Raw genomic sequence first — 144,179 nt, 5'->3', positions numbered from 1 at the left:
TGCAACTGTTTTTTCAGTCATTAGGTACAGCTGCCAGATATATTTAATATAATATATTGATTTCCTTTCTTTTGGATATGTACTCAGAAGTGGAATTGCTGGATCATGTGGTGATTTTATTTTTAGTGTTTCTGAGGAACCTCCGTACTGTTCTTCATAGTGGATATTCTAATTTACATTCCCACCCACAGTGTACAAGGGCTCCTCTTTATCCATTTCCTCACCAGCATTTATTAGATAATAATCTTTTTGATGAAGGTCATTTTAACTCATGTGAGATGATATCTATTATGGTTTTGATTTGCATTTCTCTGATGGTTAGTGGTGTTGAGCACCTTTTCATATACCTGTTGGCCATTTGTTTGTCTTCTTTTGAAGGTATCTAGTCAGATCTTTTGGTTATAAGTCCCTCGTCAGAAGGATAGTTAGCAAATATTTTCTTCCATTCCGTGGATTGTCTCTTCACGTTGTTGATTGTTTCTTTTGTTGTGCAGAAGCTTTTCAGTTTGATGTTACACTTGTCAGTTTCAGGTTTTGTTTCCTGTGTTTTTAAGGTAATACCCCAAAAATCTGCCAAGACCAATGTCTTGGATCATACCTTCAATGTTTTCTTCTAGTCGTTTCATAGATTCAGGTCTTAGACACAAGTCTTTAATTCACTGTGATTTGTCTTTTTTTTGTGTATAGTGAGAGATAGGGTTCTATTTTTGTTCTTCTGCATATAGTTACCCAGTTTTACCAGCATCATTTATTAAAAATACTGTCCTTTCCCTATTATATGTTTTTAGCATCTTCTTTGAAAATGAGTTGGCTGTAAATATCTGAATTTATATCTGAATTCTCTATTCTGTTCTATTGGTATGTATCTGTTTTTATGCCAGTCTCATGCATTTGGCTACTATAGAGTTATGTTACAATTTGAAGTCAGGTAGTGTGATGCTTCCAGCTTTGTTCTTTTGGCTCAAAATTGCTTTACCTATGAAGGGTCTTTTGTGGTTCCATATAAATTTTAGGATTTTTTATCTATTTCTGTGAAAAATATCATTGGCATTTTGGTATGAATTTCAATGAATCTGTAAATTGCTTTGGGTATTATCATTTTCACAATATTAAGTCTTCTAATCCATGAGTATGGAATAACTTCCCATTTTTTGTGTGTGCTCTTCAATTTCTTTCATCACTGTTTTATTGTTTTTTTAATAGATCATTAACTTCATTGATTAAATTGATTCCTACATACTTTATGTTCTTTCTTTTTCTTCTTTCCAACTTTTATTTTAGGGTCAAAGGGTACATGTGCAGATTTGTTACATGGGTAAATTACATGTTGTGGGTGTTTGATGTACAAATAATTTTGTCACCCAGATAATCAGCATAATATTCAATAGGTAGTTTTTCATTTCTCACCCTCCTCCCACCCTCCACCCTCAAGTAGGCCCCGGTGTCTATTGTTCCCTTCTTTGTGTCTATGTGTACTCAATGTTTAGCTCACATTTGTAAGTGAGAACCTGCAGTATTTGGTTTTCTATTCCTGTGTTAATTTGCTTAGGATAATGGCCTCCAGTTCTATCCATTTGGCTGCAAAGGACATGATCCCATTATTTTTATAGCTGTGTAGTACTCCATAATATATATGTACCACATTTTCTTTATTCATCCCACTGTTGATGGGCATCTAGGTTAATTCCAGGTCTTTGTTATTAGGAATAGTGCTGTGATGAACATATGCATGCATGTGTCTTTATGATAGAACAATTTATATTCCTTTAGGTGTATACCCAGTTATGGGATTGCTGAGTCAAATGGTAGTTCTATTTTAAGTTCTTTGAGAAATCTTCAGACTGCTTTCCACAATGGCTGAACGAATTTATGTTCCAACCAGCAGTTTATACATGTTCCCTTTCCTCCACAACCTCACAAGAATCTACTATTTTCCACTTTTTAATAATAGCCATTCTGACTGGTGTGAGATAGTATCTCACTGTGGTTGTGATTTGCATTTCCCTAATGATTAGTGATATTGAGCATTTATTCCTGTCCTTGTTGCCCACTTGTATGCTTTCTTTTGAGAAGTGTCTGTTCATGTCTTTTGCCCACTTTTTTAATGGGGCTGTTCGGTTTTTGGTTATTGATTTGTTTGCAAACATTTTCCCCATTGTGTAGGTTGTGTGTTTACTCTGTTGATAGTTTCTTTTGATGTACAGATGCTTTTTAGTTTAATTAAGTCCCACTTATCAATTTTTGTTTTTGTTGTAATTGCTTTTGGAGTCCTTGTCATGAAGTCTTTGGCAGGGCTGATGTTCAGAATAGTATTTCCTAGGTTTCCTTCTTGGATTTTTATCATTTTGGGTTTGACATTTAAGTCTTTAATCTCTCTTGAGTTAATTTTTGTATATGGTGAAAAGTTGGGGTCCAGTTTCAATCCTCTGCATATGGCTAGCCAGTTATAACAGCACCATTTATTGAACAGGGAGTCCTTTCCCCACTGCTTGTTATTGTTGGCTTTATTGAAGATCAGATGGTTGTAGGTGTGCAGCTTTATTTCCTGGTTCTCTGACCTGTCTCATTGGTCTATGTGTCTGTTTTTGGACCAGTACCATGCTGTTTTAGTAACTGTAACCTTATAGTATAGTTTGAAATTGGGTAACGTGATGCTCCCAGCTTCTTTCTTTTTCTTTAAGATTGCTTTGGCTATTCAGATTCTTTTTTAGTTCCAAACGGATTTAAGAATATTTTTTCAATTTTGTGAAAAATCTCATTGATAGTTTGATAGAAATAGCATTGAATCTGTAAATGTCTTTGGGCAGTATGGCCATTTTAACCATATTGATTCTTCCTATCTATGAGCATGGAATGTTTTTCCATTTGTTTGTGTCATCTCTGATTTCTCTGAACAGCGTTTTGTAATTCTCATTGTACAGATATTTCACCTCCCTGGTTAGCTGTATTTGTAGGTATTTTATTCTTTTGGCTATTTTGAAGCAAAAAACATTAGTAGCATTTCTGTACACCAATAATGTCCAAACTGAGAGCCAATAACTTGATTTGGCTTTATCAGATCTAGGAACCTGTATTAGTCAGGGTTCTCTAGAGGGACAGAACTAATAGGATAGATGCATATATAAATAAAGGGGAGTTTATTAAAGTGTGTTGACTCACGCAATCACAAGGTGAAGTCCCACAATAGGCCATCTCTTAGCTGAGGAGCAAGGAAGCCAGTCCAAGTCCCAAAACTTCAAAAGTAGGGAAGCTGACAGTGCAACCTTCAGTCAGTGGTCAAAGGTCCAAGAGTCCAAGAGCTGAAGAACTTGGAGTGTGATGTTCGAGGTCAGGAAGCATCCAACATGAGAGAAAGATGTAGACTGGAAGACTAAGCCAGTCTAGTTTTTCCATGTTCCTCTGCCTGCTTTTATCGTAGCCACACTGGCAGCTAATTAGATGATCCCCACCCAGTTTGAGAGTGTGTCTGCCTCTCCCAGTCCACTGACTCAAATGTTAATCTCTTTTGGTAACACTCTCACAGACACACCCAGGAACAATACTTTGCATCCTTCAATCCAATCAAATTGACATTTAATATTAACCATCACAGAGCCTTTGGGCAGAGACTGTGGGGTTTTCTAGATATAGAATCATATTGTCTATGAAAAGAAAGTTTGACTTCCTCCCTTCCTATTTGGATGTCTATTATTTCTTTCTCTTGACTGATTGCTCTGGTTAGGACTTCTAGTATTTTATATTCTTTGTAAATTGTAGCTATTACAAGTGGGATTGCTTACTTGATTTCTTTTTCATATTGTTCACTGTTGGTACATATTAATGCTACTGATTTTTGTGTGTTAATTTTGTATACTGCAACTTTACCGAATTTATTAGTTATAACCGTTTTTTGCGAAGTCTTTATGTCTTTCTAAGTATAAGATCATGCTGTCTGTGAATAAGGCTAATTTGACTTTTTCCTTTATAGTTTGGATGCCCCTTTATTACTTTCTCTTGCCTAATTTGTCTGGCCAGGACTTCCAGTATTATGTTGAATAAAACTGGCAAAAGTAGGCATTCTAGTATTATTTTAAATCTTATAAGAAAGGCCTTAAATGTTTCCCCACTCAGTACAACAACAGACTCTTTAAGGAGAAAGGATTAGGAGATACAGGTTTGCTGGGAACACAACGGGAAGAGAAGCAAAGAGGTGCAGACATTAGAGGAAAGTCATATGAATATCCCAACTGGGGGCTGGCAGTGGATATGTCCAAACTTAGAAGTGAATCAGGGGAGCATTAAAGGCTTGAACCCACTTCAACAGGGCATGTTGGAGCCACAGCCCATCCCTAAGCACAGCACTCCAGATCAGCAACTACAGACGAGGTGACTGCGACCTCACTAGGTTGCATAAGTGGGATATATTTATGCCTTTCAAGATGCTGAAGGAACCAGCAACTAGAAGAGGGAAAAAGGAAAGCTCTGTAAAGAGCAAATCCTACCCCTTTCCTGAAGGAAAAAGACTGGGACTGGATAGTTGGATCTTGCCAATGCTGGAGTGATGGGGGAAATCTTCAAATTAAATTTTTGAGTTAATTTTAAAAAATGAACAGAAATGAATCCTTTAAAACAAAACAAGCCTTGGCAGAGTCATTCATGCCTACAATCCCAGCACTTTTGGAGGCCAAGGATGCAGGATTGCTTGAGCCTAGGAGTTTGAGACCAACCTGGGCAACATAGTGAGACCTAGTCTCTACAAAAAATAAAACAAATTACCCTTCTCCTGTCTGCAACAATCTCTCTAGCTGGCAAAAACACAGGGAATCCATCACCTTCACCCCCAGAAACCACAAACAGCCCTGACCTTCCTCTGACCCCACTCCTAACCTGACAGTGTCTGAGATAGCAGGTCACCCAATTCACTTTCCCCCCGTTTAAGGAGAGTAAGAAAGGTTGACAAGCCCCTGCTTAAGCAGACATTTAAAAAAGAAGTATCTATTTTCCTGTTTTTTAGACAGCACCACGCCTTATGAAGATTGTTTTGGCACCTCCAGTTCTTTGGGTTTCTGGGAGCAAAGCATCTCTCTCTGCCTGCAAACTGCACCTTCTAAAACAGGCTGCTTTTCCCCTCTCTGCAGGCAGACATCAAGCACCCACAGAAGACAGCTGGCTCTGAGTGGTCTCTTTCTAGTTAGCCTTTCGGGAAATAGTTGGTCTTAAACATAGATGCTTTCTTGAATTTAAAATTTGAACCGTATAATGACTTTTGTTCATAGCTTTGAGACACTGAAATTCCAACACGAAAAATTCCAGACAACGTTCTATTATTTACACATACATAATAAGTTCGAAAGACATTTCTAAAACTGTTCTAATTGTGATAACATAATCTCCATTTAAGCAACAGAGTGTCCTACCTGAGAATTCCAAGAAGAGAATTCAGGTGAACCTGAGGAAGGACCATGGGACTTCCACCTGCCCGTTATGCAGAGGCAGCACTTACCAATGGGTCCCCTGAGGTTAGAGGATTTCCAGGCTGTGTTAGAGGATTACTGTTCTATTTATGCTTCCTGTCTCACCATTTCAACATATGGTCAGCATTGGTTTTCCAGGGACCATTTATACTTTACAAACTACATCCAAGAATAAGAGACAGAAAGGAGTTGTAATGAAATGCAAAATACTATGATTCTCAAATTGTTTGAATTGAACCTTCAAGAAAACATACAAAAAAGGAATATTGGCTAACTTTCATTCCTAAAGCAATCAAGTGATAACATTTTTAAAGCATCATAATTTGAATACCCAAAGATTTTTTTAAAAAAATATTCAGCTTTACCTATTTTGCTTCTGCTAATAAAATACAAATGATTTATTTAATGTTTATTCTTCTTTTACAAAGTTTGAATAACTGTAGGAATTACATTTTGATAATTTCTTTTGATTACTACTTTATTTGTCCTGAGATTATTTATTTATTTATTTATTTTATTTTGAGATGAAGTCTTGTTCTGTTGCCCAGGCTGGAGTGCAGTGGTACGATCTCATCCCACTGCAATCTCAGCCTCCTGGGTTCAAACGATTCTCCTGCCTCAGCCTCCCAAGTAGCTGGGACTATAGGCGCCCGCCACCATAACCGGCTAATTTTTGTATTTTTAGTAGAGAGGAGGTTTCACCTTATTTGCCAGACTGGGCTCGAACGCCTGACCTCAGGTGATCCGCCCACCTCGGCCTCCCAAAGTGCTGGGATTACGAACGTGAGCCAACACACCCAGCCTGAGACTATTTGTTTTAACCATCTACTTAAATTAAAATATGCAGGACAGGTCATTAGATCTAATCATTGTTCCATTAACTCATTTTAAAGCAGCTTCATCTGCGCTTGGAGAAAACTGACTTATGTTAAGTAATAGACTCCCTCTAGTGGATAAAGATGGGAGGAGCAGACTGAGTTTTTTTTGGTTTTTGTTTTGGATTCCCCAAAAGCTAGACTTTGTTAAGTTCAATTTATCAAGTCTCCAGCAAGCAGTGTATGAACGTCTTTGTAGTTTAATTTCATCTGCATTGTTGTATTTTATTTCCATCATGGTTCTCTTCATCCTTGAAGTCATTCAGCCAATAAATGTTGGATGCCTGCGATGTGTCAGGCCCGGCTCTGTGCACTGGAGATACAGCAGTGAGTGAACAAAACAATTTGAAATCCTGTCTTCGGGAAACTTAAAACAATATCAGATTATTATCATCATGTGCTTTCTACATGCCAGACCACGTACTTAGTGGTTTGCAATTATTATTAAATTGAGTCTTCCCAACAACCATGTTTGAAGACCGAGAAGCTAAGAAACTTGCCCGAGATCACACAGAAACTGACGGACCAGAACACCTCAGGAACGTCTCTGACCATCTGGTCAGTTACAGACAACCCGGTAATTCTGAGTGGCCCTGTCTTGATTTTAATTGTGTTTTACTTTTTTTAATTGTCTGTCTTCTCCAACTAACATCATTATAACCCTAGCACCTGCCACCTGCCACTGGGTTCTCCAGAAACACCTGGTTAAATGACTTAAGGATAATGAAATAAATAGGCAGAGAGTCAAACTCTGGACTATTTGACAGCAAAGCCCTTCTCACTGATGTCTCTACTGCCTGCATGAGTGTCCAGAAAATAGAAAGCAACCCCTTCCTGGACGGCTCAGCTGAATTATTTCAGAGCTGTATGTCGGCTCCATTCTCTTAAAGAGTAGTTGAGTAAAATGAGTCTAATGTGAATGAGATCTGATTCCGTGGAAGATTTTTAAATCTTTAGCCCTTTTCCTCTTTAGAAAAAAAATAAGTGCAGCTCGCTGCCAGTGCTCATTTAATTTTACATAAACTTGCTCTTTGAGGCTGAAGAAAATCTCACTGACTTTCAACATGAAAATAAAATGTAAAAATTGTTCTTCGAATTCTTTCTAAACAGAACTAACATGAGAACTGTCTGAATCATTGGAATTGTCTATTTTGGAAAAATCATATTCATCAAATGAATCTTTGGCCAACAACTGTTCGAGAACAATGGTAGGAATACCACTTTTTTTAGGTTGACATTCTCAGTGAATGAGAATTGCTGTATTTTGTAAATGGAAATACCACCTCTAAAAACAGAATGCTATGAAGAGAATGATGGATTTTGTTTCCAAAGTCGCTATACTAGAGAGATGTAAAACTAATAATAAACGTGAGATACTTGGTGGAAGTTATCTCGGAGTAAACGCTGCAGCTGCCAGCGCCACTGGCAAGTACTAGGGGGGAGAATGGGAAAGGGTTAAACAGGTTCTCATTTGCCAGCTCTCCTGGTGTGATACCACTAGAAGAATAAGAGAGAAGTCAAAGGTGCCTTCAACTTTTGGAGGAACGTATTCCCCTAAAAGGGCCTAGTCTGCTGTGGGCAGCAGGAACTTACCAGAGAGGAACAGATTCAAAACCCGCTAGAGATATCATCCATAGGAATTTGGCAATGATTAAAGAGATGGTGATGCAGAAGATGTGGGAATGAGTTCTTTTGGGGACATGATGAACTTTAAGCAAGTGTAGGAAGTCCAGGTAGAGACGCCCAGAGGGCAGCTGGAAGAGCCACCTGAGTTTGGGAAGGAAGAATTAGGAAGATTGAGAGTAGTCTGCTGAGAGGTGATAGTTGACATTGTAGAAGAGGTGACTGCAGAAAGGCAGGAGGATACGATGATTTAGAAACAATTCTCCTTAGAGGATCTTCTTAGTGTGGATCCATCCTGTTGGAGAGAGATTTATCAAGGAAGTTGCTATGTGAGCTGGACAGAAGTGAGCTGCCCTTGCATGTGCAGAAAAACCTGCTGTGAGTAGAATCTAATGCCAGTATAAAGGAGCTCGTTTGCATGGAACTATTTTGTTATTTTATAGTAGTTATTTCATCAATCATTATATACTCTATACCATTACTTGCCACTAGCCAAGTAACTTAAGAGTGTAATAGCTATCATTCAAATCTGTTAACCTTTCTTTGTGTGTTTAAAAGTCATTAGCGTTCTGGCCAATTGCAGAATAGTAAATATTGAAAGAGTTATCTTACCATTTGAAGTGTTTTCTGGCTACAATAAATATTTGTTCAGGTTGTAACACTGCCTGGGCAATCACTAGGTAAAAAGGCAGGATCAACTTCCAGTGCTAGAACAAGCAGGAAAAATTACTAGGTGCAGGAAAAGTTGTATGGTGGATGTCTCTTAACCTACTCTTTAAGTTTGAATTTTAAAGGGGAATTATCATTGCGTGCTCACATTACACAAGGCATAGTAAAACAAACCAAAAAGAGTAAATGAAAAAGGGGTTATTTTAGAACAACAGTTTTAAAAAACAAAACAAAACAAAACAAAAACAGAAACAGGGTGATCCTGAATATTGCAAATCAAGAGGCCCAGCCTGTCATCCAAACCTCATGAAATTCACAGAAGTGGTTCCTTCCTCCTTGTTAAGCTTTTTCTGTACACGGAGTTTTGAAAGATAAGCTTGCCAGTTGATGCTCTGCAGTTCTTTCTTCATTTCACCCTGATTGTTTTCTCCACAGTCAAATTATGGTGATAACTGACAACCAACATCTTAATTAGAGAGGTCAAGATATCAGTTTCTGGTGGGTTAAAATGCTCTTAGAGTCACTCTTTTTATTTTATATGTAACAACTTCCTTGATAAACCTTTCTTCAAGAGGCTAGATCCACACTAAGTAGATTCTCTGAGGATCTTTTGTCTCTGATTTCATCTTTCTGCTTTAGTGCAAACACCTCTTGTCCTACAGTGTTAGCTATCACCTCTCAGCAGACAACTCTCAGTCTTCCTAATTCTCCTTCCCACACTCAGTTGGTGATTCCAGCTGCCCTCTGGATATCTCTACCTTAATTTCCTACTTTACTTGAAGCTCAACATGTGCCAAAAAGAACTCACCCCAAATCTGCTCCTGCATCACCATCTCCCTAATAATTGCCAAAATCGCATAGATGATATCTTTACCAAGGATTTTGGATCGGTCCCCTTCCTGTGAGTTCCTGCTGCCCACAGTCAAACTGCCTTCATTCATTATTTCTTGGACTATTATAAAAGCCTTTTAACTGGCTTCTATTATTTCCAAATACACTTCTGTCTGCATGCTGCCATTCATCAATCTCTGAATCCTGTGTGCAAGTTGCCATTAATCTCTCTGCTGTTCAACAGCCTTGAGCAGCCCAGCCTGGCATCTAGGACCCTGCACAACAGGGTGTCTCCCGATATGTTCTTAAACCTAAGTGCGTGCTCCCTAAACCGGAGTTCTCGCCCTTCCCTAAACTAACCAGTCCTTCCCTGACTCCCAGGGTTTTCTTACACTATTTCTTCTTCATGATATGCCAGTCACATCTCTGTCTGTCTGGATTTCATCCATTCTTTAAGGCCTTCCAGTTCAAAAGCCAGCGTTCCCACAAAGTATCTCCAATTCCTCCTGGGAGTTTTCCCTCCAAATCTTTATCACACCTTGTGGTCTCATTTCATCAAACTTTCCTTATTTTTGTTCTTGGTATTAGAGTTATTAGTATAGTTTCTATTAATTTAAAATGTGTCCTATTTGTTAATAAGACACATTAATTTATGTGTCTTATTCCCCCTATACCCCCCACACCCCCATGCTGGATGTGGTACAGCAGTCAGGTGTGAAAACAAAATAAGTCTCAGGACCACCAAATCGCTAAGCCAAAGGGAAAAGTCAAGCTGGGAACTGCATAACAGGTAAAGCTGCCTCCCATTTAATTCCTAAATAAGATAGCTACAAGGATTTTTAAAAGCTACATACCTCTCACAATTTTCTCACTAGGAGATTCCTTGTGGTCCCCAAGATCTTTACCCTAAAACAGTTCTGTTGAATTTCACACTCATAATGTAAATTGATAGGTACTGGAGAAAGGATAGAACTCAAAGTCATCCCTCAGCTCACCTGAGACAAATGCATATCTGATTGCTTCCTTTGCCCTATGTTTATTTTATCTTATGTAAAAATGCAGATTCACCGAGCCAGATGAATGCAAAAGTAACTATTCTGGCGCGGCGCAGTGGCTCACGCCTGTAATCCCAGCACTTTGGGAGGCCAAGGGGGCACAGATCACGAGGTCAGGAGATCGAGACCATCCTGGCTAACATGGTAAATCCCCATCTCTGCTAAAAATACAAAACAAAATTAGCCAATGGTGGTGGCATGCCACTGTAATCCTAGCTACTCAGGAGGCTGAGGCAGGAGAATGTTGTGAACCCGGGAGGCGGAGCTTGCAGGGAGCCAAGATTGCGCCACTGCACTCCAGCCTGGGTGGCAGAGCGAGACTCCGTCTCAAAAAAAAAAAAAAAAAAAAAAAAGTGACTATTCTTCTGCCCACCTCTCACATGTGAATGGCTGATCAAAGATTCAAAAGAATGCAACCATTTGCCTCTTATCTACTCACACCTTTAAATTTTTTTTCCCTATTCCCCACTATCTACCTTTCCCCCTTTAAATATTGAAGCTCTGAAAATCATCTTTGGAGAAAGTCACAGACCTGTCACCCAGGTGCCTGTCCCTAACCTTGGCAAAATAAACTTCTAAATTGATTGGGACATATCTCAGATACCTTTTGGTTTACACAAGAAAAAGCAGGTGCTTTGAATCCTAATTCTAACACCCATCTGCATAGTCAGGGGCAGTTTCCTTATCCATTCTAGACTTATTTTTTTCTCATTTGTGAGAAGGGAGTAACGCTCAACTTTTTCAAATTAAATTAAATCATGTATATTAACTACCAGCTACTCGCTAAATGCTCCTCTTACTAACTATAATTATCCAAAGGGGGAGAACTCAGCCTTCCCATCTCCAGACCCCTGCAGTGCCCTTGCCCACACCTTCAGAAAACAGGTGCTCCTAAGCTTGGTTGAACTGAAGGACCTTGTCTTTAGGTGGGTCCCTTTGCTTAATACTTATCTCAGAATTTAGAAGCCGTTTGACAGACACTTTGCTGACTGATGGAGCACTAAAGGATATTTCCCCATTAAATTAGTCAGTCTCCCTTGCCTTCCGCCATGATTATCAGTTTCCTGAGGCCTCCCCAGCAATGCAGAGCTGTGAGTCAATTAAACCTCTTTCCTTTATAAATTACCCAGTCTTGGGTATTTCTTCATAGCAGTGTGAGAACGGACTAATACAGGTATTATAAATAATCTAGAGATGATTTAAACTATAAAGGAGGATACCTATGGACTATATGCAAATACTACACCATTTTATATTGGTCATTTGAGCATCTGCGAATTTAGATATCCGCCAGAGGTCCTGGAACTAACCCTCAAAGACACCAAGGGAGGATTGTGTTAACTCTTACCCCTCAAAAACAAAAAAAAAAAAAAAAAAAAAATCTCAGCTTGTTGTGAAGGTTCACAACAGAAGAACGAATGCTGCTGCAGCTGAAAGAAATCCAGTCTGAACTTTATGTCAGTGCATGAAGCTGGAGGTGAAAACCCTGAGATGAGGAGAGGGGGATCAAGCCTAATGACCTTGTAATCCTTATTAAGGAATTTAGACTTCATCCCAAAACGGAGGAGCCATTAAGCTGGTGATCACTGATTTGCATTTACAAAGACTTTTCGAATATCTACAGCCCTCACACCTCACCTTCCATCATGTGTAAAGTCAGATGAATGATGTTAAGGGGTTAACACTTGAAACTCTAAAGTAGTAAAAGAAATTCAGAATGGAGAACACTGTGTTGGGAAAACCCAAGCACCGTGCACACAGTCCTCACTGCCCTGAGTCTGCCAACTCTGAAGGGGCCAGACAAGCTGCTATCACTTTGACGTCAGGGATATGAAGGTATGTTGCCAGTTACGAGACTAAATCAATGATAATGTTATTACATTGTTCCTCAACATAACATAAATAGTAACCTTATACTTCTCTTATATTGTTCCTCACAAACCCCACCTCCATTACTCCGTCATGCAAGCAAACACAATCTCTAAGAAAAAAGAAAAGGAAAGTGGACATATAGTACTGTCTAAGCACCCCCTGCCTTGTACCCCTGGAGATACAAGCTCCCAAATGTTTTTATTAGTGAGTCAATTATTTAACAGGGATATTGAAATATATTGGTGGGAAAGTATTCTCAGATGTGATAACAAAAGACAAGTATTTTATTTTCTATATGTTTGTGATTAATGAACATCTTTTTTTTTTTTTTTTGAGACGGAGTCTCGCTCTGCCGCCCAGGCTGGAGTGCAGTGGCCGGATCTCAGCTCACTGCAAGCTCCGCCTCCCGGGTTCACGCCATTCTCCTGCCTCAGCCTCCTGAGTAGCTGGGACTACAGGCGCCCGCCACCTCGCCTGGCTAGTTTTTTGTATTTTTTAGTAGAGACGGGGTTTCACCGTGTCAGCCAGGATGGTCTCGATCTCCTGACCTCGTGATCCGCCCGTCTCGGCCTCCCAAAGTGCTGGGATTACAGGCTTGAGCCACCGCGCCTGGCCAATGAACATCTTTTAAGAGCTGAACCGGGAAGGCAACTGAAATCCAGGCCATAGTGAGTACAGGCCACCTATGGCTCTGCTGAAGGGAACGTGAGTAAGCCCATGACCCAGAGTCATTCAATTTACAAAGGATTCCCTTGGTTTTAATACTATTTTACTAAACTCAAATATTGGCTAAAGAGGTTATTTGAAGAAAAAATAATGTTTCAGAAATGGAAATACCTAATATAAGATGATTCCTTACGTGTAGTTTGTCATCTAGTGTTAATTTGTGGGAATTAAAAAAGGCAGGTACAATAGTATCCAAGGAGGCTTATCAGGTGGCAAAGCAACATTTTCATTTTAAGGTATCAAGTTGTGTCCTAAGACCCTCTAAGGTTCCTGGAGGTGGATGAGTAGGCGGGCATGTGAATTGGCTACTTTTAAGAAATCAAGCCAAACACGGTGGTCCTTGCCTGTAATCCCAGCACTTTGGGAGGCTAAGGCAGGAGGATTGCTTGGGCTCAGGAGTTTGAGACCAGCCTGGGCAACACAGAGACTACATCTCTATAAAAAGTAAACAAAAACAAAAAAGCCAGTTGTGGTGGCTCACACCTGTAGTCCCAGCTCGGCAGGAAGCTGAAGTGGGAGGATTGCTTGAGCCTGGGAGGTCAAGGCTGCAGTGAGCCATGCTTGGGTTGCTGCATTCCAGCCTGGAAGACAGGACAAGACCCTGTCTGAAAGACAAAAAAGAGTTACATCTAGGAAACAAAATGGTTCTCAATTCTGGCTGCTTGGTATCACCTGGGAAACTTAAAAAATACAGATGGCCAGGTGACCCTCCAGACCTGGTTAGACACTCAGGTGGGACGCCAGCAACGGCTTATCTATAAGCTCCCCAGGTGGTTCTAACGTACAGCCAGCAGAGGGACCACCAGGCAGGGGGTTAAGACTGCGCCCCCGCCGTGTCTCTGCGGAAGTGTCATTGCTTAGCTATGTCACCCTGAGCAGGGAAATTGGGCTAATTAACATCTATGTGCCTCAGTACAAGGAGGATAATAATGTTTGCTGGGGTTATTATGAGGTTTAAGTATGATCATGAGTATCAAGTGTTTAGCATAATGCCTGGTACATTGTGCTCAGCAAATGCTAATATTATTAATAACATTTTATCAAGGAAAATATTTCATGAATTACTTAAAGAAACTACCTAAGGGATATGAAGGTATTATATAGGACATACTGGAAATAAGAACATATTACCTATGGCCTATTTCCATTCCTCTTAAACAGGTAGCCTGGTGAGATTGAATACTGATACCCAGCTCCATCTGGGAAGCTTGCTACTTCTTTTCCAGTGCTTACCTAAAGTGCTTTATAACACATTGAATTATTCCCAATTTTTCCTCATCTCTGTCTTTGGGGTCAAAATATCAAATGCTCTAGCAAATTTAAAGTCCTTTTGGGTCAGATATCCTTTCCTGGATTAAACAGGGAATGGAGCCACACCATCTACAGATGTGGTGACAGTGGGCACAGTCCTGTTTGTTGGGGACAACTCCCAGAGAAAAGAAAATCACTGTAATTTATAGTTAACTTCACAATCATAAAAAAGTAATCTATTATTAGCGTAGACTGTTCTGGGCAGAATGACTGTCGTCTGAAAAGGCTCAGAGGAGGCCAGTGAAGAGTTAGTGTTCCAGTTTGGTTGGAGAATTCAAACATGACTTATGACAAATTGGATATGAAGACTAGGGAAAGAGAAAACTCAAATATATTAGGTGCTAATTTGAAAGCACAGAGGAGAATGCTGCAGTAGAGTAGCAGAAAAGCGTGAGCCAAAAATAGTTAGAAATATATTGAGCAGATCAAGTATGGGCAGGAGATGCAGAGGGAGAATTCAGATGAGAAATATGGGCTGTAGGTCAAGACTGGGGAGTCAGTAGAAAGGAAGTGATGGTTGAAATCATGGGGCATGCAGGGGTTTCCTCAGAGTGACTTGACAGTCAGAAGGTAGACCACCAAGGAGAGCAGTCTACAGAGCTGTGTTATCACCAGAGAAGAAAAGTCAGCAAGGGAAACAAGAAAGGAACAAAGAACATTTCAAAATGGGATTTTTAAAAAAACAGAACAAGCAAGGGGGAAGAACTGAAGAGAGGTTAAGTTCAAAGCAGAAACAATTTGGCTTCTGTAAATTATTAGGATATCATTGGTGATATCAAAATGTGCAGAACCATTGGAAGTCAGAGCTTCAGCCAGGTTGCAATTATCCACATTATTGTGTGTAACTGGAGTCTGTTCTTTTCATTGCTATAGAACATTCTTCATGTGATTAGACCACACTTTTTTAAAAAAAATCCATTCTGTTGGTAGAGTTTTGCATTGTTTACTGTCCAGGGCTATTATAACAGGATGCTGCTATGAACATACTTGTCCAAGCCTTTTTTTGTGCATTTATTGTGGATAGGTGCAGAGGAATGGAGTTGCTGTGTCCTAGGGCAAGCTGAAAATTGGCTTTAGTAGACACCACCAGAATTTCCCAAAGTAGTTACACCAATGTACACCCCTGACAATAGCATATGAGAAGGCAAGGTGTTTCACATGCTTACCAATCCTTGGTATTGTTGGGGGTTGATCTGGCTTTTATCGTTGTTAGATTCATGGTTTACTTTAATGATTCTGGTGTACGTAGTGGAGTAAAATTATTGATTTAATTTGCATTTCTTTGATGACTAACAATACTGAGCACTTTTACATTCACTTAGTGTTTGAATATATTATTTTGTGGAATATGTATTTAAATTTTTTGCTTATTTTATTGTTACATAGGAGTTATTTATATCCTCAGTATAATTTGTCAGATAGATGTATTGCAGACTCTATGGGCTGCCCTGCTGACTCTCTTAATCGTGTATTTTGATGATAGACATAATAATGTAGCCCAATTTATCAACCTTCCTTTAGAGTTAGTGCGTTTTTGTGTGTCCTGTTCATTAAGTCTTTGCCTACCAAGGTCAGGAAGATATGCTATCTTTTCTCTTAGCTTTCATTTTTAGGATTAGGATATATCTGGAATTGATTTTTGCATATGGTATGAGGGGATAAATATTCTTTTTTTCCTCTTCATTACTGATATCCAAATGATTCCACACTCTTAATTGAAAACACCACCTTTCCTTACTGCATTGCAATGACATCATTATCATAAACTAGGTAGTTCTATAAGTTTGGGTTTATTTCTGGACATTCTGTTCCATTGGTTTATTTGTCTAGTCTTGTGCTAATATCACTGTTTTAATCATAGAGCTCTTTTAAAAGTCTTGATATTCCCAAACATTATTGGGATTTGGATTGCGATTCTTTTAAATCTATAGATAATTTGGCAAGGATTGCCATCTGAGCAATACTGAGTGTTCCAAACCATAAGCATGTATATTACTCCATTTATTATGATATTTTCAAATTTTTCTCAGTAATGTTTTGTAATTTTTCCTCATGGAGTTGTTTTTTATTTGTTTTGTTTTGTTTTGTTTGAGATGGAGTCTCACTCTGTCACCCAGGCTGGAGTGCAGTGGCGTGACCTCAGCTCACTGCAACCACTGCCTCCCGGGTTCAAGTGATTCTCCTGCCTCAGCCTCCTGAGCAGCCAGGACTACAGGTGTGCAACACCGTGCTTGGCTAATTTTTGTGTTTTTAGTAGAGACGGGGTTTCATCATGTTTCCCAGGCTGGCCTTGAACTCCTGACCTCTGGTGATCCACCTGCCTCAGCCTCCCAAAGTGCTGGGATTACAGGCGTGAGCCACCGCGCCTGGCCACTCATGGAGTTTTTGCACATCTGTCCTTAGAATAATTTTTAGTTATCTGATGGCTTCTTAAAAATACCAGCGTAAATAGTATCTTCATTAAATGCTATCTTATGGGTTGCTAGCTTAAACAAATGAGGTTGATTTCCATACACTGAGTGTCTCCCCGGTGACATCACCAAAGACACAAATACTAATGATTTGTTTGTAGATTCTTTTGGATTTTCTAAGTGGACAATCCCATAGACTATCGATCACTTTTATTTCAAGCAATACACCCTTCTACTTTGTTTCCTTGCCTTGCATTAAAGCTCCAGATTTCCCTAGGCAAAATGCTTTCCCTGCATCCCCCAAAATTTTTTGTTTAAAAAGCAGAGGAAGGGCATTCAACGACAAATATTTTTGCATGTATCTCTGTGTGTATACACATACAAAAAGATAATATATCTGACTATAGCATAACATGTTAAGTCAAAGAAGTCTTGTTACTCAAATAATTTCAAATAATATTTGATAATTCATTTCTCAATCATCCTTTTTCATTATCTAAAGAAACTTTAGCTACAGAATATCCAATTGCATTTAGAATAAAAATATGTAAAAGTGACCTATTTTAAAACATTTTTAGCTTTTTTAAAATTCAAAAAACTGTAGGCAAAAAAATAAGAATCTATATTCAATTATAATGGCAAAGTTTGTGTTGTAACTTAACATAAAACCCTTAAAAGTAGATTAAACTGTAAACATTAATAATGTAAATATCAATTATATTTTCATTACAATTTTATTGAAATATTTAAAATGTTATTTATAATACTCTTCTTATATTAAAATAAATTGCAAAAACAACCCTAGAATAATAAAATATCAGATGTTTTAACTGCATGTGATCAATAGTATTAATAAATTAATTACAGTACTCAAATCCTAGTATCATATATATTTAGATGTACACATAATAAAGTAATGCCTACTTTGAACACTTTATAGCAGCACTTTTCATTGTATCAAATACAAGGCATTTAGAAATCTACAATAAAACTTAGTAGCCTTTTCACGTGTCAAGGGCTAAACAATAAATTAATCTTTTAAAAATATCTATGAACCGGTACAATTTTCTTTTTTTGTTTGTTCGGCCAAGGATGAATAAGATATTTATTGGTGCCTGGGCGTGGTGGCTCACACATGTAATCCCAGCACTTTGGGAGACCAAGGCAGGTGGATCACGAGGTCAGGAGTTTGAGACCAACCTGGCCAACATAGTAAAACCTCACCTCTACTAAAACTACAACAATTAGCTGGGGAGGCTGAGGCAGGAGAATCACTTGAACCCAGGAGGCGGAGGTTGTGGTGAGCTGAGATCGTGCCACCACACTCCAGCCTGGGCAACAGAGTGAGACTGTCTCAAAAAAAAAAAAAAAAAAAGAAAAGAAAAGAAAAAAAAGAAAAAAGATATTTATTGGTATTTACTGGCCAGGTTGGTGTGAGAGAGGGAATTGCAAGTCATACTGGTCTGAAAAATGTCATCTATTCTCTTACTTAAAGGCTGAATGGAATCCAGTAATGATGAAATTATATAAGGATTTGGGAGGAAACCAAATAGTTGAATATTAACAATAACACATAATTTGCCAACACAACCAAATCAGCACCAACATCTTTGAAATGTGACTATTGAAATTAGTAAAATGTTACACTGCATCAAAATATATTAGATATCTGATGAGAGTGCTTTTTAGGAACAGTTTCTTCTCTCTTATTCAGGGACTTTAAAGAAATTAAAATACATACCTTAACTAAGTGCTTTGGAAAATATATTTATTGCAGAAATGCCCACAACAATCAACTGTATCTGGCAGTATGGTAATGTGAAATATACAAAAGATAACTACCGTTTTTACTTCAAAATTCACATCATGAAAAAATACAGCAAAAGTACAGAATGGTGAGCTCATTATGTATCCACTCTGTATAATAACTAGGAATCGATGACTTCAAAATATTAATTGTTACAATGTTTAATTTTGGTTGCCAACTGACAGGCATAGTGCTAGGTGTTATATGAACACTGAATGAAACAAAAAAAGTTCTCTTTAAAGAAAAAAACCTTGGTCTAGGAAGTACTCAATATATCCTTACAAATTTAAATACGGCTTTTGAAACCAAACAATTTTTTTTCCAAATAGGTAACTTTCTAAGCAAGTGTCTAGGCATACATGTATATAGCAAGACAAAATTTCAGACCATTGATACTCAGAAATGCAAAATTGCTAACTATTTCAGTTGATGTTATACTTATTTCATCAATTGTACTTTTTGTGTATTTTTCCTAAAGCTCTCACATGCCATTTTTTAAACAATGAAGTAAACATTATGTCTATTCTTGCAAACCTAGCCATAGTAAAATATGAAACAAGTTCAAAATTTTTCATCTAGACAAAGACAATTGAAACCAAGCATATCATACATCTGAAACCCATATCCATCAGTGAGTCAGCAAATCTGGGGAAAAGCAACTGTGATTGACTATGAGGCTGCTGTAATTAATCTTCATCATCTCGTTGAAAAGGTACTACCTGAATTTCTTTGGCTTTCCTTTCTGATAATGGCTGTACGTTTTGCAGCAATTATTCTTCATGACATTAAATTGAACGGTCCACCTAAAACAAATCAAGTATGGTAAATAGTTATATCTGTTACAAAAATAATTTACATCAAACAAGTACAGCAATGTGCACTATGGTCAATCATGACATTTCAATACTTTCAGTTTTCTTTTAAAAATCTACTATACTGGCCGGGCGCGGTGGCTCAAGCCTGTAATCCCAGCACTTTGGGAGGCCGAGACGGGCAGATCACAAGGTCAGGAGATCGAGACCAGCCTGGCTAATACGGTGAAACCCCGTCTCTACTAAAAAATACAAAAAACTAGCCGGGCGAGGTGGCGGGCGCCTGTAGTCCCAGCTACTCGGGAGGCTGAGGCAGGAGAATGGCGTAGACCCGGGAGGCGGAGCTTGCAGTGAGCTGAGATGCGGCCACTGCACTCCAGCCTGGGCGACAGAGCGAGACTCCGTCTCAAAAAAAAAAAAAAAAATCTACTATACTGTCACATAACTACAATGTTTAAGCTTTGGCAATGCATAGCTGAGTTTCTAAGTATATGTTTTTTAAAATACCATTTGTTTGGTATTTACTGGCAAAGTTGACGGGGGAGAGAGGGAGTCTCAAGTCATGATAGTCTGAAAAAATGTCATCTATTCTCTGTTTCTTTGTGTGTGTGCGTGTGTGTATGCACTCTTATTACCTCTTTACTGTTTAAGAATCTATGGACAGAAAATGTGACTCCAATTAATTTTCATACCACTGTCCTTCCCATTTCCTTATTTCTTTGTTGCCCTTCTCTCAGATCACTGGTGAATTCTTTGAACCCAGGTTCACTCTTCACTTCAAAAATTTCACCATCAGCTCAAAGCAAATATTTAACTTCTCTAGTCCCAACAAAGAAGGTGATGGTGGAGGACTGAAGTCCACCATCAACTATCACAGTGGTCAGCATTCAAAGAACTCTGAACACAAGCCTCAGACTCAGTGACTGTCTAGGCTTTCTCTACAGCCTTTCAGGAGTTCCTATTACTCACATTTGAAAAGACTTAGCCATTCATCATTATCAGTCCCACATTGCCATTAGTTCTCATCCTTGCCTCTATCTCCTAATGTTTATTTTGATTTTGCACAAAATTATATAGCCTGTTTGTCTTAAAAGCCAAGTTATCATATGTATCAAACTGTTTTTTAACCCCACATACAGAGGAAAGTCCAAGAGATGTAAAGAGAAAAATGATCCATTATCTCATAATTTTACCAGTAACATCCATTAGCACACCACCAACTTCAGTAACAATAATGGCAGCTCCTGCAATATCCCAGCAGTGAATTCCCATTTCATAAAATGCTTCTGCTCCTCCACTTGCCACAATGCACATTAGTAGCTGCTGTTCCAACACTCCGGATCCTAAAAAATAGTATTCAAAAATGGTAGATTGAAAATATAACCTTTCAAATAAGGTATTCCTCCTAACTTCAGTTTGAATGTTGATTGAGATAAGTTGAACCAATCTAGAGAATACATGTAAAAAAAGATGGTATTTAATTTTAAAATAAAAATACATAAAATCCAGTTATCGTGATGTACTATATAAATCCCAAAATGAATACTCACAAAGCAATAACTTAATAAGATAAACATGAAAACAATACTTTTGCAGAAAAAAGCCCTAAAAATAATGCTATAATTCTACTATAACAGCATGCAAATATATTCATATTCATATTTTTCTAAACCCAAGGTAACTACAGCTTATTTTACACAGATACACACACACACACACACACACAAAATGCACAATAATCTCTAGGGAGCATAAAGTATCATGATATTGATCATTCCCTACTGGATGTGCATCATATCTAGACCTACAGGGATTGCAACCCACCTGGGTTCTGCATAAACCTAGGCCTCTTTTGAACGATTACTACAGGTTTTTCCTCTCACAGCACCTCTTCCTTGAAAATACAGCAAGGTAAGATGAATATGTAAGATATAAGTAAGAATAAGTAAGATACTACTTGATAGCAATTATAGTAATAACTTATTCAGTAAAGAATCATCAATAAATTTTAAAATTAATGGGTAAAATTTTGATATTTTCAGTATCAAAGTATCTCTCCACAAGATATATAATGAGTACAGTGAGAAAAAAATAGCATTTTTACAATGGTCTACCATTACCAAGTAATCAAAGTTAATATCACCCATAATAGGACAGAAAGATACCATGTGCCTCCTGAGATGATGCACTCACTGAGAAGGACAATACATTACTGCTGTAACATTCCTGCCAGAAAAGCATAATCCAAATACAATCATAAAGAAACTAGACAAATTCAAATCAGGAGCTCGACTACAAAATAATTGGCCTATACTTTTGAAAAATGTCAAGGTCATAAAAAATAAGGACCAAGCAAGTTCTAAATTAAAGGAAACTGATGCGAAATGAGAACTAAATGCAATGTATGAGTCTGGATTGGACCTTGGGTTAAAATTTTTTTCAAAATTTGAATGAAGTCTTTATATTAGTTTATGTATCAATGTTAATTTCCTGACTTTTATAATTGTACTGTGGCTGTATGAGACAATGTTCCTTTTTATTAAAGAAATACACACTGAAATGTGTTTTTAGAAGAAAAAGTTCATTATGTCTGCAAGTTAATTGCAAATGGTTTTTAGTCAAACTCCTTTTGTGACTGTTTAAAGCTCTGGAAATAAAGCAGTGGGTTCTATTTACCAAGATCTTTCCAAGTTTATTTTTTTTTTTAAGTAATGATAAATTGATTACAAATGTGGTATTTATTTTGTATCTATAAAAAATATTGCACCTAAGTACATCCTTCATCTCAAAGTGATTTTTTTAAAAAAGGATTAGAATGACATAAAGTCTTTGATTTGGAATGTTTTTCTGCCTATGTTTTTGCTGCACATCAAATTGAAGAAAGAACTAGTGGGTACAATAAATTTCCAAGATGTTTGTTTCCCAAATGAATGAAATCAAATTAGCTTTCGTGGCATTATTTCAGTTATAAAGAAAGATGTGTTTCTCCCCTTTTCATATGAGATATGTGATAGTTGATATCTCATATTATAGAAAGCAAAGACCAAGATCTTTTATAAGTAATCCCTTAGTATTCTATTCAGAGAGAATCCTAGGTTAGCAGAACAACAGTGATAGCATCTAGTGATGCTTCCATCGCTTCTAATGAACACCGTGGGATCTCAAGCAAGGAGTCTTGTAGTAAGCTAGAGTATACTTTTTGTGAGCAAATATTACCAAAGAGATTACTTATACTACCAGGTAATTAAGGCTATGGTATAGATTCTACACTGTGCCTTCTGAATCCTATCTTAGTCTGATCCTCCTATACAACTAACGGGGTATATCATAAAAAACACTGTTTGGGGTCACAAAGAGTTGAGTTTGTTCCATGCTCAGCTGCCTAAAAACCATGCCCTAATCTGGGCCAGGCATAGTGGCTTATATCTGCAATCCCAGCACTTTGCGAGGCCAAGGAGGGTTGATCACCTGAGGTCAGGAGTTTGAGAACAGCCTGGCCAACATGGTGAAACCTTGTCTCTACTAAAAATACAAAATTAGCCCAGTGTGGTGGCACATGCCTGTAATCCCAGCTACTTGGGAGGCTGAGGCCAGAGAATTGCTTGAACCCAGGAGGTGGAGGTTGCAGTGAGCCGAGATCAAGCCACTGCACTTCAGCCTGAGCAACAAGAGTGAAACTCCATCACAAAAACCAAAAAACTAATTTGGACTAAGTTTCTTCTTTGAGTTTTAGCTTTCTTGTCATCAAATAGGGATACCAATTTACCTTAGATCACTGTTACAATAACTACAAACAATATTTGTAAAGCACCAAAAGAGTGACTGGCATATAAAAGATCCATAATAAAAGTAGCTATGTTTATGATAAAATTATTCTCAAACGATGATGCCAGAAAATATATAACAGGTACATTTCATCTAATTAAATTTTGAAAAATTAAAGGAAATTGAGCCACAGTAATTGTTGTCTCAAAAATATTTGTCCCTAGTCAGGAACCTATTAGACTGTTTCTGCTTGTTTAAAGCATTCATTCAGATTATGACTCCCTTTAGTTTCATTGTTTTGTGTAAGTAACTCTGAAGTCATGTTGCTAAACTAAAGAAGCAGCTGAATGCAAAAAATCTTTTTTTTTTTTTTTTTTTTTTTTTTTGAGGCGGAGTCTCGCTCTGTCGCCCAGGCTGGAGTGCAGTGGCGCGATCTCGGCTCACTGCAAGCTCGCCTCCCGGGTTCCCGCCATTCTCCTGCCTCAGCCTCCCGAGTAGCTGGGACTACAGGCACCGCCACCACGCCCGGCTAATTTTTTTTTGTATTTTTAGTGGAGACGGGGTTTCATTGTGTTAGCCAGGATGGTCTCGATCTCCTGACCTCGTGATCCGCCCGTCTCGGCCTCCCAAAGTGCTGGGATTACAGGCTTGAGCCACCGCACCCGGCCGCAAAAAATCTTAAATCAATATCAGAACTTCTCCTTGGTAATATTTCCCTGGTTATACTTCTGAAAAAATCCTGAAGTAAAAATTAGTTTTTACTTTATCCAACAGCAAAATTAAAGGTTAAAGTTGTAAACCTCTTGCAGCTCTTTTATGACTAACATAACCATTTTATAGCCCGTGGTTACAGTCCTTGCTTCAGGACAGCACAGTGTAGCAGCAAGTTTATTGCCCTTCCCTCAAGGGCATCATTCTGTGTGGTTCTGTAGCTACTTGACAGAAGATCTCTCTCTTTTACTTTACTCATTACTGTGTAGAACAAAAATGTATAGTAACAAATTAGTTTGTACATGGCCAAACTATATTTTTAAGGTCCCGACTCCTAAGAGAAGTACAATATTGGAGAAAGAGAAATGATCTGGGAGCCAGGATTCTAGTCATATTTCCACTCAGCTCTTTGATCTAACTCAGCTCTTTGATCTAAGGCAACCACATCACCTCTCTGAACATCAGTTGACTCACCTATAAAATAAGGCTGGATTATTAGATGATCTTTGATCAGGTCTAAGACTCTTATAACTCAGTGATGATATTTTCAAAAGGAAAAAAGGTAGAAACAGTAGGCAGTAAAATATGTTATTCAAAACTTACAGATTTTGTTGAATAACAGCAAAATTTATTATTTTTAATGCAAACAACTATAATAAAGGGCAGCAATTATATTTAATATAGCATAACTATATTAAAGTTAAAGACCTCAAAACTTTAGCTTTTCTTGAAAATGTAAACAGATGGATAGATGTTTGCTTTTAATTTCTTCATTTATGAAAATGATTACAGAAGGACTCTGAGGTTTAGAGAGGAATAGTGGCCTGCTAATTTTGAAACTCCCCATTACCCATCTGAAAAATAAAATGAAATAAAATCAACAAGGAGGACAAATAAAACCCATAAGACCTATTCCTTCAGCATTTCTAGGAATCGGAAAATACAAATCTCAAACTACCTGTAAGCAGAAGAAAGAGCAAACAAACAAATTAATTCTAATGGAGCATTCCTAGCCTGTGGACACACAGAGTGGAGGAGAAGAGGCAGAAAAGACTTTGTAAGGGAGAGCAGGGAGGAGCCAAGGACCCACAGGGAACACAGAAAAAACCACCCTCAGAAAAGAGTATAAGTGAGACAATAAATACAAAAACACTGAGCACAGATCAGCACTTGGTAATTCACAGTCCAGCTACCGCGGGGAAACTGTGATTCTAGAGGAGAATCAGATAAGACAGAAGAGGTAGTACCTCTTGGAGACCAAGAAGTCAAGGAAAAGTTGGAACTAAGAGTGAAAAATTAAGGATCCTGCAGAAATCAATGATAAGCAAGACAAGCCAACCCTGCCTACCACAACCACTCAACAGATATTATAAAGGAAACTGCACAGAAGGGCAGAACTGACAAAATACAGAGCTCTGAACCAAGGAGCCCCAATAACAAAATGAATCAAAATAGAAAAAAGTAGAACACATCCACACAAACCTACTGCAGAACATCAGACACTGCTAATAAAAATGGGTGTCTTTTTGTTCTGAAGTCTCTCCAAAAAACCAACATTGTGAACAGTGAGAACACATGGACACAGGGAGGGGAATATCACACACTGGGGCCTGTCGGAGACTGGGGGGTAAGGGGAGGGAGAGCATTAGAATTATGGTACCAATCCCATTTCTATAAACAAATGCTTAATTTCTAAAGGAAAATATATTATTTTAAGATGTTAAATGATCTAGAACTTTAGGTGGAAAATGAAAAGAGCTTACCCATGGATAGGAATGCAAAAAAGCTTTTCCATATTGGAAATAATAGTTCTTACAATTTCTGATGTTCTACAATAGCCCAGCTCGGTCACCAAGAGTGATTTGGTAATATCTAAAAAGGAAATGTTTTAAATAATCACTAGATTTTAATAATTGGAATTCTTAAAAAATGACACTTTTATTCAGAAGAAAATATAACATTTTTATCTCTCTTCCTAGTTTTATCAAGTTAATTCTAAGCTTTTACATATTAAAACTGATAAAGTTATTATTTCCAAGTCAGCTTTTTATAAGCATCAAAAAGAATCCAGCTCCTTAGACCATTCCCCAAAAGGTACAGAATATAACCAATTTGCCTGCAGGCATGATATGTGTAGTGAGAAATGAGCAAATATCTTAAGCACAAAAAAGTAGAAGTTAAAAACTAAATTCAATAGGGAATTTATATACAGATTTGAAAGAAAACAGAAGTTGAAATTACATGGTAGCTCTTCGACTTCCATTTACAAAGCTGGCAAATTATCCAAGGCTTTACATTTTCCTCTGAAACATCCTGACTGAAACTCAGGACACACTTGACATCCCACACTTCACCACCTCCCATCCAACAAGATGTATGTTCACCAGGTGTGTTTGTCCCGAGCATTTTTGTAATTGTTGTACTACTTTTTAAAATTAAGTTCCAGAGTACATGTGCAGGATGTGAAGGTTTTTTACATAGGTAAACATGTGCCATGGTAGTTTGCTGCACCTATCAACCCATCACCTAGATATTAAGCCCAGCATGCATTAGCTACTTTTCTTGGTGCTCTCCCACCCCCAACTCAGCCCCCATCCCTGGACAGGCCCCAGTGTGTATCTCCCTCCCTGTATCCATGCATTCTCATTGTTCAGCTCCCACGTGTAAGTGAAAACATGAAATGTTTGGTTTTCTGTTCCTGCGTTAGTTTGCTGAGGATAATGGCTTCCAACTCCAACCATGTCCCTGCAAAGGGCATGATCTTATTCCTTTTTATTGTTGCATAGTATTCCATAGTGTATATGTACCACATTTTCTTTATCCAGTCTATCACTGATGGCCATTTGGGTTGATTCCATGTCTTTGCTATTGTGAATAGTGTTGCAGTGAACATACGTGTGCATGTATCTTTGTAACGGAATAATTTATATTCCTTTGTGTCTATATCCAGCAATGGGATTGCTGGGTCAAATGGTATTTCTGGTTCTAGATCTTTGAGGAATCGCCACACTGTCTTCCACAATGGTTGAACTAATTTACATTCCCACAAACAATGTAAAAGTGTTCCTATTTCTCCACAACCTTGCCAGCGTCTGTTAATTTGACTTTTTAATAATTGCCATTCTGACTGGTGTAAGATGGTATCTCGTTGTGGTTTTGATTTGCATTCTTTAATGATTAGTGATGTTGAGATTGCTTTCACATGTTTTTTGGCGTCATGAATGTCTTCTTTTGAGAAGTGTCTATTCATGTCCTTTGCCCACTTTTTCACGGGGTTGTGTTTTTTCTTGTAAATTTAAGTTCCTTGTAGATGCTGAATATTAGACCTTTGTCAATGGATAGATTACAAAATGTTTCTCCCACTCTGTAGGTTGCCTGTTCTCTCTGATGATAGTTTCTTTTGCTGTGCAGCAGCTCTTTAGTTTAATTAGATTCCATTTGTCAATTTTTGCTTTTGTTGCAATTGCTTTTGGTGATTTTGTCATGCCCGTGCCTATGTCCTGAGTAGTATTGCCTAGATTTTCTTCTAGGTTTTTTATAGTTTTGGGTTCAACCCATCTGGAGTTAATTTTTGTATCAGGTGTAAGGGGTCCAGTTTCAATTTTCTGCATATGGCTAGCCAGTTCTCCCAGCACCTTTTATTAAATAGGGAATTCTTTCCCCATTGCTTGTTTTTGACAGATTTGTTGAAGATCAATGGTTGTAGATGTGCAGTCTTATTTATGAGTTCTCTATTCTGTTCTATTGGTCTATGTGTCTGTTTTTGTACCAGTACCATACTGTTTCAGTTACTGTAGCGTTGTAGTATAGTTTGAAGTCTGGTAGCATGATGCCTCTAGCTTTGTTCTTTTTGCTTAGGATTTTCTTGGCTATATGAGTTCTTTTTTTATTTCATGTGAATTTTAAAATACTTTCTTCTAAATATGTGAAGAATGTTACTGGTAGTTTAATGGGAATAGCACTGAATCTATAAATTACTTTGGGCAGAATGGCCATTTTAATGATATTGATTCTTCCTCTCCATGAGCATGGGATGTTCTTCCATTTGTTTGCATCCTCTCTGATTTCCTTAAGCAGTGGTTTGTAGTTCTCCTTGCTTCACTTCCCTTGACAGCTATATTCCTAGGCATTTTATTCTTTTTGTTGTACTACTTTTAATAGTTAAATAATTTAATACTTTGTAAAGTGAAGAATAATTATGAAAAGGAAAAGAGTTGTTTCTGTGAAAGCTACCACATTTCTTTGGTTCATATATATTTCTATTATCCTATGATTTACCTTACCTATTTTATATAGATTAATTATCCTCTGATTTACTTTACCTATTTTATATATTTATATAATTATAATTTTATATAAAATATATGTATTACATTTTATTACAATTTTTATATAAAATATATGTATTTTGTTATAATAGATAAGGTAAATCACAGGATAATTTTGGGGTAATTTTGTTCTTTATTAAAATAAAAAAGCCTATATGGTTAGGAATTAGTGAAGTGAGGATGACAAATAAATGTACATTTCAGACTTTCATCACCAATGAAAAAAATAAAACTTTTTATAGACTTAAAACTGTCATTTTAAGGAGTTTTAGATTTTGGAGAAGGATTCAAAATGTAAAATATATCTACAATAATACAATGTGAATAGAAATTAGTCATGCACTGAGTTCATTTTAGTGAGCTACCATCATTTAAATATCAGAGAAGTAGGTCCGGGAGTGGCGGCTTATGCCTGTGAACCCAACACTTTGGGAGGTCAGGGTGGGCAGATCACAAGGTCAGGAGATCGAGACCATCCTGGCTGACATAGTGAAACCCCATCTCTACTAAATATACAAAAAATTAGCCGGGCATGGTGGCATGAGCCTGTAGTCCCAGCTACTCAGGCGGCTGAGCAGGAGAATCGCTTGAACTCTGGAGGCGGAGATTGCAGTGAGCCCAGATCATTCCACTGCACTCCAGCCTGGGCTTCAGAGCAAGACTCTGTCTCCAAAATAAATAAATAAATAAATAAATAAATAAATCAGAAAAATAATTTCTTACTTCAAATTAGTGAAACCTTTAAGAAGATGTCTTTAAAGATCATTATTTGAGAACAGTGCTTTTTCAGACATATTCTGATATTCAAATTCACTTTATAACAGAATTATAGATTAACTTTTTAATTACATCTTTGTTAAAAAGCCATCAGAATTCCATTTCTTCAGGAGATATTATCACTGGTGTGTTGTTTGATTCCACAGGTTAAACTTTTGCTTTCTTCATTATTATTAAGAACTTCTTACATATTAGAGAGATTGCCATTCATTGCTTTTTTTTTTTTGTCTTTTTGAAGAGACACAGGCAGACTTGCTAGACTAAAACTGACACCTTTAAAAGCATGCAACAAGAATATCTCCACGATTATTGTAAAGTCACTCAAAAGTACCAATGACATCATCAATGGGCATATCTTGCCACTCCTTAAAAACAATAGCTGAACAAGTTTAAAAACTGATGTTGTAAAGAATATGTAATATATTGGAGTCATGATGGAAGTGTTAAACATATCCAGGGCCCAATTTAGGTAATTAATCTATGTGTTCACACAGACAATGAGGCTTAGCAGCAGAATACAGGCCAGGGGATGTGGCAGTGCAGGCTTTCCAGCAAACAGCTCTCTGATAGCACTGCCTAGGCTCTTAACCCAGGAGACTGAAAATGTGCCAATTACAGAGCAGATTGTTACATACACAAGATCGTTGTCCATGGTAGGGACCCACCAGGAAGATTCTTATCATGGCCATAATGACCACAAGAGTTGCAAAGACCACAAAACCTGGATCACCTACCTTGTGAGGTATTTTATTTAGTTTCAATATCCTCTTCTTTTGGAGGATGAGTGATCGTAACTGTAGATCCTCAAACACTTAGCAAACATCCAAATTTCCCATAAGGATTAAATCTTTCATTTAGAAAGAATGAAGAAAGAATGGCACTTACTAGGACGCTGAGAGCTCCTAGTGGAGTCACCAGCGTGGCCAGTGCAAACCCATATGCCGCTAAGTCGGCCACCTCGCCAGCTTCCGTTGACAGCAGTCTGGCCTACCACAACCATTCTTTAGGATATGCGTGGCCACCTTGACCTGCTCTCATAGAACCTTTTCTGGCAAGTCGTAGAAAGCCTTTTTTTCCCACCCCAAATGAAACTTCCTCCAGTGAAAATGCTGGAGCTCATAGCTAATCCCAGACCAATACAAAAGTCATATTTTCCACACCCTTGGCTCATTTAACAAAATGTTCCTGTGAATCAGATTGATCACAGAACAGAGAAACTGCCAGTACTGGAGGCAGAACGATGCAATTTTCAAATAGTTTGAAAATAGGACATCAGTGTGAATGTCATTAAAGGAATGGGTTGCTTCGCCATCTCCGACCTGGTCTCGCTCTGCTCTCACTCTGCCTAACTGAAGGTCAATAACAGCGAGGAGAGTGCATAAGTTTAATTTGGTCTCTTATGAAAAAAAAAAAATGCTGGAGGAGGTGAGATATGATTTACTCTCTTTTTCTCATAAATACTACCCTTTAGTCCCATTTCAAGTTTTAAACCCTAGCAGAGTAGCTCCAGCCTGAAAGGAAGGAGTGGCGACCTCACCCCAGTCTTCAGGCCAGCCTCCCAGCTTCCCTTCTGATCTGGCCCTGGGTACCATGGCTCACACCCGCACACCCGCACAGAGACCGCCCCGTCCTGCGCAGGCCATCCCAGTAGGAGATGCGAGCATTCCTGGTGGCATCCTTGTGCAGCTTCCTCCATGCAGGAGTGCCAAGGAGAATCTGCCCCAGGACCTTCGGCCCCACCTCCTTCAGTTCTAAGATGCATATTTTTTCACGTTAACATCTCAAAAACTAGGTTGCCTCATCCAATCTTTGGGGCCTTAGAATTCAATAAAAAGAAAATGACCTAAAAATCTGCTCTCAAATTAAGTGATTGAGGAGAAAAATTAAAGTCTAGGAAGATTCTGAACTCAAATTCCTTTGCAAGTATCTTTTAAGTTCTTGCTGCACTTAAAAGAATCTCAAAGTGCAATCTGTGAAAAATGTTGGATGGAGTTTACGGAAGAAAGGTAACTCAAAACTTCAATCGGTTGTCAGAAAGAAGAAAAAAAACCACTTTTTATCTGTGGAATGTCAGCCCCTTTAAATTATCAGGCCCAGAGAGGCATTTAAAGTACACCAGCAGTCAGTCTCACTCCCCATTGAGCTAAATAATTGCCTCTTGAAGCCACTTGCTATGCAGGCTGTAGACTAACTGATGCCAAGTAACCATAAAATGCCATATGTGCTATAGTGCAACAATGTATAGTCAATCAGTAATTAATGTGATACTGGTAAACCAAAGAGAATTCCTGAAAAACATTAGAAATTACCTCTTCTTCTGATTCATCCTTTTTTCTTTAAAAACTTGAGCCTCTCTTTAGTTCTCCGGAGCACTCTCCAAGACAATCTGGAAGTGCGTCCTGGGCTGCAGACCTCAACTTTGGCCTGAATAAACTCTCTATATTAATTTTGCCTGAGCTTTCTCCTTTTAGGTCGACAGCTGTCACAGAGGAAGAAGACTTCAAATGCCAATCATCCAGTTCATATAAAATGTATGTGTATCATTTTAAGTGATTCCAGCTTTCATTGACTTTTTTTCCTCCAAATTACTTTCTAGTAATCTGTCACATTTGCATCAGATCAGAGGAATTCCATAAGGAATTTTAGCTACAATGGCTAACACATAAACCATGAACTCAAACGAGGGTAGGAAGCCAGTCTTAATCATCTTCCTAGCTCCATCACCAAATCTAGTGCTGAGCCTGAAGTGTTTGCTCAATTATATTTGCTTTCCCTATTTCCACTCCACATTCAAAACTGAAGTTGAAATCACAGAACAAAGAGAAAATAAACACAGTTTATGAAACACTTAACAACTGGGGAATTCCATAGATAAACATTAAAAGAATAAAATATGAGTACACAGTATCAATTGCACTAAAACTTGGAGAATAAACCCACCTTCTTGTTGTAAAACCTGTAGTTTTTGACCATTACAAAACATACCTTTTCCTTTCCTGGTAGTGTACATCTTATCTTCCACACAACTGTACACAACTCCAAATTCTGTCTGCAGAAGAAAAACAAGTTTCCTTTACCAAACCTGAGTATTTTTCACCATTAAATCAATTAATTGTTCTAAGACACTAATAAGAAAATATCACATATTACTAATAACAGATTGAAATGGCTATACTGTAGGATGCTTTCCAGCCTAATCAGAGAAAAAGGTAATAAGATCTGGAATCCTTCTTATTCTCATCTTATCTATGTGCAGACTTAATAGCACTCACCTTACCTTTCTCCCTCCTGCTCCAGAAGACAGAGCTTTTCTATTTTCTACCCTCTCCTATATTCTCTGAAAAACTGCTCCATCAACTGATACCTCTTCTCTTGGATTTTTCTTTTCATACCTTCTCACCAAGTTTCTCCCTCCCTTACAAAAGCTTCAAAATGTTATTCCCTCCTTTTCCATTTACTGCCAATGAGTAGTCTACACTTTGCATCTCCTGTGCTCCTCTTAATACATTACAATTTGGCTTCTGCCCTGATCACTTATTCTTCTGAAAGTCCCGCAGAGAATATCAATGAACTTTCCTGGCCAAATGTATTGTCTGAAGAATTGGAGACTGCTGGCCACCATCAACCCTTATTTAATACTTAATTCAGTACCTCCATGTTTCCAGAATTACTCTTTCAGTTCTACCTTACTCACCAATCCATCTCAGAGTCACTATTTTAGAACCTCCTTCTCTGCCTCAGCCTTAAAAGTTAGGTACCTCAGGCTTTTCTTCCTTCTTCTATTGCTTCCATTTCCCTTGTAGCTCTCCATATTCATACAGATTGGCCTTTCCAGTCCACAAATTCAACTTCTTAATAATTTTGCTCCCGTCAACCCCATAATCATAGATAAAAACATATACAGCCGGGCACAGTGGCTCACATCTGTAATCCCAGCACTTTGGGAGGCCGAGGCGGGTGGATCACGAGGTCAGGAGATCGAGACCATCCTGGCTAACATGGTGAAACCCCGTCTCTACTAAAAATACAAAAAATTAGCCAGGTGTGGTGGCAGCACCTGTAGTCCCAGCTACTCGGGAGGCTGAGGCAGGAGAATGGCGTGAACCCAGGAGGCGGAGCTTGCAGTGAGCCAAGACCGTGCCACTGCACTCCAGCCTGGGTGACAGCGAGACTCCGTCTCAAAATAATAATAATAATAATAATAATAAAATATACACTTTGGAACCTAGTCTTACAGAATCTCTATCAAGGAGGTCAAAATCATTCATTACCTGGTCACCTCCCATTGCTTCCCCATAAATCTCCTCCTTCAAATTGAATCTTAAAAACACTTCCCAATTTTGGCATTTCCTTGGCTATTCTCACTGCCTCTACTTAGTTCAGAGTCACCCAAACCCCAGTATAATCTCTACATTGCTAGAATTATTTGTCACTTTCCACTCCAAAACCTCTTCTGTTTCCCAACTACCTAGAAACAGAAAACTAAATTTTGTCACATAGACTGGCCACTGTGCCTTACAGTAAGGCCAAACTAACCTCTGCCTGGCCACTTCCAGCACTTCCCTCTCCATGAACATCTCACCGTTCCCCACACACATCATGGTCTTCGACTTCTCCAAGCTGTTTTTTGTATTAAAATGCTTTCCTTTTTTCTTTTCTTTTTTTCCCCCCATCTGGCAAAGCCCTAATTTTCTAAGGATCAACTCACATGACCAACTTCTAAGACCTCTTCTGTTATAAAGATTTTCCCAACCCACTTTTGGCAGAATCAGTGACATCCTGTGTTCCCACAGTATTTTTTTTCACAGTTCCACCACATATCATCTTTACCTGTTCACACATCCAGCTTTGTGCTGGGCTGTGAGTTCAGTGGCAGGGCCAGCGCACAGCCCAGGGCTGATTATAAACTGAATGCTCACTTATCTCCTTTTGGACGTTCTCAGGATTAATACAACCCTAGGGCTAAGCTTCCATTTGTACTAATTTGTGTTTTATTTTCAGAAATTTCTTTAAAGTTTTTGTGTACAGGTTGATCAAACATATCAAAAATTCCCTAACAACAGGGATGTAAGATAGTAGCAAACATATTCACTACTTAACCAAACAGCCAAACAGCAAGAAAATGCAATAGCTATGGATTTTTCCCTACTGGACTTTTGACACAAGTATTCAATAATGTGTCGATCCCACAATACACTTGCTATTTTCACACCATGCATTGGCCCTTGCTAATTCTCGGTCTTTAAAGGGCTCTTTTCACTGATACCTATTAAAGCATCCCAAGCTTAAATCCCAATTTTTCCATGTAGCATTTTAGATCACACACAAACTCCTATCCCATTTCACTCTCTCACACATATAATGGTGGCTAAATACTGAACTTTCGTTTACTTGTGTGTATTTTCTGCTTACAACCCCTGATTCTCAGAAAACATTACATTTTCTTCAATGGAAATGTATCATGAACATTTTAACAGTCCTGTAGCTTATATTCAAAATAATGCAGTTATATGACTTGAAAAAGAGACATCTGAATTTATTATGAAGATACATTTACTCTTTCCCAGAAAATGAAAGCAAGGCATTTAATCAACTATACATTTAAAACAACATACCTTCTTATTTACAACAAAGCCAATTGAAACAGCTACAAAAGGAAATCTTAAAAAAAGACAAAACACAAATTTACCAAGATAAAACTTATTGTTAATATAGTTACTAAAATTAATCTTTTCATAATATAAGTACTCACAATTTTTTTTCTATAAACAGTCTTATCCCTCCTCCCCACAATATCTAAGATGCAGAACAGTGTGTATTGTGTACAGCTCGTTGAGTAAATAGGAGGGAAGGGGACATATATAAATACATGTATTCACACAAGATGCTCCTACAGGCATGAAACATCTCTGAAAGGATTCATAAGAAATGGATAGCAATGGTCACCTGAGAGATGGGTCCTGAGAAACTGGGGAGAGAAGTGGCAAGGGTACCTTCTACTGTATGCCATTTCCTGTCTTTTGAATATCAAATGCCATAATCTAATGACTATGTGAAAATACCTTTTCAAAAAATAAAAGTAAATTTTAAGAAAATTAAAGTGAATTTTTAAAAAGAAAATAGTCTATTTTCATCATTTTTCCTGCAGCCTGGTAGACACAGGTACTGCCTTGTATAGAACTGCTGTTACTTGTCTCTATACCAACACCAAACCTGTAACTTCACATGTGAAAAGTAGACTATTCACCATTATTTTTACGGTTGCATGACAGTTTAAACAAATACTTTGAAATTTCTGACCCACAAGAGAGTCAAGATCAAGGCAAAATAGGGTCAACATAACTACTACAAATAAAAACCTCTAAATATATGAGTTTTTATTTTAACAAAAATAGGATCAAACTATACACACTGTATCATACAATCTTCTATTCTTACATCACACCATAAGCATCTTTCCACATTTAAAAGATACAACACCATCATGTATATAAAGTCTATAAAACTTTATAGATTTTAACAATTCTGTACATAGTACAGACATGTACAACTACATGGCAACTTCAGAAGTAACACTGATGGGCCAGGGGTGGTGGCCCAAGCCTATAATCCCAGCACTTTGGGAGGCCAAGGTGGGAGGATTGCTTTTGAGGCCAGGAGTTTGAGACCAGCCTGGGCAACATAGTGAGACCGCATCTCTACAAAAATAAATAAATAAATAAATAAACTAACTTGGTGTGGTGGCTTGCACCCGTAGTCCCAGCTGCTTAGGAGGCTGAGATGGGAGCATAATTTGAGTCCAGGAATTCGAGGCTGCAGTGAGCCATGATCTTGCCACTGCACTCCAGCCTGGGTGACAGAGTGTGACCCTGTCTTAAAAAAATAAAAAGGAAAGAAAAAAGTAACATCTATGTGGAATCCCACCATAGTTGGCTACTCATTTTAACTCACATGCGCAATTCCATCGGGCTTTCTTCTGGTGATATAATATACTTAAATTCTGTGCCAGGCATTATACTAAGTTCTAAGATAAATGTACCACTCATACAGTCCCATCGTTAAACAATTCTATTAGGTGACATTAATACGGTCTTTTTAAAAACTGAGGCTCAAAAAGATTAACTTGCCCAAAGTCACAAAGTCAATTAAAAAACACCAGAATTCAAGCCTAAGCCTGTTGAACATAACACCCCTCCAATTTTTAACCCTGTTTTCTCTTCTGGACTGAACTCATTCTATATTGACAGCACTCCAAAAGTGATCTCATTAGTTTCTTTGTCGATCTCAAAAAGCAAGGTTGTTTGCTTCAATTTTTATATGGCTCCAAGAGTGAGAAAAGAATGGTGACCAGGGCATGCTACTCCACATAAAAAGATCACACCATTAATATATCTTCACCTCCATATCCAGTGAGAAGTCTGCATAATACAATTTGCTCTATTCACTTTAGGTACCCTTTCTTAGAATAAAGATGCATAAACAAAGTATGCGATTCTCTAAAATGTATATGTTCCTGCACAGAGTACTCTAAAGGGCTATCCAGGTAATATACAAAGAGCAATTATATTAAGCTTTTTTAAACATATCTGTGTACAAAGTTAGTCGTTCCATCAATAGGGTCAATGATCCATGTGGGGTTGTCAGTTAAGACACTTTTTCCCCGGCTGCCACAGATTCCTCACCAATGAAACTAAAAGCAAGAAGGATACACTCCTATTAACAATGTCCAAACCATGATATTTCCTTAGCTGCACAGTCTTGTATAAAATATAAAAGTCTGCACCCTACTTTTCTATTGTTGCTTCTTTGTCCCTATAAAGACTGATAACAGTGGGGGGGAAGCTTTATTTTATTTTACTGAGAGCAAAGTCATGAGAAAAATTACAGAATTCAAAATTTTTAAATGTGGCTGGGCATGGTGGCTCACGCCTGTAATCCCAGCACTTTAGAAGGCGAAGGCAGGTGGATCGCTTGAGGTCAGGAGTTCAAGACCAGCCTGACCAATATGGTAAAACCCCTCTCTACTGAAAATACAAAAATTAGCTGGGCGTGGTAGCATGCACCTGTAGTCCCAGCTACTCAGGAGGCTGAGTCAGGAAAATTGGTTGAATCCGTGAGGTGGAGGTTGCAGTGAACCGAGATTGCACCATTACACTCCAGCTTGGGTGACAGAGCAAGACTCTGTCTCAAAAAAAAAAAAAAAAAAGAAAAATTATAAAATGTAATACCAGAATAAGTAATGGCACATGCATGTTCCTGCGCGCGCCCACACACACCAGACGAGCATATTTTGGAGATGAGAAATCATTAAGGAAATGCCATGATTTAAAAAATGGGTCCAGACACTCTCTAATACTCCCATCAAGAGGCAGAGCCTACACTTGGTAACTTGTTTCTAACTAAATCTTATGGAAATCCCATAAATGATACTAGAGTTCACTGGTTTTCTTCTTTCCTATTTTCTTTTCTAGTTATTTTCCTTCATTTAAAACGGAACTGTCTTAATAACTACTATCATCATCTCCATTTATCTCTTTTTCTCTTAGCTATAAATCTTTTTATTCAGAAGAAATATACTTAGCCACGGCTTAAAACATTTTTTCTTCTCAATGGCTAAAAACACCAGGAATGGCCGATGACATGACTAGGAAGAAGTCCAGAATCACAGTGCTAACAGTTTAGCATGATAATGTTTCTGTTAAATTTCTGTGCCTGTAAAAGAGCCCAAATTTCAGGATTTTCTCTGACTCTCTAGAGCTACTGCCACTTTACCATATAAAGAAGTTTACGATACAGAGAATGAAATTGAACTTTTAAATCATGCCAACAGCAGACGTTTGTCATGTTAGCTTCCCAGCACCCAACCATTCATTCCTTTTACTATGAAGGAATCCAAATATTCCTCTTTCCTACTCCCTGTCAGCTTGAGCATATGCAAAGCACCTAAGCTCAGAAACCGCATATCCCTGCCCAGAATTTGTAATCTTAAACTAATGAGGTAAAGATAAAAGGTTAGTTAGAAAGTATTCAAACCATCAGAGTCAGGAGTGAGGGTACCAGTGGCTGCCTCAGCCATAGCTCCTGTGTCCCCTCAGATACTCCTCCTCCCTCCCATGGTTCTGGCCCAAGGAGCCCACACCCACAACATAAATCCCTTTTCAGCTTAAGCTAACTGAAGTCAATTTCTGTGTCTAAAATCAAAATGCTTGCCTAGTATAAGTGACTCCAACTTAGATTTCATTTTGTCATTTGAAATGGAAATAAGAAATACCTGTGAGATGGATACTTTTCCTTTATGGAAGAGATAAGCATTTTTTCAACTTTTTGGTCAGTAGCAGTTACCAAATCAACTGGAGAACTTTTCAGGATAATATTCACTTCATTTTTAAGAGTATCACGAACCACCTAAAAAGGGTTTTTGGCAGGCAAATAAAAAAGCATAAGTAATTTTAAATCAAACAAAAAGATAAAACACAAAAATGATTTAAAACATTCAATCTGACTTTAAATAACATTCCTTAAAGATATTCTTGGCTGGGCGCGGTGGCTCACGCCTGTAATCCCAGCACTTTGGGAGGCCAAGGCAGGCAGATCACCTGAGGTCCGGAGTTTAAGGCCAGCCTGACCAGCATGGAGAAACCCCATCTCTACTAAAAATACAAAATTAGCCAGGTGTTGTGGCATGTGCCTGTAATCCCAGCTACTCGGGAGGCTGAGGCAGGAGAATCGCTTGAACCTGGGAGACGGAGGTTGCAGTGAGCCGAGGTCATGCCACTGCACTCCAGCCTAGGCAACAAGAGTGAAACTCCATCTCAAAAAAAAAAAAAAAAAAAAAAAAAAAAGATATTCTTAAGAATTTCTCATAAAAATGTTTATAACATAAGGCTTCAATAATTATGACCTTTTAGGTATGGAATTATATAATCTAACATCCTATTTTAGCTGCACAACTGTCATCACAAGACGTTTAATGATATAAAATTGAAGTACGCCGGGCGCGGTGGCTCAAGCCTGTAATCCCAGCACTTTGGGAGGCCGAGACGGGTGGATCACGAGGTCAGGAGATCGAGACCATCCTGGTTAATACGGTGAAACCCCGTCTCTACTAAAAATACAAAAAACTAGCCGGGTGAGTTGGCGGGCGCCTGTAATCCCAGCTACTCGGGAGGCTGAGGCAGGAGAATGGCGTGAACCCGGGAGGCGGAGCTTGCAGTGAGCTGAGATCCGGCCACTGCACTCCAGCCTGGGCGACAGAGCGAGACTCCGTCTCAAAAAAAAAAAAATAAATAAATAAATAAAATAAAATAAAATAAAATTGAAGTACTCACTGTAAAGTGTTTAGTAAAAGGAAAACAAATGCAGACTGAACAAAATACATGTTTTATTTAATAAGGCAACCACACGCTTCACACCCGTCACATTATGGCTGACAAAGTTTTAATTCATACCTCTTCAGCTTGTCTTGCTGGGGTTACTGCCTAATCTATGCCTTCCTGCCAAGGATCAGCCATCTTCCGAAAATATTTAACACATGTCAGCACAAAGTAGTTAGAATTCTCTAAAAGTCTTAATTATAGAATAGTTTTCTTCACACACAAAAAATCTTAATTAGCAACAGACTTTCATTTCGTATTTACCCCCTGCCCTATTCCAGAGTTCAATTTTTTTTCCAAGATTTACTCCTAGACCAATTAAAGAACACTTTCTACCTGGATTACTTCACTACTAATGCAGAAATGTTTTAAAAAATTTCTATTAAATTGTCTCCAAATGTGTTCATACCATAACACGTTCAAAAACAAAACACAATCTCCGGTGCGTTCCTCCAAGATGACAAAGAAAAGAGGGAACAACGGTTGTACCAAAAAAGGGCTGCAGCCACGTGCAGCCTATTCCCGGCACAAACTGTGCCCGATGCGTGCCCAAGGACAAGGCCATTAAGAAATTTATCATTCAGGACATAGTGGAGGCCGCAGCAGTCAGAGACATTTCTGAAGTGAGCGTCTTCAAAGCCTATGTGCTTCCCGAACCATATGTGAAGCTACGTTACTGTGTGAGTTGTGCAATTCACAGCAAAGTAGTCAGGAATTGATCTCGTGAAGCCCTCAAGGATCGAACACCCCCACCCCGATTTAGACCTGCGGGTGCTGCCCCACGGCCCCCACCAAAGCCCATGTAAGGAGCTGAGTCCTTAAAGACTGAAGACGGACTATTCTCTGGAGAAAAATCAAATAAAAATTGTACTTAATATTGCATGTTGAGTGTATCTGTGCTAGATAGGGTGGGTGTTAGACCAAGTGAGAAGTGACACACAGTATTTTCATGAGAAAGAAAGCTTATTCATGTGAATTAAACCTTAACTGTTTGTGGTCATGTCCCTGGCCTCGCAATTTGCATAACTGGGTGAAATAAAGGGAGTTTAGGCAAAAAAAAAAAAAAAATCAACAAAACACTAGTTTAGGAAATAGAGAAAAAGGACACAAGAAACATTTTAATAGATAAGTAAATGTCTGAGTGAAGGATAAAGTGAAGATAAAAGAAAGACCACTAGGAATACTGAAATAAAAGAAGCTTTGAAAGGAAGGAGCAAAAGGCACATGTACTAACTAAATGCCAGGCAGGCAGGTGCTCTACATAGGAAACGTATTTTTTAATAAGGTTATAAAGATCAAGAATTTAAGGGTTAGAGATGAGAACTTCTGTACGCAAGATAATAGAGAGAAATAACACAGTAAGAATTTGAACTGATCTTAAATTCCATTGTTCTTTCTATTATGACATTCTGAGGAAAGAAAATTCCGGGACCAAAAGAATAATAAAAAAGAAAAAAATGAAATGTATTTCTCTGAGATTAGAGAGGAGAAAAAACAACAACACATATTTGTGTTCTGAAGTGTCCAACTCTCCACTGACTTCCGAAGACTAGAATAACTTGTCGATGGCTTGACCATACTCTGAAGACTGTATCTAGCACAGTGAAGCTTTTTAAGCTGTCAGATTCCAAAAATGTGGCCTCAATATAAAGCAACCCTAGTTTTGTCTCCTTTGCAATTAAGAATAGCTAACACAGAGCTGCGTCTTGAAGATACTCAGAAATCCCTATCTTGGGACTCACATTATTTATAGGAAAAGAGACAGGAGAGGAAAGGAGGGGAAAGGACTGATACAGTGAGTTTCTGCCTGTTGCTTTTTCTTCCTGATAAAGGAATTAAAAAAAAATTTAAAAGGAGGCCACTCTCTGAGTTATATGAGTAACTCCTTAGAGATCTTCAAGAATTGTTGGTGACAGATCGAGAATCCATCTCAAAAAAAAAAAAAAAAATTGTTACCAAACTTTTTTTTCATTCTGACACCCATTCTGCTCCACTAGTCTTGACAGAACTAGACGTTTTCAAGCTGCACCCACTTTCCTGCCAGAAATGACTCAAGCCACTCACACCTCCACCTTCTAACAGCACTAATGTCACTCCGACCAATCCTTCAGGGCCCATTTCAAAAGCTACCCGCTCTTCTAGGGATTCTCCACCCAGAAGTCACTATGTCCTTCACCCTTCAATAGATGTTTGCTGAATACCTATTATATGCTGTACACTGCACCATGGGGAGGAAAACCAGGTCCCATTCACACTTACTCTCTAGGAGGGGACTCAGATACTAATCAAAAATGCACAGACCACATGCAAAATCACAACGGTAATAATAAAGGCTAAGGAGGACAAGTGCAATGAGAAGCATCGAACGGGAGCTTTCACCTGGACTTAGGCATCAGATCAGGTTTCCCTGAAGACAAGATTAAACTAAGGTGAGAAGAACAAGTGAACACGCATGAACTCACTCAACTGCAGGATGCCTAGTACATGAAGACTAACTGAAGGACCTAAGTGTGACAGCTCAGAGGTCAAGAGAATCAGGAGGGATAAAGCTGGGGAGGTAGTAGGGTTCATCCCTTATAGGACCTCAGGGATAAGAATTTGATGGGAGACACTTGAGGAATCACTTCACTGTGGCTATTGAACAGACAGGCAGAAAGTGGGTATGGGTAGACAGTTAAACTATTTACATTCAGCATGCAGTAGTGTGGAGGATAATTGGCTGGTAATTGGCTGAAACCTCAGGAGGGAAGTTTTGTTGGTGGAGAAGCTAAGGGACTCAAGAGATATCTGTTTGGGAACATAAAACTGGGGAGACTCAGTAACAGACTGGTTATGGAGTATGAGGGTGAGGCAGAGTTCAAGGATGCCCAAATTTTCCAGTCTGGCAAGTGAATGCATCACAGTCACATCTACTGAACAGGGAGTAACAAAAAAAGAGTCAAGTTTGGGATGTGGGAAAGAGGTTGGAAAATTAAGAGTTCAAGTAGCAGAGATATGAGGCCTTCGTGAAATCAAAAGATGTCAATTATGCAGCTGAATAGACGGATCCTGAGCTCAGAAGAGAGGTTTGACCTACAGATATAAACATGTAAGTTACTTGAGTAGACAGCAACTGAGGGCCTGAGTCTGGACTTCATTGGATAAGCATGATTGATAGATAATTGTGTAGGAATATCATCCCACAAAATCAGCATGATCTAACAGTAATAGACTGGAGAAACCCACTGAGACCTGTCTGTTCAGATTCTTCTCGGTTCCCCTTTGCAGAATTCCTTCCTCCTGGGTATGGAGCAGGGCCCTGTCCGAAATGGGAGTCTTATGACTTACAATCAGACAAGATAGGCCAGAGAATTTATTTATAGCCAGCTACAAGACAGAAAGGTAGGGGACGATCCCTACCTTGGGGAGAAAAAGCAGCAGATGAAAGGAGGGCAGAAGAAGGTCAAAGAAAGAAATTCATTTTTCTGGGGGCTGCAGTGCCCCACATTATAACAAAAGACTGTAACAAGGGCTTATGGGAGTTATGAGCCAGTAATGGTTGGTGAAAACATATATGTATATGTGTATACATATATGTAATACATTTATTCTGATATACACATATATATCATATCACAAGTACATTTCTTGATGTAAAGGGGCCGTATTTACTCACTTTCATTTTCCCAAATCCATAGACACCTGAACTGTTTCCTGCTGTTTCTGTCCTGGTCACACCCTTCCCAGCATGGGAGCCAGGACATCTTCCTCTCGCCACCTGTCCCCAGCAGTGCGACTGGCGCTGCCCCATCTCTGACGGTGACTACCTGTAAGTGATCTCTCTGCCATCTGTGGGCCACCTGTCCTTAGCAGCGCGACTGGCGCTGCCAGTCATCCGGGCGCTGCCCCACCACTTACGGTGACTACCTGAGCCTGGGATGCACCAAGTTTCTCTCAACTTTTCAGAGTAGGGAAAATGAAAACAGGCAATGATTCCACAGAAGCTGCCATACGGGTTAAGTGCGGTGTCTGCGAACCGCTACCCCAACGTCAGGACTGTTTCTGGTCACCCCAGGGCAGTTCCAGATAACGTGGCAGGCAGGGGTCACCCAAATGCAGCCTCCGCCCCAGGGGCTGACTGCGCACCGCAGACCGCGCTCGTCCCGGGCCCTGCAGGGGGAAGCACCAGCCGAACCCGGAGAGGGTGGCGAGTGGGGCGGGGAAAACAGGGGTCTCACTTCGAGTCGAAGGGCGTCCTGCTAGCTGGGTGCCCGGTGCTATCCGGCCTCAGTGCTTTGGGAGGCAGAGGGGCTGCCCGGGACCAAAAGGTCCCCGCTTCGTAAGCCTATCAATGAGGGGGCATGGTTGCTTTGCTGGGCCCCGCCCCGAGCTGCGCCCTGCGAGGCTCTGCCAGGCCTGGCCCAGGTCTTCACCAGCTCAGGAGACTCAGATCCGGCCTTTTCTTTCTCAGTTCTGGTTCTTCTAACTTCTTTTCTTCTGCTTGTCCTTTCTTCTCTAAATCTTTTTAAAATTCAATTCCTCTTTCTTTTTCTCTTTTCTTCTTTACTCTTCCATTCACACACCTTTTCCCATTTCTCTTTCTTTACCCTTTCTCTCATTTTTCCATAGTAACATTTTGACAAAACACAAATTGGAGATATAACTTTGGTTGAGCAGCTTTTATTTGCCAAAGCAATACGTGGTAAACTTATAGTACTTAAAAAAAAAAAAAAAAAAAAAAAATCACTTGCCAGAACTAACTGCCCTTTTCCTCAATGATGTATTTAGATACCACCTATCGAGGACTTACTATGCTTTCAGCAATTGTGTTTTTATATGCATTATTTTTGTTAAATATTGCCTGAGGTATGTATAATTACCTTCATCACACAGATGAAGAAACTGAGGCTCAGAGAAGGTAAATGATTTTTCCTCCACAGGTCACCGATCACACAGCAAAAGCAGAGCAGTGAAACACACTGACTCCAAAGTGTTGGGGCTCAGAAAACGACACCCCAAAAAGAAGGCCTCAGAAGCAGCCTCACAGAAAAAAAGTGATTTGACCCCTCTTGCTTTCCTGTCTCTGGCCCCACATTCTCCCTCAAGGCTTGCCTTAGAAACTGGAATTCTTCTTCCCCAAGGCAGGTCCTAGAAACTCAAAAATATTATTCTAATCCCCACAACTTTTTGTGTAAAAACAGACCATAAAGAAATTATCCAACCCACTTCTTCTGATTGTAGGTCTCAAGACCCTCATTCCAGAGAGGGTCTTGCCCAATGCACAGAAGGAAGGAATGCACCAGGGAGAGGCCAAACAAAATCTGGACAGACAGGCTTTGCTGGGTTTCCCCACTCAGTCTATTAGCATTACATTATATAGTTTTGGTCCAATCCTGTTTCTGCGCAGCTGGGTATATTTTCCTTGAACCTAAACATAAAAATAGACTGTTCCCCTGTATCTTGGGTCTTCATTCTGAAGGCTCCCATGTCACTTAAAACTATGATCAAATAAATTTGTATCCTTCTCTCCAATTAATCTTTCTTTTGTCAGTTGATTTTCAGCAAACATTCAGAGAACAAAGGGGAAATTTTCCCTTTGGTCCTACAAAAGTCTGCACGCAGCAAATGTACGGCACAAGGAGGTAGCATTATATGAGGTACAAGGACTAGTTTATGGTCCTTAAAATGTTTCCTCTTCTTGAAGGGGCAGCATCATGGTACATACATCATCATCACGCAAAAACTGTTGCACAGATATAATATGTCCCAGCCACAGCAGGACCAGAAAAGTGAGCTATTTGGCTCCTTACTTAGGAAGTGATTGTTTTTCTGCATTTAATCAAAGAACAAGATGTTGTCACAATCATGTTGCCAATGAAACACTTCCCAGAGATGAATGATGTGAACTGTGGACCCAATTCCCACACCCCACAAAGAGCAAGAAACTTGTCTTAATTGTCTAAAGAATGATGCCTTAGGTATCTGATTTGGATATCTCTATTTGCCTATTAAATGATTTTTTTACTTTTTAAAGACAAGCCTTCAGAAACTAGCTATTTCGTTCTTCATTGTCAATCATCTTAAAAATCTTGCCAACTGCATGATGACAAGTGTTAATTCATAACTAAATAAAATTTTCCAGGCTTTTGCAGAAATGTCATCCATCATCTTTTAACCTTTTTAAATGAATGTGGTCCCACTGATTTGGCAAAGCTGCTATAATCAGTATAACCAATTTGAAGCAAGAGAGATTAAATATTACCTATCTTATTCCTTCGAATGATAACATCTCAAGCTACCTGTGTCAGGTGAGCAAGAAGCCTAGTTTTTTTTCTAGAGACCTTAGCATCTGCCTCACAATTGTTCTAAAGTAACCTAGATTTTTTTCAGTCCAAAGAGGCCATTCTGCTTCCAAATGCCTGCTGAAAGTGAAATGAGGCCGGGTGCGGTGGCTCAAGCCTGCAATCCTAGCATTTTGGGAGGCCGAGACCGGCGGATCACGAGGTCAGGAGATCGAGACCATCCTGGCTAACACGGTGAAACCCCGTCTCTACTAAAAAATACAAAAAACTAGCCGGGCAAGGTGGCGGGCGCCTGTAGTCCCAGCTACTCGGGAGGCTGAGGCAGGAGAATGGCGTGAACCCGGGAGGCGGAGCTTCCAGTGAGCTGAGATCCAGCCACTGCACTCCAGCCTGGGCGACAGAGCGAGACTCTGTCTCAAAAACAAAAACAAAAAAAAAAGAAAGAAAGTGAAATGCAAAATCTGCCGGTACACAGGGAATTCTCAGTGTTCAGATTCGATTGTGGCAAAGCTGCAAACTGGTCTCACAAATCCAAGGGATCTTTGGTCCAATGTTGTGAAAGTAGTTCAGAAAGCTGCAGAGACCTCAGGACAGGATGCGTTACACCTGAGTTCCCAAAGGGGCAATGTTTAAAACTCTGGTCCAATCTGCAGCCACTGTTCCTAACCCTAAGAACATCTGCTATGCCCAGGTGTCATCGGGGGCAGGGACCAGCAGCACAAACTCTGCTTCCTGGCATGGTGTCCAGCTCCTCACTCTTCCGACCTTCCCTAAGGGAAGTTCCCTCTTGGAGGCCTTTGGTATCCTTTCTTGTCAGCTGACTCCCATCTATGAGAGAGGTTGTAATTACGCTGAACCTCAGAATGAAAGGCAGGTGAGATCCAATGCCCCTGACACCTCCCCAGACAGCTGAGTGTACACAAGAGAGTTCTAGGGAAGGGTGGCCTTTGTGAAGCCACAAGAAGGTCTGTTATCCTTTCCCAAAGGCAAGGATGACAGTGCTTACTTGCCCTGTATTTGCATAATAAAGAGAGTCCACCACAGAAATGAGTGGGCAATTTCCCTCCCCGGAAATCACGGGCATCTTGCCAACTGCGCTTAGTCTTTGGAGTTGACTTCTTTTAAATGACCTCTCTCTTCATTAAAACAAGTTTTAGTTTCTACATGCCAAGATATTCTCAGTTAATAGTTAATGATTTAAGTGGACTCTCACCTAATATAATTATATATACACCATGGCAGCTGGTCAGGGGTGGAGTGTCCAGGATAGCTAATAAGATCTTACATTTTGCTACCAAAATAATATCATATTCACATTGTACTCCATAAAACATTCTCAGACCAACAGAACTGAAAGGTTACCTCCTTCCTCTGATCCCCTGTGTAGCATTCTACTGTTGGAAGCACTCATTGGATGCTTAACATTTATGGTGTTGAGTATATACACACATGTATTCTTCCTCACCCCATGTCAACGTTTTTATTAGATCATAAGTGGATTATGAATGGACATCATTTTAGTTATTCTTTGACTCTCCCACAGTGCATGAGTAGGAATTCAGCAATGCTTTAATTGTTAGGCTTGGCAATTTCTTTTTCTCTTATCTTCTAAGATAAGGGTACAGCTTTTCTTAGCCTTGTAAGACCAAAAGGAACAGTAACATTTCACATCCAGAACACATGGCTCCTGTAAAAGGAGCCACAGAGGCTAAGTTTGCCTTGGACTTGGAAAAGACAGCTGAATAATGGCAAGGGCTAAGAAACTATTTAACAACCAACTGTCAATAGCAACAGTCAAGAAGACACAGCATACAAACTTTAGCAAAAAAGTGCCCAAATGAGAAATGTGAAGCAGGAACTAAGAGACTCAACAAAAGCACTTCTAGGTTATCTGTTTTTTGGAACATTAATCGAACTCTGAAAATCAAATAAATCCCTATGAACATTAAAAGAAAACTCAGAGGTCTAATTATTCTAAGAAGTTTGCTCTTTCAGGTATTCTACGCTTGATGACTATTTCAACTGATACTGATAAAGTATGAAAAGGAGTGTTGACACAATTTTAGAAACAGGGATATGAAATGTACCTGACAACCCTAATATATTACTGTATATATAAAATTGACAGGCATCGTGATCAGGGGCAATAATGTTAGTGTGTAAGTCATCAAAATGGCCAGCATGAAAGTTCCATGTAGAAGCAGAGCAAAGAGATAGCCCCCACACCTCCTGGGCACGTGCAGTTCATTACAAATCCAAAAGCTTGTGCCTCAGGCAATGCCACAATCTGAGACAAAAGAAATCCACAAAATGGCATTAAACAAACAAACAAACAACAACAACAAAAAACTGTGTTAACTTTCCCAAGAATTACTGGCAAAGCTCTCTTCCATGCTGTTTGAAACACCTGTAATTCAATCTTACAACTAAATATAGATTTGTTCAATAGTATTAGTGGTAATATAAGCATTAGGATATTCCTATCAATAGGCATTGATGTCTGGAGAAGACTGTCCTTTTGTTTGAGCACTTTGACTTTCCCATTCTTGATTTCTTCAATGAGTCTTTCTTGCCTACCTGCAGAATCCCAGAGTTGAATAGTCACATTTGTTTCTCCTTCTTCATCTGTCACCAGATTTATGGTAAAGTTTATAACATATGATATTTTCTTGGTCAAATAAAGGGTTTAGCACATCTATAAAAGAGAGTACAAAACTGGATTTAAAAAACAAAGTCTAGCTGTATGCTGCTTATAAGTGACATCCTAAAACAAAACAACATAGAAAAGTTGAATATAAAGGGATAAAAACAAGACATAATAGTGAAATAGTCACCAAAAAACCTAGTGAAATGATATTATTATAATTCAAAATAGGATTTAAGGCAACATTCATAAAAAGCATGTAACAATACAGAAATTCTATGCACCTGATAATATACTACTCTGCAAAACCATTAGAATTATAAGAAAAAAATGAATAAAACCACACAATAGTGTGAGATTTTAACACATCTGTCTCAAAAACTGATAGATCAAGCTGACCAAAAATTAGTTAAGTACACACACACACAAGCAAGCACACACACATAAATATGTGCATATATGTGGACAGAGGGGGACTGCAAATGATAAAGCAAACAGGGCAAAAGTAAATAATTGGTGCATTTGGGTAAAGTCTATGGAAAAGTTATATATACTATGTTTGGAACTTGCCTGTGTTTTAAATTGTGTCAAAATAAAGATCATAAAAAATCACATCCAAATAAGTAAATTAAAAACAGTAAGTTCCCATCCTTTGTGAGGAATTGGAAAAAGAACATCAGAGAAAATCTTTTTTAAAAGCAGAGAGAAGGAGATAATACAAGGGCAAAAATTGACCAGGCACAGTAGTTCATGCCTGTAATCCCAACACTTCAGGAGGCCAAGGCGGGTGGATCACCTGAGGTCAGGAGTTCAAGACCAGCCCGGCCCACACGGTGAAACCCTGTCTCTACGAAAAATACAAAAATTAGCTGATCATGATAGCAAGTGTGTGTAATCCCAGCTGCTCAGGAGACCGAGGTGGGAGAATCGCTTGAACTCGGGAGGTAGAGGTTGCAGTGAGCCGAGATTGTGCCACTGTAGTCCAGCCTGGATGACAGAGTAAGACTCCATCTCAAAAAAAAAAAAAAAAAAAAAAAAAAGAAAAGAAAAGAAAAGAAAAAGAAAAAAGAAAAAAAAAGGTAGAAATTAATGAAACAGAAACAATGAAACAATAGGTGAATAAAAGTGATATATGTTTCTTTGAAAAGACAAACAAAAAATAAAGATAAACCTCTAACTATACTGTTTAAAGGGAAATAAAGAAAAGTACAAATGAAAATTGTTAAAAATGAAATGGAATGGCTAAAGATACAATAGAGATTTGGGAATATAAGAGAATAACTTGAACAACTTTATAACATCTTTATAATGGACAGAGAACACATGTATTTACATTTAAATAGCAATTTTGAATCAATTAGTACTTGCAGACTTTCTTTCCAAAAAGATAGCTAATGCCTTTCTTTCCTTTTAATTCCTAGTCTTTACTTATGATTTGACCTGAGTAATATAACAATAGTGATAAAATTTCAAATCAGAGGCACAAAAAAATCCCACTTCAATGTCACCTTTGCCAAACTGGCATTTAGAGGGGGCCGTAAAACTTGGTTTTTCTAATGAAGGATTCATATAAAATCTTTACATATATTTCCCTAAATATAATTTTTAATACATATTTTTGCACAATTAAAAATGCAGGTAAGTATACAATAAAAGGTCTTCTCCAATGTTTGTTTTCCATCAAGTACTTTTCCTTACAGACAAAATTTCCAGGGTCTTGGGTATATTTCCAGAGATGTTCTATGTTATATATAACAGACACAGCACACACACACACACCCACACACAAATATTTTATACTATATATACTGTTCTGGACCTTTACTTTTCCACTTAAAAATAGGTATTTGACAATATATATTGGACATCCCTCCATAATAAACAGTTTACTTTTTTTAAAAAACTTGCTTCATATTCAACTAAATGTTAGCATAGCCTAGGATATGTTCTAGTCACAAACAATCCTCAAATCTCAGTGGCTTAAAACCACAAAGTTGTTTTTTTGTTTTGTTTTTTTTGAGACGGAGTCTCGCTCTGTCGCCCAGGCTGGAGAGAAGTGGCACGATCTCAGCTCACTGCAAGCTCCGCCTCCCGGGTTCACGCCATTCTCCTGCCTCAGCCTCCCGAGTAGCTGGGACTACAGGCGCCCACCACCACGCCCCGCTAATTTTTTATATTTTAGTAGAGACGGGGTTTCACTGTGTTAGCCAGGATGGTCTCTATCTCCTGACCTCATGATCCGCCCGCCTCGGCCTCCCAAAGTGTGGGGATTACAGACGTGAGCCACTGTGCCCAACCCACAAAGTTTTATTTCTAGCTCCTGCTACATGTTTATCATGAGTTGACCAGAAGTTCTATTTCATATCTACACTACTAGGGAACCCAGACAAATGTATCTGGCTCTATCTGGTCACTTTGGCAGTAGGAAAGAGAACTGTAGAAAGAATCACTGAAATGAAATAATTTAGTCTAAAAGTGGCAGATGTCATTTTTGTTTACAACATTGGACAAAGAGGTCACATGGCCACCTATAACCAAAATGGAACCAGGAAATGCTGAAAATATTTGAACATCTCTAATAACAACCAGAGGATATATCATACTTTAAAAATTGGTTTTCTACTGATGATCCTTTGTTTTCATTCTTTACTACAAATAAGCACTATAATAAAAGTGCACATATCATTTTTTACATGTGAATATATCTATAGGATATATTCCTAGAAGTAGAGTTTTGCATGTATCTTTAGAAGTCCACCTGTGGAGAATTAGTCCCAGTGGAATGAGCGAGCCGAGTGTCCGTGTGGTTGAGTCTCCGAAACCGGTAGCACTTGTAGCATGGCTGACCAACTGACTGAAGAGCAGACTGCAGAATTCAAAGAAGCTTTTTCACTACTTGACAAAGACAGTGATGGAACTATAACAACAAAGGAATTGGGAGCTGTAGTGAGGTCCCTTGTACAGAATCCCACAGAAGCAGAGTTACAGGACGTGATTAATGAAGTAGATGCTGATGGTAATGGCACAATTGACTTCCCTGAATTTCTGACAAAGATGGCAAGAAAAATGAAAGACACAGACAGTGAAGAAGAAATCAGAGAAGCATTCCATGTGTTTGATAAGGTTGGCAATGGCTATATTAGTGCTGCAGAACTTTCTCATGTGATGACAAACCTTGGAGAGAAGTTAACAGATGAAGAAGTTGATGAAATGATCAGGGAAGCAGATATTGATGGCAATGGTCAAGTAAACTATAAAGAGTTTGTACAAATGATGAAAGCAAAGTGAAGACCTTGTACAAATGTGTTAAATTTCTTGTACAGAATTGTTTATTTGCCTTTTCCTTGATTGTAACTTATCTGTAAAAGGTTTCTCCCTACTGTAAAAAAAAAAAAATGCATGTATAGTAATTAGGACTTCATTCCTCCATGTTTTCTTCCCTTATCTTACTGTCATTGTCCTGAAACCTTCTTTTAGAAAATTGATCAAGTAACACGTTACATGTGGCTTACTCTGGATATATCCAAACCCTTCTGCACATCTAAACTTACATGGAGTTGGTCAAATGAGGGAACATCTGAGTTATGCCTTTTTTTAAAGTAGTCTTCTTTAGGAACTGTCAGCATGTTGTTGTTGAAGTGTGGAGTTGTAACGCTGTGTGAACTATGGGTAGTCAACAATATGTACTTAAAAGCTGCACTATTGCAAAGTGGGTGTATTATCCAGGTACTTGTACACCCTTTTTTTGTACTGCTGGTACTGTACCAGAACCATTTCTTTACTTGCTTTTAAAACTTTGTTTAGCCACTTAAAGACAATCTGCTTATGGCACAATTTGCCTCAAATCCTTTCCAAGTTGTATATTTGGGAGGCTGAGGCAGGCAGATCACAAGGTCAGGCGTTCAAGACCAGCCTGACCAACATGGTGAAATCCCATCTCTACTAAAAATACAAAAAAACTTAGGTGGGCATGGTGGTGCATGCCTGTAATCCCAGCTACTCAGGAGGCTAAGGCAGGAGAATCGCTTGAACCTGGGAGGTGGAGGTTGCAGTGAGCCGAGATTGCACCACTGCACTCCAGTCTAGGCAACAGAGCAAGACTCTGTCTCAAAAAACAAAAAATTACAATTTATACCACCCTGCCCCCCTAAAAAATAAAAGAAGTCCACCTGTGGCATGGAGCACCCCAGGGATTCAGTTTATCCACACTTGACATACAATGAACATAGATTATTACAATGTTTCCATTTTGGGGGTGGCAGGTGATATTTTTTAGAAATCTTTCAGAGATACAATTGACTACAGCTACATTCTCTGAGCTAGAATAGGAAACAGGTATGGCTACAATATTTTATGTTTTAATTCTTAGTCCAAGTATTCTCATCAATTATTTAATTTCAGTCAAGTCAGAATTATAGTTCTGGATGTTGCACCAAATGCCAGGATTAGAAGATGGAATCCTCTAATTATTTATTTTTACTAGATTTCCCAGTAGGCCCAAGGGAAGTTGTGTCATATTAAAATATGATTCTATGATCACATTAATTTGAAAATATCAGGTTAATCAAAGTGGATTTTTAACCACAGAACTTTTCACAGCCTCATAATATGAGTGCCAAAACTGGAAATTTGTAACAGGGGAGGAGGATGGAGCAAGATGGCCAAAGAGAAGCCTCCAAATTGTCCCCCCAACAGGAACATAAAATTGAGCAAATATCCACACTAGTAAGTACCTTCAAAAGAAGCAAAAATCAGGTGAGCAATCCCAGTACCTGATTTTAACATCATATCAAAGAAAAAGGCACTGAGGAGGATAAGAAAGGCAGTCTTGAATTGCCAATGTCACCCCTCTCCCTTCCCTGGTAGCCCTGCGTGGCATGGAGAGAAAATCTGTGTGCTTGGGGAAGGGAGAGTGAAATGACCGTGGGGTTTTGCATTTCAAGTCAATGCTGCACATAGTGAAAAGCAACATGGGGAAGAATTCAACCAGCATCCAAACAGGGAGGATTTAGACCAGCCCCAGCCAGCGGGGAATAGTTCACCCCAAATGGTCAGAACCTGAGTTCCAACAAGTCCCATCACTGCAGGCTAAAGTGCTCCAGGTCCTAAATAAACCTGAAAGGCAGTCTAGGCCACAAGGACTGCAATTCCTGGGAGGTCTTGGTGCTGTGTTGGGCTTGGAGCCAGTAGACTTGGGGTGCAGGTGACCCAGTGAGATACCAGCTAGGGTGTCTAAAGGAGTGCTTGTGCCACCTATCCCCCAACCTCAGGCAGCACAGCTCACAGAGCGAGGAGAGACTCTTTCTGCTTGAGGAGAAGAGATGGGAAAGTAAAGAGAACTTTGGCAACTTGGATACCAGCTCAGCCACAGTAAAATTAAGCACCAATCAGAATCTTGAATCCCCTCTTTCAGGCCCTGGCTCTCAGATGACATTTCTAGAGCCATCCTGGGTCAGAAGGGAACCTGTTGCCCATACGAGGAAGACACAGGACTGGCAGGATTCACCATCTGCTGACTAAAAAGCCCTTCTTGGGCCTTGAATAAACATCAGCCATAGCTGGGCAGTAGTCACCATGGGCTTCTGGCAAGACCCAGTACTGTGCTAGCTTCAGTTGTGACCCAGCACAGTCCCAGTGGTGCTGGCCAATGGGAGTGCATGAATCACCACTCTCCAAATTTTAGAGCATAGAAAGAGAGATTCCATTTGTTTGGAGGAAATCAAGGGAAGAGAACAAGAGACTCTGCCTGGTATAATCCAGGAAATTCTACCTGATCTTACTGAAGGCCACCAAGGTGGTACTTTGATGAGTCTACAAGAGTCACAGTATTACGGGATTTGGGGTGACCCCTCATGCAGATTGGTGACAGTGACGAAAGACTTAAATCAAAGCACAATTCTCTTTGAATACTTGGAAGACTTTCTTGAGAAGGATGAGTATAAAGAAACTCAGACTCTGAAGATACGAATAAATACCTAACTCTCCAATGCTCAGACATTGACAAACATCCACAAGCATCAAGACCATCCAGGAAAGCATGACTTTACCAAATGAAACAAAAAAGTCACCATGACCAATCCCAGAGTGACACAAATATGTCCTCTGACCTTTCAGACAAAGAATTCAAAATAGCTGTTTTGAGGAAGCTCAGTGAAATTCAAGATAACACAGAGAAGGAATTCAAAATCCTATCAGATAAATTTAACAGAGATTCAAATAATTTTTTAAAAATCAAGTAGAAATTCTGGAGCTGAAAAATCAAATGACAAATTGAAGAATGCATTATAGTCTCTCAACAGCAAAATGGATCAAGCAGAAGGAAGAATTAGTGAGCTTGAAGACTGGCTATTTGAAAATATGCAGGCAGAAGAGACAGAAAAAAGAATAAAAAAGAAAGAAGCATACCTGCAAGATCTAGAAAATGCCCTCAAAAGTGCAAAACTAAGAGTTATTAGGCTTAAAGAGGAGGTAGAGAGATCAGGGTAGAAAGTTTACTCAAAGAGATAATAACAGAGAACTTTTTAAACCTAGAGAGCAGTATCAATATTCAAGTACAATAAAGTTTTAGAACACCAAGCAGATTTAACCTAAGTAAGACTACCTGAAGGCATTTAATAATCAGATTCCCAATGGTGAACGATAACAAAAGGATCCAAAAAGTGGTAAGAGGAAAGAGACAAATAACATACAATGCAGCTCCATACATCTGGTAATAGACTTCTCAGTGAAAACCTTACAGTCCAGGAGAGAGAACCATGACATGTGTAAAGTGCTGAAGGAAAAAAACTTTTGTCCTAGAAAATTATATCCAACAAAAGTATCATTCAAACATAAAAAAGAAATAAAGACTTTATCAGACAAGAGAAGGCTAGGGATTTCACCAATACCAGACCTGTCCTACAAGAAATGCTAAAGAGAGCTCTTCAATATGAAAGAGAAGGATATTAACGAGAAATAAATCATTGAAGGTACCTAACTCAATGGTAATAGTAAATACACAGACAACTACAGGATATCATAACACTAATTATTGTGTACAAACTACTCATATGATGAGCAGGAAGACTAAGACATGAACCTATCAAAAATAGTAAGTACAGAAACTTCTCAAGACATATACAGTATAATAGAAATGGAAAATTAAAAAAAAAGTGGGGAGATAAAGTATAGAGTTTTTATTAGTTTTCTCTTTGCTTGTTAGTTTGATTGTTTTTGCAATTGGAGTTATGTTGTCATCAGCTTAAGATAATGGGTTATAAGATGTCATTTGAGGCCAGGTGCAGTGGCTCACGTCTGTAATCCCGGTTGGGAGGCCGAGGGGGGTGGATCACCTGAGGTCAGGAGTTCAAGACCAGCCTGGCCAACATAGTGAAACCCTGTCTCTACTAAAAATACAAAAAATTAGCCAGGTCTGATGCTGGGTGCCTGTAATCCCAGCTACTCTGGAGGCTGAGGCAGGAGAATTGCTTGAACCTGGGAGACAGAGGTTTCAGTTATCTAAGATCGCACCACTGCACTCCAACTAGGGCAACAAGAGAGAAACTCCATCTCAAAAAAAAAAAAATGTTATTTGCAAGTCTCATGGTATTTAAATTAAAACAAAAAACTACAACAGTTACACGAAAAATAAAAAGCAACAAATTAAAATATCCACCAAAGAAAATCACTTTCATAAAAAGGAAGACAGAAAAGAAGGAAGTAATCAAGAGAAGACCACAAAACAACCAGAAAATAAATAAGAAACTGACAGTATTAAATCCTTACCTATCAATAATAACATGGAATATAAATGGACTAAATTCTCCAACCAAAACACAGAGACTGGCTAAATGGATTTAAAAAACAGGCCTTGACCAGGTGCGGTGGCTCATGCCTATAATCCCAGCACTTTGGGAGGCCAAGTCAGGCAGATCAGCTGAGGTCGGGAGTTTGAGACCAGCCTAACCAACATGGAGAAATCCTGTCTCTACTAAAAATACAAAATTTGCCAGGCATGGTGGCACATGCCTATAATCCCAGCTACTCGGGAGGCTGAGGCAGGAGAATAGCTTGAACACGGGAGGCAGAGGTTGCAGTGAGCTGAGAGCACACCATTGCACTCCAGTCTAGGCAACAAGAGCAAAATTCCATCTCAAAAAAAAAAAAAAAAAAGCCTCAGTAGTCTATTGCACGTAAGAAGCACACTTCACCTATAAAGACATAAATACACTGAAAATGAAAAGATGGAAAAAAATATTCCATCCAAATGGAAACCAAAAAAGGAACGGGAGTACCCATACTTATATCAGAAAAAATAGATTTCTAAAAAAAAAAAAAAAACAGAGAGATAAGGAAGGTCATTATATAATGATAAAGGGATCAGTTTAGCAAGAGGATATAACAATTCTAAACATATATGCACCACACACCGAGGGTATATATTTTTATATATATATATAACTAGATTTATAGGGAGAGATAGACTCCAACAATAATAGCTGGAGATTTCAACACCCCACTAGCAGCACTGGACATATCTTCCTGAGAGAAAATCAGCAAAGAAACATTGGACTTAATCTGTACTATAGAACCAATAGAACTAATAGATATTTACAGGACGTTTCATTAAACAGCTGCAGAATACACATTCTTCCCCTCAGCACATGGATCATTCTCAAGGTTAGATCATATGTTAGCTAACAAAAGAAGTCTTAAAATTTTTTTTAATTGAAATTATGTCAAGTATCTGCTCTGACCACAATGGAATAAAACTAGAAATCAATAACAAGAAGAATTTTGGAAACTATAGAAACACACAGAAATGAAACAATATGCTCCCGGATGACCAGTGGGTCAACAAAGAGATTAAGAAGGAAATTTAAAAATTTCCTGACACAAATGATAATGGAAGCACAACATACCAAACCTTGTGGGATACAGTAAAAGCACTAAAAGAGGAAAGTTTAGAACTATAAGTGCCTACATCAGAAAGTAGAAGAACTTAAAAAAAAAAAAAAAAAAAAACAACCTAACCCATCTTAAAAACTAGAAAAGCAAGTGTAAACCAAACCCAAAATTAGTAGAAGAAAAGAAATAATAAAGATCAGAGCAGAAATAAATGAAATTAAAATGAAGAAAGCAATACAAAAGATTAATCTAAAAGTTGCTTTTTGGCAACAAAATCAACAAATCTTCAGCCACACTAAGAATAAAAAGAGAGAAAACCCAAATAAATAAAATCCCAGATGTAAAAGGGGACATTACAACAGATACTGCAGAAATTCAAAGGATTGTTAGAGACTACTACAAGCAAATATATGCCAATAAATTGGAAAACCTGGAAGAAATTGGTAAATTCCTAGATGCATATAACCTACCAAGATTAAACCATGAAGAAATCCAAAACCTGAATAAGAACTATGACAAGTAATGAGATTGAAGTCATAATAAAAAGTCTCCCATCAAAGAAAAGCCCCAGGACCTGATGGCTTCACTGCTGAATGTTACCAAACCTTTAAAGAAGAACTAATACCAATCCTACTCAAACTACTCCAAAAATGGCCAATATTAACCATTATATCAAAACCAGACAAAGACACATCAGAAAAAGAAAACAATAGGTCAATATCTCTGATTAATATTGATGCAAAAATCCTCAACAAAATACTAGCAAACTGAATTCAACAACACATTAAAAGGATTATTCATCACAACCAAGTAGGATTTATCATAAGGATGCAAGGATGGTTCAGTATACACACATCATTCAATGTGATAAATCGTATCAACACAATGAAGGACAAAAATCATATGATCATCTTAATTGATGCTGAAAGGCATTTGATAAAACTCAACAATAGGCACCTACATCAAAAAAGTGAAAAAACTTCCAATAAACAACCTAACAATGTATCCTAAAGTAGAAAAGCTAGTTCATGATAAAAACCCTCAAAAACTGGGTACACAAGGAACATACCTCAACACAAGAAAAGTCATATACAACAGACCCACAGCTAGTATCAGTCTGAATGAGGAGATCTGAAACAAGGATGCCCACTTTCACCACTATTATTCAATATAGCACTGGAAGTCCTAGCTAGACCAATCAGATAAGAGAAATAAATAAAGGGTATCCAAATTGGAAAGAAAGATGTGAAATTATCTTTATTTGCAGATGATATGAACTTATATTTGGAAAAACCTAAAGACTCCACCAAAAAACTAATCGAACTGATAGGCAAATTCAGTAAAGTTTGAGGATACAAAATCAATATACAATAATCAGTAGCATTCCTATATGACAATAGCAAACAATCTGAAAAAGAAATCAAGAAAGTGATTCCATGTATAATAGCTACAAATAAAATAAAATACCTAGGAATAAATATTATCAAAGATGAGGACAAATATAATCAAAGATGAGGACAATCTCTCCATGAAAACTATCAATGAACGAAATTGAAGAGGATACAAAAAATGGAAAAATATTCCATGTTCATGAATTGGAAGAAACGATATTATTAAAACGTCCAGGCTACACAGAACAATCTACAAATTCAGTGCAATCCCTATCAAAATATCAAAAACATTCTTCACAGAAATAGAAAAAAATCCTCTAAAATTAGTACGGAACCACAAAAGACCCAGAATAGCCAAAGCAATCCTTTGCAAAAATAACAAAACTAGGGAATCACTTTACCTGCAAATTACTTACAGAGCTATAGTAACCAAAACAGCATGGTACTGGCATAAAAACACACACATAGAGCAATGGAACAGAAAGGAGCCAAGAAATAAATCCATATATCTACATAGAACTCATTTTCGAGAAAGGTGCCAAAAATATATATTAGGGAAAGAACAGTCTCGTCAATAAACGGTGCCTAGAAAACTATATCCATATTCAGAAGAATGAAACTAGATCCCTATCTCTTTCCACACACAAAAATCAAATCAGGCCAGGCACGGTGGCTTATGCCTGTAATTCCGACACTTCAGGATGCTGAAGTGGACGGATCACATGAGGCCAGGAGTTTGAAACTAGCCTGGCCAACATGGTGAAACCCCATCTCAACTAAAAATACAAAAAATTAACCAGGTGTGTTTGTGTGCCACTGTAATCCCAGTGATGGGGTGGCTTAGGCAGGAGAATCACTTGAACCCAGGAAGCACAGGCTGCAGTGAGTCCAGATCACACCAATGCCCTCCAGTCTGGGCAACAGAACAAGACTCTGCCTAAAAAAAGAAAAACAAAATCAAATCAAAGTGGATTAAAGATGTAAATCTGAGACCTCAAGCTATGAAACTGATAACAGAAAACACTGGAAGGACTCTCTAGGAAATTGGTTTGGGCAATGATTTCTTGAGTAATACCCTATAAGCACAGGCAACTAAAGCAAAAATTGACAAATGGGATCACATCAAGTTAGAAAGCTTCTGCCCAGCAAAGGAAGCAATCAACAAAGTGAAGAGACAGCACACAGAATGGGCGAAAATATTTGCAAACTATTCACCTGACAAGGGATTAATAACCTGAATATATAAGAAGTTCAAACAACTCAAGAGGAAAAAAAAAATCTAATAATCCTATTTTTTAAATGGCCAAAAGATCTGAAAAGACATTTTTCAAAAGAAGATATACAAATGGCAACCGGGTATATAAAAGGTGCTCAATATCATTGATTATCAAACAAATGCAAATCAAAACTACAATAGGATACCATCTTAACCCAGTTGTATACTTTTATCCAAAAGACAGCCAATAACAAATGCTGGCAAGGATGTGGAGAGAAGGCAACCCTGTACAGTGTTGGTGGGAATGTAAATTATTAATACAGCCACTATGGCGAATGGTATGGAGCTTCCCCAAAACACTAAAATAGAGCTACCAAATGATCCAGCAATCTGACTGCTAGGCATATACCCAAAAGAAAGGAAATCAGCATATTGAAGCAATATCTTCTCTCTTAGATTTATTGAAGTTTGGAAGCAAATTATGTGTACATCAACACACAAATGGATAAAGAAAATGCAGTACAAATACACAATGGAGTATGATTCAGCCATACAAAAGAATAAGATCCTGTCATTTGTAAGAACTAGAGGACATGGATGGAACTAGAGGACATTATGTTAAGTGAAATAAGCCAGTCACAGAAAGACAAATTTCACATATTCTTACTCATTTGCGGTCACTAATAATTAAAATAATTGAACTCATGGAGATAGAGAGCAGAATGATGGCTGGGAAGGGTAGAGGGGAGGCAGGGGGAGTGGGGATGGTACAAAAATATAGTTTGATAGAGTAAATAAGATCTAATATTTGATATCACAATAGGGTTACTTCAGTCAACAATAATTTATAGTACATTTTCAAATAACTAAAAGTGTATCACTGGAATGTTCTTAACACAAAGAAATGATAAGTGAGGTAATAAATGTCCCACTTACCCTGATGTGATTATTATGCATTGTATGCCTGCATCAAAACATTTCCTGTACCCTGTACATGTATATATGAACTATATACCCATAAAAATTAAAAATTAAAAAATTTAAACATTTCAAAATGAGAAATATAAATCCAGAAAAAATTTATTATAATAATATATGAGTTATTTTCACAATATTACACTAGCAGCAGATGTCACTTTTCCAGATGGCCTTTCTTTGTTTCTCTGCCATACTCTCTTGTTTGTGCAAAGACCAATCTAGCACCCAACACTGTCAAAGCTAAATAAATGTTTGTTGAATGAAAAAAAAAAAAAAAAAAAAAAGAATACACCAGGTAGTTCCTCAAATTTATTTGACCATGGAGGTAATGTTTTACGAGCTTCTGTCTAGAGAGCCTAATTCTCAACAGAACATATTTAGGGAAATATTGGCTTACAGTATTAAAAACATAATTCAACAAGTAATTATTGAGCATGAATTATATTCTAGCCCTATGGTAATCATTCCATGCTTATAGAAAAGTAGGCTAAAGTCCTCATTTCAAGTAGTTTGCAGGTTCTTGGGAAATAACAGGAAATATATAGCAAGTCACAGCGGTTTACACAGAATATAAATGAGCATTTGCCTGAGACAAAATTATTATTTAATATTCAATATAGATTCTGACACACTTACTCAATTCAAGTGTCTGTTTTGGTGACCAGTCACAATTTCAGTTTTAAGGATGTAAAATATTTAGTAGAGGAGAAGAATCCTTTCAGTCTAAAGTGTTCCCCAAAGAAATTTGAAAGAAACAAATGTTATCTCAGTCGATTCACACCTTTAATTTTACTATTTTCTCCTCCCACAGAAGTGAATAAAACAACTGCCTGACTAAAGAGTAGGTATCTTGGCCGGGCGCCGTGGCTCAAGCCTGTAATCCCAGCGCTTTGGGAGGCCGAGACGGGCGGATCACGAGGTCAGGAGACCGAGACCATCCTGGCTAACACAGTGAAACCCCGGTCAGGAGACCGAGACCATCCTGGCTAACACAGTGAAACCCCGTCTCTACCAAAAAATACAAAAAAACTAGCTGGGCGAGGTGGTGGGCGCCTGTAGTCCCAGCTACTCGGGAGGCTGAGGCAGGAGAATCACTTGAACGCAGGAGGCAGAGGTTGCAGTGAGCTGAGATCCGGCCACTGCGCTCCAGCCTGGGCGACAAAGTGAGACTCCGTCTCAAAAAAAAAAAAAAAAAAAAAAAAAAAAGAGGATGTATCTTATGGTTTAAATGATTAAAGATCCACTACCAAAATAGGGGAAAAAAATAATCTCTGGAAACAAGTTTCAAACTAAAAATAGGTATTTTGGACTTTTTATTTCTGAGTTTTTTATTCAGCCACATCACAAATGTTTAGATTGACAAATATGATCCAAGTAAAATCATCACATAACGATCCCCTTAAAACAAATGTCATTTTGATGCAATTAATTTTTGATTATTCTTTGGCACCTGCTAAGCTTCTTTCAAATGAAAAACTACTCTTGCTGGCACGTTACTGGTGTAATGTCCTCAAATATGTTAATATTATTCATGATTTTGTTCTTAAGTACATTTTAACTGAATTATCTTGAGTTAGGATATAAACAAAATGACTTTGACAAATGTTGGAAAAAGAAATTGATGTAATTTCTTTAATGCTTATTCTTCTATTACAAAGTTTGAGGAACTATAAGAATCACATTTTGATCATTTCTTTTCGATACTATTTCCTTTTTATCTGAGACCATTTAATCATCTGCCTAAATCAAAATGTACAGGATAGGTCATTAGGTCTGCATGTTGTTTCATTAGTCATCATTTTAAAGCAGCTTCAGCCGTGCTTGGGAAAGGCTGACTTGTTAAGTAATATACGCCCTCTAGTGGATGAAGATGGAGAAGAAAGTATTTGCGTCTTAGGGCTAGTGAAATTTCTGAACACTAATTCTGTTTTCTAGCTTGGTTTCCCAAAAAATGTAACACTTTGAGGCAAGGCATGGTGGCTGATGCCTGTAATCTCAGTACTTTGAAAGTCTGAGGCAGGAGAATCGCTTGAGGTTAGGAGTTCCAGACCAGCCTGCGCAACATAGCAAGATCCCACCTATACCAAAAATTAAAAAATTAGCCAGGTGTAGTGGCACATGCCAGTAGTCCCAGCTACTTGGGAGGCTGAGACAAGAGGATTGTTTGAGCCCAGAAGGTTGAGGCTGCAGTGAGCCATGATCCTATCACTCACTACACTCCAGCCTGGGCTACAGAGTGAGACCACAATCTCAAAGAAGAAGAAGGAGAAGGAGAGGAAGAGGAAGAGGAAGAGGGAGAAGGAGAAAGAGGAGGAGGAGGAGGAGGAGGAGGAGGAGAAGGAGAAGGAGAAGGAGAAGGAGAAGGAGAAGGAGAAGGAGAAGGAGAAGGAGAAGGAGAAGAAGAAGAAGAAGAAGAAGAAGAAGAAGAAGAAGAAGAAGAAGAAGAAGAAACACTTTGTTATGTTAAATTTACAAAGGCTCCATCAAGGAGTGTATGGATTTTCCTTGTGGTTTAATTTCATCTCCATTGTTGTCTTTTTGTGCCATCATGGTTCTCTTCATCTTTAAAGTCAGTCAGCCAACACATATTTATTGGATGCCTGCCATGTGTCAGGCATAGCTCTACGCACTTGGGATGTAGCAGTGAGTGAACAAAACAATTCAAAATCCTGTAATCGTAAAATTTAAAACAATATCAGATAATGATCATTGTATGGTTCCTACATACCAGACCACATACTTAGTTATTTACAATTATTATTGAACTGAATGCCCAAGAACCCTGTTTGAAAACTGAGGAGCTTAGGCTGGACACCGCGGCTCACGCCTGTAATCCCTGCATTTGGGGAGGCTGAGATAGGTGGATTATCTGAGGTCAGGAGTTCGAGACCAGCCTGGCTAACATGGTGAAACCCTGTCTCTACTAAAAATACAAAAATTTGCTGGGCATGGTGGTGGGTGCCTGTAATCCTGGCTACTAGGGAGGCTGAGGTGGGAGAATCACTTGAACTCAGGAGGCAGAGGTTGCAGTGAGCTGAGATTGTGTCATTGCACTCCAGCCTGGGCCACAGGAGCAAAACTCTGTCTCAGAAAATAAAAAAAGAAGAGGAGGAGGAGGAGAAGGAGGAGGAGGAAGAGGAGGAGGAGGAAGAGGAAGAAAACTGAGGGGCTAAGACACTTGCCAAAGATCACACAGAAAATCTGAGCCTTGTGGCCTTGTTTTGATTTTTATTATAGTATTTTTAAAATTTTCCCCTGCAGCTAAAATGTATGCTCTATGAGGGCAGGGACGGTGTCTACTTGTTCATCACGATAACACTGGGACCTGAAGCCTGCCACTGGGTTCTCCAGAAATACCTGGTTAAATGACTTAAGGATAATGAAATAAATGAGCAGAGAGTTGAACTCTGGATTAACTGACACCAAAACCCTTCTCACCAATGTCTCTACTGCCTGCATTAGTGTCCAGAAAACAGGAAGCAACCCCTTACTGGATGGCTCAATTGAATTATTTCAGAGCTGTATGTCGGTAGGCAAAGAAAATGAGTCTAAAATGAGCAAAATCTGGTTCTTTAGAAGATTTAAAAATCTTTGGCCAGGCCCAGTGGCTCATGCCTATAATCCCAGCACTTCGTGGGCGGATCACCTGAGGTCAGGAGTTGGAGACCAGCCTGACCAACATGGAGAAACTCCTTCTCTACTAAAAATAACAAAATTAGCTGGGCGTAGGGGTGCATGCCTGTAATCCCAGCTACTCGGGAAGATGAGGGAGGAGAATCGTTTGAACCCGGGAGGCAGAGGTTGCAGTGAGCCAAGATCGCGCCATTGCACTCCAGCCTGGGCAACAAGAGTGAAACTCCGTCTCAAAAAAAAAAAAAAAAAAAAAGAAAAAGAGAAAAATCTTTAAGCATAATCTCCTTTGCCAATTCTCCAGAGTTTTACCACTAGAGAAAACAGGAAGAAGCCAAAGTGCCTTCACCCATGAAGGAACGTATTCCCCTTAAAGGCCATTCATGCTCTCAGGCTGGAGAGTGGAGCGGGACAGAATTGAGCTTCCCTTTCACTTGCTGAGAAGCTGGCTGTGAGTAGACTCTCAGGCCAGTATAAATGGGTTCATTTCCATGGTAATATTTTGTTATGTATTTTATAGTAGTTATTTCCTCAATCATTATATGCTCTATACCATTATTTGCCAGTAACCTAGTGACTTAAGAGTATGATAGCTATCATTCAGATTTATTAACTTTTCTTTGTATGTTTGAAAGTCATTAGGGGTGTACTGGCTTAAGCTAATAGCAGATTAGTAAATATTGAAAGAGTCATCTTGCCATTTGAAGTGTTTTCTGGCTAGAATAAATGTTTGTTCAGGTTGTAGCTCTACCCAGGAAATCACCAGGTAAAAATACAGGATCAACTTCCAGTGCTGGAACAAGCAGGAAAAATTACTCGGTGCAGGAATGGGTTTTATGGTGGATCTCTCTTAACCTATTATTTAGGTTTATATTTTAAAGGGGAATTATCTATGCCTACTCCTACTACACTGGACAGAGTAAAACAAACCAAAAGGAGGAAACAGAACAGAGGTTATTTCAGGACAACAGTTATAAAAATAAAACCAAACCGTGTGATCCCAAATATCACAAATCGGGAGGCCTAGCCTGTCATCCAAACTTTATTAAAATCACAGGGGTGGTTCTCCTCTCCTTGTTAAGTCTTTTCTGTATGAGGAGTTTTGAAAGATAAATTTGCCAATTGATTCCTTGCAGTTCTTCCTTCATGTCACCTGATTGTTTTCTCCATAGTCCAATTGTGCTCTTAACTGATAACCAGCATCTTAGGTCAAGATATCGGGTCCTGGTAGGTTTAAATGCTTTCACTCACTTTGTGTGTGTGTGTGTGTGTGTTTGTGATGGAGTCTCTGTTGCTCAGGCGAGAGTGCAGAGGTGGGATCTTGGCTCACTGCAAGGTCCACCTCCCAGTTCAAGCAATTTTCCTGCCTCAGCCTCCTGAGTAGCTGGGATTATAAGCACCTGCCACCATGGTCAGCTAATTTTTTGTATTTTTAGTAGAGATGGGGTTTCACCATGTAGGCCAGGTCTGCAACTCCTGACCTCAGGTGATCTGTCCACCTCGGCCTCCCAAAGTGCTGGGATTATAGGAATGAGCCACCGTGCCCAGCCTCAGTCACTATTTTTATTTTATACATAACAACTTCCTTGACAAGCCTTTCTTCAAGCAGATGGATCCACACTAAGATCCTCTAAGGAGGATTTTTTACCTCTGATCTCATCCTTTTGCATTTCTGCAATCACCTCTTTTCCCATAGTGTCAACTATCACCTCAGCAGAAAATCTCATTCTTCCTAATTCTCCCTTCGCAAACTCAGGTGGCAATTCCAGCTGCCCTCTGGGCATCTCTAATTGGACTTCCTACTGTTGCTTGAAGCTCAACATGCCCCCAAAAGAACTCATCCCCAAATCTGCTTCTGTGTCACTGTCTCCCTAATATTTGCCAAAATCCCATGGATGATATCTCCACCAAGAGTTTTGGATCTTTCCCCATCCTGTGAGTTTCTGCTGCCTACAGTCAGGTTTCCGTCACTCATTCTTTCTTGGACTATCCTAAGTCTTTTAACTGGCTTCAGTCATTTCCAAATATACTCCTGTCTGCATGCTGCTATTCAACAATCTCTAAATCCTGTGTGCCAGCTGCCATCAATCTTTCCACTGCTCCACAGCCTTGAACAGTCCCTTGGCAAATTAGAAACTCCTCAGCCCAGCTTAGCATCCAAGACCCTGCAAAACAGGTCCCTCCCGAGAGTTGCTTAGATTTACCATGCATGTCCCTTAAATCGGAGTTCTCACCCTTCCCTAAACTAACCAGTCCTTCTCTGTCTCCCAGGGTTTTCTCCTGATGTTTCCCCTTCGTGGTATGCCAATCCCCCTCCAGCTTTCCAGATTTCATCCATTCTTTATGGCCTTAAATTCAAAAACCAACTTTTCCATGAAGTATTTCCAATTCCTCCTGAAAGTTTTCCTTACAAATCTTTTTGGTTTTGTCTTGTTTTGAGACAGGGTCTCACTGTGTTGCCCAGGCTGGACTACAGTGGTGAGATCACAGCTCACTGCAGCCTCCACTTCGCAGTCTCAGGCAATTCTCCTGCTTAGCATCCTGAGTAGCTGGGACCACAGGCACGTACCACCACACCTGGTTAATTTTTAAAACTATTTGTAGAAACAGGTGTCTCCCTGTGTTGCCCAGGCTAGTCTCAAACTCCTGGGCTCAATCAATCCTCCTACCTCTGCCTCTCAAAGTGCTGGGATTACAGGTATGAACCACCACACTGGCACCTCCAAATGTTTATAGCACATAATTGGTCTTATTCCATCAAACTTTCCTTATATTCTTCTTCTTAGTATTGTAGCTAATTATATTAAATCACATATATTAACTGCCAGGTGCTCACTAAATGCTGCTCTTATTAACTATCATTATCCAAAAAGAGAGCACTCAGCCTTCCCATCTCCAGACCCCTTCAGTGCCCTTGCCCATACCTCCAGAAAACAGGTGCTCCGAAGTTTGGTTGAACTGAAGGACCTCGTCTTTAGGTGAGTCCCTTTGCTTAATACTTATCTCAGAATTTAGAAGCCATTTGACAAGCACCGTGCTGACTGACGGAGCACTAAAAGATATCCCCCATTAGATTAATCAGGCTCTAGGGTTTCAGCTGGACCAAAATAGCCCAATTCTTACCCAATTATTATAAAGCTGTTCTTGGTATGGTGAAGCCCAGCCAACAGTGTTTCAGAACGCATGGAACCATGTTACAAGCAAGTATCCAAAAAAGTGAAAATGCAGCAAATGCAGTGACACCCAACATTTTCAATCCTAAATTCCTAAGGCAGAAAGTGGCATCGGGCTACATCCCCTAAGGTCTCCCTGAGGTCAGCTGAGAGGTCTCATATTTTGATCTCACTGGAGCTTCTTCGTGGTAATGACTAGGGAGAGTAATACAAGATAAGATCTGGTTTACCTGGCCTGGCCGTAACACATGACCACTTGTCAGATAGATATATCAAATAGTCTTTCTATGTGGTATTGAGGCAGGAAAATAGGGGCTGGAGGGAGGGAATGTAAGGCCAGTTCACACTTCAGCTATAACAGGAAATATCCTCTCCATAGGGCATATGACTAAATGACTTTGTAAGTTTACTTTATCCTCTCCATTTACATAGGGCTTATGGCAAGTAACAAAGGGAATTATCTCGGCAGTATTTAAACTCCCAAAAATTCTGTAACAGGGCCTTTGAGCCCCTGTGCTCAGGCCCGCTTCCACACTGTGGAGTATACTTTCATTTTTAACTAAGACCCTCCATTCTTTCCTTGCTTTGTGCATTTTGTCCAATTCTTTGTTCAAGATGCCAAGAACCTGGACACCCTCTACCGTTAACAGTGTAATTCTCCGGTTCAACCCCATTATGGTGATTCTCACAGGCAGGGTGGTTGTAGTACAGATAGAAAAATGGAAAGTGAATTTCCTTTTATGGAAATATTTCAAAACAATCTAGGGGAGGCCTTCACTCCCAGGAATTCTCAGAATTACTCTCTAAAGCTGTTGTAAATTAATGCCTTCGTAGGTATTAGCTAGTAGGTAACAAAGACAACTAAGGTGGAAAGGTTTGTGGCCAAGCAAGAAAGGGCACAAAAGAAGGTAAGGATTTGTTTTATCATCCACATTACCGTTTCACATGAGCTTTCTAGCAAGTACATGTACCATGAATTGAATGAAGAGCAACAAGGAAATACAGTTGTTTCTTTTATTTATATTATATTTTATTTTATTTGAAACGGAGTCTTGCTTTGTTGCCCAGGCTGGAGTGCAGTGGCACAATCTCGGCTCACTGCAAGCTCTGCCTCCCTGGTTCATGCCATTCTTCTGCCTCAGCCACCAAGTAGCTGGGACTATAGGCGCCCGCCACCACGCCTGGCTAATTTTTTTTTTTTTTGTCTTTTTAGTAGAAACAAGGTTTTTGGGACAGTGTCTCACTCTGTCACTCAGGCTTGAGTGCAGTGGTGCCATATGTCACTGTAACCTCCAGCTCCTGGGCTCAAGCATGTTCTTTCCTCAGACTCCTTAGTTAGGACTACAGGTGCATGCTACCATACTCATCTAATTTTTAAAATTTCATATAGATGGGGTCTTGCTATGTTGCCCAGGCTGGTCTCAAAATCCTGGCCTCAAGTGACCTTTCTGCCTCAGTCTCCTAAAGTGTTGGCATTACAGGCAGGAGCCACTGAACCCAACCAACAGTTGCCTTTTGATGGAAAAGTAAAAAGTCATTCACTAGTCAACAAACACAGTAGTTTTCTAATTCACATGTATGACTTCCTCTCACCTGCTTCCTCAAACAACACATACATACACACAATACATGCACACACACACACATACGCACACATACACACACGACCTTCTCCAGGTTTGCCAAGGGTGCTTACTCTGCACCAGTTGCCAAGAATACCTTGTTCTCTACAGAAGCTGAGTATAATAACTATTTTTCTATTTGGCTATCTACCTGCGTGTTTCTGGCCATGTCTCAAAAAAGACTTAAGATGGCTTATGTGGATATGTCATATGACAAGAACTTAAATTAGAAGTGAAATGAAAATAGGAATAAAAATAAACCAAAGATAAACCCACAGTAGACAGAGAAACAACTAAAAATCATAATGTTCCACACATCTGCTACCAGTGGACCACAAATTTGCCTCTAAGCTTTCCAGTGGCCAAGTTTGAAGAGAAGCCTAGTCAATTATATAATTCCTCTCTATAAGAGGGATTCCCAAATTTTGTGTGCATTGGAATCACCTGAAGAGTTTATAAAACTAGAATCACTAGGCCCCACTTACAGAATTTCAAATTCTGTAGATCTAGGATGCGATGCTGGAACTTATAATTTCCTCAAGTTCCCACTGATCTTTCAGGTAATAACAAATGAATCACTCAAGACAACAATAGTTATTTTTGATATTAAAATCATATAGGATTTTCTTCTAGGAAGTGACAAAGAGAACCTTGTAAGACACAATGAACAAACATAGAGATGATTTCAGAGGTCATGGGCTGTTGCTTACAATAAACAATAACTTTCAAGAGAGACTTTTACAGAGCTGTTTAAAAGTGATTGTGTTGAGATTTGGTGAAAGTGGGGCCAAGACAAAAGGTATGTTTTACATGAAGTTTTTAATTTAATTTTATTTTTTTTACCAGTTTGTCTTGACCCAAGGTAGGAACTAAAAAGGACTTTAATTAATCTCATTATCTTTCTAGCAAGCATAAACTTAAGAACCCCTTAGTAAATATGATAGCAAGATATACAAGCTGCAGGGCCTTGGCAGCACTGTTTATCTACAAACTATAATGTGGTGTTGGAAGAATGTAATCTAGTTAATCATATCTTTAAAGTTTATTCTCCCTCAGGGTTTGCATCGTGATGGAGGGAGGAGGCAGAGAGAGCGGGAATGGAAGGAACTGAGTTCATCACCACTATGGCAATTGCTCTTTGTGAAGACCTAAGTCTGTTTTTAGTGGGCCCAACTCACCTAAAGCAAGTTTGCCTATCCTGCTGCCCATAGGCTGCATGTGGCCCAAGATAGCTTTGAATGTGGACCAACACAAATTTGTAAACTTTCTTAAAACATTAAGACTTTTTTGCTTTTTTTAAGTTCATCAGCTATCATTTGTGTTAGTGTTAGTGTATGTTATGTGTGGCCCAAGACAATTCTTCTTCCAATGTGGCCCAGGGAGGCCAAAAGATTGGACACCCCGATACGTTCTCAATATGGTGAAGTTCTCAGTATACCTGAATTTTGCATGGTCACATAAAGTTACATTCACTTTGATTTTAGAGCTGAAAGGACAGAAATTTTATTATATTTTTCATATCTCATATCTGTCCCTTTGAATCTGAAGTGAATCTGCAAGACTTTGGGGTTATTCATAGTTTGGCTTAAAAAAAAAAATCAAGTACTAGATGGGCTGGTCTTTAGCTTTTCTGGGAAAGGGAAAAATTGGGGTGGTTCTAGGCAATCTATTATTTGCAGGCATGCATAAATTATGGTTGTCAAACCTGGGTACAAGATGGCATAAGAGGTGTCGTTAGGTATTGACCCCTCAAATATTCCACAAATATTTATAGAGGGTTTGTTATTAACCAAGCACTGCACCAGATGTTGAGAATATAAGAATGAGCAAAGGAACGCCTCCATCCTCCATGGTGTTCACAGGACCATCTTTACCTACAAGAGGCAGTTATAACAAAGCAGGTTAGCTGTCTAAATGAAGAAATGCAGAGCACTCAGGAGAGGAAATACATCCACACTGCAGTGGTCAAAGGATTCTTGCAGGAAACTAAAAGAAAGCCAAAACCAAATATGTGGGTAATATGTAAATAGATATTAAACATGTAAAGGTAGGTTAAGCCTGAGTTAAGATGAGGTTCGAGGGGTAAGGTAAGAGAGAGTATTACGATAAACAAAATAAAGCAAAATGAGCCAGCTTGTTGTGAAGGTTCATAAGCTAGAAGGCGTGCTGTGGAAGCTGAAAAAAATCCAATCTGACCTCTATGTATGTGAGGTTGGAGGTGAAAAGGATCAGAGACAAGGAGCGGGGACCAGATCGTGAATGGCCTTCTAATCCAAATTAAGGAATTTAGACTTTATCCAAAGAAAACTGAGAAACCATTAGGCTGGTGATCATGTATTTGCATTTAAAAAGATTACTTTTCTCTACATCCCTCAAACCTGGCCAGGCCCGGTGGCTCATGCCTATAACCCCAGGACTTTTCAGGCTGAGGCAGGAGGATTGTTTGAGACTAGGAGTTTGAGATCATCCTGGGGAACAACGCAAGACCCAGTCTCTACAAAAAATTTAAAAATTAGCCAGATGTTGTGGCACATGCCTATAGTCCCAGCTATTTGGGAGACTGAGCGGGGAAGGTCAATAGGTCAACTGAGTCTATCAATTAGAGGTTACAGTGAGCTATGATGGCACCACTGCACTCTATCCTGAGCAACAGAGCAAGACACAGTCATTCATTCACTCATCATACACACATACATAAAGTACTTTAAAAAAAAAAAATCCCCCACACCTCACCTTTATGTGTAAGCTCAGATGAGTGATGTTGCCAACTCTGAGGTAGCTGGATGAGTACTGCCACTTTGAGGTCAGGGATATGAAGGTATTTTACCAGTTATGAGAGACTAAATCAATGACAATGTTATTACACTGTTCCTCAATGTAAGTAATGCATACTTCTCTCATACTGTTTCTCACATACCCCACCTCCATTACTTCATCATCCAAGCAGTTTCTGAGGAAAAAGAACAGGAAAGTGGGCATACAGTAGCATCGAAGCACCCCCTGCCTTGTATCCCTAGAGATATGACAACCTCCCTGAAAGGTCAGCAGGTATTTGTAAAAGTTTTTATTAGTGAGTCAATTATTTAATAGGGATATTGACATATATTGGCAGAAAAGTGTTCTCAGGTGTGATAAGAATTTTGTTTTCTGTATGTTTATGATTAATAAACATCTTTTAACAGCTGAACCTTTAAGACAACTGAAATCCAGGCCATAGTGTATCCAGGGCGCCTATGGCTCTGCTGAAGGGAATGCTAGTTAACCCATGACCTGGAGTAATTAAATTTATGAAGAATTCTCTTGGTTTTAATACTATATTACTAAACTCAAATATTGGCTAATGAGGTTATTTGAAGAAAAAATAAAGTGTTTCAGAAATGGAAATGCTTCATATAATTCCCTGTGTGTAGTTTGCCATCTAGTGTTAATTTGTGGAAATAAAAAAGGCAGGTAGAATAATTTCCAAGCAGGCTCATCAGGTGGCAAAGGCATGGCTTACAGCAACATTTCCATGTAAAGGTATCAAGTCATACTCTAAGACCCTCTGAGGTTTGTTGAGGTGGGTGAGTGGGTGAGTTGGCTACTTCTAAGAAATCAGTTACTCTTGGAAAACAAAATAATTATCAATCCTGGCTACCTGATATTGTTACCCGAAAACTTGAAAAAAATACACAGATGGCCAGGCGACCCTCCAAACCTGGTCAGTCAGATCCACTCAGGAGGGACCCCAGCAGTGGACGGTCTGTGCGCTCCCCAGGTGGTTCCCATGTGCAGCTGGAGGGGGAGGATCCCTGGGCAGGGGGGTTAAGATTGCAGACCCTAGCTGTGTCACTGCAGGAGTGTCACCACTTACCTGTGTCACCTTAGCATAGAAATTGGGCTAATTAAACACGTGCTTCAGTACAATGAAGATAACATCTCCTGGTGTTATTGTGAAGTTTAATTATCATCATGAATATTTAGTGCTTAACACAACGCAAGGTACAGTGCACTCAACAAATGCTAAATATCATAAATGACATTTACTATCAAGGAAAATATTTTAAGAGCTATTTGGAGGAAGAACTAAGGGATATGAACATATTACATATGACATATTAGAATTTAGAACATATTACCTATGAAATATTCCCATTCTTCTTAAACAGGTAGCCTTGTGGGATTGAATGCTGATACCCAGCTCCATATGAAGGGTGCCTCCTGAGATGCATGTTACTTCTTATCCAGTGCTGACCTAAAGTGATTCCCAATTATTTCCAATCTCTGTCTTTGGGTTCAAAATCTCCAATACCCTAGCAAATTTCATGTGTCTTCTTGAGTCAGATATCCTCTTCTGAAGTAAACAGAGAAGAGAGTCACACCAACTACAGACATGGTAACAGTAAGCACAGCCTTTTGTTGGGAGCAATTCCCAGAGAAAGGAGAATCACTGTGACTTTATCTTCACAATTATAAAAAAAATTAACCTACTATTACCATAAGCTGTTCTGGGGAGAAGGAATATCACCTGAAAAGGTTCAGAGGAGGCCAGTGAAGAGCTAGTGGTCCAGTCTGGCAGGAGTATTCAGTGGGAATGTTAGGTGGGGCCAAATGATAAAAAAAACTTGGCTATGAAAAATTGGATGTGAGGACTAGGGAAGGAGAAACATCAAATATATCAAATGCTAACTTGAAAGGGCAGAGAAAAATGAAAACAGTTGAGTAGCAGAAAATTCTGAGCAAAAATTCATTTGTTTTATTTGAGACATATTGAAATCAAGAAGAGGGCGGTCAGAAGGGAGCATCTAGGAAGGAGCTGGAGAGGCGGTGGCAGGGAAGGGGTGAAATTCAGAAAGAAATTATGGGCTGTAGGTCAATATTTGGGAGTCAGTAGAATGGATGCGATGATAGAAGTCATGGGGCATGCATGAGTTTCCCTAGAGTGACTTGATAGAAGAGAAACCACCAGCCCAGCCCGGTAGTGCAGGCTTTGTAATCCAGAACTTGGGAGGCCAAGTGGGGAGGATCCTTGAGCCCAGGAATTTGAGACCAGCCTCGGCAACACTCCATCTCTACAAAAAAAGATTTTGTTTAAATTAGCTGAGTATGGTGGCACCTGCCTGGAGGTCCAGCTACTCAGGAGGCTGAGGTGAGAGGAATGCTGGAACCCAGGAATTCAAGGTTGCAGTGAGCCATGATCAAGCCACTGTGCCCGTCTGGGCAACAGAGTGAGATTCCATGTCAAAAAAAAAAAAAGAAGAAAATCCATCTGTTACTGGTAGACTTTTGCATTGTTTACCGTTTAGGGCTAATAGAATGCTACTATGAAAATAGTTGTATGTGCCTTTTGGTGATATATGTGTGCATGTATGCTGAATAGGTGCAGAGGAATGAAGCTGCTGGATCCTATGACAAACAGATGATTAGCTTTAGTAGCTATCACCAGAGTTTCCTAAAGTAGTTATACCAATGAACATCCCTGGCAATAGCATATGATGTTGGGGGTTTATTTAGTTTACGTGTTCACTGGATTTATTATTTGCTCTAGCCATTCTGATGTATGTAGTGGTATAAGATTGTTTTAATTTACATTTTTTTGATGACTATTAACATTGAACATTTTTACATTTGTTTATTGTTTGAATATATCATTTTGTGGAGTATGTAGTAAAATTATTTGCCTATTTTGTAATTGGATTTTTTTTTTTTTTTACTACACAGGAGTTATTTATAGCCTCAATATAATTTCTCAGATAAGATGTATTGCAAACTCTGTGGGTTGCCCTTCTGACTCTCTTAATGGTGTATTTTAATGATAAACCTATTAATGCAGCCCAATTTATCAGTCTTTCTTTAGGGTTAGGGCTTTTTGTATCCTGTTTTTTGTACCTTGTCTTTGCCTACCAAGGTATCTTCTAGAAGCTTTCTTTCACCTTTTATTTTTTAGGTCTAGGATCATCTGGAATTGATTTGTGTGCATGGCATGATGGGACCAATATTTTATGTTCTCCTTTAATATGGATATCCAACTGCTTCCATACCACTTATTGAAAAGACGATCATTTCCTTACTACATTGCAATGACATCATTTTTATCAACTACGTAGTTCTATATGTTTGGGTTCATTTCTGGACACTGTATACCACTGGTCCATTTGTCTAGCCTTGTGCTAATATCACTGTCGTAATTACAGATCTTTACAAGTCTTGGTATCTAGTGGTCTAGTCTTCTAACATAGCTCTTCAGCTTTAAAATGGTTTTAGCTATTTTGGGCTCTCTCTGTTTCATATGCATTTCAGTTCTCCCTCTTTACTCCCTCCCCCAAGCATTATTGGGATTTTCTGGAATCTGCAGATAAATTTGGGAAGGACTGCCATCTGAGCAATATTGAGTGTTCCAAACCATAAACATAGTATATTATGCCATTTACTATGATCTTTTACATTTTTCACAGCAATATTTTCATTTTGTAGTTTTTCCTGTGTGGAGCTTTTGCATGTCTGTCAGAACAATATCTAGGTATATGATGGCTTTAAAAAATATTACTGTAAATACAATCTTCACCAAATTCTATCTTAAGTATTGCTAGCTTATACAAATGCAGTTGATTTTTGTACACTGACCTTATCTCTAGTGATATCACTAAAGACACCAATTCTAACGGTTTATCTGCAGATTTTTTTGGATGTTCTAAGTGGACAATCACATAGACTATGAAATATTTTTATTTCTAACAATCAATCCCTCTATTTCTCTAATTTCCAGCTAAGGTTATAGATCTGCCTATGAGCAGTACTTTTACCAGTATCTTATACATTTTAGTACATTTATAAAACAAAGGACCATTAGATAGTTGAAGATGCTAAAAAATGAAAGAGAACAAATAAAAAAGACAACCAAAGAACAAAAAGCAACTAAAAACCGAGGAACTTGACAGGGACAATGCAGGACCTAGAATATGTTTTAAAATATATAAAAGAATATCATGAGAAAGATAACATATTTAGTCAATGAAATAAGAACACAGTGATTTTTTAGAAGTTAATAGGTTGGAAGATAAAGTTATGGAAATCTCCTAGAAGCTAAAGTAAAGAGATGTTTTTTGTTTGTTTGTTTTGAGATGGAGTTTCACTCTTATTGCCCAGGCTGGAGTGCAGTGGCTTGATCTCGGCTTAGTGCAACCTCCACCTCCCGAGTTCAAGTGATTCTCCTGCCTCAGCCTCCCGAGTAGCTGGGATTACAGGCACCCGCCACCACGCCCAGCTAATTTTTGTATTTTTAATAGAGATGACGTTTTGCCATGTTAGCCAGGCTGGTCTCAAACTCCTGACCTCAGGTAATCCACCCGCCTCAGCCTCCCAAAGTACTGGGATTACAGGCGCAAGCCACTGCGCCCAGCCACAAAAAGATGTTAAACAGAGGAAATAAGTTGATAAATGTAGAGGGTTCAACAACTGAAAAACAGAAATTCTAGAAAGAGAAGAGACTAAGGAAGGGGGGAAGTTACCACAGAAACAAAACACTAAAGACTGGATGAATTTCCAGCATAAAAAGACATGAACAATTAACACAAGGAATGAAAAAGATGTAAGTCAGTGATCATCACAGGGAAATCAGAAAAATCCAGATAAGAGAAAATCCTAAGATCTTCAACAGAAAAGAGTACACACCGATGGAGTGACCGTCAGAACAGTGTCTCATCAGCAATGCTGAAAGCTCTGAGAGTGAAGCAATGCTTTCAAAATTCTGAGGGAAACATTGCTACAACCTAGAATTCTAGACCTAGGCAAACTATGAATGCAGCAAGCAGGAACAGACATCTGCTGATACCAGAGATCACAAGATTTTACCTCCCAAGTACTTTCACAGGAAGCACTTGGAAGATGGGCTCATCAAAATGAGTTAAGAAAGACCCAGAGTATGAAAATTCAGCATAGAAGCAGAGGCAAACCCTGAAGGACAGTGCAGCCCACCTGGCCAGCAACCAGTTGAAACAGAAGAAAAGGAAAAGGGCCCCAAAAGGGTTACCTCCAGAGAGAGAAAAAAAATAGTTCTCACAGAACAGAATACTTGAGTATGGTGAACAAATAGAAAATAAAGTAGTTTTACAATCCTGGGAGAAATTTGTTAATTTCAGAAAGTATAAAAAGTTGCAGAGGAAAGAAACTATAGTCATAATACACTACTTGTTAGCTAACCAATTAATAAAAGTCGTAAGTTAAACAATGGACATAATTTTAACAAAAAAATTTATATATCACTATTGTAGAAGGGTGGAAAGGACAGAAAAGTAACTCATGGGGTCTGCTTCCATAATACAAAGTTAACTGAGATGAAGTGAAGCCAATATATAATGATTTAGCAGAACATAGCTATCCTTTTCAAAGATGGAGGTAAATACCAGCAACAACTGCTAAAAGAGTTTGAGGAGATGAACTCGGGAGGGATAGAATGGAACAGGAAAATGCTGGTTTTCATTCTGAACTGTGTAGCAGTATTTGAAATTTTAAACTATGTGTGTGACTAAATAGTAATAAAAAGTACATTTTTTGTTTTTTTCTAAATGAGGCAGGGTAAACATAAGGAACTGAGGTAAAAGGAAAGTTTAAAATAATTATTTTTGTTTTCTTGAAACATGGTATTTTAGGCTCTAGACTAGATCTTAAAATTAAGGACAAATGAGTGGAAATAATACATATCCCAGGAAAACTTCTGATTGAGCATCGTAAACCAATTCTAAGAAAGGCTGGTAATTCATAATAAAGCCAAATAATGCTTCACAAGTATAGGATAGAATGAACACAATTAAGTTAAAAGGCAAGTACATATATTTTATGTACATATATTTTATGTGTTCAAGTACATATATTTTATGTATCTGTGTATGTATACACATGCAGAAAGATACCCTGACTACAACATATACATGTGAAGTCTAATACTTTGAAAAAGTATTTTCAAATATTGTTAGATAATTCACTTGTCATTCATCCTTTTTCAGCATCTAAAGAAATTTCAGACACAAAATATTCAATTGCATTTAAAATAAATAGATGTAAAAGCTATTATAAAAAAATGTAGGTTTTTAGAAAAGTTGGAAAGATTACAGGCAAAAAATAAGAACGTATATTAAATAATATTTGCAAGTTTCAAATATTTGTAACTCAACACAAAAACCTCTAAAAGTATGTTGGGCACAATAGCTTACATCTGTAATTCCAGCACTTTGGAAGGCTGAGGCAGGAGGATCACTTGAGCCCAATGAGACCAGCCTAAGCAACATAGGAAGATTCTGTCTCTACAAAAAATAAAAAATTAGCCAGGCATGGTGGCATGTGCCTCTGGTTCCAGTTACTAGGGAGGCTGAGGTGGGAGGACTGCTTGAGCACAGATGGTTGAGACTGCAATGAGTGGTGATCATGCCACTGCATTCCTGTTTGAGCAGAAGAGCAAGACACTGTCTTCAAAAAACAAAAACAAAACAAAGCCTCTAAAAGTAGTTTGAACTATTAACTTTAATAATGTAAATATCATGGCCTGGCTCGGTGGCTCACATCTGTAATCCCAGCACTATGGGAGGCCAAGGAGCCTGGAAAACATAGGAAGACTCCATCTTTACAAAAATAAAAGTAAAACATTAGCAGGGCATGGTGGCATGAACTTATAGTCCCATAAGAGACTCAGGAGACTGAAAGAGGAGGATCATTTTAGCCCAGGAATTTGAGGATACAGTGAGCTATGACTGCACCACAGCACAGTCAGAGTGAGATCCTAAATCTAAAAATAATAACGATAATGGGAACAATAATACAAACACCAATTAAAGTTTTATTCATGATCATCTTAATTAAAATAAATTTAATTGCAAAAACAACGTGCAACCTTAGAACACAGCATCAGATTTTTTTTTTTTTTTTTTTTTTTTTGAGACGGAGTCTCACTCTGTTGCCGAGGCTGGAGTGCAGTGGCACGATCTCAGCTCACTGCAAGCTCTACCTCCTGGGTTTATGCCATTCTCCTGCCTCAGCTTCCCAAGTAGCTGGGACTACAAGCACCCGCCTCCATGCCCAGCTAATTTTTTGTATTTTTAGTAGAGACAGGGTTTCACCGTGTTAGCCAGGATGGTCTCAATCTCCTGACCTTGTGATCCACCTGCATCGGCCTCCCAAAGTGCTGGGATTATAGGTGTGAGCCACCACGTCCAGCCAAGAATACAGTATCAGATGTTTTAAGTACATGTGATCAACAGTACAAACATAGTAATTATAGCACTTAAACCTTAGTATCACACATCTTTAATATATTAGATATAAACAACAATAAAATCACTCCCTACCTTGAAAACTTTATAGAAGCACTTTTCATTTTACAACACAAAGCTCATGTGAACCTACAATAAGTCTAGTAGTCTGTTCACATGCCAAGGGATAAGGCTGAACAATAAATTAACCCTTTAAAAATATCTATGAACCAGTACAATTTTCTATTTGAGTTCTGCAGAGCAATGACCACTAAGAAATATTTTTAAAGGCTGAAGAGAATCCAGCGGCAATGAAGTTAATTAACAAGACTAAGAGAAAAATAAATAGTTCAATATTAACAATACAGTATATTTGCCAGCACAATCAAATCAGTATAAACACCTACTGAACTTAGTAAAATGTTATATTATATCTAATTATGTCAGATATCTGATGAGAGTGCTTTGTATTATAGAAATAGTTTCTTCTCTCTTATACAGGACTTTAAAGCAAATCCAAACTGACAATTTAACTGTTTTGGAAAATGTATTCACTGCAGAAATGCCCACAATAAGCAATGCTATCTGATGGCATGGTAATGTGAAACATAAAAAATTTAACTAGATAATTTTTATTTCAAACCTGAAGCAAAAATACAGAATGCTGAGTTCATTACTTTATGTATCTATTATAACTAGGAATTACTACCTTAAAAATATTCATTCTCACAATGTTTGTTTTTAGTTGCCCAGACATATAATGGGCCAGGTGCTATATGAACACTGAAGAATAAAACACAAAAGGTTCTCTGCAAAGAAAAAAATGTTGGCCTAGGGTACTCAGTATGTCCTTACAAATTTAATTATATATGGTTTTTGAAACTAAAGAGAAATGTTTTTCCGAACAGTTAACTTTCTAAGTGGGTGTCTCTGCACCTATATAGTAAGTCAAAATTTCAGGGGACCATAGATATTTAGAAACACAAAATTGCTAATTGACTATTTCAGTTGATATTATATTTATCAACTGTACTTCCTGGGTATGTTTTCTAAAGTACATCCTTACATGCAAAATGTTTTAAATCAGTGAAACAAACATTATGTCAATTCTTGCAAACCTAGTCATAGTAAAATAAGGAACAAGTTCCAAATTTTTAACCTGGTCAAAGAGAATCTAAACCAAGCATATCATACATCCAAAACACATATCCATCGATGAGTCACCAAGTCTGGGGAAAAGCAACTGGGATTGACTATGAGGCTGCCGTAATTAATCTTCATCGTCTCGTTGCAAAGGTATAACCTGAATTTCTTTGGCTATCCTTTCTGCTAATATTCTATTATTTGCAGCAATTACTCTTCGTGACATCAAATCAAATGGTCCACCTAAGAGCAAACAAGTATGAAAAATAGTTTTATCTGGTACAAAAATAATTCATTTAAAAAAAGTATAGCAATATGTACTATGGTCACATAACATTTTAATACTTTCAGTTTTCTTAAACAAAAATCTACTCTGTTACATTTCTACAACGTATAAGCTTAGACAATATATAACTAAGTTTCTAAGCATAATTTTTGAGCAAATAATGAAGTCATACCAGTTAGAAAATGTCATATTTTCTCTATTTCTATTTTTGTGCATTCTTATTACCTCTTTATTGTTTAAGAATCTATGGACAGGGCCGGGAGCAGTGGCTCATGCCTGTAATCCCAGTACTTTGGGAGGCCAAGGTGGGTGGATCACGACGTCAGGAGATCAAGACCATCCTGGCTAACATGGTGAAACCCCGTCTCCACTAAAAATACAAAAAAAAAAATTAGCTGGGTGTGGTGGCGGGCACCTGTAGTCCCAGCTACCTGGGAGGCTGAGGCAGGAGAATGGCGTGAACTTGGGAGGTGGAGCTTGCAGTGAGCTGAGATTGCACCACTGCACTCCAGCCTGCATGACAGAGCGAGACTCCATCTCAAAAAAAAAAAAAAAAAAAAAAAAGAATCTATGGACGACAGAAAATGTGAATCCAATGGATTTTCATACCACTGTCCTTCCCAATTCCTTATTTCTTTGTTGCCTTTCTCCCGATCACTGGTCAATTCTTTCAACCCAGATTCACCCTTCAGTTTAAAATTTTCACAATCAGTTGAAAGCAATTATTTAATTTCTCTAGTCTCAACACAGAAAGTGATGGTGGAGGAAGTCCATCATCAACTATCACCATTGTCACCTTCAAAGAGCTCTGGGTATAAGCCTCAGACTCAGTGACTGTCTGGGCCAAGGGTGTCCAATATTTTGGTTTCCCTGGGCCACACTGGAAGAATAAGAATTGTCTTGAGTCACACATAACATACACTAGCACTAATGACGGCTGATGAGCTAAAAATAAATTTTAAATGGCAAGAAAACTCATTATGTTTTAAGAAAGTTTACAAAGTTGTGTTGGGCAGCATTCAAAGCCATCCTGAACCACATGTGGCCCATGGGCTGCAGGTTGGACAAACTTGGTCTAGGCTTTTTCTACAGCCTTTCAGGAGTACCTGAAACTCACATTAGAAAAGGATTAGCCATTTATCATTGTAAGTCTCACATTACCATTACCTCTTATCCTTACCTCTATCTCCTAAAGTTTATTTTGATTTTGCACACAATTACATAGCTTGTTTCTGCTTCAAAAGCTGCAGTATAACATATATCAAAAAGTCTTTTAAATTTTACATATGGAGAAAAGTATAACAGATGTGTGGAGATCTGCTTCACTCTCCATAATTCTACCTGTAACATCCATTAGTACGCCACCAGCTTCAGTAACAATAATGCCAGCTCCTGCAACATCCCAACAGTGAATTCCCATTTCATAATATGCATCTGCTCCACCAGTTGCCACAAGGCACATATTAACAGCTGCTGTTCCAACACTCCGGATCCTAACAAATAGAATTTAGAAATAAAATTGGAAAAAATAATCCATGCAAGTAAGATATTCCTCCTTAACTTCACTTTAAGTGTCAACTGAGGAAACTTGGAACAGTCTAGAGGATAAAGATTTTAAGAGGTGATATCTAATTGTAAAATAAAAATATGTATAAATCTAATTATCATGGTATATTATATAAATCACAAAACCCTCACAAAGCAATACTTTAATAAGATAAACATTAAAACAATAATTTTTCATAAAAATAAAGATAATGGTTAATTCTACAATAATGAAATGCAAGTATATTAATATTTGTCTAAATCCAGCTACTAACGCTTATATTATTTTACACACATATACACATACCCACAATGCAAATAGTCTCTAGGAGGTGTAAAATATCATGGTACGGGTCATTCTCAACTGGGTGTGCGTCATACATGTGCCTAAAGCAACAACAGCATGCCAGGCTCTGCACAGACCTAACCTTGCCGTGGAAAATTACTGTAGGTTTGCCCTCTCATAGCACCTCTTCCTTGAATTCAAGTTAAGTTGAATATGACTACACTTGATAGCAATTGTAGCAATAATTTATTCAGTAAAGAATCATCAATGTTAAAATTAATGGGTGAAAGTCTGATATTTACAGAGTGTCAAAGTGTCTCTCCACAAGATACATAATAAGTACAATATAAAAATAGCATCTTTACAATGGTCTACCATTACCAAGTAATCCAAGTTATTATCGCTCAAAATGGGACAAAAAGAAATGTGCCTGATAAAATGCACTGAGAAGGACAGAACATTACTTTTGTGGCATTCCTGCCAAAAATCCATGATCCAAACATAATCATTAGGAAACTAGACAAATTCAAATTCAAGAGACAGACTGCAAAATAACTGGCCTATACCTCTGAAAAACGTCAAGGTCATAAAAGACAAAGACTAAGCAAGTTCTAAATTAAAGGAAATTGATGAGAAATGACAACTAAATGCAATCCATGACTCTAGACTGGACGTTGGATTAAAATGTTCAAAATTTGAATAAAGTCTTTATATTAGATTATGTATCCATGTTAATTCCCTTTTATCATTGTACTGTGGCTATGTTACACAATGTCCCTTTTATTAAAGACATACACACTGAAATGTGTATTTAGAAGACAAACGTCATCATGTCTGCTAGTTACTTTCAAGCGGTTTTTACACAAATTCTTTCTGCAACTGTTTAAAGCAATGGTAATAAGGGAGTGAGTTCTGTTCAATGAGATCTTTCACAGTTTATTTAAAAACATGGGAAACTGATGACTAATGTGGCATTTGTTTTATATCTCAAAAATAAAAACCAAAAAATTGGACCTAAGTACATCCTTTATGCCAAAGAAATTTTAAAAAGGATTAGAATAACATAATGTCATTGATTTGGCATGTTTTCCGTCATATGTTTTTGAAGCACATCAAATCTGAGAAAGTACTAGTAAGTGCACCAAATTGCCACAGATGTTTGTTCCCAGATAAATAAAATCAAATTAACTTTAGTGGCAGTTTTTTAGTTATAAAGAAAAGTGCATTTCCCCACTTCTCACATGAGATATGTGATATTTGATATCTCATATCATAGAATGCAAATACCAAGGTCTTTCATAATTAATTCCCTGGTATTCTATTCAGATACAGAATCCTAGGCTAGCCGAACAACAGTGATACCTACTAGTGGTGCTTCCGTCACTTCTAATGAGCATCATGGGATCTCAAGCAAGCGGTCTTGCAATCAGCAAGAGAATATTCTTTTATGGAAAATATTATGAAAGGATTACCAAACAGATTACTTAACTACCAGGTAATTAAGACTACGGTGTAGATTCTGCACTATGTGTTCTGAATCTTATCTTATGTGGTCCTCCTATACAGCTGTGGTCCACCTATATAGCTAACATGGTATATTGTAAAAAGGATTACGTTTGATGTCACAAAGATTTGAGTTTGCTCCCATGTCATGTCATCAAATAAAGATTCCAATTTATTTTAGACAAATGTAGTAATGACTACAGCTAATATTTGTAATGACTACAGCTAATATAAGATAGCACCTAGCAGAGTGCCTAGCATATAAAATGTCCATAATAAAAATAGCTAATTTTATGATAAAATTATTCTCTAAACCATAATGTCAGAAAATATCATATACCATACATAGTGGATTTCATCTGCATGAATTCCTGAAAATTAAACAAAGGAAATGGAATCAGAATAATGTACTTTGCCTCATAAATGTTGGTTCTTAGGAACTTATTAGACTGTTTCTGCTTGTTTAAAGCATTCATTCAGATTATAACTCTCTTTAGTTTAATTGTTTTGTATAAGTAATTCTGAAATCCCATTGCAAAACTGAAGAATCAGCTGAATGCAAAAGATTATAAAAGCAATCAGTAAGTTAGTACTTCTTAGTAATATTTTCCTGGTTATACTTTTGAAAAAAATCTGAAGTAAAAATTAGTTTTTATTTCAGCCAACAGCAAAATTAAAGGTTAAAGTTGTAAACCTCTTGCAGTTTTTTTATGAGTAACATAACCTTTTTATAGCCTGTGGTTACAGTCCTTGCTTCAAGACAGCAGAGTGTAGCAGCAAGTTTATTGCCTTTCCCTCAAGGGCATCATTCTGGGAGGTTCTGTAGCTATTTGACAGAGACTCTCTTTTACTTTACTCATTACTATATAGACCACATATGCATAGTACATAATTAGTTTGTACATAGTCCACTATATTTTGAAGGGTCTGACTCCTAAGAGAAGTGCAATATTGAAGAAAGAGAAATGATCTGGGAGCCAGGATTCTAGTCATACTTCCATCCAGCTGTGCCGTCTCAAGCAGCCACATCACCTACTTGAACCTCAGTCAACTCATCTACAAAATAAGGCTGGATTATTAGATATCTTTGATCAGTTCTAAGACTCTTGTAACTCAGTGATATTTTCACAAAGAAAAAGATAGAAATATTAGGTGGTGAAAATATTACCTGCTGTTATTCACAATCACCATATTTTGTTCAATAAAGGATTTTTATGATTTTTCATATAAACAACTATGGTCAAAGAAATAATATTTAATGGCCGGGTGCGGTGGCTCACGCCTGTAATCCCAGCACTCTGGGAGGCCGAGGCAAGTGAATTACAAGGTCAAGAGATCGAGCCCATCCTGACTAACATGATGAAACCCCGTCTCTACTAAAAATACAAAAAATTAGCTGGGCGTGGTGGTGGGCACCTGTAGTCCCAGCTACTCTGGAGACTGAAGCAGAAGAATCACTTGAACCCCCGAGGCAGAGGTTGCAGTGAGCCGAGCTTGCGCCACTGCACTCCAGCCTGGTGACAGAGCGAGACTCCGTCTCAGAAAAAAAATAAAAATAAAAAATAAGATAGTGTTAACTGTACTAAAGTGACAGACCTCAAACCTTTAGCTTTTCTTGAAGATTTAAGGATAAAAGTAAGGATAAATATTTCCTTTTAATTTCTTCATTTATTAAACTGTCATTATAGAGGGACTCTGAGGTTTGGAGAATAATAATGGCATGCCAATTTGGAACTCCCTATACATCTCCTGGAAAATAATAAAATGAAATCAACCAGGAGGAAAAATAAAACCCGTAGGACCCATTCCATCAGTTAGAAATCAGGAAACACAAACTCTCAAACTACATCTAAGTAGAAGAAAAACAAACATATACATTCTAACAGAGCACCGGAGGCCCAAAGATACACAGAGTAGGGGAGAGAAGGCAGAAAAGACTTTGTGAGGAAGAACAGGGAGGAGCAGAGGACCCACAGGGAACAAAGACAAAACCACCCTCAGAAAAGAGTCAGTGAGACAATAAACACAAAAACAGAAACACTGAGCACAGATCAGCACTTGGTAATTCATAGTCCTGGCTACAGGTAAGGGGCTAGAAAACATGCAGAACCTGACCAGGCAGCCTCAGAGAAGCTGTGATTCTGAAGGAGAATCAGGTAAGATAGCAGAGATGGTACTCCTTGGAAACAAGTGAAGGAAAAGTAGGAACTAAGAGTGAAAACTTAAGGATCCTGCAGAAATGAATGATAAACAAAAGACAAGCCAACTCTATCTACAACCAGTAGATATTCATAAAAGAAAACGCACAGGAGGGCACAACTGGCAAAATAAGATATTCGGAAAGCAGGAACCCTAATCACAAAATGAAGTGAAAGTAGAAAAAATTAGACCACATTCACACAAAACTACTGCAAAACATCAGATGCTGTTAATAAAATGATTTTGTTTTTTCTTTTTGTTGTGAAGTCTCTCCCCCAAAACCAACAATGAAGGGGAATAAAATGAATATCAATCCAATCCGAATTAAATACTTTCAAACAAAAACTTGTGAATACTGAAAAAAAAAGTTACATCAGCGATACAGAAACTAAGAGCAGAAATGGACCAAAATACATACATAAAACAAGATGGCTGAACTCAGGAAAGAAATGGGGGGGGGGAAAATAAAAGACAAAACTATGTCAGGAATGAAGAATAAATTACAAGGTGCCAATAAAAGAATAGATGAAAAGAAAACTTAATAAAGAGAAATTAGGAAAAGCAATAAAAGAAAGAAGTAAAAAGAAACAGAGAAAATGGCTGAAATGAAGACACAAAGGAGATGGAGCATTCCTACTGGTGTCTTTAAAGAAAAAAATAACAGAAGTGCACGAGTACTTAAACTATATCTTAAGGAAACTTCCTAGAAATTAAAAAGACATGAGCCTATATACTGAAACAGATAACTGACCCAGAATGAGCAATTCTAAGATACATCCTTTAAAAACTGTTAGCCAACAATTAAGGGGGGGAAAAAAACAGCCTCCAGTTAAAAGATAAAAGCCAAGAAAAATTAGATTTGCATCAGATTTCTCAAAAACAATATAGAAAGCAAGGCAACAGTGAAAGAACATTTTCAAGAAATTTATACTTTCATTAAGGATACTATACCCAGCCAAACTGTCCTTCAAGTCTCAAGGCCACAGAAAAGCATTTTGGAAAATACCCAAACTCAGGGAAAACTGTGCACATATCCCCCAAGGAATCTACTAAAGGATGAACTTCTACTAAGAGGGCTATGCCCTCATGAATGGATTAATCCACTCATGGGTTAATAGATTAATGAGTTATCATAGGACTAGGACTGGTGGCTTCATAAGAAGAACAAAAACCTGAGCTAGTATGCTTAGCCCCACCATGTCACATTGTGTGCTGCCTCAGGACTCTACAAAGAATCCCCACCAGCAAGAAGGCCCTCATCAGATGCAGCCCCTTGACCTCGGACTTCTGAGCCTCTATAACTGTAAGAAATAAATTCCTTTTCATTATACATATACATTACCCAGTTTCAGGTATTGTGAGCAACAGAAAATGGACTAAGACAGACTCGTGTTGTGAAAATTTAATATAACTCTTCAGTAAAAGAGGAAATACAAGCAAATTACAGAATTCATGAAAAATAATTATAATGAAAATAAGTATCAGTATTTATGGGATATAATGAAAACAGTGATCAGATGAAAATTCATAGCCTAAATACCTACATCAATAAACATAAAGGAATTAAAATAAATTTTCTAATCAAAAAGGAAAAAAAAAGGAAACAAAGTAAACCAAAAGAAAGCACGAGGATGAAAATAATTGCACAGAAAAGAAAAAACCATCTAAAGTTAAAATCCTGATTCTTTGAGAAAAAACAAGGAAAAAAGCACAAATAGACAAAATAGGTGACAAAGGGGAAATAACCACTGATATAGAGAAGCCAGAAATTAATTACAAGAGTCTATCTTACAGACTTCTATGCAAATAATTTGAAAACTTAAAGGAAGTAATTTCACAGGCTGTGGAAATGTTCCAGATCAAATAAGGCTAAGGAGACACGACAACTAAAAGTAATAATGCTGACTCTAGACTGAATCCTACTCTGTTGGAAGGCAAATCTATAGAAAACATTAGCAGATTAACTGACAAAACTGAATATGGATGACAAATCAGATAAAAAGTATATTTATGAAATCAATGTTTTCATGGTTATGGAACAGAATCTCCCTATTCTTCAGAAACCATGATGTATATAATTCATTCTAAAATGGTACAGGAAAAAAAAAGGTGTGTGTATGCACGTACACATGTATACAGAGAGAGAAAGAGAGAATAATGGTAAAGAGCTTACCCATGAACAGGAATGCAAAAAAGTTTTTCCATATTAGAAAGAACAATTCTTACAGTCTCTGGTGTTCTGGAAGAGCCCAACTCAGTCACCAAGAGTGATTTGGTAATATCTAAAAAGAAAGAGTTAGGTTTCAATATTTAGAATTCGGGAAAGTATCTGACACTTGTAATTCAGAAGAAGGCATTTGTATCCCTCTTCCTTGTTTTATCGTGTTTCTTTATAAGCGTTTAAATAATAAAATACTGATTAATTAATTATCCCCAAGTGATCCTTTTTACAAGCATCAGAGTCCAGCTGCTTAGGCCCTTCCTGAAAAAGTATATAATGTAACCAATTTGCCTACATACACAATACCTTTAGTGGGAAACAGCAAATGCCTTAAATATTTAAAAAGGAAAAAGGAGAGATTAAATTCAATAAGGGATTTATGTATAGATTTGAAAGAAAACAAATTACAGTAAAATTACAGTAAAAGTAAAAATTTTACTTTACAACAAAAGTAAAATTCTCTGACATCCATTTACAAGACTGACAGGTTATCCAAGGTTTTCCATTTGAAGCTCAGGACACACCAAACACCCCACATCTCACCTCCTCTCACCAGTTGAGATGTATGTTCACCAGCTGTGGCTGTGTTTGAGCATTTCTGTAACTGTTGTACTACTTCTAATAGTTACATAATTTAGGGCTGGGTACAGTGGTTCACACCTGTAATCCCAGCACTTTGGGAGGCGGAGGTGGGCAGATCACGAGGTCAGGAGTTCGAGACCAGCCTGTCCAACATAGTGAAACCCCGTCTCTACTAAAAATACAAAAAATTAGTTGGGCATAGTGGCGCGCACCTGTAATTCCAGCTACTCCAGTGGCTGAGACAGGAGAATAGCTTAAACCCAAGAGCGGAGGTTGCAGTGATCCGAGATCACTCTACTGCACTCCAGCCTGGGTGACAGAGCAAGACTCTGTCTCAGAGGAAAAAAAAAAAAAAAAGGGTTACATAATTTAGTACTTTGTAAAGTGAAGAACGACTATGCAAAGGAAAAGAGTTGTTTCTATGAAAGCTACCATATTTCTTCAGGTCTAAGATTTGTATTTTCTCACATGTTGACATCTAGAAAAATAAGAATGCATCCTCCATTTCATGGGGTCTTAGATTTTAATAAAAAGGAAACAGCCTAAAAATCTGCTCCTAAATTAAGTGTTTGATTGAGGGGAAAAAGTATAAAAGCCTAAAAAGATTCTAAACTCAAATTGTTTTGCAAGTACTTTTAAGTTCTTGCTGCACTGAAAAGAATCTCAAAGTGCAAACTGTGGAAAATGTTTGATGTGGTTTATGGAAGAACAGTAAGTCAAAACTTCAATAAGCTGTGATAAAGAAAAAGAAAAGTTTTAATCTGCAGAATGCCAGTACCTTTAAATTATCAAGCTCAAAGAGGCATTTAAAATATACCAGCACACAGTCTCACTCCCCTGGAGTTAAATAATTACCACTTGAAGCCGCTTGCTGTGGGGGCTCTAGACTCATTGATGCCAAGCAGCCATAAAATGCCATACACCCTATAATTCAACAGTGTATAGCCAATCACTAAGCAATGTTATTTCTGTAAACAAATGAGAATTCCTGAAGTACAACTTTTCTAATCATCCCCTCTCCCAGTGTGTCCCTTTTTCTTTAAAAACCTGAGCCTCTGCTAAGTTCTCTGGAGCACACTCCAAGGTAATCTAGAAGTGTGTCCTGGGCTGCAGTCCTCAACTTGGGCCCAAATAAACTCTCTACATTAATTTTGCCTGCGCTTCCTTTTTTGAGGCCGACAGATGTAATAGAGAAGGAAGAACTTAAATTGCCATTTGGCTCATATAAAATATGTCTCATTTTCAGTGATTCCCAGCTTTAATGGGCTTTTTTCCCCCCCATTTACTTCATAGTAATTGGTCCTAGAGGCATCAGATCAGAAGAATTCTATAAAGAATTTTAGATGCAGTAGATAAAACATAAACCATGAACTCCACAAGGACAGTGTGAAAGGAAAATAAATCTGAGGACCCAAAAATCACTAAGCCAAGGGAAAAGTCAAGCTGGGAACTGTGTCAGGCAATCCTGCCTCCCATTTAATTCCTAAATAAGACACCTACAAAGGCAAAAGAGCTACATACCTCCCTTACAATTTCCCCACAAGGAAATTCCTTGTGGACCTCAAGATCTTTACCCTAAAACAGTTCTGGCTGAATTTTGCCCTGGCAATGTAGACTGATAGCTTATCTTCACAGGTGTGGGACAGAAAGTCATCCCTCTGCTCACCTGAGACAAATTCATATCTGATCGCTTCCTCTGCCCTATTGTTTATGTAAAAATGCAGATTCACTGAGCCAGACTCAACTGTGTATTTAAAGGCTGATTACAGACTTAAAAGAATGTAATCATTTGTCATTTATCTACCTATAACCTGAACACCGCCCCCTTCCCCACTTCTAGTTGTCCTGCCTTTATGTACATCTTACACATATTGATGTTTCATGACTCCCTAAAATGTATAAAAGCAAACTGTATCCCAATCACCTTGGGCACATGTCGTCAGGACCTCCTGAGGCTGTGTCATGAGTGCATCCTTAACCTTGGCAAAATAAACTTCTAAACCGATTGAGACCTGTCTCAGATATTTAGGGTTCACAATCGGAAGCCAGTCTTAATCATCTTCCTATCTCTATCACAAAATATAATGTTGAGCCTGAAGTGTTTGCTCAATTACATTTCTTTCCCTACTTCCACTCCACATTCAAAATTGAAGTAAAAAAGAATAAAGAGATAATAAACACAATTTATGAATCAGTTAACACTTGGAGAATTCCACAGGTGAACATTAAAAAACAATAAAATATTGAGTACACAATATGAATAGCACCAAAAATTGGAATTAACCCTACCTTCTTGTTGTGAAACTTGTAGTTTTTGACCATTACAAAAGGCACCTTTTCCTTTTCTGGCAGTGTACATCTTGTCTTCCACACAGCTGTACACAACTCCAAATTCTATCTGCAGAGGAAATCAAGTTTCCTTTACCAAACCTAAGTATTTTTCATACACTTTTTTCTAAGAAAATAACAAGGCAAGCTGGTATACCGACTAATAACAATGGACTGAAATGGCTAAACTGTGGGATACTTAAAATGTTAATTTCCAGACTAATTAAGAGAAAGAGGTCACCAGAACTGATATTCTTGACTCTCCTCCCATCCAAGTCCAGATCTAAGAACACCCACCTTACCTCTCTTCCTCCTGCCTCAGAAGACAGGGCTTTCCTCGTTTCCAAGTGAACACTTCTCCGGTGTTAGGACTCCTACCCTCACATACATTCTCTCAAAAACTGCTCCATCAGCTTCCCTCGTCTCTTGGATTTTTCTTCTTACACCTTCTCATTAAATTTCTCTCCTCCTTACAAAACTTTTGAAATGTTATTCTACCCTTTTCCCTTCGCTGCCAATGAGTAACTTTGCATCTCTTATTCTCCTCTTAATATATTACAATGTGGCTTCTGCCTAAATCACTCATTCTTCTGAAAGTCCCACAGGGAATATAAACAAACTTTGTTTATTGCCTCAAATGCCTTGTCTGACGAATTGGAGCCTGCTGGCTCAACACTTATTCAATACTTAATTTACTACCTTCATGTTCCCAGCATTATTCTCTTAGTTCTACCTCACCTACTAATTCGTCTCAGAGTTATGACTTTAGAACATTCTTTTCTGCCTCACCCTGAAAAGTTAGGCACCTCAGGCTTTTTTCTTCCTTCTCCCATTGCTTCAATTTCCCTTTTAGCTCTCCATATTCACACAGGTTGGTTCTTTCCAGTCCACAAATTCATTTTGGCTCCCATCAACCTCATAATCGGGGGAAGAACCTATGGTTCCAAACTTAGTCTTGCAGAATTTCAAAGACAAAATCACTCATTGCCTGATCACCTCCCATTCCTTCCCCATAAATCTCTTTCATATTTAATCTTAAAAATACTTCCCAATTTTGCATTTCCTTGGCTATTCTCACTGCCTATACTTAGTTCAGAATCACCCACACCCCAGTATAATCTCTACATTGCTAGAATTATCTGTCACTTTCCACTTCAAAACCTCTACTGGTTCCCAACTACCTAGAAACAAAAACAATTTTCTTGCATGGACTGGCCACAGTGCCTCACAGTAAGGCCAAACTAACCTCTGTCCTGGCCACTTGGAGCACTTCCCTCTCCATGAACATCTCACCGTTCCCCACACATATCATGGTCTTCAATTTCTCCAAGCTGTTCTTTCTGATTAAAACGCTTTTCTCTTCCCACCCACTCCCACCCCCCTGCTGCCAATCTGGAAAACCCCTAGTTTTCTAAGGGCCGACTCACATGACCAACTTCTAAGACCCCTGCTGTTATGAAGATTTTACCAACCCACTCTCAGAAGAACTGGTGACATCATGTGTTCCCACAGTATTTTTTTTCACGGTTCCACCACATATCATCTCACCTGTTCACACATCTAACTTTGTGCTGAGCTGTGAGTTCAATGGCAGGGCCAGCACATAGCCCAGAGCTGATTATATACTGAATGCTCACTTAGCTTCTTCTGGACATTCTCACTAATTAATACAACCCTGGGGCTAAGCTGTCATTTGTCTAATTTGTGTTTTACGTTCAGAAATGTTATAACTGCTTTTATACATGTTGATTTTACATTATGAAAAGTTCCTTGAAGATAGGTAGGTAAAATGTTAGTAACCACTCTTCAGTGTTTGACCAACTAAGTAGCCAAATGCAAGGAAATGCTATAGCTATGTGTTTTATGCTGCCAGACTTTAGACATAAGTATTTGGACATAAGACATAACCTGAACTATGTGTAGGTTCCTAAGGAGAGTCTGTATTTTCCAGCTATGCTTTGGCCCCTGCTACTTGCTGGTTTCTAAACGTATTTCTTCACTAACACCTACTAAAGCATTGCCAGTTCAAATCTCACCTCTTCCACGAAGCATTTTGGATCACGTATCAACTGCTATCCCATCTGACTCTATCACATATATAATGGTTACTAAATACTGAGTTGTATTTCAGTTACTTGTGTATATTTTCTCCTTACAACTCTTGCTTCTTAGAATACATTAAATTTTATTCAATGGAAATGTACCATGAAAATTTTAACAGTCCTGTAGCTTATATTCAAAATAATGCAGTTATATAAATCAAATATATAGACAAAGCTGAATTTATTATGAAAACACATTTACTTTTTCTCAGAAAATGAGAGCAAGGCATATAATCAAATATACGTTTAAAAAAACATACCTTTTTATTTACAGCAAAGCCAATTGAAACAGCTACAAAAGGAAATCTTTTTTTAAAAAAAAGGACAAAACACAAATTAACCAACATAGAACTTTTGCTAATAAAATTAATCTTTTCATAATATAAGTGTTCTTAAAATTTTTCCTATAAGAAGTCTCATCTCCACTCCCCACAAAATCTAAGATGCAGAACAGTTTGTACAGTATACAACCCTTTGTAAACAGGACAAAGTGGAGGTATTATACACACATACCCACACACACACACGTTCACACAGGACGCTTCTACAGGCATGAAACATCTCTGAAAGGATTCACAAGAAACTCCTAACAGTGGTCATCTCCAGGGATGGATCCTGGGAAACCCGAAATAGAAGTGCGAAGGGCATTTTGCACCGCGTTTTCTATCTTTTGAAGGTCAAATTCTATGAATATAGTAGCTATGTAAAAATATTTTTTCATGGCCGCACACAGTGGCTCACTTCTCCCAGCACTAATTTAGGAGGCCAAGGCAGGAGGATCACTTGAGCCCAGGAGTTTGAGACCAGCCTGGCTGGTCAACATGGCAAGATCCTGTCTCTACAAAAAAAAATTACAAAATTATCTGAGTGTGGTGGTGCATGCCTATAGTCCAAGCTTCCCCATTAGGCTGAGGCAGAAGGATCCCTTGAGCCGAGAAGGTGAAGGCTGCAGTGAGCCGTAATCATGCCATTGCATGCCAGCCTGGGTGACAGAGACGCTGTCCCCCTTAAAAAAAAAAAAGCCAAAATTGTAAAAACTTTTAAATCAATTTGGTTAAAAAAGAAAACTGTAAAAACTTTTAAATTGATTTGGTTAAAAAGCATATATTTTAGTGATTTTTTCTTTTTCTTTCTGTTTTTTATCTTTTTTTTTTTTTTTTCTGGAGACGAAGTTTAGCTCTTGTTGCCCAGGCTGGAGTGCAAAGGCATGATCTCAGCTCACTGCAACCTCCACCTCCCAGGTTCAAGTGATTCTCCTGCCTCAGCCTCCCAAGTAGCTGGGATTACAAGCACGTGCCACCACACTCAGCTAATTTTGTATTTTTAGTAGAGACAGGGTTTCTCCATATTGGTCAGGCTGGTCTCGAACTCCCGACCTCAGGTGATCCACCGGCCTCAGCTTCCCAAAGTGCTGGGATTACAGGCATGAGCCACTGCGCCTGGCCTGTGATTTTTTTTCCCCTATGTCCTAGATCATGATAAACACAAATACTGCACTGGACAAAATAAATGACTGTCACTTGTCTCTACTCCAACAGCAAACTTTAGGCTTGGCCTCTGCAAAGTAGACTTTGAGCCAAAATTTTTCCATAGCTGCATGATAGGCTGAACACAGGTTGTAACTGCTGACTCACAAGACAATTAAGATCAAGGAAATAGACAAGATCAAGGTTCAACTATTGAAACTAAAGCTATTGAAAATAAAAACTTTTAAATATGTAATAAAGTTTTTAACAAAAATAAGATACAGTGTATTGTACAGTCTTCTCTTCTGTGAAAATATATTAGCATCTTTCCACATTTAAAAGATACAACATTCTATCACATACAGATTCTAAACCTTAGCTTTGTAGACTTCAAGGATTGTATATATAGTACAGATGTGTATGACTACATGGGAACTTCAAATATGACATCTATATGTAATCCCACCAGAAGCAGCTACTAATTTTAACTCTCACGGGCAATTCCATCAGGCTTTCTTCTAGTAATATCATATACTTACTCTGTGCCAGGCACTATACTAAGTTCTTATATGAATGTACTATTCATAGAGTTGAGTTGCAATTCTACGAGGCAAGTACTATTAATATGGCCTTTTTATAAATGTTTTTTAATACTGTGGCCTAGAAAGGTTAACTAACTTGCCTAAGGTGAAAAAGCCAGCAAAAAAGCACCAGAATGCAAGTCTATTGATCCTAACACCCAAGCAATTTTTTTTTTTTTTTTTTTTTTTTTATTTTACTGGTCCCGGCCCCAACCCCATCCCCCTAAGGGCTAAGGGGAGGGGTCTCCCCTGCACTTTTTAACCCTGCTTTTCACTCCTGGACTGAACTCATTCTATGTCGACAACACTCTCCAAGAGTGACTGCATTAGTTTTACTAAAATACATTATTTTTAACATAGTTTAAATTTTTAAAATTTATTTTTATTTTTTGAAAACATATTTTTGGCCAGGTGCAGTGGCTCACGCCTGTAATCCCAGCACTTTGGGAGGCTGAGGCAGGTGATCACCTGAGGTCAGGAGTTCAAGACCAGCCTGGGCAACCTGGTGAAACCCCGCCTCATAGAAAAATTAGTCGGGCGTGGTGGCAGGTGCCTGTAATCCCACCTACTTAGGAGGCTGAGGCAGGAGAACCGCTTGAACCTGGGAGGTGGAGGTTGCAGTGAGCCGAGACTGTGCCATTGCATCCCAGCCTGGCCAACAAGAGCGAAACTCCATCTCAAAAAACAAAACAGAAACAAACAAAACATATTTTTACATAGCTACTACTAACAGATCCATATTAGTAGATCCATATAAATCTATGGTATGTGCCACTCAAAGAACAGAAAATGGCATTCAGGGCAAAGTGCCCTTCCCACTCTCAAAGCAGCAATGTTGTTTGCTTCCCTTTTTAGATAGCGCCAACAGTGGGAAAAAGAATGGTGAACAGGGCACTTGGCACCACAGGACAAGATCACATTAATATTTCTTTACCTCCTCCATATCTGATAAGTCTGCATAATACATTTTGCTCCACTATTACATTTTATATACACTTTATTAGAATAAAGAAGCATAAACAAAGTATACAATTTTCTAAAGTGTACATGTTCCTAAACAGAGTATCTACAGGTCAATCCAGTTAATATGCAAAGAGTAATTATATTAGAAATTTAAAAACATACCTATGTACAAAGTTAGTTGTTCCATCAATAGGGTCAATGATCCATGTGGGGTTGTTGGTTAAGATACTTTTTTCCCCAGCTGCCACAGATTCCTCACCAATGAAACTAAAAGCAAGCAGGACAAACTTTTAATCTTTACATTGATTTCAACAATTTCCAAATCATAACATTTCCTTAGCTACACAGAGTACTATAAAACATAGCAGGCCAGGCATGGGGGTTCACGCCTGTAATCTCAGCACTTTGGGAGGCTAGGGCGGGCAGATCACCTGAGGCAGAAGTTCAAGACCAGCCTGGCCAACATGGTGAAACCCTGTCTCTACTAAAAATACAAAAATTAGCCAGGCATGGTGGCAGGCACCTGTAATCCCAGCAACTTGGAAGGCTGAGGCAGGAGAATGGCTTTAGCCTGGGAGGTGGAGGTTGTAGGGAGCTGAGATTGCGCCACTGCACTCCAGCCTGGGTAACTGAGCGAGACTCTGTCTCAGGAAAACAAACAAAAACAAACAAACAAACAAAAAAAAAAACATAGCAAAAGTCTGTACCCTACACTTTTCCATTGTTGCTTCTTCTTCCTTCAGGTAAAGACTGATAAATGTAAGGAAGTTTTAATTTCTTTCCCGCAGAAAAATTTCAAAATTCAAATTCTAAGATGTTATACCAGGGTAAGGTGCGTCCACATACACATTTGCAGCAGACGAGAAATCATTAAGGAAATGTAATGATGTTTAAAATAGGGGCCAGGTGTGGTGGCTCATGTCTGTAATCCCAACACTTTGGGAGGCCAAGGCGGGCAGATCATGAGGTCAGGAGTTCGAGACCAGCCTGACCAACACGGTGAAACCCTGTCTCTATTAAAAATACAAAAATAAGCCAGGCATGGTGGTGCGTGCCTGTAATCCCAGCTACTCAGGAGGTTGAGGAAGGAGAATCACTTGAACCTGGGAGGCGGAGGTCGCAGTGAGGCGAGATCGCACCACTGCACTCCAGCCTGCGTGACAGAGCGAGACTCTGACTAAAAAAAGGTCCAGACACTCTCTAATATTCTCCTCCCTTCAAGAGGCAGAGCCTAATATCCCTTCCTTGAGTGTGAGCTATGCACAGATACTTGTTTCTAACCAATAAAGTGTAAGTGACAGTATACAAAACTTTGGAGACTTGTTCACAAAATGCCCCTCTAATTTGCATCTGGTTCAGACTGTTTCTCCCTCCCTGTGCCACCTGCACCGGACTAGATGTCAGCTTCCACGTTGTGAGTTACTCTGTAAAGAGGCTACATGGTAAGGAACTGAGAGAAGCTACCAGCAGACAACTCCCCCAGGAACTGACATCTGCCAACAATCACATGACTGAATGGATCCTTGAGTTCCAGTCCAACCTTCAGTTGACTGCAGCTCTCACCAACACTTTGACTGTAACTTCATGGAAGACCTTAGCAAGACCCATGTAGTCAAGCTACTCTCATATGCAGAACCCCAAAGGTGAGATAATAAACATTTCCTGTACAGAATAAATCAAAATACCTGTGAGATGGATACTTTTCCTTTATGGAAGAGATAAGCATTTTTTCAACTTTTTGGTCTGTAGCAGTTACCAAATCAACTGGAGAACTTTTCAGCATAACATTCATTTCATTTTTTAGAGCTTCACAAACTACCTAAAAAGAGGTTTTGGTAAGCAAATAGAAAAGGCATAATTTTAAACAAACAGATAAAAATACATAAATGGTTTAAGACATTCAATCTGTCTTAAATAATATTCTTTAAAGACATTCTTAAAAATATCTTACATCTATAAAATAAGCCTTTAATAGTTACGTCTTTTTAAAAACAAAAATTATATAATCTTACATCTTATTTTAGATTCACAACTGTCATCACAGAAAATTTGATCATATAAAATCAGGGTATACGCTCTATTTCAAGTATTTAGTAAAATGAAAATAAATGTAGATTGATCAAAGTATGTATTTTATTTAACAAGGCAGGCTGGGTGTGGTGGTTCACACATGTAATCCCAGCACTTTGGGAGACCAAGGTGGTCCAGGAATTCAAGACCAGCCTGGACCCTCATCTCCAAACAAAAATTTAAAAAATGAAAAGTAGCTGGACATGGTGGCTCATGCCTGCTGCAGTCCCAGCTACTCAGGAGGCTGAAGTGGGAGGACTGCTTGAGCCCAAGCCTGGGAAGTTGAGACTGGAGTGAGCCATGATCCTGCCACTACCTTCCAGCTTGGGTGACAAGCAAGACCGTTTCAAAAAAAGAAACCAAACCAAAACAAACAAAACAAGGCAACAACACAGTGTCCCCACCAATCACATTATAACTGACAAAATCTTAGCTCATACCTCTCCAGCTCGTCTTGCTAGAGTTACTGCATAATCCATGCATTCCTGCCAAGGATCAGCCATCTTCTGAAAATATTTGACAAATATCTGTACAAAGTAGTTACAACTGTCTTAGTACTCTTAATTATAGAATAGTTAGTTCACAAAAGCATCTTAATTAGAAACAGACTGTCATTTCAGGATTCACCCCCTGCCCTAGAGTTTTTCCCAAGATTTATGCCTATACCCAGTAAAAAACATTTCTCACCTAAATTACCTCATTTCTATATTAAAATATTTTCATAATAAAGACTATTCTATGAAATTGTTTCCCAGTGTGTCCATACCATATTACACTTTTTTAAAAAAAAACCCAAAACATTCGTTTGGAGAATAGATAAGAAACAACGCAAGAAATACTTTAAAAGTTAGCATAATATTTGGGAGGAGAATAAAGTGAAAACAAGAGAAAGAACACTGGGAATACTAAAAAAGAACCTTGAAGGGAAACAGCAAAAGGTACTCAAAAAAATTACGTGTAAAGATGAAGAACTTAAGGCTCAGAGATGAGAAATAATTTTCCCAAAATTACAGACAACTGACACAGAACTTGAACTCAATTCTGATTTTAAAGTCCATTGCTCTTTGTATTATAACATTCTGAGAAAGGAAAATTCCAGGACCAAAAAAATAATAAAAAAGCAAATTTGTTTCCCTGAGTTTCAGAAAGGGGGAAAAAAAACAAACATGTATTTGTGTTCCAAACTGTCCAGCTTTCCACTGACTTCTGAAGACTAAAATAACTCACCACTGGCTTGATCACACTCTGAAGTCTGCATCTAGCACAGTAAAGCTTTTTAAGCTGTCAGACTAAAAACTGTGGCACCATTTAAAAAGCAACCCTAATTTTGTCTCCTTTCCAATAGAAAATAATAGACACAGAGTCACATCTTGAAGACTATTCATCTTGGGGCCCACATTATAGGAAAGAGGACAAGAGTGGAAAGGAAGGGCAAAAGACCCACACGCCAAATTTCTACCTGTTGTTTTTTCTTCCTGATAAAACATTTTTTAAAATTTTGTTTTAAAGGAAGCCACTCTGTGAGTCATATAAGCAACTCCTTCAAGCTCTTCACGAATTGTTTCCAAACTTTTTTTTTCCACTCTTACTCCCATTCTGCTCCACTAGTCTTAACAGAACTAGATGTTCTCAAGCTGTATCTGCTTTCCTGCCAGAAACAGCTCAAGCCACACTCCTGCCTTCTAACAGCACTAATGTAACTCTACAAATTCTTCAGGACCCATTTCAAAAGCTACTGTCTCTTCTAGGGATTCTCCACCCAGAAGTCACTATGTCCTTCACCCTTCAAGAGATGTTTACTGAATACCTATTATATGCTATACACTGCACCATGGGGAGGAAAATCAGGTCCTGTTCACACTTTCCAGGAGGGACTCAATATTAATAAAAAACTAAAGACTACATGCAAAATAACAACTGGAATAATAAAAGTTAAGGAGGAGAAGTGCAATGAGAAGCATCTAAAAGGGAGGTTTCACCTGGACTTAGGCATCAGATCAGGTTTCCCTGAAGACAAGATTAAACCAAGAGGAGAAGAACAAGTGAACACGCATGAACTCACTCAACTGCAGGATGCCTGGTGCATGAAGACTAACTGAAGGGCCTAAGTGTGACAGCTCAGACTAAGGGAAACAGGAGGAATAAAGCTGGGGAGGTAGTGGGGATCATCCCCTACAGGGGGGCCTTAAGGATAAGACACTGATTGAAGAGGGTTCAGGAATCACTTCATTGTGGCTACTGAATAGAAGGGTAGAAAATGGGTGTGGATACAGGGTTAGCAGATTTACATTCAGGATGCAGTGGTGGGAGGATACCTGATGATTGGCTGAAACCTGGGAGGGAAGCTTTGCTGTTAGAGAAGTTAAGAGAGTCAAGAGATACCTGTTTTGAGGAAATCAGTAACAGATTGGCTACAGAGTACCAGGGACAGGAAGAGTCCAGATTTCCCACTCTGGCAACTGTATGGATAATGGTCACAGTCTACTGAAACAGGGAGCAAGAAAAAAAGAGTCAAGTTTGGGATACAGGTAGGAGTTTGAGAGATCAGGAGTTTAATTAGCAGAAGATGAGAGGCCTCTGTAAAATCAAAAGATGTCAGTTATGCAGCTAAATCATGGATCCTGAGCGCACAGGTATGGCCTGCAGATAGAAACATGTAAGTTACTCGAGCAGACAGCAACTGAGGTCCTGAGTCTGGACATCGTTGGATAGGCATGATTGACAACTGCGTAGAAATGTGATCCCACAAAATCAGTATGATCCAAATGGAGCAGACTGACTGTGGAAACCCAGCAAGGACTGTCTTCAGATTCATCTTGGCCTCTGTCCAGCATTCCTTTCTGCTGTATATGGGGCAAGACCCCTACTGAAATGGGGGTCTTAAGATCTACAACCAGACAAGGTAGGTCAGAGAATTTCTTCATGGTCAGTTCTAAGACAGAAAGGTGGGCCAAGATTCCTGTCAAGGGCTATGGGAGTTATGAGCCAGGAATGGTGGATGAAAACCATATATATATATACACACACACACACTTAAGATATATACACACTATATATTTATATACTATATATAAGTAAATATACTATACATAAGAATATTTATATACTATGTATAAAGTATATAAGTACATTTTATATATCTTTTTTTATATAGTTATATATAACATATAGTTATATCTCTATAAATCACAGTATATTTATTGATGGGCAGGGTCCGTAGTTTACTCACTTTCATTTTCCCAAAGCCATAAACACCTGAACTGTTTCTGCTGTTTCAGTCCTGGTCACAGCCTTCCAGTGTGGGAGCCAGGCCACCTGTCCCAGCAGCGCGACTGCGGCAGCACAGGACCTGGGCGCTGCCCCATCACTTAAGAGTGACTACCTCGGCCTGGGGATGCACCAAGTTTCTCGGAGCTTTTCGGAGTTGGGGACATGAAAAGGGACAATTATTCTATAGAAGCCGCCACAGAGGTTAAGTGAGGTCGCGTAAGCGAACCGCTACTCCAATGTCGGAACTGTTCCTGGTCGCCCAGGGTAGCTCCGGATAACGCGGCAGGCAGGGGTCACCCAAAGGCGGCCTCCGCCCTAGGCGCCTACCGCGCACAGCGCTCGCCCCCGCCCCTGCGGAGGGAAGGGGCCGCTCGGGAAACACACAGCGCCCGCTGAACCCGGAGGGTGTGGCGAGGGGAGCGTGAGGAAAATAACGGTCTCACCTTGGGTTGGAGGACGTCCGGCTAGCTCTGTTCCTGGTGTTATCACGCTCGGCTCTTCCGGAGGTAGAGGAGCTACTAGCAACAGGAAGTTCCGCCTTTAAAAACTCGGTTCCTGAGGGGGCGTGGTTGCTTTGCTGGGCCCCGCCCCGAGCTGCGCCCTGCGAGCCTCTGCCAGTCCCGGCCGGGTTCTGATCCGCGCTGGAGAATCAGACACTGCCTCTTCTTTATCGCTTCCGGTTCTTTTCTCCTGCTTGCCTTTTCATCTCTCAAGTTTTAAAAATTACTTCTCTATTTTGCCGTTTTCTTCTTTCATCCTCCATTCATTCACAGTTTCCCATTTAGCTTGCTTTCTTCTTTCTCCCATTTACTCTATAGTACTATTTTGACAAAACCCAGATTGCAGATATGATTCCGATTGTGCAGTTTTTAGGTGCTAACCTAAAGCTGGTAAACCTATACTAGATTAAAAAATAATAATAAAAATAACTGATCACCAGGACCATCTGCCCAATTATTGATAATTTTCTTACATACTATTTATTGAGCACTTACTATGCTTCAATCAATTGCGTGGTGTTTTTTTGTTTTTTTGAGACGGAATTTCACTTTTGTCGCCCTGGTTGGAGTGCAGTGGTGCGATCTCGGCTCACTGCAACGTCTGCCTCGCGGTTTCAAGCGATTCTCATGCCTCAGCCTCCTGAATAGCTGGGATTACAGACGCCTGCCACAACGCCCGCCTGATTTTTGTTTCTTTTGTAGAGACAGGGTTTCACCATGTTGCTCAAGCTGGTCTCAAACTCCTGGACTCAAGTGATCCGCCTGCCTCGGCCTCCCAAAGATTATAGGCGTGAGCAACTACACCTGGCCGAATTGTGTTTTTATATGCATTATTTTCCTTAAAGTTTTAACAGTTTCTTGAAAAAGGTATGATTAGCTTTGTCAGACAGATGAGGAAACTGAGGCTCAGGGTAGTTAAGTGATTCGTCCTCAGGTCACACAGCAAGAGCAGAGAGTGAAACACACTCAGTTCAAAGTTTTGGGGTTCAGAAAATGATACCCCACAATAAAGGCATCAGAAGCAGCCTTAGAAGCAAAAATTTTTCTGACTCCTTTTGCTCTCCTGTCTCTGGTCCCACATTCTTCCCTAGACTAGTCACAGAAACTAGAATTCCTCTTTCTCACATCAGGTCCCAGAAATCAGGATCCCTTTTTTATAAAGCCAGCCATAAAACGTTAAAATACTACTCTAGGCCGGGCAAGGTGGCTCACGCCTGTAATCCCAGCACTTTAGGAGGCCGAGGTGGGTGGACCACGAAGTCAGGAGATGGAGACCATCCTGGCTAATATGGTGGAACACCATCTCTACTAAAAATACAAAAAAATTAGCCAGGCGTGGTGGCGGGCGCCTGTAGTCCCAGCTACTCGGGAGGCTGAGGCAGGAGAATGGCGTGAACCCGGTAGGTGGAGCTTGCAGTGAGCCGAGATCACACCACTGCACTCCAGCCTGGGTGACAGAGCGAGACTCCATCTAAAAAATAAATAAATAAATAAAAAATAAAAAAAATTATATATATATATATATATATATATATATATATATATATATATATAAAACTGTAGCATTCTCCCTGTGTTTCTATGTAAAATCTGACCACAAAGAAATTATATGACTCACCCTGTCTGAGTTTAGGTCATAAGACCCCCATTCCAAAGAGGGTCCTATGGAGAGAGGCCAAGAAGAATCTAAGCAGACAGGTCTTACTGGATTTCCCCGTCTAATAGCATTAGATTATACCCTCTTTGTCCAACCATATTCTACACAGCTGTCCATACATTGTTGAAATTAAGCATAAAATGGACTGCCCCCTTATACCTTTGGGTCTTCATTCTGAAGGCTCCCAAGTCACATAAAACTATGATGAAATAAAATCCTTTTCTTCTATTTATCTGCCTTTGTTGGTTGATGTTCAGCAAACCTTCAGAGGACAAAAGGGAAGTTTTTTCTTTGGCCCTACAAAAGTTTACACACTGGGAATATATGGCACAATCAGATCACATTATATGAGGTACAAGGACTAGTTATGGTCTTAAAATGTTTTTTCTTCTTGAAAGAGTTGGCCAGGTGCAGTGGCTCACGCCTGTAATTCCATTAACTTTGGGAGGCCGAGGCAGGTGGATCACCTGAGGTCAGAAGTTCAAGACCAGCCTGGTCAATATGGTGAAACTCTGTCTGTACTAGAAATACAAAAATTAGCCCGGCATGGTGGTGGGTGCCTATAATCCCAGCTACGCAGGAGGCTGAGGCAGAAGAATCGCTTGAACCTGGGAGGTGGAGGTTGAAGTAGCTGAGATAGCACCATTGCACTACAGCCTGGGTAACAAAAGTGAAAACTCCATCTCAGAAAAGAAAGAAAGAAAGAGTGACATCGTGGTACATACATCATCATAGTGCAAAAAGCATCGCACAGATATAAGATGTCCTAGCTACAACTGGACCAGGAAAGTAAGTTAGTTATTTGGCTTTTCGCTTAGGAAGTTAGTGTTTCTCTTTATTTAATCAAAAGATAAAATGTCACCAATGTTTCAAATGAAATGTCATAGACGAGTGATTTGGACTGGACTCAATTCTCACACCTCACAAGGACCAACACACGTCTTTAATCAAAAAAGAGTGATGCTTTAGGTATCTGGCTTGGATGCCTATCAAATGATACTTTAATTTTCTTAAATTAAAAAAAAAAAAAAAAAACAAAAGGCTTCCAAGGCTAGTTTTTCGGTTCTTCATTGCCAATCTTCTTAAAATAAAAATATTGCCAACTGCATGCTGACAAGTGTTCATTCGTAACCAACTAATATTTCCCAAGTTTTGGCAGAAAAGTCATCAGTCATCTAAGTTCATGTAAATGAATACGGTTTCAGTGACTTGAAAAAACTGCTAAAATCAGCATAAACAGTTTGAAGTAAAATAAACTAAATATCAAATAGCTTATCCCTTCAAATTAAAACTTTTCAAGCTTCCTATGTCAGGTGAGCAGGAAGTCCAGTTTTTCCAAGAGGCCTCACCTCAACGTCTACTTCACATTTGTTCTCAGGTAACTCAGTATTTTTCAGTCTGAAGAGGCTGTTCTGCTTCCAAATGCCTTACTGAAAGTGAAGGAAGTAAAAATCTGCTGGTGCACAGGGAAGTCTTAGTGTTCAGGCTCGAATATAGCAGGGCTGGAAACTGGTCTCACAAATCTAAAGGATCTTTTCTCTGATGCTCTGAAGGTAGTTCACATGGCTGCAGAGACCTCAGTACAGGATGCATGGCCCTTGAGTTCCCAAAGGGGCAGTTTTTAAAACTACAGTCCCATCTGCAGCCATTGTTCCTAAACCTAAGAATATCTGCTGTGCCCAGGTGGTTGTGGGCGGGAGGGGACAGCAACACAAACTCTGCTTCCTGACATGATGTCCAGCTCCTCACTCTTCCAACCTTCCCTAAGGAGACTTCCCTCTTGGAGGGAGCAATAGAAAACTTCTTTAGTGATTATGATATATCCTAGGTATTTAAAGAAGGAACACCTATATAGCAGACATTTGGTAAATTCTCACTCAGTGAATGAATTTGTAAATTTCTATTTGGAGCTCTCATTAGCACATCAAAATGAGTATGTTTTAAAGTAAATGTGGCATCTCTGCCCTCAGAGCTGAGCTTTCTCCTGTCTTCCATCTTAACCTACCAAAGGCATTACTGTTTACCCTGCAACACAGGGTCAGCTCTTCGACCTCGTTTCTCTTCTGTCTTCTTTCTTTCTTTATAGTGAATGCATTTCCTACAGAAACAGCCTATAATTCAATTGCCAGTGCTCTTCTCAATTCTCAGTGCTATCACTTTTTTTTTTTGCACTATATTGCTTCTTCCCTAAACCTTTCTAAATTGGCTTGTGGCCTCTCTCTCCACCCTCTACTCACTGTCAGATTAATTTTCCTAAAATCTAACGTTGATCATATAGGAGACCACTGAAAGTATCATATTCACATCACAGCCTACAAAACATTCTCAAACCAACACAGTTGCAAAGTTGTCTCCTTCCGGCCAGGTGCAGTGGCTCATGCCTGTAATTCCAGCACTTTGGGAGGCCAAGGTGGGCGGATCACGAGGTCAGGAGATCGAGATCATCCTGGCTAAGAGAGTGAAACCCCGTCTCTACAAAAAAAAAAAAAAAAAAAAAAAAAAAAAAATTTGCTGGGCGTGGTGGCGGGCGCCTGTAGTCCCAGCTTCATGGGAGGCTGAGGCAGGAGAATGGTGTGAACCTGGGGGGCGGAGCTTGCAGTGAGCCAAGATCGTGCCACTGCACCCCAGCCTGGGTGACAGAGCGAGACTCTGTCTCAAAAAAAAAAAAAGTTGTCTCCTTCCTCTGAACTTTTGTGTTATAATTTCCACCACTCATTGAGTACTTAGCATGTACAGATATGTGTGTGTGTGTGTGTGTATGTGTGTGTATATATATAGATACACCCACATATACATATATGTGTGTGTGTGTGTGTGTGTGTATTCTCTACCCCTAATGTCAGATTTTTAATTAGATTATAAGTGGCTTAAGAGCAGGTATCATTGTAGTTATTCTTTTACTCTCCCACAGTGCCCTACCCAGAGTAGGAATTCAGTAATGCTTTAATTGTTAGATTAGGGAATTTCTTTTCCTTTTATCTTGTAAGAAAAAGATACATCTTTTCTTAGCCTTGTAAACTAGAATGATCAGTAACATTTCACATCCAGAACACATGGCTACTGTAAAAGGAGCCACAGAAGCTAAATTGGCCTTGGACTGTGGAAAAGACAGCTGAATAATGGCAAGGGCTAAGAAACTATTTAACATCCCACTTTCGATAGCAACAGTTTTACAAACAGGAAGAGGCAGCATACAAACTTTAGCAAAGGAGTACCCAAACAGCAAACCCAAAGCAGGAACTAAGAGACCCAATAGAATCACCTCTAGGTTATCTGTTTTTAAGAACATTAATCCCACTGCGAAAGTTAAATAAATTCCTACAAACATTAAAATAAAACTCAGAGGTCTAATTATTCTCTCTAAGAAGCTTGCTTTTTCAGGTATTCTATGCTTGATGACTATTCCAATTGATACCGGTACAAGTATGAAAAGGAGTGTTGACACAATTTTAGAAACAGGAATATGGAATGTACCTGACAACCCTAATATCTTACTGTATATATAAGAATTGACAGGCATCATGATCAAAGCCAAAAATGTTGATGTGCAAGTCATCAAAATGGCCAATGTGAAATCTCCATCTAGAAGCAGAGCAAAGAGATAGCCCCCACCCCCTCCTGGACACGTGCAGGTCATTACAACTCCAAAAGCTTGCGCGTCGCGCAATGCCACAATCTGAGACAAAAGAAATCCACAAAATGGCATCAGAAAAAACTGTGTAACTGCCCCAAGAATTACTGGCAAAGGTCTCTTCCATACTGTTTGAAACACCTGTAATTCAACCTTGCAACCAAATGCACATTTATTCAATAGTATTAGTGGTAATATAAGCATTAGGATATTTCTATCAATAGGCATTGATGCCTGGAGAAGACTGTCCTTTTGTTTGAGCACTTTGACTTTCACATTCTTGATTTCTTCAATGAGTCTTTCTTGCCTACCTTCAGAATCCCAGAGTTGAATAGTCATATTTGTTTCTCCTTCTTCATCTGTCACCAGATTTATGGTAAAGTCTGTAGCATCTGATGAGATCTTCTTGGTCACATTCACCATTTGTAGTATTTTAGGATCTTCTATTTTCACAAAGAGGTGGCTGGAATTAGGCTGTTTATCTTCGTATCTTGAACTTACAATGATGGTTTCTTCAGTCTTTGTGAAAAATAGTATTTCCGTCTTCTCTATATTCAGAAAACCGAGAGATGACATCCTTGCTTCTTCTATAGTCACAAGCAGCAAAAGTAGAACAATAAAAAGTTTTTTTATCATTTTGAAAGCTGACATAAATCATATATGCAAAATCTTTTTTAAAAAATGAAAGAACATTCTTCATGCAGGTGTTCCAGTGACAGTCTGAGGGTGAGTTAGATAACAGTTGTTTTTGCAGGATCAAAGTCCAGTAGGAGGGACTGTTGTACTTTTAAACAAATATATAGCCAGTCTAGGCAGCAACACAACTGGTTTAACTTGTGATTAAGACAATTAAAAAGCCCTGGCATTTAGCAGATTCGATTTATCACAACAGAAATCTAATCTCTTCCTCTTGACTTCCTCATTTCTGCTTATGCAACAAAACAAAACAAACAAACAAAAAAACAAACAACAATAAAAAAACCAGCCCTCTATTTACTTGAATTTAAAGCTTAGGGTCATCATTCGTTAGTTTTCCTGTTTAAAAAAAAAAAAAAAAATTTAAAGCAGTCAGGATAAAGAAATCTGTAATAGATACTGAGGACACCTAGAGTTCAAGTGTTACTATTTTCTTCAATCAAGTCAAAGTCAAATAAATACTCACTGAATGTCTGTTTGCCTAGGGCATGGAGTTGGGAGCTGGCCACCCCATAATAATTAAGCCAGATGCAGTTGCTGCTCCCCTGGAACTTAGTGGGGTGACCCAATATCACAAGTTAGAAAACTGCAGAGTCCAGACACTGGCCTTGGCAGCATCCCTTGGCTGCTAATAGTTTTCCTACATCTCTGAAGGATGATGGAATCTGTCAAGCAAAAGCTGACACTGATTTTTGTATACTTAAGTAGGAAAATAATTTCCTGAATGGTTACCAGATCACTTGGGAACATAGGGAAAGTAGGTAGCTGGTGCCATGGCCAAAGGTACAGGCTGGTTAAGGGACCACAGCTCCTGGATACTTGGACCCTGACGCAATGGGGCAATGGAAAGACACTGGCATTGATTCCAATCTCTTATTCCTTCTTTGTAACACTAGTCTCTGTTCAGTTAGGGGCAAGGGCATTCAACTGACCCAATTTGGTCATATCCCTCGGTTGCCAGGAATGAGAAAAAGCATCAGGCTTTTTGGGTTTCAACCCATAGACTCACACAATTGTACATTTCCCACACAAGGAGTGGGTGTCCTGATGCTAAGCAGCAAACCAACCAACCAACCAAACAACTGTTTACTATTAAGCTTACAGATGTAGTAGTCTCCAAACACATGACCGTTTCAGCAGCTCTTTCATGTAATCATGATGCAATGTGTTCAAGGTAATGCCAGTTCATATTAAGTATTTTAGATCATTTTGTTTTTCAAAAATGTGAAACTGTTTTTGTCATTTTAACGAGTTTTATAAAAGTATACCATTTATGTTGGTTAATCTTTCAAATGCAATAGACCTTAGATCTCATAAATTTTATTAATATGTACCACATTAAGAAAAACAAGATCCACTGTACCAATGGTGAGAATAGGGAATGGGACTGTTCATTGATATTTCAGTTAAAACGTCCCTATTTTAAAATGACAAAAACAAAACAAAAAACAAAAATGTCATAAAACCTAATTTATCTTTACGGTTATGTGACCAAATATCTTGACTCATAACTTTTGTTGCCCAGGTCGAAGATGTGAGTATATCAATTTTTCTTTCCCTTCAGGAATCTATCTGCAACCCTTTTAGTTCTTTGGTTTCTCCAAGCCCTTTCATTTGAAAACTGTGAAGAATAAAGCCTGACAAATTTAGGAAAACTTTGATAATCTATCATTCATCTATATAAGGGTTCTTCAAAATTTTCAAGGAAAATATGTGTTATAAAAAAGTGTGAATTTCAAATTTTTTTTGCACCAGAATAAACTGACTTTTTATAACATGTCTCAACAGGATCTAGTGAGGGACACTAACAAAGATAAGACATTTAGAAAAGAGCTCTTTTATCAGAGAAACATGAATTCTGATAAAATTGAAACAAGAACACACATCGAATTTATGGTGAGGTTTGGGTGGAAGAATGGTGAAATCACTGATGCTTCACGTAAAGGTTATGAGGACAATATCCCAAGGAGATCTGCAGTTTACAAATGGATAACTCATTTTAAGAGACGAGACAATGTTGAAGATGAAGCCAACAGCAGCAGACCATTCACAGCAATTTGTGAAGAAAAAATTAATCTTGTTTGTGCCCTCATTGAAGAGAACCAGCGATTATAGCACAGACAATATCTAATATGGTTTGTCTCTGTGTCCCCACCCAAATCTCGTGTAGAAGTGTAATGAGAGGAAGTGTTGGAGGAGGGACATCTAGGGAGGAGACTGGATCATGTGCATGGTTTCTGATGGTTTAGCACCATCACCCTAGTGCTGTCCCATGATAGCGTTCTCATGAGATCTGGTTGTTTGAAAGTGTGTAGCACCTCCCTCTTCACATGCTGTCTCCTGCTGGCCATGTGAAGATGTGCTTTCTTCCCCTTCTGCCATGATTTTAAGTTTCCTGAGGCTCACAGACATGCTTCCTGTACAGCTTGTGGAACTGTGAATCAAGCTTCTTTTCTTTATACAATACCCACTCTCAGGTAATTCTTTTTTTTTTCTGACCCAGTTTTGCTCTTGTCGCCCAGACTGGAGTGCAGTGGCACTGTCGCGGTTCACTGCACCCTCTGCCTCCCAGGTTCAAGTGATTCTCCTGCCTAAGCCTCGTGAGTACCTGGGATTACAGGCGTTTGCCACCACGCCCAGGAAGGTTTTGTATTTTTAGCAGATACGGGGTGTCACCATGTTGGGTAGGTTTGTCTCGAACTCCTGACCTCAGGTGATCCACCCGCCTTGGCCTCCCAAAGTGCTGGGATTACAGGTATGAGCCACTGTGCCCGACCTCAGGTAGTTCTTTATAGCAGTGCGAGAATGGACTAATGCAATATCCAACACCATAGATGTCTCAGTTGGTTCAGCTTACACAATGTTGACAGAAAAATTAAACTTGAGCAAACTTTCCACTTGATGAGTACTGAAACTATTGCACCCAGATCAGCTACAGACAAGAGTATTTTTGTTCTCTCTGTGGGTTTTCTACTTAAAATTTCAGTTGCCTTTCAATAAAAATTTTAAACAAGTGGGATCAAGATCCTGAAGGATTTCTTCCAAGAACTGTAACAGCAGATGAAACATGGCTTTACCAAAATAATCCTGAAGATAAAGCACAAACAGAGCAATAGCTACCAAGAAGTGGAAGCGGTCCAGTCAAAATAAAAGTGGACTGGACAGTCAAAAGCAAAGGTCATAGCAACTGTTTTTTGGGATGCTCAAAGCATTTTTCTTGTTGACTTTCTGGAGAGCCAAATAACAATAACCTGCTTATTATAATGGTGTTTTGAGGCTGGGTACAGTAGCTTATGCCTGTAGTCTCAGCATTTTTGGAGGCCAAGGCAGGAGGATCCACTGAGGCCAGGAGTTCAAGACCAGTCTGGGCAACATAGCAAAACCTACCTCTACAAAAAGAAAAAAAAAATTATGAGAGTGTTTAGAAACAGGCAAAGTTTTAGCAGAAAAATGCCCAGGTAAGTTTCACCAGAGATTGCTTCTCCACTAGGACAATGCTCCTGCTTATTCCTCTCATCAAACAAGGGCAATTTTGAATTTTGACGGTAAATCATTAGACATCCACTTTAGAGTTCTAATTTGGCTTCTTCTGACTTCTTGTTTCCTAATCTTTAAAAAAAATAACTTCAAAGGGGCACCCATTTTTCTTTAGTTAATAAAAAGACTGCAATAACATGATTAAATATCCAGGACCATCATTTATTGTGGAATGGACTAACTGGATGGTATCATTGCTTACAAAAGTGTCTTAAACTCGATGGAGCTTATGCTGAAAAATAAAGTTTGTGTTTTGTATTTTTATCTGTTTTCTTTTTTGAGAAAGGGTCTCACTTTGTTGCCCAGGTTGGAGTACAGTGGCAAGATCATGGCTCATTGTAGCCTCGACCTCCTGGGCTCCAGTGATCCTGTTGCCTTGGCCTCCCAAAGTTTCAGGATTACAGGTGTGAGCCACCACACTTGGCTTTTTTTTTTTTTTTTTCGAGACGAAGTCTTGCTCTGTCACCCAGGCTGGGGTGCAATGGTATGATCTCAGCTCACTGCAACCTCCACTTCCCGGGTTCATGTGATTCTCTTGTCTCAGCCTCCCAGGTAGCTGGGATTACAGGCGTGCACCACCATACCTGGCTAGTTTTTTGTCTTTTTAGTAGAGATGGGGTTTCACCACATTGGCCAGGCTGGTCTTCAACTCCTGACCTCAAGTGATCCGCCCACCTTAGCCTCCCAAAGTGCTGGGATTACAGGCTTGAGCCACTGTGCCCAGCCCTGGCCTATTTTTATCTTTCAGTTTTTCCATGAACTCTTTGAAGTTCCCTAGCATTTGCTGCCTGATTTTTTAAACTAGAACCCATTTGTATTATATTGTTATTTCCACTACTTACGTAAATTTAAAACACTTTTACTCTCTTTGTGGATTTCCTACTTAAAATTTTGTCTGCAAGCAGGTGGAAAGATGCTAGAGTGGAGTGGGGAGAGTGAATCTTTAAAATTTTTGTAAGCATCCTCAACTGAAAACCCTAATAGAAAGCCTGAGAAAGTTGTCTGCTGAGTAATTTAGAAATAGAGCACTAGAAACTGAGTCTTTTCTTTCTCCCACACCTTGTTCTCTTTAGGAGATGGCTCCAGCTGCAGGCACCAGTCCCAGTACTAAGGATGCTAGCTCCTGTCTCCACCAGACAAGTTTGCTCCACTATCTGGGACCACACCTAACTTACCACCAGTAAGCCTGCTAATATTAATGAGTCCTTCCATCCAGACTGCCTTGCCTTTTTACTATCTAATCATTGATAGGACTTCTTCATTCTCCTTAGGTTTAACTCAAGTCCTGTCAGCCTTACTTCCCCACTTCTCAACCTTGTTATTATTTTTCTGGCATAGTTTTAGTCAACTGCATGACCATGTGTTGATCTTCTTGTATGTGCAAGCAATTGTGATAAACATTACGGTATTAGTTGTCATTAAAACTTATTGGTATCTGGGGATATATTTAAGTGTTATACTTTCTGATAAAAGGGTTATTGGAACATAAGCATATTTATTATCTACTAAATTAGCATCTGCTACACTACTTTGCATATAAGTGCAAGCATAGCACATTTTATGGCGCTCCATTTTATGTTGCATCAGATTAAATCAAATGCAGTCTTTTTTGCTTTGTCACCCCGGCTGGAGTGCAGTGGCACAGTCTCGGCTCACTGAAACCTCCGCCTCCCAGGTTCAAGTGATTCTCCTGCCTCAGCCTCCCCAATATCTGGGATTACAGGTGCCCATCACCACGCCCAGCTAATTTTTGTATTTTTAGTAGTGACGGGGTTTCACCATGTTGGCCAGGCTGGTCTTGAACTCCTGACCTCAAGCGATCTACCCACCTCGGCCTCCCAAGGTGCTGGGATTACAGGTGTGAGCCACCATGCCGGGCCTACCAGAGCCATTTTTCTAATAGCATGCATTTACTTTGTGTATCTGTGTCACAGTCTGGTGATCCTCTCAATATTTCAAACTTTTTCATTATGATTACGTCTGTTATTGTGATCTGCAATTCATGATCTTATACTTGTAGATGTGGTGGAAATGGCAAGAAAACAAGAAGTAGAAGTAGAGTTTGACAATGTGATTGAATTGCTGCAATCTCTTAACAAAAGCTGAATGGATGAGGTGTTGCTTCTTGTGGATGAGCAAAGAGTGGTTTCTTAAGAGGGAATCTCGGACAGACATTGTGGCTCATGCCTGTAATCCCAGCACTTTTGGGGGCTGAGGCGGGCGGATCACCTGAGGTGGCGAGTTTGAGACCAGCCTGACCAACATGGAGAAACCCTATCTCTACTACAAATACAAAATTAGCCAGGCGTGGTGGCACATGCCTGTAATCCCAGCTACTCAGGAGGCTGAGGCAGGAGAATTGCTTGAACCTGGGAGGTGGAGGTTGCAGTGAGCCGAGATCACGCCATTGCGCTCCAACCTGCGCAACAAGAGCAAAACTCCATCTCAGAAAAAATAAATAAATACATAAATAAATAAATAAATAAATAAACAAACAAACAAATAAATAAAATACGAGGGAATCTCCTCCTAGTGAAGATGCTATGAACATTGTTGAAATGATAACAAAAGATTTAGATATTCCATAACCTTAGTTGATAAAGCTGTGGTAGGGTTTAAGAGGATTAACTTCAATTTTGAAAGAAGTTCTACTCAGGAAAAAAATGTTATCAAAAGCATTGCATGCTACACAGAAATTTTCCTGAAAGGAAGAGTCAATCGATGTGGCAAACTTCACTGTGGTCTTGTTTTAAGAAGTTGTCACAGCCACCCCCTTCTTCTGTAATTACCGCCCCAGTCAGTAGCTATTGAAATTAGGCAAGACCCTGCATCAGCAAAAACACTACAAATGGTTGAAGGCTCAGATTATTAGCATTTTTTGTCAATAAAGCATTTTTTATTTAAGGTATATACTTTTTTTAGACATAATGCTATTGCACATTAAACAGACTATAGTATAGTGTAAACATAATTTAATTTTTATATGCCTTGGGAAACAAAAAAAATTTGTCTGGCTCAATATACTGCAATATTTGCTTTGTGTGGTAGTCTGAAACTGAACCCACAATATTTCCAAGGTATACCTGTATGTATACACATCTTCATTGTATTAATCATGGCAATTAGAGACAAATCTCTACATTTCATGGGAACTCAAATAACTATGCTAATGAATGAAAGTATAAGAACATAATAAAAGTTGGAAATTATCTCCATTCCTCACATAAAAATATGAAGAATTAGAAAGGAAATAAACCAAATGAGCAATCCAAGTTTATTCCTTTTAAGTAAACCTATAGCCACTACATATGTCCATGACAATTAGAATAGAAAAAAACAAAAGGACAACTAGAAATAATTTCTATTCTGTCTATATAGTAGTAGTTTTGGGGGTATAGATAGTAAACACTAGTCAAGAATACTCGTCTAAATTTGTTGGTAAAATGTAGTCACCATTTGGCATGTGTTTTGCTTTGGTATATAATGAAGTTGAGCTATCCCATCTTTCTTCTCATATGTAATATAGTCACACAAACAAAAAGGATGAATCTCACTAGAGGTGAGTCTTTATCAGAAATATGCCCCAATCTAGTTAGGTAATAGAAAGAAAATTCTTTTCTTCTCCTAGGTCTAAGATTCTTCATGTAAAAATTATAAGACTGAATAAAGATGACCTCTAAGTTTCTATAATTCATGTACATATATCAATTTATACATCATGACGTACATAGACAGCAAGGCTATACTTCCTGGCTCCATGATGCTAGGCTTGGCCACATGACTTGCTTAAAGCAAGTATGATACATGCATCTTTTAAGAGAAAACTGAAGTGTATTTCAATCTCTTTCTCTCTCTGCTAAAACAATGACAGTGTCCCAAAAGAGAGTCCTTCCTTCACCTTTGATCATGGTGAGAAGATGACACAGAGCAGTGCCACAGCCAATCAACAGCTGACATCACCCACCAGGAAATACACCTTTGTTGTTGTCACTACAGCATAACCTAATGAAAACTAATATAAGAATTTGCTAATAACTGATGATCAGTACACAGTTAAACTTAAAACAAAAAAATTCTAATAGAAAACTCATAATTTAAAATGTGACATAAGGGGAAATAAGTTAAAAAGCAACTTTAAAAAATTACAAAAACAGTATCTGTAGTAAAAGAAACGGACTTAACCATGTAATAGAATTTTCCTTGTGATTTCTGACTTGAATTGCTGAATGACTATTCCAAGTAAGATTCAACATTTTTACAGAATTGTTCTTCATCATTAAGATATTCCAAGATTATATTTCCACCATTATATAAAGGACAATCCTCCTTAGCAATCCAGGTTTCCAAAGTATGATCCAAGGGTAAGGCTTCTCCTGAAGCAATGTGACACAGCCTTAATTTCTGTGAAGGGAGAAGTAAGTCATACTGTAGTAAATGAACACGCTTGAATGGAACATCATAAAACCTTTACGGAAATAATACTATAACGAGATGTTACCTTAGCTGTTAATTTGTTATTGTCATTTTTAAGACTGGCTAGAGAAGCGGCAAAGTCTATGGCCTTTCCAATGCTCCATCGGTGGCAAAAGAACATTGGTTTGCTCTTCTCTTTGCTCCCTTTAGGTAAGAAAACCTGAAAGTAAATTCTTTCTGTCTGTAAAAAGAAAAAGTTAAAACAACCATTACATAGACAAAATAGACATCAGTTTTTGTCTGGTATCAACCCTTCCTCTCCTCTTCTGGTCAGAGCAGAATTACCCTCTAACAAGGTATCTGCTATTTGGAATACTAATCACAGTAGCCAAAAAGACACATAAATGCATGGGCATAGGACCAAGACCCTGGCCAGGGTGATCTGTGCAAAGACTGGCATGTGGCCTAAGTTAGGCCAATCAGGGTCTGTTCCTGGGATTTTATGTTCAATAGCTTAGGAGACAAAGAGCAGTCTCATTTATTTATTTATTTATTTATTTATTTATTTATTTATGAGATGGAGTTTCGCTCTTGTTGCCAAGGCTAGAGTGCAATGGCACAATCTCAGCTCACTGCAACCTCTGCCTCCAGGGTTCGAGTGATTCTCAAGCCTCAGCCTCTGAGTAGCTGGGATTACAGGCACACACCACCGCACCTGGTTAATTTTTGTACTTTTACTAGAGACGGGGTTTCACCATGTCGGTCAGGCTGGTCTTGAACTCCTGACCTCAGGTGATCCACCTGCCTCGGCCTCTCAGAGTGCTGGGATTACAGGCATGAGCCACCACACCCAGCCTCTCCTTAATTTTTTTAAGTTTTATCAAATTAAACCTGGAGCTGCCTGCAGTGAACCCTGTCACCTCACAGTCATTCCTGAACCAATATGGAAAAAGTTTCCTCAAATGGGAAAAAATGAGGTCAATGGAGAAAGAGAAATAACAAGAAAACAGATGAACTCTTTCAACATAATCTGAGTTCCTGAATTTATTCATCCCCTAAGACCAGATCAATTCATTATTCCCCATTATATGAGGGAAAAAGTTTGTTTTGGTTTTCCTAGTTGGAATCAAGTTTCTGTCACTTGCAATCCAAAGATTTCTAACACATATAACATTTCTTTTTGTGTGAAAGACCTCACTATGTATTTAGACAGAAGGACTTTTTGGAACAAGGAAACATTAAAAAAAAAAAAAAAAAGAAAAGAAAAAGAAAAAAAGATAGAAAAAGACCTCCAAACTCCAAGTACCTTATCAATGAAAGAAAGGACTTGGAAAGGATTTCTCTAGTATTCTATATCCTATCTGCCCTCTCCTTATATTGTATTTTCCTGCCTAATTAAAAAATGGATGGCTGAGCATGATGGCTCATGCCAATAATCCCAGCACTTTGGGAGGTCAAGGAAGGCAAACTGCTTGAGTCCAGGAGTTCAAGACCAGCCTAGGCAACACGGTAAAACTCCATCTCTACAAAAAGCACAAAAAATTAGCTGGGTATAGTGGTGTGTGCCGGTAGTCCCAGCTACTTTGGAGGCTGAGGTGGGAGGTTCACTTGAGCCCAAGAAAGTCAAGGCCACAATGAGTGGTGAACGTGCCACTGTTCTCCAGCCAGGGCAACAGAGTAAGACCCTATTTCAAAAACAAAAACAAAAAAAAAGCAGGAAAGAATGAGTAGGAGCAAAAGTCTTGGCCTTTTATTCTTCACTGATTCCTAAAAACTGCTTTTTAAAAGTGCTGGCTTTACAGGTCAATTCTTGCTAAAACAAAAATTTTGGCATAACTGGAGCATCTCTAAGTTGTGGGGGAAAGATCACAATTATTCTGAGAAATAATAAACTCAACACAATTCCCATCTCAGCACTAAGGGATTTGGATCTGTTGAAGACAAATCCAACAGTAGGGTGTGTTATTACAGGTAACAAGTATTAAAAGAAAAAACAAGAATCACTGGAAATTCAAACTGTGAGCCACCTCTATAATCAAATATTACTTGCTCTAAAAACAAAGTAGCAAGAAGATAAATACAGAAAGAGAAAATAAGATATAGCCTTATCTTTTTTTTTAAAAAAAAAGATAAATATGTATGAGGATCAAAAATGAAATGGAAATGCAAGGTGATAGGCTGGCTGAGTCACAGACTCTCAGGGCTCCAGAAGAAGAGGAGGTCAGCTTATAGGTAAGGAGGAAGTAACAGCACCACAGGGAGATATGTATAAAGCTCCTGGGTCAGGCTCCCTGCTCAGAAGCAGAGGAGTGTGTGGGACCTCTGCTCCAGGAGGGGCAGCTAAAGTTACTGCTGAATGCTGACTTAAGTATAAAATTGCTAGACAGGGATCTGTGAGTGAGAGGAAGGAGAGATATAGGAAGAACCTCCTATTCAAGATGAACATGTTAAATTTAGTAACTGAAATTTCAAAACAAACTGAAGATTAACTCATTATGGGCAAATGAAGACAGCTGAACTTTAAAAAGACATTAAAAAAAGGTATTTAGGATGCACAATTAGATAAAAAAGGAAACAAGAAGTTATAAAACCAAAATAGGCACAAATAAAACATAAAAGACATGAAGATCCAAGTCAAAAAATGAAAATTAAAAAATAGTTTCTGGAGTAAAACACTCAAAATTTATTATAGATAAGCTTCTATAATCCTCAATAGAAAGGCCTAATGTATTATAAGATGGATACGAGGAAGTCATCCAGAATACCGCATAAAGAGATACAAGATAGAAACAATTATAGGCTGAGTGCAGTGGCTCACAATTGTAATCCCAGCACTTTGGGAGGCTGAGGTGGGCAGATCACTTGAGGTCAGGAGTTTGAGGCCAGCCTCACCAACATGGCAAAACCCTGTCTCTTAAAAATACACAAATTAGCCAGGTGTGGTGGCACACGCCTGTAGTCCCAGCTACTCAGGAGGCTGAGGTGTGAGAATTGCTTGAACCCAGGAAGTGGAGGCTGCAGTGAGCTGAGACTGTGCCACTGCACTCCAGCCTGGGTGACAGAGTGAGACTCCATCTCAAAAAAAAAAACAAAAACAACTATAGATCCCCAATGTATGTCAACGAGAGATTCAGAAAAGAATAAATGAAGTAGCACTATTTAGAGAGAAAATGAGTACAATTTTCCAAAAAGTCAAAATTTACAATGTGGCAAACCGAATAATTAAAATAAATCCACACGTAGAAACATTCCACAGAAATTGGAAAATATCACAAGAAATCTTAAAAGCTACCAAAAAAGACAGACTACTCAGAGAGTAAGACTGACACAGATGTTCCTCCAATAATAGATGACAAAGTATATTTAAAGTGATGAGAAAGTTTAAAAGACAATCTAGCTAAAAGTAAGGGCAAAATAAGGGCATGTGCAAACAAACAAAAAAAAGACAGATAGAGTTTATTACCAGAGACCTTTACTGAATGAACTGCTAAAGAATGTAATTTAGCAAAAATAAAAGTGAGCCCTAAGGAAGGAGAAACGAAAAAAAAAAAAGTGTTGGTAAATTTTAATAGCTATTAATTTTTATGTTAAAAAAAGATGATGGGATAGGAGAGGGTCAACTGGATAAAGCATTTCAAACTCGTATTCAGGAGGATATACTACCAACTAACTTTAGGCTTTGAGAAAAACACTGATATTTAATTATATACGTTAAGAATGTAAGCACATAGCTGTTACCACCATTATCATTTTAGGATATTATATTGGAGATTATAGACAATGTAGTATGAAAAAGGAAATAATGAGTATAATTACTGAAAAAAATTAAAGCTATTCTTATTTGTTAATGAGGTATAATTTTTAACTAGAAAATTGAAAAACACTAGTAGAAAAAAACTTCTAAAATTAATAATATTTTGATGATGCAGCTGAATAATATGAGTATACAGAACTCAAGATTTTTTTTTCTCTTTATTAGTAACAAGTACTTGGCAATAGAAGTAGGGAAAATATTCTGTTCCCAACCTAAACAAAAACCATAAAATATGTAGCAATGAAAATAAGGAATACAACATAAAAGAAGAAAAATATAAAATATTACAGAAGGGAATAAAACATCTGAATAAATAAAGACATATAAGGTCCTTGAAGAAAGACAATGTCATAAAAATGTCATTTCTTCCAAAACTAATGTATAGCATATAAAGCAAATCCAATGTGAATCCTTCAGGAACGGTTCTGAGTCAGGCCAAAAGCCTAGAATTGCTAGTAGATACTGCTGGGAATTCGAACTGTACTTCACCTAACTTCATAGAAGTAAGACTATGCTGTGTTATCTGTTGCTTTTTATAATCATACTCTCAGTTTCCACATTTTGCTTTTAAAGAGTCTAACTTCTTTAACAGGCTATGTTGAAGTCTGTTATTCACAACCTTGCCCCATTATGGTAACCTAGAAATCCTAAGAGTGGTATTTTTCAAAATCTGGATATAATAATCATAACATTCAGAAGGATAAATAAATGCTAATAAAAATACTAAGAAAAAATGGAAAAATACGGATGGGACTTGCATGATCTGATATAGAACATTCTATAAAGCTATTGCACCAAATCAATTTGGTATTAACTTATGAGTAAAAAATGAGTAGACTGTAATAGAAAATTAAGAAATAAATCCATATACAGAAAATAAAATGTTCAACTTTTCATGAAGGTGATATTTTGGTATTTCAATCCAATAAAACATAGATAACTTATTAAATAATCAGTGATGGCAAAACTACCTAAACAACTGGAAAAAAATAAAATTAAGCCCTTAGCTCACATCATATGCTAACCAAAAAAACAGGTGGATTAAAGATTAATCCAAAACAAGCCAGGCTCAGTGGCTCACGCCTATAATCCCAGCATTTTGGGAGGCTGAGGCAGGTGGATCACCTGAGGTCAGGAGTTCGAGACCAGACTGACCAACACGGTGAAACCCTGTCTCTACTAAAAATACAAAAATTACCCGGGCATGGTGGCGCATGCCTGTAATCCCGGCTACTCAGGAGGCTGAGGCAGGAGAATTGCTTGAACTCAGGAGGCAGAGGGTGCAGTGAGCTGAGATCGCACTATTGCGCTCCAGACTGGGCAATAAGAGCAAAACTCCGTCACAAAAAAAAAAAAAAAAAGGCTAATGCAAAACAAAACCAACATACAAAACCCAAAGGAAAACCACAACAGGAATGAAAGAAAAGACAGAACTTGGAAAATTTAAATGTAAAATATTGCTATGTCAATTAGAAATGTAAATAATATCAATATACTGATAGATTTGAAAAACAATTTACAAATAATGATTATAGATAAAGGATTAACATCTTTTATAGTCTGAGAGCTCCTATAAGTTGACCAAACAAAACAAATAGAAAAATATCCCAAAAGAAAAATGACCAAAGGATACTACTCAATAACAATTCAGAGAAGGGCAATTCCAAATGCCTAAAAAACATATTAAAAGTTGTCCAAACTGAATAATAGTCACAAAAATACAAATTAAAGCAATTATGAAATATCTTTGTATAGCCACCAGACTGTAAAATATTAAAAAGAATGCTAACAGTTACTGGAACCCATGGAGAAAAAGGGTACTCTCATGTTTGGCCACAAGAGGCAGTATACGAAACTGGTTAGAATGGCAGGCTCTTACCAAATTAGTGCTCTTAAAAATACTTAACTCCAGATTACTCATCTGTGAAATTCGGACAAAAATATATCTCAGAAGAGTTGTAAGTACCAAAGGTGATTAAAAAACTAGAGCCACAAAACCATGCTTAGTATAGGCAATCCGTCAATGAAGTTTGATTTGAAATGTGAATTGTAATTTCTTTGTAAAGTTGTTTGACAATTTTTATTAAAATTTAAAATATGCATACCATTTGACACAGCAAACACACTCTTGGGAATTTATCTCACAGAAAGAAAAGTACCACACAGGCTACTTAGCACAGTAGCCAAAACTGGAAACAAAGTGAATGCTCATTAACAGAAAAATGACAAAATAAGCCACAGTACACCCACACCACAGAAGATGACGCAGTTGGAAAGAAAATGATTTAGGGCCACACCAACTCACTTGAGGGAATTTCTACTAGGCATTAAGGAGAGAAGGATATATAATCTACCCCAAACCTGCTTTAGTTTTATTTATAGCCCTAATGACTACACGAACTATTATATATTTAATATCTGTCTCAGCCCAGTGGCATATAAACTCCAGGAACTCTGGATTCATAAGGGCAGGAGGGATTCTGTTTTATTCACTACTGTATTATCAGGTCTTGGTATATAGAAAGCATTTTTTTTTTAAGTGTGTTGACTAAATGAATGATACCATTTTTATAAAATAATGACAGAAAAATATTCTTTATGCCTTTGCATACATATACAAGTAGAATACATTTTCATTTATGTAAAATGATATACACACATATATACACACACACATAATACATACTTACACATATATGTATATACATGGATACAATACACAGGTATATATTATACATTTATGTATAAACATATAGACACCCACATATATCTCTAGTATGTCTATATTTATACACACACAAACATTAATAATAAAGGGAAAAACTTTTATCTACAAACTTATAGAATGCTTTATGATATATTGTTAAGTGTGTGAAAAAGGTGATTTGTGAAACCAGACTGCCTAGTTTCAATTCATAGTTCTCCACTTACTAGCTATGTTAATAGAATGTTACTCTTTTTGGGTAAGAGTTAATAGTGCATACCTTATAAACTTGTTGCAAGGATGAAATGTTTTAGAAGACTGTCTCAAAGTAAGTCTTGTAGAAGTTTTCACTGTTATCTTTCAAGTAATAGAAGAATTGCAAAGTAATGTAAGTATTACTGAATACCTAAGACCAGGTCTTCTCAACTTTGCCACTATTTACATTTTAGGCCAAGAAAAAATTCTCTGTTGTCGGCCTTGTTCACTACAATGTATGAATTTAACAGTATCTCTGGCCTCTACCAACTAAATACCAGGAGCACCCCATTCCCAACTGTGACAACTAAAAATGTCTCCAGACATTGCTGAATGTCCCCTTAAGGAGCAAAACTGCTCTCAGTTAAGAACTGCTGCTTTGTGGGATGGAAATGGATGAGAGACACAGGAGTATGTATGCTTTTTCTCCATATGCATCTTTTGATAGTTACACTTGTTAAAAGATTGTACTACCTTTGCAATTTAAAAAAATCAAATAAAATTTCAAAAAAGGAAAATATCAGGGGTAGTCAATAAAATAAGAAAACTGTAATCAATCGTCTCTAAGCCATCAGAACAAATTCAATACAAAAGGAAAGAGAAAGAGTCAAAGAAAAAGGGGGATGAGAAGAAAATATATGATGGAAGAAATATGTTCAAATACACCAATGACCATCATAAACAAGAAAGGATTCAACTCACCTACAAAAGAGAGATACTATCAAACTGGTTTTAAAAAAACAAAGTCCAGCTATATGCTGCTTACAAGAGACACCCTAAAATGAAACAACAACAAAAGTTGAAATATAAAGGGATGAAAAAATTACGTACTTGTTAAATATTCACCAAAAGAAAGCTAAACAATATTATAATTCAAAATAGGATTAAAGGCAAAATTCATAAAGAACATATAACAATGAAGAAATTCTATGCACTTGATAATATATAACCCTACAAACCATTAGAGTTATATAAAAAAATTAGCAAAACCACATCCATAGTAGAAGATTTTAACCTGAGAAAGTGATAAATCAAGAGGATCAAAAATTAAGTACACACATACACATATGGTACATATAGACAGAGAGAGACAGCAGATGATAAAGCAAACAGGGCAAAATATAAATAATTGGTACATTTGGGTAAAGAATATGGAAAAGTTATTTGTACTATGTTTGTAACTTGCCGGTGTTTGAAATGGTATCAAAATAAAGATACTAAAAAAGTATATTGTTACACCTAAACAAGTATATTAAAAATACTCAAGCCTGTAATCCCAGCACTTTGGGAGGCCGAGACGGGCGGATTACGAGGTCAGGAAATCCAGACCATCCTGGCTAACACGGTGAAACCCGTCTGTACTACAAAATACAAAAAAAAAAAACTAGCTGGGTGAGGTGGCGGGCGCCTGTAGTCCCAGCTACTCTGGAGGCTGAGGCAGGAGAATGGCGTAAACCCGGGAGGCGGAGCTTGCAGTGAGCTGAGATCTGGCCACTGCACTCCAGCCTGGGAGACAGAGTGAGACTCCGTCTCAAAAAAAAAAAAAATAAAATAAACAAACTTGCCGGGCGCAGTGGCTCACGCCTGTAATCCCACCATTTTGGGAGGCCAAGGAGGGCGGATCACGAGGTCAGGAGTTCAAGACCAGCCTGACCAACGTGGTGAAATCTTGTCTCTACTAAAAATACAAAAATTAGCCGGGTGTGGTGGTGCACACCTGTAATCCCAGCTACTCATGAGCCTGAGGCAAGAGAATCACTTGAACCCAAGAGGCGGAGGTTGCAGTGAGCTGAGATTGCCCCACTGCACTCCAGCCTGGGCGACAGAATGAGATTCTGTCTCAAAACAAAACAAAACAAAACAAAAATAAAATAAATAAATTACCATTCTATGTGAAAGGCTGGAAAAAGGACATTAGGGAAAAATCTAAACAAAGCAGAAGGAAATAATGAAAAAGCAACAATTAGTGAAACAGAAAACAAACGCAGAGGTCTTTAAATCCGAATCACGGTTGTTTGAAAACACTAAGGAAAAATAAGGATAAACTTGTAGCTATTCTGTCTAAAGGGAAAAGAAGGAAAAGTACAAATGAAAAATATTAAGAAAGAAGTAGAATGACTAAAGACACACAGAGACTCTGAAGTATAACAGAATAACTTGAACAACTTGATAACAATAAACTGAAAAATCTACATCAAACAATTTTTTGGAAAAATATTTACCAAAATTGACTTCAGAAGAAATAGATTATCCAGATAAAGAAAGGTGTAACACATCGGCATAGTATTCGAAATTCTCCAAGAGTTACTACAACTGAGTGTTACGAAACCTTCAAGAACAAATGATTCCCACCCTCTACAACTACCTCAAAGAATAGAAGACAGAAAGCTGCTCAACTAATTTTTGAGCATAATCTTGCTATTAATGTCACGAATACACACTAAATAATATGTTAGCAAATCAATTTATCAGTGTATTTTAAAAGAATTATATACCAGAGTCAAGTGATTTATCCTGGAATATTTGATGATCTAATGACAGAAACCTGATTGATAAAATTTATTACACTGATGAGGAAACAATGATCTTACTAGATGTAAGAAAAAAATTTACAGTAAAGTTTAATATCCATTCATAATGTAAATTCCTAGCAAACTAGGAATAGAAAGAAATAATAATATCAAGAAAAAGGCTACTAACACTAACTTACAGTATATCTAATACTTGAGGAAACTTTAGATACATTTGCATTAAAGTCAGAAACATGATGATTCCTTCTATTGCCCATATTATTCAACATTGTTCTGAAGATCTCAACATTAAGACAAACAATGATAATGAGCAAAAGAGAAGAGAAAATCTGCAGAAAAAATCTACAAAAATTGGTATTTGGAGAAGATATAACACCAAAGAAAATAGCCCAGAAAAATCTACAAAATATGGGAACTATTAGGAATTTATTTGCCAGATAGAAGGTCAACATAACATTAACCAACAATAATTAGGAAAATGTAATTTTTTAAAAAAGGTATTATTTATAATGACAGCAAAAATTATAAAGAGCCTAGGAATAAAACTAAGAAAAGGTATATAAATATTTATGGTAGGCATTATAGAATGTTACTTCTATAATTACACATAAAAGAAAACCTAAAGAAAAGTTGGAAAGATATACCACAGACATAGATAGAGGAGTCAAAATTCTAAAGATGTCAACTGTCTCTAATCTAAAATTCAGCATAATTCCTATCAAAATCATAAATTCACAGAACAGGGCAAAGTGATCCTCAAATTTTTATGAAGGAATAAATGGCCAAAAATAGACATGGTTGAAAGCACTAATAGAAAGAGTCAAATGAGTACAACCACTGACAACAGGAAGTTGACCTTATCTAGTAAAGCTGAAGATCAGCAAAGCCCATAATCCAGGTTTTCTATTTCCAGGTATATTCCCTAAAGTAGCATTTTTTAAACTGGGAGTCTCAATCCATCAGAGGTTGGAAAATCAACCTAATAGGTTCTGACCAACAATCTTTAAAATAGAATAACAAATATCATAATATAACACATATTAAGGGTAAGTATCACTCAACTAAATTGTGTTAGGTATTGGGTTGTTATATAAAATAACTGATATTGTGAAGTTTTAAAAGAACAGTCCTAGAGAAACTCTTCTACATATACACAAGGATGGTCACCACAGACAGTTTATAATAGCGAAAAATTGAAAAAAATCTGAATTTTGTTGACTATATGTCTCAGTATGGATAAATGTTAACAGCACATCCCAAGTGGGAAAAAGAAAACCAACACGAAGAAGGATACATATGGTTCACTGTCATGTCTATAAAGTGAAAAGACTCATAAAACTATGTATTATTTATGCTGACATATACCATGCAACATTAAGAATGATACATACTAGGTCTAGGTTAGTTGTTAATTGATGGGAAGGAGGAACACAAAGAGGACTTCAACTATATTTGAAATTTTTGTGTTTTAAAAAATCTCTAAGACCAACCTGTGGTAATGACTTATCGCCATCAGCATGCATCTTTAATTTCATCAATGCAACCTTTGCAGCTGTTTCACTATTTTTGGCACCTTTCCGTCGTTTACTTGCTGTTTCTCCTGTCTTGGAATCTAAGAAGTGTAAGCATGTAATCACATAAAACTTTCACATTACAAATAGAGTTTCATTAAAAAACACTTATTAATTATGGCCCTGAAACATATATAAATTGCACACAAGAGAGATATACAGAGACCACATTCATTGTATAGGTATTGTATTTACATGGTCAATGGAAAAATATCATTGAGATTGATCTAAGCAATCACCACATCAAAAAATTCACTATAATGTGCTTCTTTCCAACTTAAGCCTACTCAACCTAAAGCAGTCATTAATGCTTCTACAGACAACCTTAGATTTGCATATGCAAGATTTTAATAAAGGTACTATCCTTAATACGGAATAAAAATTCTGAGCTAACATACTGGCAGAAAGACTGATTTAAGTCACGGATACATTTGTTTCTGGTATCTCTTATTATCAGCAGTATTCACAGCACAGCTGACTAGGTTTAGAGTTTAGTCTGTAGAGAAAGCAGCTGACTACTTCAATCTCATGAATACAACTTCTAGCCCGATGGTTAACTAGCTAATCTAAGTGGCTCAGCAAAAGAGATAAGTACTTACGGTGGAGTACTTCCAAATAATTTCCAAATTTTCATTGTTCAGGTAGACCTCATAAGATATACTGTCACAAGAACATCATCAAAATGCAAGTTAATACAAATACCACTAGGGCTATTAATGATGCCTCCCGTAACTGGAAAGTAGACATAAGAAGCAGGAACTCTGGAACTAGGAAAGAAACAAAACACACTTTCTAGATACTTACCAATAATGTCTTTAACAAGCTTCTGAGTGGCAGCCATTCGAGGCTTTGGGATTTCCAGTTTTTCACACTCATGATCTGACTGATGACGGTGTCTATGATCAACAGAAGAGTGACACTGGTTCATGTGTTTGTATAGGACTTAAACAGATATACAAAGTGTGAACAGCCTAAGTGATCAATCACCTCAGGCAAAAATTCTTCTCACAATGAGGACATATAACTGCCACAAGTTCTCTCTCAGCACAGTCTTTGAATGAGCATGGGTAAGATGTATGTTGATCTGTCTTCAGTCTCTCATTGATTACAGTCACCTGAAAATGCAAAAAGGACGAAATGTATTACATTTCAGACCTAAACCAAATCAATGTGTCTATTCTAGAAGGCGGCATTCATATTATTTTTGCTTAAACTTATTAGAGCAAGTTACTTACTCTCACATAAAGATTATAATGAATGTTTTGTGTGACAAATGATTACTATGCTGACTGTTCCACATTTTCATAATTTTCCTACTGTGTTATATTTGTCTTCTAAGTCAAGTTGAAATGACTATTTAATTACGCTGTATAATTTTAACTTGCTTTGTAACAGTCTCATACAAAGATGCTCCCATGATGTGCTCAGGTAATTATCTCATCAACCCTCAAATGGCAAGTCAACCTAATTTCCACACTAATTTTAGGAGATGAAACAACTCAGAGAATAAAACACTTAAAAATATTTATTTATTCCTGAGATAAAAGGTTAAAGACAGTTTTCGTAATCATATATTATTCTTTATGCCCTATTTCATATTTTTATTACCAGCAAATACTCCACTACAGGAAGAAAAGATTTTATAAGACTAAAAAAAAAAAAAAAGTCTAGATCAGCCAGGCTATTCTGAGCATTAACAAACCAAGTTTCTAAAGATGAGTAAACTTAGGGAAATCATTGCTTGAAAACTACAACCAAAGGGAATTTCTTTTTATAAATAATAGTTACACCTTATTGAAATTAACTTAAGTATCTTTTTGAACTTGTTGCAATGGCCTAATGATGTTTCAGTATTTAATTAATAGAATCTAATTATCTGAGAGACAGTCAGAGAAATCAAATTATATCCTAAGAAAAAACAAAACACAGGATATATTTATAAACTGCAAGAAACATCAGTAAGTTTTATTGTATGACTGAATATTTCCTCCAATTAACGCTGCATAAAATCAACATGCTAGGTAATTTTAATTTTCCTCAAATAGATCAAGTAAACTTCAAAGAATCAAATTTTGACTGATCATTTAAACTTGAAAGAATCAGATTTCAACTGAATCTCATGTAACTTTAATAACTTTCTATAACTGAGAAAACGGATGTGAAAATATTTGGTAAAGCACTTGGTAAATGGTGGGCAGGAATAAATGTCCACTGAAAAGTGTTAGAACACATTGAACATGGTGCGTTTAGCTTTCTCTCTTCCTCTTGGAATTGAACTGCCTTCAGGAGAAAGCCTAACCTGGTCCAATACTGCTGTGACTGCTGGGCAAGTCTCCCTAATTCTGGATTTTCTTTGCAAACCCATTTGGCTCTATGCTGAGCTTCATCATTCAACTTATCTTTACCAGTAATAAGGGTAATATTTTGACCTCTATATGCCAGACCTTTCTTAACTTATGATTTGTGCAAAATTAGGGTAGGAATTTTATGACTATAGGTTTCTTCCTGGTTGTCTTAGGCCAACTGAGCCAGAATGATTTACTACCACAGACCCTATCAGCGGGCATCAGTGAAAATGAACACAACAGTGAAGGACACAGTGAACTGGAGGGAATATACAAGGAGGACATTAACTTAAGTGTATATTTATAAATATATAGCCTTAAATAGGTGCGGTGGCTAACGCCTGTAATCCCAACACTTTGGGAGGCCAAGGCGGGTAGATCACCTGAGGTCAGAGTTTCAGACCAGCCTGGCCAACATGGTGAAACCCCATCTCTACTAAAAATACAAAAGTCAGTCGGGCATGGTGGTGCATGCATATAATCCCAGCTACTTGGAAGGCTAAGCCAGGAGAATCACTTGAACCCAGGAGGCAGAGGTTGCAGTGAGCCGAGATCGCGCCACTGCACTCCAGCCTGGGCAACAAGAGCAAAACTCCATCTCAAACAAAACAAAACAAAACAAACAAATAAATATATAGCCTTACGCTGTAAGTGGGCTACCTAAACAAATGTTAAGGAATAAGAATTATGAGGATAAAAATTTACAAATACCAAGTAAAACAATTTTTTTTTTCAAACAGAGAAAAATAATATAAATGAAGCAAAAGCCTGTTTACCTAATCAGTTTAGTGTGCCAAACTTTAATCTCTGTGACACTGACTGGCTTTAAATCTAATCAAATTCAGAATAAAAGTACATAAATACAAATACATTTTATCAGATCGGAAAAATATTAACATACCTCAGGACAACCATGAGACTCCCTGCTTCTGTGTTCAAGGCTTAAATAATAATGGTAAGTGTTTATTTAAATAACATGCTTAGAGATAACTGCAGTAATTTGTGATATTTTAATGTTTAGTATTCTTAGGATACATTATGCTCATACTACATCAATAACTTTGAATATAAGAAAAAACTGAAATGTCAGATAAATTAAAGATGGAGCATCTATAGTCTCAAAAGTTTTAAAACACAAATATTCAATTTCAATGAGTAAAAACAATTCACCACACTAAATTACGTTTACTTTGAATACTTTAGAGTACATGAAAATATAAACGTATCTTTCAGCTCTTTTTATTTCTAAAAGATCATCAGTAGTAAAATGTGAAGAGTGTTCTAATTCCAAATAATTTAAAAATATACATTACTTTTATTTACTTCCAACAAATCATTTTGAATTACATTCTGAAAAAAAATCATTCTTTCAGTGCCCTATTTTGTAAAACAAATGCTTGACATTTTAAAGTTTAACTGTAAGGAAAATCCATTTTCCAAAATTCTTGATTAATTCCCAGGTTTTACTTGGCATGTAATGTAGTCAAATGCTGTGATTCCTATTTTAAGGCATTTAGAGGTTGGGCTCTTTTCATTTTATTAATTAAAATAAAGAGTAATAATTATAACTAGATTTTTACCATATTCTTTATATTGTGAATATTATTTTCTCCTTGTAATTAAAAGACAAAAATATAACTTTTATATAAAATTCACATACATAACCCCACTTTTGGAAGTTTAAAAATTAGTCACATATATGAAGAAGTAATCAGAGCCTATAACTATACAGAATATCAATAATCAATGGCTAAAGTAACAATTACTTTAAATCATTCTACTTTTCAGAAATAATCTCATATTAATAAACATTAAAATTACTCCCAAATCCTACATGAAAACTTAACTTACCAAAATATTCCTGAACAATCATCACACACAAACGGAAGAAAATCTAAAATTGAGAGAAAATGTATATACTGGTCAGTATCTGATTTTGATTTAGTTTTCTTAAGCAAGAAAGCAACCTCTACGGAAAAATTTCCCATTTTGATTAATATCCTAGTGTAGCAAGCACTATGTAACCACTCTAAGAAAAGTAATCACAACTTCAATAACTGTGACAGAAAGCAATTGGATTAACAAAAGGTATTAACAGATGTTGCTTGTACCTTTACTAAGTCAGACAAAAATAAGTTCTAGTGGTTTTCTTTTTCTTTTTTGTTTTGTTTCCCAGATTTACTAGGTGTTGTTTTTGATGACTGTATACTGCAAAAATTCCGCATTTGGAGTTAAAAACCTGGGATTCAATTCTGATTCCACTGCTTAATAATCTAACAATGCTAGGCAAGTTACTTAACAATAAAACTTTGGATATATATATATTTATATATATCCAATAAATATATATTTATATATATATATATATATCTGTGTACTAATATATATCTGCGTGTGAACAACATATATATATATCGCCAAAGCTTGACTATATTCAAATACATTTATATTTATATATACATCTATAAGATTTTTGGTATTTCAAATATATATAATTTGATGTAATATATAGTAGTATAAAGTATATGTGTGTGTATTTCTATATATGTATGTAAATAAACATATACAAAACCAAAGCTCTATTATTGGGTAAGAAAAAATAGAAAGATATAGACAGGTAGATACAGAGACAGGTATAAAGAGATAAGCACATCCTTTCTGTGTATATATGTATGTGTGTGTATCATGTGTGAATATATCTATATCTGTATCTATGCTGTAGGCCACACAGACCTCATAGTGTACTTATAAAAACCAAATGAGATATATATAAAAGATCAGAATAGTAATACGGTAACTATAATTAATAAGAATAATACAACAATTAACTTCTTTTGAGTACACTCAACTCAGAACAATACTGCAAGGCGTCGTGCGCGGTGGCTCATGCCTGTAATCCCAGCACTTTGGGAGGCCGACGCGGGCGGATCACCTGAGGTTGAGAGTTTGAAAACAGCCTGGCCAACATGGCGAAACCCCATCTTTACTAAAAAATTTTAAAAAACACACAAAAAAATTAGCTGGGCATGGTGGTTCATGCCTGTAATCCCAGCTACTCAAGAGGCTGTGAGGCAGGAGAATTACTTGAACTCAGGAGGCGGAGGTTGCAGAGAGCCGAGATGGCGCCACTGCGCTCTATCCTGGGCCACAGAGCCAGACTCCATCTCAAAACAAAACAAACAAACAAACAAACAAAAAAGAACAATACCGCAGTGACTGGGTGGAGATGTTTAATATTTTGAGACTTTTAATAATGAAGTATTAGATGCAAACCAGAAGGACCCAGGGGAAAGAGTTAAGTCAAGACAATTTCCCAGCACCTGATACCATCCTTCAATCCCTCCAGAAGGGAGATAAAATTTAGGATATACACTTGATATAGTCTAAATCTTAACTGCTTTCCACTAGTCTCAAACAGATAGGCCTGGACTCATCTCAGTTATTGACACTAAAGAGATAAATAGCTGGAAAGGAAAATGAACTATGTCATGAATGGCATATAATGTGTATTGGGACTCACTAGCGGGGGATCAGGCATAGACACACATAATTTACAGTCAAAACCCAAATGGGATGGGTGCAGCACAGCAACATGGCACAAGTATACATAGGTAACAAACCTGCACATTATGCACATGTACCCTAGAACTTAAAGTATAATAAACAAAAACAAAAACAAAAAAAAACCCAAATGGCTAAGCTTCCACATGAAAAAAGTCACACTGTCTTGTTACTACAGCCAGTGGTGAAAGATACATAGATAGAGGGCTATAAGTAACAAGAACCTAGAAGGGATTGTCACCTGTGCTATCATGCATGCCCACAGTAGAAATCACCAATCAATTATGGAACTCCACTGAAACTGGGCTAAATCTCAGAGTCCCTGACACTGTATTCAGGCACTTGATACCAATGACTGAAGTGGCAAGGGGAGATTAAACCTGTTTGCTACCTTATGTAGTGTGTGAAACCTAGTAACAACGACTGAGCAGTCTGTGTGGTTCTAACGCTCCAAAAACTTGCCTTTTCCAGGTGTATAGCATCCTGAAGCCAGTGCCACATTACCTTGGAGTAGGTATATCCCAAGGTCTCTCAGTACAATGGGGAGAGCTCATCGCCATATTATTAATTCTCTCTAAAACGCAGCTTACTAGTTGGAAAGGTCTTCTGTGTAAATGACTGTAGTTTACACCCTTATGTGGTCCAAGCACCAAAATCAATAATCTGTAAATGTTTGTTCAAACAATAATAATGAGAATCAGGGAATGACAGAGCTAGGAGAGCATGATGACCATTTGGTGGAATCATCTGAGGATCAGGATGCCTTTGAGAATTTGATAAAAGCTAAGGAAGTACCTTCTTCCGGACACAAATCCACGTGAATACCAGTTGGGCGAGCTGATCTCGCCCAACTCCTCCTGACAGCTAAGTAACAGATAAGTAAACAAAACGTTTGGGAAAGTGGCTGGCCGTAGGTCGCAGTGGCAAAGCCAAAAGACAACACTCTCAGACCAATCCTACGCGTCCCATCCCAGCGCTCAGCAGGGTAAGTGTGCGCCACGTGACCCAGCAGTGGGCTTCGTGCACTGCTCGGACACGGCACACTCGAAAACCAAAATGAACACTGCAAGGTACGTTTTCAGGAAAGGAATGGCTTCCTTCCAAGGATACCACAAGTCATTTCAAAGCCTCACGGCCAACAAAAACACGCACCAACCGATCTCACTGCAGCCCCAGAAGAAACGCTCCCACCCCGCTCCTCAGGCTCTGCCCAGCCTTGTGGCCTCCCCTCACCCGCCGCCACCATCCGCGGAGCCAAAGCGGAGCCCCGGTATCCCGTGGCCGGGGATGGGGGTTGGGGGCTCCCCGATCACCTCGCCGCCGGCAGTGCTCCACCTGGCAATGCTGCCCGATGTCCAACTCCGCCATCTCTCCGGGGCCGCAAGGGGCGGGACACAGCCTGATGGGCCGGGCAATGAGCGCGCGCGGCGCCTGACGGGAGAGTGGCGGACCCAGAGGCGGAGTCTACAGGTGGGGGCGGGGCCCGGAAGCCAGCTGTTCGCTGTGTTCTAGGTGCGTTCGCAGTGACCTGGAAAGGCCACTTTCTGTAAGTGTTCTCGGAGCGGAAGGCCTCTCGCCCAGTCCTTAAAGAAATACTCACCTGCAGCTGGGCGCGGTGGCTCACGCCTGTAATCCCAGCACTTTGTCAGGCCGCGGCGGGCGGATCACCTGAGGTCAGGGGTTCGAGACCAGCCTGACCAGTGTGCAGAAACCCCCGTCTCTACTAAACATACAAAATTAGCCGGGCGTGGTGGCGCATGCCTGTAATCCCAGCTACTCGGGAGGCTGAGGCAGGAGAATCGCTTGAACCTGGGAGGCGGAGGTTGCAGTGAGCCAAGATTGGACCATTGCACTCCAACCTGGGCAAGAAGAGCGAAATTCCGTCTCAAAAAAAAAAAAAAAAAAAATGCCCACTTGCCTTTCTGAACGATTGCGTACCGCGGTTCCCTGCTTACAACCACGAAAATCAGTAACGGCTTCACAGAAATGGTCTTTTATTTATTTTTTTAAAAGTTAATATAACTCCAGGAACCAGAACAGTGCCTGGCACACAGTGTTGCAATCATCAAGCAGAAGAGACAGACACTGGTTATTCAATTCCTGAGCCACCCCTCAACCAGTGTTACTTGATTATGTAGTGTAACATACATGCCCCTTGCAAAACAGTCATTAGGGGTTTTTAAAAGTTAATGTTTCTTTTTCTTTATCTTGTCCTTTTTTTTTTTTTTTTTTTAATTCTGTTGGTGGGTGGGTGGGGGGTGGGGAGAAATCTTAACTCCTGAGACCTTGAATGTGTACTGAACCTTACAGAGTTCCTCAGAGAACTCAGACTCATTTAGCACAACTACCTGAAGAAAGCTTATGGGATTCCACTGGGAGGTAGGGGAGTATCAGGTGTCTGGTGAGTCACTGCAAAGGTACTGAAGGAGAGGTACTTCTCGGTGGGTTACATATGAATGCCATTCCACCAATGTGATGCCAGGCACCACTCAGTGTGGATGGGTGACAATCACCCAGCACTTTTGACGGGAACTAGAAAAGTATTCTATGCCTCCCATATCCTTCTGGGGATTCCCAATCATTAATCATTGAGGTAGGGGGAAGGGTGACACTAGGAAAGAGTAATCATTACTTCTGCATTTGCTCTTGAGTCAATCTATTTAAGATTTCCATCTCAGAATTGCTTGAGTCTCTGGAGAAACTTTAAATTTTAGAGCTGTAGGTAACCTAAGATGTCATCTGGCTATCCCAGCCTCCATAGCTTTTCTTTTATTAAGATGAGAAAACCAGTTCATAGACATTAAATGATTGGCTCAATTTAGTGGATGAACCAGGACGAAAAATGCAAGTACTAAAGACTTCTGGTATTCTTGGATCTAGGGATCAGCCGCTTACCTAGATTTTATGTTTAAGTTGATCAGATCAATCAGTAACAGGTTTCTTGGAATTTTACTAGGTGTTTGGAATGTTCTAGATAGGTGGCAAATATATGTTTTGTCAGTCCAATTATTCTGGATATATTTTTATTTTTTTCAGTACTTGGACACCTCATGGAACATCAGATGATTAGAGTAGCCAGGATTGCAGTTGCTGTCACTGCTTTCTCTATTTAGTCTCCTTTGCTGGTTTCTTCTCTAGGTGCTACTTAAACACATCTATTTCACTATGTTTATGTCTTTGGTCCATTTATCAATTTACATCCTCATACAAGTGAAATTCCCATGGCTTCCATATTAAAGCCTCTCATACCCATATTCTCAGTCCCGAGAACATTTTACCAAACGTGAAGTAGCTATTTCCAACTGTCTGATAGATCTATCTATGTGTCGTCATTTGTCATGGTGTCTTAAGTCCAAAATGGGATACTTTCCTACCATATCATCCCCTTTCTAACAAAGGCAGCCTACCACATACTTGTTTCATTCAACCGGTCAATCTTGGATTTATTCTCCACTTCTCCTTTCTTACTTCTCATGGAAGTAGCCATTAAACACTAGCAGTTCTCCCTCAGATATGTCTCTTAGGCCAGGCGCGGTGGCTCACGCCTGTAATCCCAGCACATTGGGAGGCTAAGGTGGGCAGATCACCCTGAGTTCGGGAGTTCAAGATCAACCTGACCCACATGGAGAAACACTGTTTCTACTAAAAATACAAAAATCAGCCAGGCGTGGTGGCATGCGCCTGAATTCCCAGCTACTCAGGAGGCTGAGGCAGGAGAATCGCTTGAACCTGAGAAGAAGAGGTTGCAATGAGCCGAGTTCAAGCCATTGCACTCCATCCTGGGCAACAAGAGAGAAACTCCATCTCAAAAAACAAAAAAAAGAGCTTAGTCTCTGTAGTTATCCTCAGTGACTACCCTTTAAAAAAAAGTTATGATTACTGAAGAATAACATTTAAAAATTAAAATTAAGAGGGGGAAAATGCCTAATGTGTTGTTGTACATTTGAAAAGAGGGCAGTGATGTTTATATTAAAATTCCATATTATAGTGATTATTTACCATAAGTTTTATTATTATGTATAGATTTTAAATCTGTCATATGAAAAATTTCTGCTAAATATAATATTAATAAATGTGGATAAAATAGAACATAGTTGTTAATTGAGATTATTATCCCTTAATGTGAAATTTACAAAGTGTTATAAACTAGCAAGTGTGACTTTGAATTACAGGTCAGAAAATATCTCTCTTTCCATCCCACTGAGGGCAGGGTGTACTTTACCACCTCCTTAATTTCGAACTTGGTCATTAACTTGCCTTGGCCTACAGAACATTGGCCAATTTGACCCAGGTAGAGGCCTTACATGAGGTTTGGCTTGGCCCTTGTGCTCTAGTGCTCCATCCATGAGAGGAACATGCGGCAAGTAGCTACTGCCCTTCAATCTGGGCCCTAGAATGAACACATGTGGAATATACCCAAACCCAGCCCACAAACTGGAAGCAAGTTCAGTCAATCCATAAACTGAAGAAGAGCTACCAAGCCAAGTCTTTTTCCAGCCCAGTGAGATCTCATTAGACCTGCAGATCTGTGAGCATGAGTATAAATCCTTTTGTTGTATGTCCTGAGGTTTTGGGGTGTTTTGTTACACAGCATCATCATGGCAATATCTGACTAATATACAAGCAATGAATAAAACAAATAAAAAGTGAGATATTCCATAGTTCACATGACAGAATCATTTTTCCTTTCTGGATATCAGTCTGTCTTGCACATCATGTTCAAAATCAAATCTTGAAGAGTCTAAATTCAAATTTTAATAATAACAGCTGCAATTCTTATTATTACTTACTATGTACCAGGCACTTAAAAGGATTATTTTATTTAATCTTCACAACAACACTTTTAGATACTATTATCCTCATTCTATAGAATAGCTTATAAAAATGACTCAGCTCCTGCCTCCCTCTCTCCCACATATAAAACTACTCTCTCCTTTCGTGTCTCCACTGACTTCTTACTTATTTGGACTTACTAGTTGTCCTCCTGCCCAACCTCAGGGACCAGTCTCATAGTCTGGAATGCTTTCTTCTTTCCCCACATTTGCCTGGTTATCTCCTCCTCATCTTTCCGCTCTCAAAAGAGGGATCTAGTACCTGCCCCAAGTTGGATCAGGTCTTTTGTTCTATGTACTGATTTCTCATTGTTGCTTTAACAAATTAGCATCAACCTATTGGCTTTAAACAATACAAATGTAGGCTGGATGTGGTGGCTCATGCCTTTAATCCCAGCACTTTGGGAGGCCAAGGTGGGCTTATCACCTGAGGTTCAAGACCAGCCTGGCCAACATGGTGAAACCCTGTCTCTACTAAAATACAAAAGTATTAGCTGGGCATGATGGCAAGTGCTTGTAATCTCAGCTACTCAGGAGGCTGAGGTGGGAGAATCACTTGAACCCAGGAGTTGGAGGTTGCAGTGAGCCAAGATCATGACGTTGCACTCCAGCCTGGGCTAAAGAGCGAGACTCAAAACAAAAAAACAAACAAAATAAAGTAAAACAAAACCCACAAATATTATCTTAAAATTCTGGAGGTCAGAAGTCCTAAAATCAGCGTATTGACAGGGCTGCATCCCTTCTGAAGGCTCTGGGAAAGATCCAATTCCTTGTCTTTTCCAGCTTCTAAAGGTTGCCCAAATTCCTTGACTCATGACTCCTTCCTCAGTCTTCAAAACCAGAAAGTGGCATCCTCAAATCTCTTCCTCTTCCTCACCAAACCTTCCCATTTTTCCTTTTGCCATGTCTGTCTCTAACCCTTCTGCCTTCCTCTCTTAAGGACTCTCGTGATCACATTGGGCCCACCTAGATATTTCAGGATAATCTCATTTGATGAGCCTTAACTTAATCACACCTACAGAGTCCTTTTTGCCATGTAAGGTGACAGAGTCACAGGTTCATGGATTATAATGTATACGACTTTGAGGGCCATTGTTTTAACTACCACAATATATATTCTCAAATTTCTCATAGTATTTCCATAGCATTTATCACAATTTCTGAGTTTATTTTTGCATGATTATTGATTAATATCTGTCTCCTCTTTGTCACCTGAGAACAAAGACTGTGTCTTATTTATTACATCTCTATCTCATTGCTCAATGCTTGGCATATGGTAAAACCTCAAAAAATATCTGTCCACTGAATCAATGAATGAACAAGTCAACACTGATGTACACTGCCTCCCGTGTGGTTATACTTTCAATCAGTATTAATAAATATGTAAAATTCAGAACAAAGAACATGAACATGGTAGTTTGTTCACTGTGGTTGGCCACTCAAAACCACTGGGAATATTTTGCTTGGTTCTGAGAACCATACTTCAAATGTGAAAGAGGCAAATTGGGGCATATGTTTAAAGGAGGGCAGCAGTATGGCGAAGGAACTAAAAACCATTACGTAAAACTGAGAGTTTATAATGTTTAGGGCTGAAGCAGTAGAGATGAATAAGGGTGTCAAGCAAAGGAAAACCTATCATCAAAACTGCAATCCCTACTATTATCATGGCAGCAGTTATGTGTGTGAGTTTTGAAAAGCATGGTTTTTTTAAGCAATAGTTTGCCTTCGCAGGTAACTTTGTAACATTTTCTCAGGTAATTATTCTTTAGAAAGATAAATTTAGTAGTTCTGATAAGCATACATAAGATTATTTTGAAATGATGTCATAAATTGCATTTTGGCACTAATGGGATATTCAAAATAATTAATCTAACTATAGAAAAAAAATCTAACTATAGAAAAAAATAGCAACAACACCTACTATTAACTTTACTCCTTAAAATTCTCACCAATGAAAAGAATCAAATATTTAAAAATACGAACTAGTTTCTCAAGGGTATATTTCCTTCTTCTTCTTCTTTTTTTTTTTTTTTTTTTTTTTTGAGACCGAGTCTTACTCTATTGTCCAGGATGGAGTGCAGTGGCACGATCTTGCCTCACTGCAACCTCTGCCTCCTGGGTTCAGGCAATTCTTTTGCCTCAGCCTCCTTTCTCCTGCCTCAGCCTCTCGAGTAGCTGGGACTACAGGCTCGCGCCACCACGCCCGGCTAATTTTTTTTTTTGTATTTTTGGTAGAGACAGGGTTTCTCCATGTTGGCCAAGCTGCTCTCAAACTCCTGACCTCAGATGATCCACCTGTCTTGGCCTCCCAAAGTGCTGGGATTACAGGTGTGAGCCATCTTGCCCAGCCTAGAGAGTATATTTCTTATAAGAGGAAGTCATTGCCTCCTTCTCTAATGCTAGGTGCAATATCTGTCCAAAGTTTTTTGTTTTTTGCCCAAATTAAGATGGGCCAGACATTTTGTGAGAGTCTTTGCATACCCGTTCTGAGATTTGATGCTTTGATTCTTTTTTGTATTATCAGAATGATAACACAGATTCTTGGATCTAGGAAATGTGTTTCCAAATATTTTCATATGCTGTACCATCATTTGGATATTTTACCACTTACGTTGTATTTCTTTATGCATTCATTTATTCAACAAATATTGATAGAGTGTCTACAGTGCGCCAGGCTCTGTTATAGGAATTGGGAAAATACTGGTGAAAATAAAACAAATAAAAATTCCCGCTCTCAGGGCCAGGATTCTGGGGATGGTGGGGAAGCAATGGAAAATAAGAATTTAAAAATGCAAAACAGTGTAAGATAGATAGTGGTAAGTACTATGGAGAAAAAGCTGAGAAAGAGGATTAGAGTTCTTTTGGGGTACAGAAGTGAGACAATAGGGTTGCAGTTTCTGATATGGTGGGACAAAAATGTGATAAAGATCTAAAGAAGGTGAAGAAGGGAATGAAATAGGTGTCTGGTGGCAGGTTTCTAGGCAGAGGAGCAGCCTGTGCAATGACAGTATGCTTGGTGTACTCCAGCCAAAGTGAGGACACTGGTGTGGCTGGAGCAGAGTAGATGGGGATGTATGGATAGGGACACACAGGTGAAGTAAACTTAGGGGTCAGTATTATTTCATGTAGGAGCTTGAAGACATTTGTGAAGACCTTCGCTTATAATTGGAGTGAGGTGGGAAGTCACTGGAGGTTTTCGTCTCCGTCTCCATCTGTTTGCTATGTAGGGAGGCTGTAATAGGGTCAAGGTATTTGTAGAAGAGTCAGAAGTCTAGTGGGATAATCTGGGTGAGAGATGACAGTGGTTTGAAGCATGGTGCTAGTTATATTGGTGGTGGCCAGTGGGCAGGTTTCCATCATAGTTAGAACTTACGGGATCTACTGATGGATGGGATGTGGGTCAAGGTTGATTCCAAGGTTTTTGGCCTGAGAAAAGGGAAGCCTAGAGTTATTAACTAAGAGGTAGAGGAGCAGGATTGGAGAGATTAGGTGTATTTCTTGATTAGGTACAAATCTCATGTGATTGTACTCAGGTATAGTGAAACTCTAGAGGTAAAGGAAAGTGTAGAAATCAATTTTAAGTAGGTAATACAGTAAGAGTAGCATTGAGGTGGGGGCTATATTTCACTTTATATCCATTAAATGGTTTACATTTAAGTCTAATGAAGTTCAGGATTTTTTTTTTTTTTTTTTTTTTTTGAGATGGAGTCTTGCTCTGTCACCCAGGCAGGAGTGCAGCAGCATGATCTTGGTTCACTGCAACCTCTGCCTCCCAGGTGCAACCATTTCTCTGCCTCAGCTTCCCAAGTAGCTGGGATTACAGGCGCCTGCCACCATGCCCGGCTAATTTTTGTATTTTTAGTTCTCTGCCTCAGCTTCCCGAGTAGCTGGGATTACAGGCGCCCGCCACCATGCCCGGCTAATTTTTGTATTTTTAGTAGAGACAGGGCTTCATCATGTTGGCCAGGCTGGTCTCGAATTCGTGACCTCAGGTGATATGCCTGCCTCGGCCTCCCTCCCAAAGTGCTGGGATTACAGGCGTGAGCCACCGTGCCCAGCTGAACCTTAGGATCTTTAACTTCTTTCTGATCAAGGATGAACAAAGGTATGAAACACACGAATAAAGAGCTATGCAGGCAAAACCCAGTCATAGGCACCATCTACCTTCATTATGAGTTATGATAATCAAACTTTTAATTTTGCAAAATTATAATTTTTTAAATCATAGCGACTTTTGTACTCAAGTGTGACTGAGTATTATATACGATGGATATTTGGTTCTAAGAAACAGAACTGCTGATAAAAAGAATGTGTACACGCTTGTTGAGCTGCTTAATAAATAACTATTTGATGATGATTCTGCAGTATGTTTAAAGGCAATCCTTCTTCTGTTGCTTTAGAGAGTTCATTTGGCATTCTAAAAATGGACGTAATTTCAGGGGGTGGCCAAAATGTATCAATTAGCCTGACAGCTAGGTCTTTTTAACAGATCTATAAATTTCCAATTTCCTTTGCCCTCTTAACCATGGTAAATCATCCTGAACAAGATCGTTCTTTTGAACAACAGCCTCCTTATTAGCTGAGATCAATTGAGATTAGAAAATGAAAAATACACTAGATGCTAAGAACTCTTTATGAAACCACATTTGTAGGATGAGTATTGAATGAAGATTAATGTGTTATTTTTGGCTTCTAAATCACTGATTTAAAAATTTATTTTCTACATCCCACTGCTGGATTAAACACTAATATATATTTGGTTGGTTTACTTGCTTGCAAGTATTATCTTTTCCTCTTTGAGCTTATGGATTAATGGAAGGAAATGATTTTTAATTTAATTGTATCTTGCTTTGCACACCACATGTGTTTCTGAAAGAGCTACACACTAAATTGGTTAAATTGATTATTTTTTCCTATTGAATTACAAATTAATGACTAGCTTCTTTGTTTTAATGTCTGATTGATTTTCATTTGCTTTTTGAATAAAATACAGGATCCTTAGCACATCATGTGATCTGGACTTATGTGATCTGGACTCTGTCTACCTTTGTAGGCGACCTCACCACACTCTCCTACTCTCCTCTTCTGTCTCTAAGCCCCAGCGACACTGACCTTTTCTCAACCCCTAGTAATTCAGACTCAAGATTTTTGCACAAATTGTTTAAAAGTTTTAATTCTCCAACATTCTTTGCTTTATTAAAAATTTAGTACACTTAGTACATTGCTTTCTTAATTCTCCATCTTCCCTTAGCTAGAAAGTAGGCTCCAAAAATGAATGTATTTTCGTCTTTTTATTCACTGCTGAAACTCTACATCTAAAAGTGATGAATAAATGAATGAATAAATTGATAAATGAATAAGGAATTCCTTATAATGGAATAAAAACTTCCCTTCTCTAAAACCAGGTAACTTCTATTCATCATTCAAATTCTAGCTTAAATGTCACTTTTTCAGGCCACTCTTCTATGACCCTAAGACAAGATCGAGTTCCTCTATTATTTATTCTTACAGATCCTATACTTTTCTATATAGTTTATTAGAACTCCAACTTATAAAGTTTATTATTTGTGAGATAATTTGCTTAATTTCTGTGTTCTCCCCTAAGCTGTAAGCTCTGTCGGGACAGACAATGTTTCTTACTCTTACCTGTATCCCCAACACTAGCACAATGCCTGGATCATAGAGACACTCAATAAGCATCAGTTGAATGAAACCATAGATGTGTGGATTAAGCAACTCCTCAGTTATAACTTTGTCTCTCTGTTCTACTGTCCAATGTTCTCACAACAAAAAAAGTAATTAATGAACCCCAAAAGAATGCCTTAGTATTCTGGATAAGTTCTTATTTCAATGCACTCCTCCATGAATTCAATAATGCTTGGAGGATCCCTTAAAGATAATGCCTAATAATTACCTCTTCACCCCATGCTATTTAATTAAACAAACACTTAATGAGTTTTTCCTCTAGTCCAAGTTGCCCAGAGGGAAATAACATCATGTAAATAGTGAAAAGACCATGCGTTTTCAAACAGAAAGATCTCTTTCACTTTTGCTGCCTATTAAATTTGGTTATCAACTGAGCCTTGGGTTCTTCATCTGTCAAACAGAAATAGCAATACCTATTTTGCAGGGTTTATGTAAGGATTA

The 144,179-nt window shown here is 38.4% G+C and overlaps 4 protein-coding genes, 1 long non-coding RNA gene and 4 pseudogenes across 9 annotated transcripts; 2 read left to right on the top strand and 7 right to left on the bottom strand.

The window, feature by feature from the left end:
* Positions 1–19,036: 19,036 nt before the first annotated feature.
* LOC105483517 (inositol monophosphatase 1-like) lies at positions 19,037–39,537 on the bottom strand (annotated as a pseudogene).
* LOC105483516 (magnesium transporter NIPA2-like) lies at positions 29,106–30,212 on the bottom strand (annotated as a pseudogene).
* A 319-nt stretch (positions 39,538–39,856) lies between the features above and the next one.
* LOC112427024 (small ribosomal subunit protein eS26 pseudogene) lies at positions 39,857–40,222 on the top strand (annotated as a pseudogene).
* Positions 40,223–47,172: 6,950 nt separating this feature from the next.
* LOC105483518 (sodium/bile acid cotransporter 5-like) lies at positions 47,173–48,366 on the bottom strand (annotated as a pseudogene).
* Positions 48,367–51,140: 2,774 nt separating this feature from the next.
* On the top strand, positions 51,141–51,639 carry LOC105483519 (calmodulin-1-like). The gene has a single exon (XM_024793339.2). It carries the CDS (start codon positions 51,163–51,165, stop codon positions 51,610–51,612), a length of 450 nt encoding a protein of 149 aa, XP_024649107.1. The 5' UTR covers positions 51,141–51,162; the 3' UTR covers positions 51,613–51,639.
* Positions 51,640–65,927: 14,288 nt separating this feature from the next.
* Positions 65,928–78,308, bottom strand: LOC105483521 (uncharacterized). Of its 2 annotated transcripts, none has more exons than XR_988363.2 (3): positions 73,339–78,308; positions 71,954–72,170; positions 65,928–71,206 (listed from the first exon to the last, which is right to left on the bottom strand). It is a non-coding gene; the product is annotated as an uncharacterized lncRNA (long non-coding RNA). The 2 variants fall into 2 exon arrangements; XR_011606931.1 differs by having other exon boundaries at positions 65,928–71,094.
* A 389-nt stretch (positions 78,309–78,697) lies between these two features.
* Positions 78,698–102,366, bottom strand: LOC105483522 (inositol monophosphatase 1). Its single transcript, XM_011744402.3, is given in 11 exon segments — positions 78,698–80,826; positions 82,211–82,362; positions 88,576–88,684; positions 91,495–91,603; positions 93,896–93,941; positions 96,808–96,912; positions 98,331–98,464; positions 99,156–99,242; positions 101,945–101,982; positions 101,985–102,050; positions 102,053–102,366. Coding segments are annotated over 11 exon segments (990 nt in total). The 5' UTR covers positions 102,081–102,366; the 3' UTR covers positions 78,698–80,710.
* Positions 102,367–104,048: 1,682 nt separating this feature from the next.
* On the bottom strand, positions 104,049–114,839 carry LOC105483510 (solute carrier family 10 member 5). Its single transcript, XM_011744397.3, has one exon. The coding sequence runs from the start codon at positions 108,422–108,424 to the stop codon at positions 107,093–107,095; it is 1,332 nt and encodes a 443-aa protein (XP_011742699.2). The 5' UTR covers positions 108,425–114,839; the 3' UTR covers positions 104,049–107,092.
* A 122-nt stretch (positions 114,840–114,961) lies between these two features.
* Positions 114,962–134,624, bottom strand: LOC105483508 (zinc finger AN1-type containing 1). Of its 4 annotated transcripts, XR_988359.2 has the most exons (9): positions 134,514–134,624; positions 131,491–131,533; positions 130,541–130,580; positions 128,282–128,409; positions 128,099–128,190; positions 127,214–127,335; positions 123,895–123,968; positions 116,505–116,660; positions 116,271–116,407 (listed from the first exon to the last, which is right to left on the bottom strand). XR_988359.2 is itself a non-coding variant. In XM_011744391.2 (8 exons), the coding sequence occupies exons 1-8, from the start codon at positions 134,566–134,568 to the stop codon at positions 116,237–116,239; spliced, it is 807 nt and encodes a 268-aa protein (XP_011742693.1). In that variant the 5' UTR covers positions 134,569–134,624; the 3' UTR covers positions 114,962–116,236. The 4 variants fall into 4 exon arrangements, 3 of the variants coding, with proteins under 3 accessions (XP_011742693.1, XP_011742695.1, XP_011742694.1); XM_011744391.2 differs by lacking the exon at positions 123,895–123,968 and having other exon boundaries at positions 114,962–116,407; XM_011744393.3 differs by lacking the exon at positions 123,895–123,968 and having other exon boundaries at positions 115,267–116,407; positions 134,536–134,580.
* Between the last annotated feature and the right edge of the window lie 9,555 nt (positions 134,625–144,179).

The sequence above is a fragment of the Macaca nemestrina genome, chromosome 8, assembly GCF_043159975.1.
Source record: "Macaca nemestrina isolate mMacNem1 chromosome 8, mMacNem.hap1, whole genome shotgun sequence".
NCBI classification, from domain to species: domain Eukaryota; kingdom Metazoa; phylum Chordata; class Mammalia; order Primates; family Cercopithecidae; genus Macaca; species Macaca nemestrina.
This window is presented reverse-complemented; position numbering and strand designations above follow the sequence as displayed.

Excerpts from the sequence above, each read along its gene's own strand:
- LOC105483519 (XM_024793339.2), top strand. The coding sequence starts at position 51,163 with ATGGCTGACCAACTGACTGAAGAGCAGACTGCAGAATTCAAAGAAGCT.
- LOC105483508 (XM_011744391.2), bottom strand. The coding sequence starts at position 134,568 with ATGGCGGAGTTGGACATCGGGCAGCATTGCCAGGTGGAGCACTGCCGG. Across the intron at positions 130,581-131,490 it reads GATTGTTCAGGAATATTTTG|CCTTGAACACAGAAGCAGGG; the intron begins GTAAGTTAAGTT and ends TTATTATTTAAG. Across the intron at positions 128,410-130,540 it reads AGTCTCATGGTTGTCCTGAG|GTGACTGTAATCAATGAGAG; the intron begins GTATGTTAATAT and ends TTGCATTTTCAG.
- LOC105483510 (XM_011744397.3), bottom strand. The coding sequence starts at position 108,424 with ATGTCAGCTTTCAAAATGATAAAAAAACTTTTTATTGTTCTACTTTTG.